Source organism: Gymnoscopelus microlampas (assembly GCF_963454915.1).
Source record: "Gymnoscopelus microlampas genome assembly, chromosome: 15".
In the NCBI taxonomy this organism is placed as follows: Eukaryota; Metazoa; Chordata; class Actinopteri; order Myctophiformes; family Myctophidae; genus Gymnoscopelus; species Gymnoscopelus microlampas.
In genome coordinates, this window is record NC_139952.1 from 23,680,712 (window position 1) to 23,824,890 (window position 144,179).

The window sequence follows — 144,179 nt, forward strand, 5'->3', positions numbered from 1 at the left end:
ATTTAATAATAATAATAATAATGAATAGTTAATATTGATAAAGAAAAACATCACATGGATGCAACTGGGACGTATCATCAGTGTTGTAGCCTGGGGTCATAGGGTGTTTCGGGTCTCGCAACATACAACATACACCCTCACCCAGGTGACCCAGCCAGGGTTGATCAAGCCCCGACTTACGTCCCAGTAGCACCCACGGTCAGACCTATAGGGAAAGACAGGGCAGTCCGCTTCTCCGGAAGTACTCTGCCGGGACTCGGGGAGGCTCTGGCACGTGGAGGGACTAGGCTCTGTGGGTTGTCTCCTGGCCGGGCTCCTCCTTCGTCTCACCAGGTCCAGGACCTGAGCGCTGCGCCAGATCAGGTGCACCGCCCCGATCCAAACATTTCCTTCTGGCGTGATGGTTCCTTGGATACCATTGGATAATCCACGGGTGAAATAATGCGAGAAATAAATTAATGACATCTATCCATAGGCCTATTATAGATCTATATTATAGCTTTTAAAAAGCACGAAATCTCGGCGTGTGTGCGTTTGTATGTAGTATTTAATATGAAGTCATTTTCCATCAGGCACAAATTAGCCACGTACGTACTACGTGTGTGCTTTGCAGGCATCTGGGGTCCTTCCATTTCCAAACGACAACAGTGGACCGATATATTATAACTCTATACAGTGGACCGCAGCTAAAGTGAGACAGAGAGAGAAACTTAACAGAGGATTAAATAAAAAAAAGAAGGGAGGAATAAAAGTTTGGCGTGGGAGTGATTTAGAGCAATGAAGTTGTTGTTAACCCTGCCAACGACGGGTCAAGTGCTGGATATGTCTTATGAAAAGTTGCAATGTGAGAAAGTGATGGAAGACGGAGGACTTGCTGTAACCATGGATATGTATACATCAGTGACCGTGACAGTGGGGAGCGACATTGTTTGTACAAGTACATATATCCACATATATAGAATGCCATTGCCTACAGTACAGTTAGAGCGGCCTCCGTAGGTAAGCACTGCACGGAAAAAGGAAAAGAAAACTAGAAAAGGTGCTCCTCAGGTACGTTATTGTGGCCTCCTGGTGGCGCTATAATAGGCCAATGTGAAAAGGGTGCCATTTCTTCTTAGGCCTTTCACGGCAATCAGACACTGCAGTCATGATTTGAGGCATTTTGTTCCAAAAATGTGTTTTGCTAAATTAGACCTGCTGGTGGCGCTATAACAGGCCAATGTGAAAAGGGTGGCATTTCTTCCTCAGCCTAGTGGGAATGTGCGTGTGAAATTTCACGGAAATTGCAAGCTGTGTTCATGATTTGAGGCATTTTGTTCAAAACGGACCAATCCAGCAAACTTTGGAAGCCAACCCTAGCCATTCAGGATGGAATATGGGAAATCGGACAGATTCGGGTTGATCACATGACTATAGAGATACTGTGTACCAATTTGCATGACGTTTGGATAAAATCTGTAGGAGTAATGTCAAAAAATGTGTTTTGCACAAATCGGCCTCCTGGTGGCGCTATAACAGGCCCATGTGAAAAATGTGGGGCAGAGGTTCTGAATTGGCATCGAGGGAGTGTGTGTGCACAGTTTCGCAGCGAGCGGGCCAACGGTGCCGGAGATTAGCTGGTAACACACGGACAGGACACACGGACGGACGGACGGATGGACGGACGGACAGGGGGTAAAACATTCTCTCTCACCATACCTTTTGGCCTGGCGGAGACAAAAAGACGGAGGGACGTCCCAGTCATTGGTTAAACAATGCATTTCTGTGATCTCACAACTACGAAAACTAACGTCATGCGGTCGGTGCGGATCTATAAATAGGATACTATAATTAATGCGGTTGGATGACGAATGGATAATGAATGTGTACACGCGGATTAGGGTGACGAAAAAGCCCATCCACGCATCACAAGGCTAAGGCAACCTGGTGGAGACCTGTGCTCTGAGAAGTAAAACCTTCATGAATGTTGAATAAAGTTGAAGATGTCACCGTCTTGATCCTGACACATGTGTATGCATTTCTAAGTCCTACTTAAACAGGAAGCTTACATAAGCCCATGCCCCTCAATTTCCCTTAAGATTCCTTCCTTTGGTGCAAATAATTCATGTCAATCTTTTAACTACCATCAACTGAAATATGTTAAATGTTTCAATCGGGATATTTCCCAGAAGAGAAATATGTGCCATTCCCTACTGAGATACTAGTGCTTGTGCTTAAAAGCCTGCTGTGGGCCTAATATGAAAATGCATAAGTGTTATGGATATGAGGTAGAAAATGAGATGCAGCCTGAGGCTAGGCAGTGTGACCTCCTCACCTATTGATTCCGTCATGTCTCGACGGTGGATCGTCAGGCCGTGAGAAGCACATTAATGCCTGATTTATGCTTGGTTGCAGGCCGGTATCACGCACCGGAAATAGCCGATCTAAAAGCTCACAACACGTCACGTTGTGATGTGCTGTGAGCTTGTAGATCTGTTATGTTTAGTGCACGACACCAGTACGCAGCCAAGCATAAAGGGGCCTTAATGTTGAAGGGTGTTGTTGTGGTGGCAGTTCCCGCTGACAGACGTTTGACATACCCCGTATTTATTCAGCCTTGATGGACAGCTCCGTTTGCCAAATGCGCAAAAGCTAATTGGAGAATTTCAGCTCTTATACTTTTATTAGTGAGTAGGGCCGTAGGCCTATCAAATAGAAAAAAGTTTTGGATGACTTTATTGCAGTGGCTTTTGGGAAATATTTTACACAGGCCTGTAACATATTCACCATATTAATATGAATCATGGATATATATGGAAATAAAACATCTACATAATGTTCTCAGCTGCATGCTAAGATGTCAAGGAGAAGAATTCACTCATTAATTCAAAGACACAATAAATAATTTTGAACTCGTATTCTCCACCCGCTACTGTCCATAACACACAGATTGAACAAGTTTCCTTCTATAAATATCTGGGTGCTGCTTTATCATGGAGTGCACATATAGATTATGTTTGTAGCCAGGTATAAACAACACATTTACTTTCTCAGAGGACTACAAGGTCATTTGGAGCAAACAAATACATCCGGACATTTTTTCAATCTATAACACAGACCGTTATGCAATATGGAATCAAGGCATAGCACAGTCTCTGTGATTGTGCGGCAAACGGTTGAGCATATATACATTTTTCAAGCTGCATATACTAAAAGAGTGTTGGCTCTGGCAGGCGATATTACGTCCGACCCCTCCCATATTTTATTTGAATATCAGCTTTTGCCATCAAACAAAGATTCAGAGTCCCAGAGGCTCGGCTGAACAGACTGTGGAACTCCTTTGTTCTTCTTCGTCTGTCACACTGTTAAATCAGAGTTTGGGTAAGTAGGCCTCAGTGTTCCTGTGTGCTCTAAGTACTGAATGTAAAGGGAGTGATTACATTGATGCACTGCAGCCATTTACTGGTAATGTCTGATATAATATATGCTGTAGTATTTGTTTGGGTGCTTGGTTAAATATTGTGTTTTGTTATTTATGTGAAACAATGTACGTCTTGGGACACAAGACACTTTTCTGAAGAATGTTCTCATAATAAAGTGAAATCAAATGTAAATCTAATCAAGGATGCACCGCACGTCCCCAATCCCCATCCATTATGAAACCATTATTGCATTTGTTGAAGTTTAAAGCTTGTGTTAGATGCTATCATGTGTAAACCATTTCTTAACGCATGAATTGAGAAAGTTGAGCTATTAAATATAGGTGTAGCTATACATAAGCTTGCAACTTTGAAGTTTAGATGAAAAAAGTTAAAATATAAAAATGTATTACAGTGTAAAGAAAGAACACCCACTATGCTTCTCTCAAAGCACACTAGCAATTAATTATGCTGCTTTAGCTTAACATACTAAGCTGCTAAAGTGATTTTACAGCTTGCTTTCAGTCTTGATCATATGCAATTACAATTACTTACTAGTAGAGAAATGTAGGAAAATGCAACAAGACCTTTAAGCTAATGTGAGTGTGAGTAAATGTAATATTTTGGACATAATTGCAACCAGCACTGAGAAAATCACTTGTACTTTTTATCTTAAGCTTCAGGCTACTATTTTTGCAGTGATCATCACAAACACGACGTTCACTTCTAGTAATTGCATGCTCTGCACGAGGGGAACTGTTCAGCCACATCAATTTCAAGCATCCACAATTCGTAGGGGGGAAAAAAGGATAAGTGGGTCAGTTAATGAAGTGGCTGCATGAGTAAGTGCGCATCTAAATGTGAGATCATGGAAACAGCAGAAATATGCATATATAAGCCTACTCCCTTGCCTGATAAACATGGAGTTAGCTTTTACCGGTGCATTGGACATGCAAGCAATGAATGAATGGTGAATGAATAAAAAATGTTACAATACGTTATTACTAATGATATAACATAGATCTAAGGAATTTCCTCTTGAAGAAACCACAACAACAAATGAGACAATGGAAACACATACCATGGTAACACTCACTACTACTGCTGCTATTGGTTAATAAGTGTATCTATTGTTAATATTTGTACGATTTCTATTGTATAAATGCCCCTCAGCATCTATATAATAAGCAATACTGTAGTTTATCATTTTCCTATCAGTTCACAAAGATATAAAGGTTTTATACAATGTATGTATATACAAATAGCCTGGAGGAATAGTTATTGTAAGAATAAATAGGTCCTGTTTCGTAATCACGTCTGAACATAAATAGGTTGAAGTAACTCATTTGAATTGAATATCAAGCTATTTGTATTCGCAATTCAGGGTGGTTGTAATTGTTTGGATTGCGTCCCAATGATTTATGTGGTATGATTTGTGGGAGTGAAAGTGGCATTAGGTCTGTGTGGTGTTTGGATTTTGAATTAAGGAGCTAGGAGGAGACTTCTGTAGAAGTACCGGACTTTCATGCCTGAGTTTCTGTGTGACAGACTGTAAGAGCTTTTCCTTGTTCCCACTGTCATACAGGAGACACTCTCTTATGAATTCCAACAGAATGGACATATGACTACAGTACCTTCAGCTCTGTTCTATTCAAGCCTGCTTTCATCTTCACACAACACACACGCAATGGCAAATGCCCAGGCGGTAGAGCGGTTATATGGGAACCGGAAGGTTGCCAGTTCGATCCCTGCTCCTCCTGGTATCATGTTGAGCTACCGTATGGGTGTGTGAATGCGTGTGAATGGGCGGCATGTCATGCATACATTGGAAAGTGCTTTGTAAGGCCCTATATACAAATGCAGACCATTTACACACATAATACACAATTGCATGCACAAGATAATGTATGTGCATGCTGGTACGGCATCATTTCTTTCTTGGTTCTTTCAAAGATGATACACCATATTGTAGAACAAAAACTCAGCCTCTCAATTAAAGTTTCCTGGTTTCAATTTCATTTATTGCGTCATCTGACTGCTGAATATATTATAGAGATCATAGATCAAGTTCACTGTTGCAAGTAATGTTCATTAAACGCCTCAGATATTAGAGAGGAGCACAGTGTCACTATAGCCACCTGCACAAAGAGGGAGAGCTGAAGCAGAGATTATGTCTAGAATAAAGATGACAAAATAAGTTTGGAAGTGGCCATGCATTTTCCGAATTCCGACACAGTCTGACAACTCTTCAAGTCTTCAGACTGATAGATGCTGCTATTTATACTATGCAGATGTATGTTCATTACTTGTTCACAAATGATTATCGTTGCTGTCCGGCAGAAACCAACTCCATTTTTGCATTTTTTTCCCATAAATCAGTGCTATTGAACACCCTTTACGTCTGTGTGTTGATTACAAAAATATTGAACCAATGGAAAGCATTAAAAAGTGCTTCTGACAAAACCAGCTAACTCCATTGGATCCTCAAACTTTCTGCTAAACCAGTTAACTCCACCAAAGGGGGGTGGAGTTAGCTGGTTTTGCTGACTCCAGGCTCCACCCCCTTTTGACCTCCAACCTCATTGTGAGCTTGAAGGTCCATTTAGCTGTACTTATCAATAATTAACAAAACCTCCTAACTCCACTTTTTGTTTTGTTTTTGTCATTTCCTGAAAAATGAACATTTTGGAGTTAGCTGGTTTCTGCCGGACAGCAGAGATATGTTATTTAGATTGACCAACTGTTTGCTTGACCACAGATTGTTTAATTATTATGTTTATTATGTATATATGTTTAATTATTTAGATGTTTTTATACAGATTACACGTTTGATGTTTACTTGGTATCCTAGTTACTTTTAAGAACTTAATAGTTTTTCTTTGCACTCTATTTATGTAGCAATTAACCCTGTCATTTGTTGACTAGGGTTCATGCTATTTGCACTCTGTCAGTTGCGCTGGATACTGGATTATACATTCAAATTTTAATAAGGAATATAATTACAGAGGGAACAAATTGCCTAGAAAGCCATGAAGGACAATAAAACAGATCTGTGAAGACGGTGAAGTTCAGAAACCTTGTGTATGTGAACATCATGTATGTGATCACATCGTAATACTGTGAGAGTCATGTGAGTTGTAGGTCATGTGACAGTTAAATTAAACACACAACCAGGAGAAATGCCAATGTCAAAAATCTAAAAGACACTAATCTGATCATGTTTTTTGTTATGGATTTCCCCACCTGCTGTGCAGACTTGGCTCTTTGCAAATGTCACGCATAGCCCCACTTCTCTCAATATAGCTTGAGGTTGTCTGAGTAAGAGGAATAAAAAGGTTGGATGTGTAAGGTCCCACTGCATTAAAAGTAAATGAGGGTGTGAAATAATAATAGAGCGTTGGTAGCATGTGTCTGCTGCGAAATGGTCTCCATCGCCTTCACTGGGGCACATAGAGAAAACTGCACTCAAAAGTCGACCAGACAGAGGAAGAGTTTCTCATTCCAAGCCGATGTGCTCCACTGACTGTGCCGAGCGTGACAGGGGCTCTGCATCCAATACGTGAGACATAAAAGTGTCATTTGCAAAAGTCCAGGTAGAGGGGTGGCTGAGATTGCCGTCAAAGCCTGGAACATCAAAGCGCGTTTCAAATTCTACAACCGTCTATGGCACACAGAGCTGACCTGCCAAAATTCTTTCCCTGACAAGCGGGCTATGGTATGATGCAAGGTTTTAGGCATATGAATGTCTTGCGGCGTCTGGGACGGAGTGTATTCCAAAGGACTGTTTGTGATCTTATGCCATGTCAAGAAAAGTTAATTAAACAAGTATAACTAGACCAACTCCATCAGTCTCGGTTCATCATATGTCCCCCAAGAGACTTCAAGCTCTCAGCCGACCCCCCCCCCCCCCCCCCATCTCCATCTTCTTTGGTAGAAGAGTGCATAAGAGCAGGTCTGTGCTACTCTGTATTAAACCAGATGGAGAGAACCCGAAAGACATACACCCCCTCCCCGGGGGGAATTAGGGTACAGTGGTGCAGAGCCAGTATGAATAATGGGGGTACCTAAGCAGGGTCAATGTGGCATTTTCACGCCAAACACACCGCCCATTAAGCAGTGCCAGAGGGTCCCTCTGCACCCCCCGCCCACACACACTATTAACCCCCTCACAGGGCCACTGGGCACGGAAAAGTGGGAATGGAGGGATTTAGCCCACAGGAATACCAGCACATACTATATGTGTGAGTGTAAGGGAGCATGCATTCATCTATGTGCGAGTGTGTGTATGTCCATGCACACAAACGTGTGAGTTTGACGGTTGTCAGCATGTGCGGTTTAAGCATGCAGCCGTATGAGGAGTCCGGGATGAGCTGGGACATTGGCAGCTGTCTGCGCTGTGCTGTGTGTGATGTATGTTCTCATCTGTCACCGCTGCACCGCGCCCGACAGCAGCCTGACACATCATCACCAATTTCCCCAGGGCCACACTTCTGCTCTCACATTATATCTCACATGAGCTTAACAGGTTGGGTTTTTTTTTTTCTTTTTTTTTTTAGCTCTCAGAGTTAAATGAACACAGGATGTTGTTGTGCAGCTCAACAACACCCAGGTCAGGTAGGTTATTGTGGGCCAGCAATGTTCGGAATTCAGTCATGACTATAGACAATGTCATAATGTGTACCAATTTGCGTGATGTTTGGACAAAATGTGTAGGAGTAACATAGTGTTTTGCAAAGATCGGCGTCCTGGTGGCGCTATAATAGGCCAATGTGAAAAGGGTGGCATTTCTTCCTCTGCCTTTCATGGCAATCAGACGCTGCGTTCATGATTTTGAGGCATTTTGGTCAAAGCGAGCCACTCCATGTGTTTATCTTTCTTGTCGCTTCTCAGTTTTTTGTGCATTCTCTTTCCTTGTTTATTGAACGGATAAGTGAGGACACGTCACACTCGGTGGGACTCATTCCTTGGGTTATTGCCTCTCCTCTAAAAGGACAATGAAATGCATGTTTGTACACAGATGAGTACCCCATGCAGCCAAGAAAACATGGGCATGCAATTTCTGAATTTAATCCTGGAAAATATGTCACTCAGATCCAGTTCAAAGGCAGGAAATGTGTACTGCATATTCCCTGACCAGTGTGGGTCATTTGTAGTCAATGGCTCTGTTTTATTGATTGTTTAACATGCCCCACATCACTTCCCCTCTGCACATGGTAATATGCAGATCCATAAGTCACAGTTATGGGGTGGCCATAGCTGAGTGGTTAGTGAGCCAACCTAGGGAGCCAGAGGTCCTGGTTGCCCCAGGTTCGATTCCAGGCCAGGTCAGCATATGTGTCGATGAAATGAAATTTGTCCCTGAGCAAGACTCTTAACCCCTAATTGCTCACAGGTTGTCATTGGAAACAAGACCGCAAGGACTTTCATGAACGACCTGTTAAAAGGAATTATCCTTTATCCTTTATACACAAGTGGCACAAGTGAAATCACTTGCAGGGCTGTAGCGTACAAGGAGGAGCGCACTCATCCTCATGCAACTAACGGTTTCACAAGGGTATTAACTATATTTTCGACATGGGATTATTATGATTATCTCGATATTGTTTGTTTACTTTTGCCTTATGCTCCTTGTAGGACCGAAAGGCCAATTGAATTCTTTGCAGAGGTTTTCCTGAAATATCCACAAACAAAGCATGCCTATCTCTTGACATAATATTCAGAGAAAATGTATTTCCCATGAAGAAAGAAATAACCAGGGCAGCCTGTGAAATCACAGTATGAGTCACCAATTTCAATGCCATGTCAGGTCAGGTCTCACAAAGGAAACAACTGTAATTTGCAATGCATTTGGGCCAAAATGTGTCTCTTGATTGGACATTGTTTTCAACTCCTCCTTCTACCCTTGAAGGGTTGAGTTCACATGAGTTTTCTTAGATGATGAAATGGCACTTAAGATAGTGTTGGGGATTGCCAAGGCGATTGTTAAAATGATTGGGACTACTAGCGCTGACTTAGAGAACCATCAAAAGTTTCAAGTGGGAGTTCAAGGACAGACTGGGGGGAAATGAATGTTCTCTCATCATGAAAATAATGCAATGTACTGTATAAAAGTAACAAAAAATATATAATTTAAAAGAAAGAACCTGCAACTCAACCAAGTTATGGTTCAAATTAGGGCCAGCTGCCATACAGCCATTGTCATTTAAGAGAGGAATGAGTGCAGATAAAAACATCCAACGCTCAAGCATACGATGCCAAATTCATTAAGGACACTGATGCTGAATTGCAAAGGTGGAATTCATCGGCCTAGCTGGCTGACGCAGGCACTGGATCGCAGGTCGGGGTGGAATGTTAAATGTATGAGACCAGATGAATGTTAAATGCATGAAATTGCCTATGCCAAATCCAAACACACCCAAAGACACAATGCCAGAACTAACCCCAGTCATGAAAAACAAAGTTTAACAGTGACAATGTGGTTATATAGACAATAACGAACTTCAGAGTGAAAACTAGATGCTTAGAGAAACCCTCTACCTCCCTCCACGGTGAGCTGACCACCTATTTCGACCACTTCAAGGTAAACAGCCACAACCAGCCAATTACAGCTCCACCTGAGGAGGCCAGCCTATTAAACATCTCAGAGGCTGACATGCGCAAAGACTTCAAGCGGTTGAACATCCATGAGGCTGCAGGCCCAAATGGCATCCCAAGCGCGTGTTCTCAGAGCATGTGCAGACCAGCTGGTTATAGTGTTTGAAGATATTCTTTCTCCCATGCTGTTGTCCCCGCAAGCTTCAAAATGTCCCACCATTGTGTCTGTCCCCAAGCACACCCAGCTGGATACTAGACTTCCTGCCTATGGCCTTTGCCAGGTGGTGAGACTGGGCAGCATCACATCAGATTCACTGACCCTCAAAACAGGAGCCCCTCAGGGCTACGTTCTGAGCCCTCTCATCCACTCCCTGTACACACTCGACCATGTGGTTATGCACACCGTCATCAAGTACTGATGACACAATGAAGGAGATGGACTCCATTTGTAAAAATTGCGTGCCAATTCCTAAATTGCCATTCATTTCAAAACTTCTGGAACAGACAGTCTCATTACAACTTCTGGCAGCCTTGGAAGACAATCATATATTTGAAAATGTCTGTATTTTGACAGCATCACAGTATTGACACTGCCCTTAGGGTCACAAGCTAACTTTTAATGAATGCTGACAGTGGGGATTTTTTTTTCATGCTTGTTTTGTTGGATTTGAGTGCAGCATTTGACATCATTGATCACAATACAGCAGGAGGTTGGCATACAGTATCTGGGATTGTCTTGCAGTGGTTTACATCATACTGGACTAATCGTAGGTTGTTTTTTGTGTTATTCAGTGACCATGTTTCCCCTAGCTCCTGGAACTTGTGCAGGGCCCCAGGTTTACATATTGGGACCAATCCTATTTTCTTGGTGACATTATATATAGGCATGGCAGATCCAGATCTCATGCATTCTCTAATTCATCATCACTTGGTCCCTTTATCAAACAATGTCAAGTCAGTTTACAGAAACCTAAATGTCTTATTTGATTGCAGCCTAAACTTTGAGATGCAGATCATCTTATGAATATTTCCTGGATCAGATCATTGTCAGTATTAGAGAAAACAATGATTTCTTTGCTATGTTTTTCTAAATTTCTTCACGGCTTGCAACAGAATGTACAGAATGCTAGTTTATTATTATTATTATTTATATTATTTTTACAAAAAACAGCTGAAGAGAACATATTTGTGCACTTTTAACTTCCCTACACTGCCCCTGCCTGTCTATTTTAGGATTAACTTTAAAGGCAATTCATGGCCTGGCCTCTAATTAGAGTTATTATGGGCTTTGTGCAGTCTGAGGTCCTCAGGCAGGATCCTGCTGGCTTACCTTTTTGTTTGTTTGTTTTAGTTTTTTGAGTATTCATTTATTAGTTTTTCTCATTACTCCAACTATTTCCTCCCCACACATTTCTGTGTTGCCACTGCTGTTGTACCCTACTGGCTCACCTGGCAGTGAGTAGCACCCAGCGGGAGGATGTAGCCTCCGTTTTGGTGGACAGGTATTTACCCTTGTGACTCCCCAGCACCATGCTGGCTTATCCGGCAGAGGCTGAAGACCGTGAAGGGAGACCGTGCCTTCACTGTCAGAACATCAACAGCTCTGGAACAACCTGCCTGGCGTTCTAAATCACTGTCTTCTTTTAAATCTTAAAACATCATTTTATTGGAATTTTATTTAACCTTTAACATAAAAAAAAGGTGAAATGGCTTTTCACTAGTGGCCAACTTCCACGTATATCCTAATGAAACAGGGGCTGGGCATGCATGTCTCAGCCAATCACAGCACCAGAATTTCAGATGAACGTCTTGTATCTGGCTATGAAGACCAGCCTGAGTGTCACACCATTTTAGGGCTGTCATCAAATATCCCATATTCAAACATAATTTATAGTTGAATATTAAAACATAAACAAATATCATAATGTAACAATTAAGAATAAAAAATAAATCTATCTGTCTTGTGACTTCTCGCAAGGCACCTGTAACCTTACACAGCATCTAGTCTTATGAGATCACAGAGCCATCAGTTTGAGAGACTGCATGCCACACATATGGGCATATACAGATGGCATCAGGGAACTCCAAAGGACAAGGACAGACAAATGGGTACAACGTCTACACTGACAATGGGTACAACAGGTACAATGGGTATTGCATAATCGGGTGGGGCATTGTTACTGAGTAGGCCTCAGCACCAACCACAGCCGGCACATATAGAGAAAGAGAGAGAGAAAGAAAGACTTCTGTGATCTTTAAATTATTTTTACAGTTTTACAGCATACAATATTTTATATTAAAATTAAAATTAAGATTATTATTATCATTATTATCATTGGTATTGGTGCTTGGGGAACACCCTGTTACACGCTTGGTACGGACATGTGCAGAGCAAGTTCTAGATGGGGAAGTTGCATTGCTCATTCCTTGCTTGCCATTTGCTGCTGCCTACTGCTGTCTGTGCTTTTATCCATTCATGAGTTGTCCTTTATCCATTCATGAGTTGTCCTTTATCCATTCATGAGTTGTCCTTACAGAACTACAGTAACCTCGCATCACCAGGCTTTCCACCACGGAGGAAAGTGGGTTCCGATTGGCGTCGCATTGTTTTGCTCCCCACATAATGCAAATCAATTTGTTTAGTCTCGCTAGTCGTGCTACGAGTTCGAATAAATGATGGGTATACCAAACAATTATTATACCAAAAGAAACAAAACAATTATACCAAACACATTTTAAACTAGGGGAATCATTTTGGCGCTTGGTTCTGGTCGTGGGTTCCGACCGCCTCATGATGTAAAGTTATTTACGCTCTAGACCGGATCAGAAAACCGAAAATGGTATTGATCCCATGCTACTACAGTCATCACTATATGACAGCTGGCCACACCTGAGTCACAAGTCACATCCTCAGTCACTGAGGTACATCCTCAGTGACAGCTGCAGGGAACAGGGACTAGGAGACATATTGTATAGGTAGACAGTATTGGTGTGCGTGTGTGGGTGTGCGTGCGTGCGTGTGTGTGTGCGCGTGCGTGCGTGTGTGTGTGAGCGCGCATGTTGGGAGACAGATGAAGCCCAGAGAGGCTACAATAAAGGAAAAGAATGCTGACAAGAAGAAGAACGCAAATAACTCCAGGAAACCTCAAAATAACTAACGAAATTCCTTCAAGACCAGAAGATGCTGATGCATCCTGTACTTCCACACTGATCTATACCAATACGACTAAATTATCAGCTGGTTAAAATAGATCTACATAGTGGATGCAAACTCAAGTGAAGAAGACACCTTGCACAATATGCTGCCAATTGCAGGCCATTCATTCAGTCCGATGCCTACAGCGCCAGAAAGCTTGAATATGTCATAGAGTAGAAAGTGAGTGGAGGTGGACAGAGTGTACAGCATGTTCCTGCACTCCATCACTTCCCCTAAGGCCCTTCGCAATGACATTCAGCATTATAATCACTAGCTGGCATTTTATAGCCGTCCATTTGATCCCTGTGAATTACGAATGACATCATTTTCACTTTTGTTCACGCACGGAGATGCCAGGTCAGATATGGCTGTAAATCAAAGGATAACTCGCCATTTGGATTAAGGTTTGTGGACCTAGCCTGTCGTTACAGTCTCACTTTAGAGCACACACTTGAGTATTCATTGTACAGTGTTGCAGGGACACGTGCTGCAAAGCCAATTGTGAGCCTTGACAGGCACACATAAGCATGTTTTATAACACTGGTTTTATGTCACACAACATTTACATCAATCAAAATACTAGGGCACATGTCCTTCAATATGACTGTGTGCGATATTGCTTGCCACAAAGACAAAATGTCAATGAGAAGATTCCTCAAAAGCTAGATAAATTATTCCGACACTAAAAGAAGCAGAAGTAGTTAAACACCTTTATGAAATAAAACCTGGCACATATAAATAATTTGCTCAAAATCAAAAGAAAGTCTTGCTATACTCTGTCTCTTCCGTAGCTCTTCCTTCAGACTCACAGTGCAGGAGCTACAGTATGGAAAAGGCACCCAAAAGAGATGCAGCTCATCCAACAAACAACACTATTTTGATAAATCTAGTTATGGTGCCTGCCGACACCAACCCCACCTTCTCTTATTTCACAGAGAGACGCAAACAACAATCACAATGAAAGTCCACGATTCTGAGAGACACAGAGAGCAGTGCAGTGTTCGCTTTGAGGCCAGCAGGCCGACCGACGACAAGGGCCCTACTGGCATATACTTGTGGAGGGAAAGAGGTGACTAACAACACATGAACCATGGTCACGATCCACACAGTCCTTCGAGGCTGCAGCCTAATTAACATCAGCCTGTGTTTGTTTGTGAGAGAGGTGCTCTATCCCCCTTCTCGTCCCTGTACTGCTTTCCAGTGACTCCGGTACTCTCTCGTTTCTGACGGCATTAATGGCCCGGTAGAGATGCCGGTCCCCGTGATCCTCCCCGACCTGTCCTCGCCTCACCGCCGGTTAATGGGGCGTTGCCATTAGCAACGCAAGCAAGATTTTTTGCACTAGCATGGCAGGGAATGAGGGTAGAATTAGATGTCAATTGGTGGACCCTGCACTGTGCGCGCACCTTGTGTCACTGCCGTCAAGGGAGGGCGTGCATTTTTCCTCACCATTCTGAACAGGACATTCGGCAGAAGGCTGAGCTCATCATTCGCATCGAAAAAGGCCACGTCATGGTTTGACTGCAGGTTGTGGATGGTCGAGCTCATTCCCTCTGATTCTGACACATTTAAATGTGTTTTTAAATGCGCATTGCAGAGCCTTGTCAAAGAAAAAACTCTGTTACTTGAAACTCCAGGCCGCTCTGAGTCTCACCCTTCTGTCTCGTGCGTCAACGCAACGCTGACGGCATGCTCTGAGGCAGCAGTAGCATTCAGCAGTCATGCATTACTAGCACTTGTCAGGCCTGTTTCGAACAGGATTTTGAGGGAGACGTTAGACGACACACCCTGTAAAGGAGATGGCAAACTCCAGGCCCCTGCTCACGGCCTTATTGTGCAATCTTCCCCTCTCTCCCTCTCTCTGTCATTGTCTGTCTCTTCCATTTCCGTTTGTCCACACACACACACACACACACACACACACACACACACACACACACACACACACACACACACACACACACACACACACACACACACACACACACACACACACACACACACACACACACACACACACACACACACACACAAACTCCACTGTCCGGAATGAAGCGTTTGACGGGGATGTGGTGAAACGCAGCAGGTGCGCACTGCTCATTTCCATTAATCAAGCTTTCCCGTTAATTCAAAGACAGATTTAAGACGTTTCTGTTCCTTATATTTCACGCCTTTGGTCTTTTATCATCAGTGAATGGATTTGGATTATATATCTCACACTCTCAACGAGAGTCTATGCTTTGTTACATGTATGCGTGTGCATAGATGTGTGTCCTCATTCTGTGTGTCTGATGTGGTACAGTAGTAGTGTAAGTGTTACAGTGAGTGTGTGTGCGCTCTAGAGATTTATTTCTCGCTCACCCCCCTCTCTGTATCTCTCTCTGTATCTCTCTGTATCTCTCTGTATCTCTCTCTCTCTCTCTCTCTCTCTCTCTCTCTCTCTCTCTCTCTCTCTCTCTCTCTCTCTCTCTCTCTCTCTCTCTCTCTCTCTCTCTCTCTCTCTCTCTCTCTCTCTCTCTCTCTCCCTCCCTCCCTCTCTCTGGTGGCGGAGAGCATCAGTAAAGTGCTAATTAGATGCTGCAATGGAGCATGGGACAGACAGAGTGGACAATCACCACGGTGAGAGATAATTTCACACTCTCTGCCCTGATAACTGTCTGGCTGCAGCTACACAACTGGCCTCAGCCAGCGCCAATACTCCAATACCTTGGAGAATGTATACTACGCCATTATGGCGGTGTCGCGCACCGGAAATAGCTGACCTACAAGCTCACGACGCGTCGCTATAGTGACGTGGTGTGAGCTTGTTGATCGGCTATTTTCAGCACAGGACACTGTCGTACACTGAATTAAATAAGGTTATATTACCGCTTTCAGGCCCGCATAAGTACGAAAGTATGAAATTCACATGCAGCACCACACACTAACATTCATCTAATCCTTATCTTTGCACACATTAATAACACTCCCCACACACAGACACACACATGACGTGTTTAAATTATTATTACGGGGCCAGGCTTCCAGCATGGCTCCGTTTTGTTATTGGCATTATTACGGGGCCAGGCTTCCAGCATGGCTCCGTTTTGATATTGGCATTATTCCATTATTTATTCTTCTTCTTCTTCTTCTTCTTCTTCTGCCATTTTTGCCAGTTCTGGCTGAACCGTGCATACGCTTTTTATGAAACTCGGCCATATGATAGATGGTCATGAAAAACTATCAAGAAATAAATCTCACAATCTTTCGTCAAAAGGTGGCGCTATAGCACTCAGTTGACAGTATAGCCCACATGTCTCTCTCTCTCTCTCTCGGTGAGAGGTGGAATTGCAAAAAACATGACCTTAAGCTCAGTCTTCTATGGCTTATTGTGCATATTACTTATAGTTTTGTCTCTCTTTTAATGTATGATATACTTCATTTTGAAAATAGCTGATCTACAACCTCACAACTTTTCAGATAGTCTTCTTTCTTTTTCTCTCTCTTCATTACCTGGCCCCGTATTATCGCTGCTTGCAGCTATATTTATTATTATTATTATTATTATGTATAATTATGCAGCATGTGTCCCTGCAACACTGTGCAATGAATACTCAAGTGTGTGCTCCAAAGTGAGACTGTACAGGCTAGGTCCACAAACCTTAATCCAAATGGCGAGTTATCCTTTGATTTACAGCCATATCTGACCTGGTATACACACACACATATATATATATATATATATATATATATATATATATATATATATATATATATATATATATATATATATATATATATATATCTTTACAAAATCCATACAAATAAACCACATACATAAAATTACATGATTAAGCGACGTTGAATTACAACAACATCCATGTCAATCCATGCTATGTGTATTTACATACAGACACCTAATCATTATCATAGATATTGGTAATTAAGACACAGACATGTGTTCTGGAGATACTGATCGATGATGTAAGATAGAAAGTCACTGACCGATAGAAAACAGTTCATGAATCATAAATAAGTACACACAGCTCAATCAATCAACTAAACTTCCATGAGAGGCTCTAGCCAAACAAAATCCATACAAATTCCTTTTCAGAGACGCAGTTGTTGTGTGTGGCCCTCGTCTCACCAAGACAAAAGACGGAGAGATGGGGCTGACTATCTTTTAATTACAATTACACACATGTCAAACGTCAGTGCTAAGGGTGAAACAATAAATCAAATGATTGAATCAATGAGAAATTAGATTTTATTAAATGAATAATTGGTTCAGCGATGTACTGTATCAGTGAAAATCTCTAAATGGCCTACTTTGCATTTTCAAACAAAAGTTTAACTTGTTTAATTACTTACATTTGACAAAAATAGCAGATCTGTACTATATAGCTCACCTATTTTCTATATGTGGTGTAGAAGGAAAAAAGGAGGGGACCCAGACCCCTGGGGGACCCCGGTCAACAAAGTATATAGGGTTTAAGGAGTTCTCATAGTGTGTAATGAGCATTTATATCACATAGATTAATCGAATAATCTGGTAATTCAATCACTGATATAATAATCATTATTTGTAGGTATGTCCGAGGCTTTCAGGGAGAAAATGTGAGGTATACACTGTGAGAGATTTTAGAGAGGTCAACTAAACATCTGGTACGTCAAATGTTATTGTCTTGTTACAAAACAACAAGGTTAGTCCAACATGTCAAAGTAACAACAACGAAAACGACATTTGTTGGTACCACATAGGCGTGAGTGAGTCAACTGGAACTGGAAAGTTATAGATGACCTTGTTGTCCACTCAAGGCTGTTTCAGGTAGGATATAGAATTATAGTCAAATTTATGAAGTGACAGCGAATGCTTTTGCAATCTCGTTCCCATGCATTGCCTAGTTTTCTGAAAACTGAAAACTGTCACTATCGCTTTATAAAGTTGTTCCAGAAAAATGCACAGTGGTAGACAGTGGACAGTAATGAAGTACATTTACATTTAAGTACAGTACTTGGTATTTGACTGAGCTACTTTCACTTGTAGTTGAGTAATGTTTGACCAGGATTATCTACATGTATACTTTGACTCATGTACTGGGGTTGAGTACTTTGTCCACCACTGTTCATTGCAGTGATTCATTAAATTGACCAAATCAACAGCTCTCGGATTCGTTTAAACAGTTTTCTTTGGACAACAATGGAGTTCTATGAATTCTGGGTATGAGCTACATTTGTTATGACAAGACATACTGCATTTGTTAGTAGGAGACATTCGTTTTTTTGGTCTTGGACTTTTTGTTATTGTTGACATCAAGAAAACAAGCACGTAATCTATGATAAGCTGCAACCAGCTCTCGGTTTGCAAAAATGTTTGGACAGGCTGACAGAGTGGCTTATACTTAGCAAAAATGTATTTATTCATTTATTGCTAAAATACACTTCTCCAGACAATGCTTGTGTGAAGGGCTTACACCTATCCCCCCCATACACACAGACAGAAGAACACTGTACTGTCACATTAGCATGACACTGAGGCCCCTCAGAATCTAGCATCCACGATTTGTAATTCCAATGGTACAGTGCCATACTGATTCCCTGGTAGGCTACTGCTAAAATAACTGTCATTGTTTAGTGTTAGACCATCTTTACAGTAGCTATCAGTGGTGGAAAAAGTCCGGAATAAAAAAATTACTTGAGTAAAAGTACAAAAGTATTAGTATCAAAATATACTTAAAGAACAAAAGTAAAAGTACTCATTATGCAGAATGTTCCATTTCACACGTTTTCAGATGTATAAAATGTATAAAAATCTTTTAAAAATAGCGGATCTACAAGCTCACAATGTGTTGCATCGCCCCAAAGCAGGCATTATCAAAGTATTTTTTGGTTTTGCTTATTGAACATTTCCATTGAATGCGGGATAGAATGGCTTAATGACTGTCTTTGAATTAAAGCACATGAATACATGAAGGTCAGGCCAGCGAGAGCAAAATAATAAAGAGAGGCATGCTTATGTAACTGATTTTATTTCTTAAAACAGAACAACAGGCCTAACTTAATACCTACACCCATGTAAAGTTGCATTACCACATGACTTCTTTGTCCAATTTTTAGCTATCAATAGCGAGTTATAACTGTTGGGGTGTAGTTTATGAACAAAGCCACACAGATCACATGCAGCGTTCAGTGGTGAAGCTGCACAATACACAGAAAATCTGAATGGTGTCATAATCTTATGGACAAACTGGTCACATTTTCTGGATATGACGTTTAAGTGTCATTGCCATTGGTCAGGCTGTGAATCTGAAGATAGATTGTGAAAATGAGACATACAAAAGACGTCACGTACTGTACAACGAGTGTCTGGAATTCATAATCTAGTCACCGTAGTAAAGGTGAACTCTGTCGGATCAATAGTGAGGAAATGGAAGCTGCATCATACCACCCGGACACTGCCTAGACAAGTTCCTCAAAACGCAGTGTACTGTACGTACGAGCAAAAAGGAGCCTTCTGAGAGAAACCAAAGAGAGGCCAACAATCACTTTGAAAGTGTCACGGTGCGAGGCAGAGAAGTGTAGGACCCAAGCGCAGACAGTGAAGCGGAGACAGAACGATTCAGATGCAGGGGGGTTTATTACTTAAACAGGGAATATAATGACAGGTAACTGACAGAACACAGTGACAACATTACAAAACTAGAAAAAGTGCTCCTCGGAGCACAAGTCTCCGCCAGGTCAGGTAGGTTATTTTGGCCTCCTGGTGGCACTATAATAGGCCAATGTGAAAAGGGTGCCATTTCTTCTTAGGCCGTGCACGGCAATCAGACACTGCATTCATGATTTGAGACATTTTGTTCTAAAATGTGTAACTTTTGCAAAATTTGACCTGCTGGTGGCGCAATAACAGGCCAATGTGAAAAGGGTGGCATTTTTTCCTCAACGTAGTGCAAATGTGCGTTCAAAGTTTCATCGCAATGGGACGCAGCATTCATGATTTGCGGCATTTTGTTCAAAACGGGCCACTCCTGCAAACTTTAGATGTCAATCTTAGCCAATCAGGATGGAATATGAAAAATCAAACAGATCAGTCTTGATCACCTGACTATAGAGATCATGTGTAGCGATTTGCGTGAAATTTGGATCAAATCTGAAGGCTTAATATCAAAAAATGGGTTTTACATAAGTCGGCCTCCTGGTGGCGCTATAAAAGGCAAATGTGAAAAATGTAGGGCAATGGTTTTTCCTTGACCTCTAGAGCATAGATATTCAACTGGCGGCCCGCGGGCCACGTGCGGCCCGCGAGGAGCTTCCTTGTGGCCCCTGGCCATATTCCAAAAAAAAAAAAAAAAAAAAAAAAAAAAATATTTTTTATTTTTTTTATTTTCATGATTATTATTTATTTTAACTTTGATTTATGTTATCAAAGTTAAAACAGTACAAATTATTTATCCTTCATTAGTTCTTGAAAGGCCATCTTTCATTGGAACTTAACTTAGAACCTTAAATAGAACCGAATTAGACCGAATTAGACCCGAAAAAAGGTTGATTTATATTGGTCAAATAGAACCGAATTAGACCCGAATTAGACCGAATTAGACCCGAATTAGACCCGAAAAATTTCGCGCGCACGCGCGCAAATTGTGTGCACACATGCACGCGCGCTGCGCGCGCGTGCATTTGCGCTGTGTGGCCCCCGACTCCAAGTTATTTTACAGTTGTGGCCCCCTGCCTAATCTAGTTGAATACCCCTGCTCTAGAGAGTGTGCATACAAACCTTTACACAGATCGGGACAATTATAGGTAAAAACAGGAATTGGCCTGTTATAGCGCCACCATGAGGCTGATTTGAACATTTTCAAATGGCATTTCTTCCTCGGCCTAATGGGAATGTGTGTGCAAAATTTCACGGAAATTGCATGCTGCGTTCATGATTTGAGGCATTGTGTTCGAAACGGAGCACTCCTGCAAACTTTGGAAGCCAATTATTGCCAATCAGGATAGAATATGAAAAATCTGAAAGACCAGTTTATTTTAATGACTATAGAGATACTGTATACCGAATTGCTGGATTTTTGGCCAAAATCTGTAGGAGTACTGTCCAAAAATGTGTTTCGCACAAATCGGCCTCCTGGTGGCGCTATAACAGGCTCATGTGAAAAATTTGGGGCAGAGGTTCTGCTCTGGCATCCAGGGAGTGTGTGTGCACAGTTTCGCTGCCAGCAAACCAACGGTGCCGGAGATTAGCTGTACACAGACAAAACAGAATGACACACGGACGGACGGACGGACGGACGGACGGACGGACGGACGGACAAGGGGTAAAACATACTCTCTCGCCATGCCTTTCGGCCTGGCGGAGACAATAAGGTACACAGAGAACAGGGAACAAACAGAAAGAGTGGCCTAAACAGGCCTAAAGGGTCCAATACCTAAGGTCAGTGAAGGGCTAGATAATAAAGTCACAGTCCAGGGTCCGAGGAGCGGACCGTGACAGAAAGAGCCACACAGAGTTCAGTGGCTGAGTCAAGGTGCATCAGTCAACCAAATCAAAATCTTGTTCTTGCTTTATCTTCATACACATACACGTTTCAATTTATTTTATGAATGTTGTGTCTGAGCTGTTTTATTGATTCATTAATTATTGTTTGTTTACATGTTTGTATTTTGTATGTTTATCAAAAAAGCAATAAACATATTTTGCAAAAAAAAAAAAAACATATCAAAAGCTCTGCATAAAACAGAAGGGCGGCCGACAGAAGCCATTACCCAAGAAAACACATATCAAAGCATGTTTGGAGTTTGTCAGAAAGCATGAGAGTGATCCAGCTAAGAGGATATGGCTTTATCATGGTCATAGACCAAAGTAAAGGTTTTTGGCTGAAGGTTCAAGCTCTGTGTTTGGCGCAAACCTATAGGCTAGTACATGCCTGAACGAACACCATCCATAACAGTGAAGTATAAAATGTCAAATGCTTTTGGAGGGAAGTAAAGCACCCTATTTCATACTTTCATAAGCTCACAGCGTGTCAAAACGCAATTGTGGGATTATAGCTTGGCTATTTTCATTATTTTTGAATATAACTTTTTTTTTCTTTTTTTTGTGGGGGGGTGCCTATAATGACATGCACACAACAGGGACACCAGGTTGAAAGTGATCAAAGGAAGAGTGGACGGATCAAAATGCAGGGTGCCAATGCAGGACCGGAGGAGTGGTTAAAGAACAAAAAAGGTGAATGTTTTACAATGCCCAAGTCAAAAAACACATCTCAGTCTGATCGAGAATGCATTGCAGTCGACAGTCCGATCAACCAGAACAACTTGGAGGGAACCTGCCAGGAAGAGTGGGAAAAGAATCACTCCCAAACAGTGTGCAAAGCTGTACTTACTCCAAAAGACTTAAGCTGTTATTGCACCAAAAGGTGGCTCTACCCAAGTACTAGAGTAGGAGTTGAATACATATGAAAGCATGACAAATAATTTATTTGAAAAGTTACTGTTACGGGGCTTGCAATAAAGATACTGACTGGAAAAGTACTGTATGTCTAGTGTGATTAAACTTTTAGGGGGAGGAGGATGGGGGGGATTCTACAGCTGTGGCCAACCACAAAAGATATCTTACAATAAATAATGTGCTCTGCTTCAGTATGCTTCAATAAAAGTCAGAACATATCATTTGCAGAAAAATAGAAAGGTTATGGAGAAATACCAGATGACAAAGAGATGGAAAGTAGAATTTTCTATATTCATGTGCAACAATCTTCTTCTTATTGTTTTCACATTCATTTTATTTTATAGCAAATATAAAATGTGATCAAAATTATGATCATTATAGCTAACCTCAACTCCGCCCAGTAGAAATATATCTCAGGTAATAGTAGTAGTAGTAATAATAATAATTAGCATCTGTGGAGGTGAGTAGAAGTGTAGCAGTATTGTCACAACATACGGTATAATGATAGCCCTAAAGCAGCAGTAGTGCGTGCACATGACTGCAACATCATAGCCATCTGTACCGCTTTCCGTACAAGAAACAACCTTATGGTTTGTTACTTTGCGCACACATTTCTTAAAGGAGGTTTACATCAGCACTTCCTTGGCGTGACATGCCCACCCACACGCCCCACTCCCCAGTGTTCACATACAAACACACATACTGTAAAACTATCAACGTATTAAGCAAATCTCCTACCATTAGCTGGTATCATTTACTTCAGCCACCACATTGTTCCCTTTGCACTTAGTAAGCAGACTTACTCTGATTTTGCACTTGTAAGTCACTCTGGATAAGAGCGTCTGCTAAATATCTAAATTGTTAATTGTAGCTTACTCCCATGTGCAGGCGCATTGCAGATGTTGGTGATTAGCCTCATGGTGATAATAAGGACCATATTCTCTCCATCTCTCACCCACTGCTGCTCTTCTGTGTACATGAGCGCGCGCACAGTCACACAGTGTCACGCACACGCAAACACGCGCGCGCACACACACACACACACACGCACGCACGTTATGAGACGTACTGAATCATACCCAGCCACTAGGTTTGGCTAGAATTATCAGCTGCAAGTTGAAAGCCTGTGCAAATGTGATGGAACGCATATGGAGCTTGTCGAAGACATATCGCCCTCCCACGTCAAGCATAATTTACTCAAGCCCTTCACAGTAAAATCCTCAGTGTTCATTTAACTCTGAGAGTGTACAAATGTAAACAAGTGGACCCATAAGCGTTTGTACACATTTACACAGTACCAATCGATACATGAAAACTGACGTTTTTACTATGTTCACTCACGTCAATACTTTCTTAGCTAAAAATATTTAACTCTAATGACATTTCGCAAAACATTTTTTTTCACCAAAGCATAAATTAGTTTTCAAATATGAAGGTATTTTGAGCTTGTAGATTGGCTCTTTTAGGCCCACGACACTGGCGTATGACAAAGTATAAATCAGGCTTAATATAACACAGAGCTCAGCAGTCGCAGTCTGATCCAGCCCACTTTATTCACCTTGTTCATGCTAATGTTCCTCCCCCGCCATGTGTTAAACAGGTAATCTGTCATTTATGGAAACATGGACATTTGTCTCCCCAACTTACCATTTATTAGCAATGTGATTTGGGAGGGGAGAGGTTTTGTGTGCACGCGTGTGTGTGTGTGTGTGTGTGTGTGTGTGTGTGTGTGTGTGTGTGTGTGTGTGTGTGTGTGTGTGTCTGAGAGAGAGACTAGAGAGAATTAGTGTGAGAGTGAGAGTGTTCGTACGTGAGCATGTTTGTGTGATGGTGCAAATCTGACATGTTCCATTTGGCTTCCATGCCACTTTGATTATGCTGTCGCCCGATTCTCTACAAGCGCGCGCCACGCACGCACGCACGCACGCACGCACGCACGCACGCACGCACGCACGCACGCACGCACGCACGCACGCACACACACACACACACACACACACACACACACACACACACACACACACACACACACACACACACACACACACACACACACACACACACACACACACACACACACACACACACACACACACACACAGTCGCATGACTGGCAGACCCCAAGCCTAGTCCCTGAGGCACTGTGGCCCCTTTATTACAAATGTATTTTATCAGTGCTTTTAATGTGAAAACGCAATAAAGTCATTTCACGCCATGTTGAGCCACTCCACCACATTATTGTTAGGTCTCTGTGGCTTACCACAGCGAGGCGAGACGACCCACATCCGCGCACACACACATATTCACTCCGATATCCCCAGCCTATTGCATCTCCTTTGTGACAGCTGGGGGAATAGAAATGAACAGATGAATAGCTCTCTAAATCTCCCTGTGTGAGTGCTGCGGTGGAACCAGTGGTGGGGCTGGGCTGGCTGGAGCCACGTGTAGAACGACACCACATTGTCACAACATACTGTATGATGATAGCGCTTGATGAGCCATACCGTCAAATGGCCCGCCAATAGCCTCTAGCGTCACTGCTTCAAGAGGCGACTTATCGTGTGCTGATGCAAACCGCCACTTCCTGGGGTGAGTATTTGCACAATTTAAATTGTGTATATCATTGTATCGCCGCCATATACATTAAATACTGAACTTTTAGCCTTTTGAGCTCAAACGTTATCGGGATTCCTTTGCCAGGCTGCTCAGATGTTCATGAAGAGCACTCGGGGAACATGAGTCAACTGTCTTGCTCAGGGACACCGACACAGCAGGAGGCGAAGTGGCGACATTCTAATTACCAGACGGTCTCTCACATAGAGGCACTGACACCAACAATGTGTGAGATAAATATATATATATATATATATATTTGTTTCCTTTCTAAACTTACAGGCTGAACCAGCCCACGGAAAAAACGCTTGCAAACTCCACTCAGCAGGTCCTCTAGGGAGGTAACTAAAAACACTGTGGTGGAACTTGATGAGTTATGCAACCAACCCACTCAAGGGAACGCTCATTATTGTTAGTTTTTGTTTGTCTGGTTTTCTTTTCTTTATATTTTTTCTTGGTTGTTTGTTTCTATACTTTCTCTATTGTTTTTCTCTTGAAGGAAAACTGTATTTGCTCAGCTGAAGGCTGTCTGAGGGCTTTGTGGCACCTGGAATGTGCACATTGACTATGATGTGAGGAGTGCCTAACGCCTCTTCCATCTCAGGCGGTTAAAGAATACCAAATGGTATGGGAGCTGCACTGCGCTCAATCAGGGTGCAATTGAGGGGGTGAACTTCCCCCAATCCGGAACATTTAAAAAAGTCAGTGTGTCGCCAGAACCCGCAGGATTATTGTAGACCCATGATACCACCTGCCAGCAATCAGACTTTAAAACAAGGACAATTAACTAGTAAAATACATCACTGTGACAAATACAAGCTACGCCCACACTGTGCTATGCTGGATCACGTTACTTATAAGATGATAAAGAATGTGTACAGTATGCAAACTGCTTTTATGTTAAGCATGTCTAACTATTTGTACTGCAAGTTTGAGGTAAGTAAGTAGCCTTGGGAATCAATGGTTCCCAAACCATTTGCCCATTTGTACGTAGGTCAGGACAGGAGCCTATCTCCTGCAGCTTAAAGGGATAGTTCACCCCCAAAATGACTTTTTTTCTATCGATTAGTCACCCCATGGAGACTTGAATTCATGGATATTCTTTAGTTTTTGTCGCATTCCTAAGCCAATAATTTGATGACCGGCAGCGGTTCCGGTAGGAGACACAAAGAGTCTCCTTTGTGTCTCCTACCGGTCCGCTGCCTACCGGTTGCCTACCGGTTGCCTACCGGTCCAGTCCGCTGGTCATCAAATTATTGGCTTAGGAATGCGACAAAAACAAAATAATATCCATGAATTCAAGTCTCCATGGGGTGACTAATCAATAGAAAAAAAGTAACTATCCCTTTAATGTACAAGTACATACACGTTATTCTAGTATGTTGCAGGGACTTACACCAATCTAACCCTTGATGCAAAGTCACGAGTTCCAAGCAAGGAGGCATTGGGTACCATTTTTATAGTCTTTGACTCGGTCGGGGATTGAACCCCGACCTCCCAGCAGTTTCAGGGCGGACACTCTAACCACGAGGCCAGGGTCGGGAGCTTGGCCAAAAGTGTGACAATAATGTCATTCTGATTCAGATTCTGTTCATCTCTGGGTGACGCTGCACTGTTCTCAGTGGTTCTGCGTGGGCCTGTCACGATCTCAATTACATAATAGCCCGATCGCAATTATTTGAGATAATTGCAATTATTTTGCATAATCGTCAGAATCGTATCTATTCATCTGTATAAATGAATCTGTTGAAAAATGTTCATACATTTTCAAACATGTTCAAAAATATTGGAAATGGCCGATCTACAAGCTCACAACGCATCTGTAGAACGCCTATTTCCACAGTTTTTTCACAAAGTACATGATTTATTTGGATTATTGGTCATTGTCACTTCTTTGTATATTTAAAGGGACTACACCATGAATTTTAACTTTTTCTTCTTTTTTGTGTGTTTTTGGTCTCCCCTACTCCCCTTGTCCCTTACTTTTTCCACACAGAACCAGGAGATAACATGCATACAAACTGGCTCAATAGCGCCCCGTGCCAAACAGGACAATGTGGTATTGCAGGTGAAAGTGCTTTATAAGCCAGAGAGAAGTTAGTTGGAATGAGTATATCTGAGGCTTTATTTAGGCTCAAACCTTTTGAAAAACGTTTGAAGGACATAAACAATATGATATTAAATATTATAATCATTTTTTAAATTCATGGTGTAGTCCCTTTAAGGTATTTGTCATATCTACCCTGTGCAATTTGTGTTTACAAAGCCTAAAAGGCAAACAAAAATGTAATTTTGATTTATATGTTCCAATGTTCGATGACAAAAACACAATTAAACCGCTAATCACAATTATTTGTAGGACAATTAATCGTCAACTAAAATGTCATGATCGTAACAGCCCTAGTTCTGCATACCAGCTACTTTGTGCTAAATAAAATAGCTCTAAGCAGTGGCTAAGACAGACAGCTGCTTTTGACTGAATTTGGCTGACGTAATTGCTTGCTGCGGGTGGATCTCACTGGTTTCTGGCAGACAGGTACAAATGGACGAAAGGTTGCGACTGTGTCGAGTTCTGCATAAAGCTTGTCATTTACAAGATCATATATTTACAGAAAGAGAGAGTGAGACCTCAATGGCTGGTTGAGGAGCTGCTGTGAGTGATTTGCTGCCTGTGCTGTCTTGGTTGGCCGACAAACCCACTTTTGTTAATCAGATGGTGCTCCTTGCCCACTTTGCGGATCATTTGAGATAATGGCAGCCTTCTGCTTCCGTAAACAAAATGTTCCAGGGCCTGAATAACAACACAGTAAAATCTTGAGTGTTGATTTAACTCAGAGAGTGTACAAAAATGGTACCAAGGGCACCTGTACACTGGAGTTAAATTAACAGCCAGGATTTTAGGGTTAAGGTTCTTCTTTGAATCACTTGTGGTTTGCTACTTTTTGCCTCTCTGTCTCCCTCTGCAACTGTCTCGCTGAGAGGACCTGGACCATATACTGTAGTCTGGGCTGAGCAGGTGAAGATATATCAACAAACCGGTGTGCGTGCGTGCGTGCGCCTGTGCGTGCGTGCGTTTGTGCACCCTTTACCGAGTGTGTGTTGCAGTGCTGTGATCATCCTGACCTAGAAAAGCTCTGAGACATGGAGCAGAGACTCCAGGGACACCGACAGAAAAGGGGGGGGGGGGTTCGGGGTTGGGGACTTGGAGCCAAACGGCAGTCTCACTCTCGTCAACTCTTCCGTCCGCTTAGTAAAGTGGCAATGTGGAACCTCATCCCTGCAGGACGGAGACAGCTTGCAAAAGCTCATCGTACACTCAGAGAAACACTGAGACATTCGGGGATCATATTATGCATCACGCCTGGACAATGGCACCCTAATTAATGCAGGTCTTCAGTATTTCAAACATTAAGTCTAATCAATCACACACGTCTATATTGAAACATTTCAACTTCAAGAAGAACACGTGTTAGTAGCAGCAGCATCATGATAACCATGACTACGTCTCTATGTGGTCAGGTTATTGTATTTCTCAACGTCGGGTCCAGGGGTCCACCAGTGGCCCAAATGGACCCTTACGTGTGTATTTCCTCTCCGAGTTAAATAAGCACTGAGGATTTTACAGTGTGGATTGGGGGTTCCAGTAGAGTGATTATCACCCTTTTTCATTTCAAGGACCCCAAGTTTGATACTCATTAGGCCACAGACCCCCAACTGATGATACAATTTTTATGTCTGGGACCCCAATCTAGGCCTACACTGTAATATCCTCAGTGTCAATTTAACTCAGAGAGTGTACAAAAGGAGTTACATACTCTGAGTTACCGTTAAGGGTCCATTGGACCCCTGGTGGGCCCGGACCCGACATTGATAAACAGTGATATTGCACTACTTTAGATAGAGCGTTGTGTATATGAATGAGACAGTGGAGATGAGGCAGCTGTGGGAGCTCTGATGTATCATGGCAACAGGCAGATAAAGCAGAGGTGTCAATTAAAGCAATAAGCAAGAAGCCTTGGTTTACAGTGACTTTCAACAGCTAAGGGATGTTGTTAGGCACGACATGGAGCAGAGTGCCTATAACCCCTTTAACTGTTATAAAATCCCGGTAAGGGCCTTGCATGGCTTATTGCTTTCATAAAATGTATACCAAATATAGAAGCACGCAAATAATAGGCAAATTCCAAAGGCTAATGGTAAACAAGATGTTGGCACAGTGATACTGTACAGTACATGCAGTCCAGCTGTGTGTTTATAGTTTTACAATGGACCCCTGCTGTTACTGAACAAACACTCTATAACAATGATTACTAGAGCTTTAACTTTAATTTTAATTACATTTTCTAATGACAGGCCCAAAATAGGGACGGGTTGAAAGTTATTCAAATCTGTTCTGTTGGCAGCCACAAAACAGCTGATAACTGCCTGATAATAATTACAATAATTGTAATAAACTGTACCAGACAAAACATTTTGTAAGGCAGTGCTTTTTGTCACTGGCAGGCTCATATTCTTAAAAAGTAGACTATTAACAAAAACATTCTTTCTTTCTTTCTTTCTAATTGCCTTATTTACCTTCAAACCACTGGAATAAAATTATGTTTTGACTTCAATCTGGAAGTTTTCTTAGAATCAATCTTGCATAGCAAACCCGATACGCCCATATACTGTAGGCTATAGGCATGTCACTATGACTCAGACATAACCATAAACAAACCTGAGGCGCCCAAATAGAGGCATGTCACTATGACCCAGACATAGCCATAAACAAACCCGATAAGCCCATACTGTATATAGCATATATATTGTTTATTTGTTTATTACGGATCCCCATTAGTTCTCACCACAGTGAAGTCTACTCTTCCTGGGGTCCAAACAGTCACACTTCACAATAATATTAAAACATAATACAATGGAATTCTACCATTACATAGTTACAAAACAAAACAACAAAAATGATTGAAGATTTTGGTCTTCACACATTCTATAAATTATTACATAAGTATCTTACTCTTTGGTTTACAAATCAAGAAATTACAAACAAAAACTGTATATCCATGTACTCATAGTTCAAACATTAAACAAGTTAACTAAACATAACTTCTTTACTAATCACTGCTTCCTTACTAATAAAATATACTAATCATACTAATCATTTTTGAAGCTTGATTTATTGTCTATCCTTATTATATGTGGTGGGAGCCCATTCCAATGTGTTCCTGCTCTATACATTACCGTTCTCTTAAGCGCATTAGTTCTTGGTAAAGGCGGAGTAAAGTGACCTACAATAGCCTGTCTGGTGGCATAGCCATGTATAGTATTGGTGGGTTGTATCTGTAACAACAAATGTGCAGGTTTACCAGTATGACAGATGTTAAACAGAAATGTCACAAGGCTACAAGCCAACCTTTGATCCACTCTCATACAAGACAGTGCAGCATGAATCCACTCAACACCACTCCTCCCAAAGCAACGCAGAGCCAGGTGTGCTGCCCTGTTCTGAGTGAGCAGTTTGTCTAAATCCTTTTTTGAAGCACTGGACCAAATTGTTGGGCAATAATCAAGACTGGACAAAACTATTGATTGTAATACAAGTTTAACAGTTGTATATAGGATATCCAGTTGTCCAGAGCCACAGATCTGACCGCTAAGCCCATATATGGTCATGTGCATTATTTCCAGCCAGGCCAGTCTATCTGGCTGGCCATCCAACCATTTAACTAGCTTGACCAGATTATCAGCTGGGCTTTGCTGGTCAGTCCATCCAGCCAGCTGGCTGATCAACTTGACCAGCAGAATTCTTGGTGACCAGCCATACCAAGCTGACCAACAATACTGACAAACCAGTAAGACCAGCCTGACCAGCTTGTCCAGCCTGGTAAACCTATATAGAACTATCCTATTTTATACTCCATAGTACTTTGTAGTGTACTTTGTAGTATAATATATAGTACTAAATAGCAACTTATCTTGTCAGCAAGCAACAACATTGTGCGATAGATTATAAATTAAGATAAAGGAAGGCCATTTTGCAGGCAGGCCCATAATAGCTTAGTCAAACTCATACATGTACTCACACACGCACATGGTCGCACACGATACACTTGAGCACACATCATCCTATGACATCAATTAGACGAGAGGCAGCCACATTGTATGGCAGTGAAAAGATCCTCAACTCCACGAACTGAGTCGAATTAACTTTCCTTAATTACAACCCAAGTGTCCCATCATGCAAAACAAAGACAAGTGGTGAAGTGGCGAGTCAGGCCTCCCCCTTTCCCAAAACCGCCTGCTCCTGCATTGTTCCTTGGCTGAATGAGACCCCATGACTTACAATTCTGCATGGGTAATCCGCCAGGCGCGGGGCTCAGGTGGAATCCTGGTTATGGAGGAACACATAGTGAGACATGGCAATCAGAGCTAACAGCATCTCTCTGTGAAACAATTGGAGACGCCACAGAGTAGTCCACTCTGAGTTAAATTAATTTCAAGAGCTCCGCATGGATCCGGCCTTGTTTTGAGCAAAATCCGGGTGAGTAGATATTTATTTCAGGCAATTAACCCTGAATAAAAGGACAGCTCAAGACTTAAGGCTGCAAGAAAGAGCTGTTATTGTATATTATATAAGTGAGCAAGATTTTGAAAAGACCGCTCAGAAAGGTCCTTTGATGAATTATGTTTCATTTAGCTGAAGACATTGTGAAATACTGCATAAAAAACACAAAAATGGTCAGAGCTTCAAAGAACGTTCCTTTGAAATGTCTAGATCAGTTTAAATATCCATCTGCAGATGCCAGATGTGAATGATACAGTATGATGCCATGGTTTTCAATTCCGCACGATTTTCAAATTCTGCTGAGTGTCCTACTTATTTCAGAAGAAGGTACGTGAATACATTGCAGCTCTGTCCGACCAGTTCATATTCACATTCGAAGACAGCATTAAAGATGGCATTCTACAAGTGGTGTGCGGGTTCACAAAATGCACATTGGTTACAGTGGTATTGTGTATTGTGTAATGGTTCAATACATTTCCGATAAAGCAAAGGAAAAAAAGCCAATATAAAACAGCCATATCTTTATCATTAACCTACCTAAATGCAACCACACAGTGCTTTTGAGGTGTTGAGGTCACAGGTGTATCGACGGTAAAATGTATAGCCTTGGCCACTACGAATGTACAAAACTCAACTCATCTTCATTCGTACTTTAGCCTTTAACCAGTCTCCAAATCAGGGGTGGTGCGAGGGTGTGGCTTTTCTCAAAAGCTCCAAATCTTTTAGGTTTTTACAATAACTTCATCTTTGTGTCATTTCCCTTACGGCACCCCAGTGGTTCACCTGGTAACACATACCAGGTGACTCAGTCCTTGTGCAGCCGGCTCAGGTTCGAGTCCGACCCAAGGCTCTTCGCTGCATGTCCTTCCCATAGAGTTATATATAAACTAGAGTGCGGACAACCTCGCTCCACCTATTCATTTCAATGAAGTTGCTCACCCAGCGCATGAAGCCACGGAAGTACACTCTACTTCCTGAATTGACACCAACGTTGGTGTCAAAAGAGCAGGCGCACAAGGTTTTCAGACAATAGAGGCATGCGCAGTAGTGTTTTAAATGCGGAAGTCCTGCAATACCAGATCTGACCACCAGGACCAGCTTCGGCAGCTTCAATAATCCTCCGCGGTCCTGGGGGCTTAGTCCTTCCTCATCTCACTCTCTGTGTTCCTGTCTCTCTGTCATTTCAAAATGTGAGTTTACAGATTGCTATTGCTATTGCTAGATTGCTATTTTCGGGAAAGAGATTTGGTGTAGAGGAAAAAAAAGTAGGAGACAATGAAGTATATATGTTTAAGTGGCTAATGTACGTACTTGTGAGCACTGTACAGTTGTAGATAAATATAAAGATTGGCTTGTATTTTCAGATCATTTTCACCTGATTCTTTCTCTCTCTTGTCAGCTGGTAAAGTTAAGCCATTTAAGTTCGCTAAAAGCATTGTGCTTTGCATGAGACTGAACCAAGGGCGCAGTATTAAATGAGTTTACAGGTTTATACACCCTTCAACCAAGTCAAACAGATACGGCCTACCACAACATTAAAAAAGAGCCACAGCATGCACAACATGATACGTGAAAGTGTTCTGTACTGCACAGTGCGTAGGAATGTTTTATTGCAAGGCATAAAGGTTTGCAGTATTTCATTTACCAAAAAAAAGGAAGGAAAGAAAAAACCTTCATTATGGTTTTAATTAAGTTGGCCATTTAATGGAAACAGGCATATGTGATTTATGCACTTTGAGAAAGGTGATGACAGTAATTAAATCCAGGATCCTTCTCTTCCTTCGGTGGTAAAGACATTCTTTCATTATGCAGCTAAAAAGGTTGGCTGTTGATGAAGGTAAGGATGGGGCGAGGTTTCCCTGTAGTCTACAGTAAAAATATACAGCAATACATTATGTTAGGAGTGGCAGCAGAACTATTCTGGGAATTACACTTTTAACCTGGGCCCACTTCAAAACTTAGAACATAGATCGGCTATTATTGTTATAAAAAAGGAAAGGCGTAAACTTTTTTTTTTTAATGCTATATTGTGAAAAAGAGAATTTCTTGAAAATTCTTAAAAAGGTTTCACCAATAATGGCAGGCCAAGGTGAAAGTGGTTGAAATTGTACATGGGATTTGTTTATTTGTTTATTTAAATACGGATCCCATTAGCTGACACCTTAACGTCAGCTAGCACTCCTGAGGTCCAAGACATAACAATAGAAAATATAACAATCACAGTGTATCACAAAAAGTACTAAAAACAACAACAACAAAGACTTCACAGTTGTGGTGGCGATGCCATTTACCCATCATGACACACATGATCACAAACAGTGTCATCTTAGCATGCCCACATCACTGTGTGTACAAGTATGTCAGCTGCACGAATGAAAGTGTATATGTTGGCGTGTGTGTGTGTGTGTGTGTGTGTGTGTGTGTGTGTGTGTGTGTGTGTGTGTGTGTGTGTCAGGGCACAAGGATCCATCATGACACCAGGAGCCTCTGTGCAATTACCCAGCAGCTTCCCCCCTTATCACCCCAGCCTGCTGCATCTCGGCCCAAGGGCGATTTATGGCCGCCCGCCCCAGTGGCAGGGGGCACTTGGAGGTAAAGTGTCAGCATTCGCTAACAGCTGCACCCGTATTTATTCAGCGGTGGCGATTTATGTGTGTGTGTGTGTGTGTGTGTGTGTGTGTGTGTGTGTGTGTGTGTGTGTGTGTGTGTGTGTGTGTGTGTGTGTGTGTGTGTGTGTGTGTGTGTGTGTGGGTGGGGTGCTGTCACCAGATGTGACCCTAGGGGGGAAATGGCCTCAACTGGGGCAGACAATGAGGGAGTCGGCAAGGAGGAATGACGGCCGATGCAGATGGCATTAGTGGTCAAGGTGCTTTATGATGGGGAGAGGAAGAGGATGATTCCATCGCATGGTGTGTCAGTAATGCATCACTGTGATGGCCTGGACAGTGGCTGAGATGGAAGCATCACGTCTCTTTACTCTCTGTGGCCCTCGGTCCCTCATTGTCTCGCACTCTTTCACACGCATGTAGAGACAAAGAGACTGGTATATCGGAATGGCCAACATCTAACGCATCTGTCCAACAGTGGAAAATAATATTGCTGGTAAGTGTATGGAGGGGGAGACTACAACTGCATCCCGAGATAAGTGAGGTAAAATACATTACAACTTAAACTAATACTTGGGGATTTTTTTTAGGGACGAGGAGAGATTTCACCTGTTTCATACACATTACACTTGCTTTTAAATCGCTGCACTTGCAACATTATAGTTTTAAATTTGATTTTAAAATTATTTTATTCGACTATAAATCACTTAATAATCTCACCCCTGAATTACATGTCTGACATGGTAATAAATATGTACCAACTAGACTAGATCCCTCAAGTTGGTAGTAGTCTTCTGGTTGTTCCAGGGTCCGGTCTAAGGCCACGTTTAGACAACAACGGTCTCTAGGGAAAACGGCAAAGTGCCGTTGCGTTCTTTCTTCTAATTCTGAGTTCACATGGAGACGCTATAGGCGCAGCGTTTTCAAAGATTTCGACTCTGGAAGGAGGATTCACTTTGTTGCGTTTTCAACCCCTGATAACACTGTTGCTGTCTAAACGGACGGCACATCTAATACTTTATTTTTCCGTTTTCTGTAGAGAACGTTGTCGTGTAAACGGGGCCTAAAACTTAACTATGGCCCAAACTTATGGAACATCTTCCTGGAAGATGTGAGGGTGGCAGTCAGACATTGTAATTTTTTTTTTAATAAAACTTAAATTAAACCTTTTTGGCCCGGCTTTTATCGAGTGTCTTTGTTTAATCTAGCATGTCTGTTATTTCTTTATTATGAGTTTTGTTGGATTGGATTGTCTTCTGTTTATTCATTTCCTTATTCATTTCGCATTCACCCTAACCCTAAAAGCAGTTTGCGCTTTGAGTTGCATCTGATGTATGACTTGTTGTTCCTTTATAAATGTGATTGATTGATTGATTGACTGTAACTAACGCCTCAGAGAGGAAGAGAGAGAGAGAGAAACAATGACAGAAAAGAAATGTCCAGAAGCAAAGTAAAGGTGAATCCGAAAATGGCATCGCTGCACGACGGGTAACACACAAAAAAGACGGAGGGATGCGAAGTAAGAAAGAAAGAGCTAGACGGGACCAGGTTGGTAAACGAATGTGAACACCAAGGAAAGAACAAAAGGCAGAAATGCAGCGAATGAGGCAGCAGGGCACATCTATACAAGAGGGGAGGCGAGATGGAATGCGAGTCCTCTCCATGGCAATAAGCTTCCAGCGGTGAGTGTGAGAGGCAGAAAGGCCAGCATTCCTGACAGAGCCTTATCTCATCTTCAGCCTGGAATAAAACCCATTTTCCAGCCCCGAGACAATAAAGCACAAGGTTACCAAACCCCGTACCCGTGACACCCCTATTTAGAGTAAGGCCTCGACCCGGCATAAAAATGCATAACACCAGCTGAGGAGTGGTTGTATGACACGTGTGATACGATGGGGCCGTGTGCGCCCATGCGTGCATTCGTATGCCGGTGTACTGTATGTCTACACATGTTCAAGAAAAAATGTAATCTGTACATGCAAGACTGCAGCATGTGCTTGAGGATTTGGGGGACAAAGTATACGTGGGCTGAGAGTAAAAGTATGTATGGTCCAAATGAGGGCAGGGATTTTCTCCAATATAGTTTTTAAACACCAGTGTGCCTTTTGTTGAGATTCTGAATTCTTAACCTATACCCCCATGCCCACCCTCATCCCCATCTTCAAATGAGTCCAGTGACTCTGATTAGTCCACGGCTGAGCATGTATGAACTTTTTACTTATACAAATTTTGGTAATTTGTTAATTCCAATAAATTATTTAGTGAAATTAGCAGCTTTTTACACTGATAGTTATATTATTGAAAAATGCATTATTTCTGTGGCCTTAAAATCATTGTTTTATTTGACATTAAAAACACCAAAGGCCAAGTGGCCTCTTCCCTAAAGTGATAAAATTCCAGGCCTGGTCCAAATATTATCTTAATTATGCACAAATAATATGCGCTAGCTCCCATTTGTTCCTTTAATTAAGATTCTAGTGAATTTCTATTGCACTTAAAGCTGCTATCGGTAACTTTCATACATTTCTACCACCGGGCTTAGACGGAACGGCAGATTGACTAAAGTTTCATGCAGTACCACTTAAAATGTTAAACTGTGCTTGTGTGTCTGTTTGCGCCTGTTCACTTCACGCTCATGTGAATGAACACATTTTATTGCTTGTGTGCCACCACACACCCGTGCCGGGCCTGGTTTTCTGTTTCCCCTGAGACCCCACACCCCCCATGTCAGCGAGAGTCTGACAAGTGGTCTCTCATCAGCCTAAGTGGATTAGACTGCGTGATAGGCCTATCGCCCGTAGGAAAAAAAATTATATGCAAGTCATATAATGTGATTCTTCTGTATTAGTGTGGGTGACAAGTGTTTCCTCAATGTCCGCCCACCATCCATCCATCCACCAGCAGTGTAAAGTAACTAAGTACATTTACTTAAGTACTGTACTTAAAAGGTAGGGTAAGTGAAAAAAATAGTGTTAAATAGCTCTATATTCTGATAGTAATCATTGCTATAGAGTGTTTGTTCAGTATTAGGAGTCTCCTTGTCTCTCCACCTCTTTATTAAACAGAAAATGCATTTTCGTTTCAGTTTCAGTTTAATTTCCAATTTTATCCAACCAGGATAGAGAACTCAATCAGGATACAGATTAAACAAGTGAAATTGGAAGTGATGACACTAAGAAATGAGCAGACAAAATTGGAACTGGAACACTATACAAATTAAGCTTAAAAATGGGTACTTTCTCCTGATTGGCTGAGATTTTGACACCTACCGAAAAATGTATTTTCTGTTTATTAAAGAGCTGGAGAGACAGGGAGACATATGTTACTGAAAAAACACTCTATAGCAATGATTACTATCAGAATATAGTATTTTAACCTTTTAACAAAATACTTTTTGTTTTAACCAAAGAATATCACTTACCCTACCTTTAAGTACAATTTTGAGGTATTTTTACTTTGCTGGAGTATTTAAAATTGTCAGTACTTTTACTTCTACTCCGCTTACATCTCAAAGGCAAATATTATACTTTTACTCCACTACAATTATTTGAAAACTTTAGTTACAAGTTACTTTGTAGATTTGTATTATTATTACAAAACATACATTAACCACTTCAGCCCTATATACATTTCGAACATTTGAAAGTAACCGATCTACAAGCTCACAATTTGAACTTGTAGATCTGCTATTTTCAAAAGGATTTTATACATTTTATACGTTTGAAAATGTACTTTGTACATTTGGTACTTTAAGTACATTTTGATATCAATACTTTTGTACTTTTACGCAAGTACATTTTGAATTTCCGGGCTTTCACTTGTAACAGAGTGTTTCTACATAGCAGCATTGATACTTTTACTTAAGCAAAAGATGTAAGTACTTTTTCCACCACATCCACCCCTCCAATGGCAGCCAGCCACCCCATAAGTACCACCCTCAGGAGACGTTGAGCCACAAAGATAAGAGGATGGAGGGAGCAGATGAGGGGAATAGGGGAGAGAAGAAGATGCCATTTTACATAGATCAGAGACAGAGTGTGCTTCTGGTCTCTTTACTTCACAAACACTTGGCAAGAATGAGAGAGAAAAGGGTTTCAGAAGACGGGGAAGTTGCGCCAGACAGCGGTTGATGCAAACAGAGGATGGCTTGGGCTAATGTTAGCTCTGAGCTATTTCTTGAGTGAACTTTTAATCTCTCATTACAGGCGCACACGCACACACACACACACACACACACACACACACACACACACACACAATATGAAATATGAACAAATAGCACATGCACCACCACGCAGAAAAAGAAAACAAGCCTGCTGTATTTCCCGTAGCCATGCTAATTAGGTATCCAATGGATGTTTGCTTGGCATCAGGAAGCAGTTGGAGTAGGCCTACTAGTTCTCATAGCATCAGTGCTTGTGTCAAACTAATTGCTAGTCAGTAACAAAACTCTGTGTAGACATTGCCAATTTCGCCCCAGATGTGGGACCAGTTCAAGGCTCCTGTGTGGCCCCGCCTGACCCATCAGGGAGAGACATGTAAAACTGGCCCATGACCAGCTACTGGTTGATTGGGGGCAAAAGCATTCTCTGGCTTGTTCTGTTAAATGAGATAGCAGCGAGTGTTCAGTGCGAGCCTGGCATTCACAGACTCTCGTTAATGGCTTGAAAGACTATAAAGAGAGCCATTTGTCGAGAAAGTCCGTTTATCTAATCTCTGACGAACTAGTTCGCTCGGAAATGCTGCTTGGGAAAACCCAAACAATTAGCACCCTTGGTAAGACAACAGATGGATCTTGGGCACATTTTAGGAGGATGAAGTCATTTGAGGATGGAAAGTGGGAGCTTGGCACTGAATTGCTGATGATGGTGAGATTGCTCCCAGTAGTGTATTGGTATAGTTCCCAATTACATTGCAGTTAAAGGAGAATATCTGAGTCTTAAAATGTCTACTAATTTCCTTTATATATATTGAATCCCATTATGGGAGCTTGTGATGCATAGGTTGTGCAGAATGATCTCACACACACACACACACACACACACACACACACACACACACACACACACACACACACACACACACACACACACACACACACACACACACACACACACACACACACACACACAGATATGTAATACTAAATCAAACTTCAAACCCTGAAGCTCTGCCCTAGCCTCTAAGCACAATAAACCATAACCCATGAGCAACATGTCACATCCACTTGACTCTGACCCTCACAACCCCATGGCAACCGCTGTTGGTCACAGCACGAGCCTTGTTCAAATAGATTCTTTCATACACTATCAATTAGATGTCAGTCTGGCCAGGCAGCTACCAGGCTAATGGACCAACACTGATGTTAGCTTGAAAATAGCCTGCTGAGCTGAGGAGTGTGTCAGTGTAACAGAGCTAGCTTCAACACTTCAACATTTAGCTTGTAGCTTAGCAGGAGGCAATTTCTGGAGTGAAAAATTGCTGTGCTCGGTGGGTGTTGTTTGACAATGATGGAAACTGAGCTTTACATTTCCTTCTGGTGTTTGAGGCAGTTATGAAAAAGTAGAGGGATGGATGGAAACTCATCTCCTCCTTGGGCATTAGCAGCGCTGACCAATTTAGAATTTTATACAAGAGTAAAGGCCTTTACACACCAGGGGCTTGATGAATAAACGAAAATGTGAAATACTCGTCAGCAAATATTTTGCATCAAAGCTATTCATAAAGTTGATGCCTTCATTTAGCTCAGAAAAAGTGACCTTATTCCAAATAAAAGTGACGTAGCTTGATCACCGTGTAATATAATTTTTTGGTGTGAATGTACGGATCCCCTGAAGGGACATAGTAGGTACATTTCTACCTACTGTAATTCGTAATTTTCCAATCCACAAAATAAAACAGCTTTTCAAAAATAAACCTACCCCTAAAAAAAACTACCTACAAATGACCCTTTAGGGGCTCCGTATGAATGTACTCAAATGACAAAATAAAAAAATATTTTTAGGTGAATTACTAGATTTTCAGCTTTACGCTGTGTGTGTGTGTGTGTGTGTGTGCGTGTGCGTGTGCGCCTGTAATGAGAGATTAAAAGTTCACTCAAGAAATAGCTCAGAGCTAACATTAGCCCAAGCCATCCTCTGTTTGCATCAACTGCTGTCTGGCGCAACTTCCCCGTCTTCTGAAACCCTTTTCTCTCTCATTCTTGCCAAGTGTTTGTGAAGTAAAGAGACCAAAAATGGCAAAATATTGTAAAAGTGGCATTCATAAAATCACCATTCTAAACTTTTGATGTCCTCACAACAAGTACAGTAAAACAAATGTGTGTGTATGTGTGTGGGCCCTTTATCTGATGCTGGCAGAGTGTGCCGGCCGGGGCAGGATCGATAGGGCTTTGGCCTGAAACAGCAAGACAGTACCTGGATCTCAGCCTGCCTCCATCTTGGCTCACATTGATCTTCATTACCTCCACAGAGTGAAGCTGGGGGAACAAGCAGCCAACCACAGCGGCCACAAAAAGAGAGACACACACACACTACGGGATACATAATGCAACACAACCCTTAAAAAGCGCACACACACACACACACACACTCACACTCACACACACACACACACACACACACACACACACACACACACACACACACACACACACAGTATTCACTTTCTGACCCATACACAGTAGCCTATACACTTGGAAGAGTTTTACTATTGGGGAAGAACACACATTACGCAAACAACATACTCAACACAAGGACACATGCACAACCCTCAGACATAATGTATATTCAATAGGTTGAGTGACCACAATTGTAAATTATTTACCATAGGACTACTGTATATATTGGGGACTAGGCTATATTGAAAGGTTGTTTCCTTTGGCGACCAAAAAAACATATATTAGTTTATTAGGTAGGTTAGGTTATTATATTATGTCTAGATGTTAGGGTTAAAGCAGCAATACTTCATGCACGAGGACATTGGTTTTGTCATAATGCACCCCTGAAGAGTAGTAAAATTGGCATGGACACACCCCCAAGGCGCAAGTAGACAATTCTGCCATGGTGCAAAGTTCCGCCGTTAAATTAGGGCCCAAAGTTGTCTGCCACTCTGCCAATTAAATTGAGTCAACCAACATTCTTGATTGACAGACTGAACTTTTGATTGAAATATCCACATAATCTATGAAAGTTCTTGTTGTTGGTTTGTTTACTTTTCAACAAAGACAAACACGTCAAAGCCACCAGTGAGGATGCCAGGTCCGGCAGGGGGATTAAAGCTTTTGTTTATTCTATTGTTAGCTCGTCTCTGTTCACCTTGTCTCTTAGAAGCCAGCTATTTAATGCACACCAGGGATAGTGAGTTAAGAGGAAGAAAGTAGACAGGGAGGGGAGTGAATGAAAGGTGCTTTATTGAATGACAAAAAGCTCTCAGGTGTCATTCTTCCCCTGTGACTAAAGCTAATTCAATTCTTTCCCTACTGTCTACCGGTGGACGGCAGCATAGCCTAGCCCCGGAAAACAACAAATGATTGTAACTCAATTGTTGCAAAACCACCATTGATTGTTTGCCGGTAAGGAGTTGGAGGAGAGTCACGGCACTCATTTTCTCCATCCTGTCTCTCCTGTGGTAATCACTTTTGGGGTAAAGTGGATGTGCACATATGCGCTCGTACCCACCAGTCTGAGGGAAGAGTGGGAATTCCTTTGTGATGCATTGTGTATTCAGACAAATAAACAACAAAAGGAAGGGAGAAAACATGTCAATGTGTAAAACAAAGATACAAAAAAGAAAAAAACAATTATTACAAAATAGGAGGCAACAGAATTGAATGAAAGCAGCAAATTAACCCATCAACCCCCTAATCTGTAGTTAGCCACACATGTCTCCTGTCTGTCTCCCACCTATCTATCCCATGTTGCATAGAAAAATCTGGAGTGTTAATATAACTGTAACATTAGATTTACGGGTCCATTTTTATACTCTCAGGGCCCTATCTTCCCCCCCGGCGCAAAGCAATGCTGGGCCGGCTTTGTGCTGGGCAGATATGTCAGATTTTACTGTGCACAGTATTATGAGCTCAGCTCAGTGTGGAGCTGTGAGGCAGACAAAAGATGTGAGGTAAAATTAGAACCTGCCACTCTGTCAACCTCCGCTTTTCCTCAATCGATTCATGGACAATATGTTGTGTACTGCTTGAACCTTGCTGATATCTCTTCATATTTTATACAATCAGGAGAGAGAACTCATACAGGATACACAAATGAAATTGGAAGTGATGTCACAAAGTGCAGCAGATCAAACTGGACCACGACAAAATTGAAGCTGATAAATGGGTACTCTTTCCTGATTGGATGAAATTGGCAACCCATCTGACATGACAACAGCATGACAAACGGACAAGGCGGCACAAGAGATGCTCCGTTCTATCCCTACAAGAGCATGGATGGAGGTTCCGAGACATTACGACCCAACCTATTATTTAAAATTCCTTTATAACAGGCTAGATGTCAGTTATGCTCCATAATGAAACCCAGCAGCGACGTAGCAGCCTACAATAAGAGAAAATGAGTCTATGCGCTCTCTGCTCTCACTGAACTGACAGCATGGCAGTTCTACTTTGTTCCTCCATATATTGTGCTGCAGTAATCTGATCCCAGGTAAGTGTAATCATCATAGCACTTCATGCTTTTCTCTACCGATCAGCACTGAGCACAGGTCTTCTCGGATCCACTCGGGTATAATGGTAAACAGACCCGAGGTCCGAGAAAATATAATCGTAAACCATTCTTGGTCCGAGTGATTATGGTAAAACACGGATCCGGACCCATACGGGTCTCAGGTCCTGTCGAGTATTTTCCGAATCGGGGGACCCGTGAAGATCTCTGCCTCACGTATCCACCGCTACATCAGCGACCTGGGAGATGGCATCATATAGGAGAAGATCTACCAGCCAGCAATGGACTCCGCTGTACCGCTTGCGTACTGAGGTCGGTTGCTTCAAGTCAACTACGAAGTAGACTGAAAGAACGAGCCCAATCGATGGTCTTGAAGGGCGGAGCCAAACCCAGGCGCTGGATTCCAGCGCCTGGGTTTGGAGCACTCTGATTGGTTAGGAGATAACAAGGTCCTAAGACCAGCGTTCCTGCAAGGTTCTCCCAGGCTTTTTTTCTTTTGAAACAAAAAAAAAGGCATGGGTTTCCGAGGCTAACTACGAAGAAGTGGGGCCTAGCAGACAGCGCAGCATGCAAGTGTGACGAGTCTGAGCAGACTGCCAAGCACATAATCACCTCCTGTCCAGACTCATGTACAGACCACCTTCAGAGGCCGGCCTCTTCCAAGTGCGACCAGAGACAAGGGACCAGAGACTAGGGCGTGGCTATACACGACACTGAGTGGGGACATTTGACGACGATGATACACGAAAGAAGAAGAGAAGATGAAGGCAGCCCACCTGAAAATATATTTTCTGTTTATTAAAAAGCTGGAGAGACGAGGAGACCCCTGTTACTGAACAAACACTCTATAGCTTTAATTTTCTACTGAAAGATATCACTTACACTACCATTAAAATGTAATGTAATCTAAGGCGCATTTACACTTGACACAATTAAGATAATTGCATCCAATGTGAAGGTCCTCAAACACTGGAAGCATGACAAATAAACAATCCGAATATTTGTCAGCGAATATTTTACATCAAAATATTCATTTGGTGATGCTGGTTGATGTTTTCATATACAATGAAAAATCTACGTTGTTTTGAAATTATCGTAATATTGGCTCATATGACACAAACAGCAGTTTAAATTAATGCTAATTAATCACAGAAATAAACGCTCCCAGTGTATAAGGACCTTTAGACTTGGCAGAATATTGTTCTAACTTTCTTTAATGCCCTACTGTAACTTTCATACAGACACTGTAACATAACCTAATTTCAAAGCCCCAAATTATTACTTCATTGAATCCAATTACTTCATTTTAATCTCACATAGCTTAAATGGTAAAATGGTAAATGGTGCAAGTATATGGCGCTTCTATCCGAAGCCCTTTTACATTGATTGTGCCATTAACCCATTCACACACCGATGGCGGAGGAAACCATGCAAGGCACCAACCTGCTCATCGGGAGCAATTAGGGGTTCAGCATCTTGCTCAAGGACACTTCGACACTAACTCTAGGGGAGTGCTCCAGCCCGGGATCGAACTGGGAACCTTGCGGTTTTACAGTTCACTCTACCCGGCCACTCTACCCCTGAGCCACTGCCACCCCATAGTAGTAGTTTGTGTTCGACTGTATTTAAGCCCCAGCTTAAATACAGTCGAACACAAACTACAAACTAGAAAAAGTGCTCCTCGGAGCACAGGTCTCCGCCAGGTCAGGTACGTTATTCTGGCCTCCTGGTGGCGCTATAATAGGCCAATGTGAAAAGGGTGCCATTTATTCTTAGGTCTTTCACGGCAATCAGACTGCATTCATGATTTGAGGCATTTTGTTCCAAAAATGTGTTTTGCTAAATTAGACCTGCTGGTGGCGCTATAACAGGCCAATGTGAAAAGGGTGGCATTTCTTCCTCGGCCTAGTGGGAATGTGTGTGTGAAATTTCACGGAAATCGCAAGCTGCATGCATAGTTTGAGGCATTTTGTTCAAAACGGACCAATCCTGCAAACTTTGGAAGCCAACCATAGGCAATCAGGATGGAATATGGGAAATCGGACAGATAAGTGTTGATCACATGACTATAGAGATACTGTGTACCGATTTGCATGATATTTGGATAAAATCTGTAGGAGTAATGTAAAAAAAATGTGTTTTGCACAAATCGGCCTCCTGGTGGCGCTATAACAGGCCCATGTGAAAAAATTGGGGCAGAGGTTCTGAATTGGCATCCAGGGAGTGTGTGTGCACAGTTTCGGAGCGAACGGACCAACGGTGCCGGAGATTAGCTGGTAACACACAGACAGGACACACACACGGACACACGGACGGAAGGACGGACGGAGGGTAAAACATACTCTCTCGCCATGCCTTTCGGCCTGGCGGAGACAATAACTCCAAATCAATGCTGACAGTCTTCATTGTACAGTCTATCTATTCTAGAACATCATCCATAACAATGTAAGTACAGAGCCACAACATCAAAGACTGTAACCATTTGAATAATTAGGGAGCTCACTTCAAAAGACTACTGTAGGATTGAAAAAAAGAATCTTCATCTCTCACTCAATAGAAATAGTGAGGAGGTCAGATCAGTATGAGTCACATGTGTGCTAGGTCATTAACATTTAAAGAACATTGCATCTCCGTAAGATGATGCAATGAGTCATACATCTTGCTTGAATGAAAGAAACAACTGCATGCTGATGAGGCATTACTGTGCTATTAGTTTCACAGAGTTGTCTGGATTGTATAGGTTGAGAAAACATCTGAAAGTGTCAATACTTAATCAGCATTTTCAAAGTTTCATAAATGTCTGCAGATACACGACACCTTGCCATAGTTCTGTGAGTGTGTGCATGTGTATGTGTATGTGTATGTGTATGTGTGTGTATGTGTGTGTGTGTGTGTGTGTGTGTGTGTGTGTGCGCGCGTGCGTACGTGCGTGCGTGCGTGCGTGCGTGCTCGTGTGTGTGAATGCACCCATGTGTGCATGTGTATGTGAATGAATGAGCAGTGTATACATTCTACAAACATTTGTCATAAAACAGAAGCCAGAATGGATAAAGATGCCCCCATGGCCTCTTTTTGCTTCACATGACCATGTATATGAACTATGTATTTTGATGCCATTCCAATAGGGCAAATACATTTATTAACCGCCTCTGGCTCATTGTTTTGCCCACCCAACTCTTCCTTTTACAAGTGTGCAATTTTCCAGTGGATCAGAATTTCCCAGAGTACAGGCCACAAGTTATGAATCTCCTAAACCGAGGTAAAGCAGATTTCATAGCCAAGGTAATGACTACTATATTTCACCAAGGCCAAATATAATGGTCATGTCTGTATGGCGAAGAATAAAGGCAGGAACTACCTGAGGGAAATGCTTTGATGTACAGTCAATTGTTAACATGTATGGTAATGTATGGTAACCTACACATTATGTTTAATTAATGTGCAAGATGGCCTTGAAATAACACTATTGGTGCATCCACAAGCAGCAGAATGATCATAAGTAAGACCACATCAATGTGTCATTTGATTATAGCCTCATCACACAGTGACATATCCATCATCCACAAAAACAGACATGCTATTAAATGCTATCAAACATACATATTATCTGCATACACAACCACAACATCGCGCACGAACGCACGCGCACGAACGCACGAACGCGCGCGCGCACACACACACACACACACACACACCTCAAAGGTTACTATCAGTGTAACATCACAAACAACCATATTATTTAAACCCCACTGTTATATCCTGAGGATATTTGTGTTGTTTAGTTGAGCCAAAATGATGTAGTGCTACATCATTGTGTGAATCACACTGGACTGGTCAGGTTTATGGGTGAAGCAGATAATAAAACTGTAGGCGAACTCAGAGATCTCTCTGGTATTCTTTATTATTGGGGTAAAGTACAACACCTCCCACGGGCCTAAAAGTAAGCACAGTTATATTGCATTTATGCTGGTTGAAATTCCTTGTTTTGTTTTTTTATGTTTTAAGAAAAAAACTGCAACTTTTATTGTCTTGCCAAGAAAGTTTCTAATGATGTTACCAAGGTAACAGAAAGCATAATGTCTATTTCCAGTTATGCTAACGATACACAATTGTATTGGGCTATATATCTATGTGCCCTGATGATACCTGAAAGTCCATTCAGGTCACTGGAGAAATGTCTGATTGGTCTAAAAACGTAACTTTTTCCAACTGATCTATGATACAACAGGGGTCATTTGGCATATAACAGTAGTGTTGAAGCCACAAACCTATTATAGATAATCAACGTTTTAGCCTCATAAAATGCAAGTTTTTATTTAAGAAACATTGCAAAGGTCAGACACTATCTGATTCCTCCGACAAGCAGATGCAGAAAATAGCCTCCTCTCTAGTCTCCTTCTAAAAAGTATTAAACTACAGTTCAAAAAGCAGCTGAATGCAGCACAAAAAGAGAAACCACATTACCCCCACCACTCTTTACACTACACTGGCGACCTGTGCATTTTTGAATATTTTAAGGTTCTACTCTTTTTTAATGGTAAAAAGCTTAACACTTCACAGAGAAGATTGTGTTCACATCTTGTACCTGTATTTAGGCCAGGTGCAGGACATCAAGGCAAGAATCAAGGAGAAGAAGGTAAAACATCCGCACACTGGTTTAAAGCTCCCAAAACATATTTTATTTAATGGCGCGACGTTTCAACCTTATGGGTCTTCATCGGGCAAATGTTTTTTTTGCCTGCGGATGCTTTACCTTCTTCTCAAAAAAACACTAACAGATTGCATTCAAGAATATGAGCCTAGTAGAGCCCTTAGATCTTATACTGCTGCTGGTTTAGTGGTTCCAAAAGTAAATCACAAGAGAAGTAGTGAGGCTGCTTTTAGCTCTAGTGCCCCTAGGCTTTGTAACAGTCTATCAGGCAATTACTGCACTTTTAGAAACTTAAACACACTTTTTTAAACATGCCTTCAGTTGGCCTGCTCTGTCTTTTTGTATTCTTTACCATTGTTTGTATTATCTTAGCATGCCATGTGCATGTGCTTTTTCTAATACATTGCATTATTGATCTATTTTTGCTAGTTTTTTAATTCATGCAGTATAATGCAAAATAATAAAAGTGAGTAATTGTTCCACTTTTATCTATCCTACTATAAATGGACAACATCTCTCTCCATCTGTGTGTCCGTTTGTGTGTCCGTCTGTACATCACGTATCTCTAGAACCGTCAAACTCGGAGTGCACATTGCCGACGGGAGGCATGCGTTAATCCGACAGACCTTTTCTCCGACTATGTGGCATCCGCGTGCGGTTAGGGTTAGGGTGCGGGTTTGGTTCGGGTTTAGTATTGGAAACGTCGGAGCGCTGCGCTGTCGGAGGAATGCGCTGTCGGACTAACGTACTGCACCCATTGCCGACGACCTGAGGGAGTGCCTTGCACGCAAGGGGCAAGTCTTAGATATTTACGATGAGGCCGACAAAATGGCCAGAGTGGCGCTGTTTTACCCTGCGCCGACCTGCGGTGTCAGAAAGAATTTATTTTAACGCAAGTGAATGGGTTTTTTGACAAACTTTAGACTAGATTTTCTTACTGTAATCAAAATTGTCATAAATTCTATATGCTTCCAGTCGCTAGTTTAAAGTCTCCTTTCAATCATCAGGATATGCGTTTTGCTAAATTATGGTCCTATTTATTATAAAATTGACGATAAAATAGGCTATTCTCTAGGAGGGGCGGGATGATTTGATTGACAAGCTACACAACCAATAGCATTCATTCCCCGCCCCCCGCTCTTGATTGACAAGCTACCCAACCAATAATGGTCTGGTCTCATTCTGACGCGTATTGAAAGATGGCGGACCTACAGTCTTGCAACAATCGGCTTCATTTTCGGTCTGTAGAAAGGGGGGGTTTGTCCATCTCATTTATACAGTCTATGCTTGCACGGCGTCGAGTTGGTCGGATAGGCGGTTGTCCAGAACTTCCGCACCAACCAATATGCCCATACAGTATATAGGCATATACTGTATGGAGATCCAGTTGTCCAAAACTACCGACCCAACACCTATATGGACATGATCATGTACTGTATGGACCCGACCGACTTCTAACTCCTTGTGCGTATCACACATGTGATGCACCGAAGTCGGTTGGATCAGTAGATCTAAAAACAATATTGATAAAATAAAACCGCTAAACAATATAGATTGTTTTCCTTATTTAGTTACTTCAATCTCTAATACAATGTATTAGAAAAGAATAGAATAGAGTACTTCCCAAAATATCCAGACATGCCTATATACTGTAGGACCTACAGTGTAGGTGGTGGTACTGTATAGTCCACCACTTAAGTCCATTATCCTCAAAGCATCGCATCAATGCACATTAGACTATGTTACTTAAAGGGGTACTCTTACATCATGTCATGTTACCCACACAGACACTATTAATGTTCAAAAGTGTGTTAGATTACCCACGCCTATATCTTCACCAAGCATCAAGTGAACGCTGAGCTGGGAAGCACTTACAGTATGTACTGGCTGATCAGATCCACACAGGTGCAACGCTAGCACAACAGAAACACTCATAACACCTCCCCATAAAGACAAAGGTCTAGAGTAGTACCCTGACTTGTATAGTCAAGCTATAGACAGAGTCACCTATGCTCCAGACAGAGCATTTGCCACTATAATATTGTCCCTCCATCTGGCGTGTCAGGCTACAGCTACACCATCAAAGACTGATTCGCCCTAAGAATACAGTCAAAAAACACAAGCCTACCTTAAAATGTCCGACTGGAAGGATCATGATGGTGAGGGGCGGGCCTCCTTCTCCATCGTTGAGTTCATTCCTCTGGTGGATGTTGACCTTATTTGAAAAATAATAAAGAATGTTAAACCCCATCAGACTATTCTTGGTATTCAGAAAGCACCTGCACTGCATCAACAGCAAGTTGTTCGGGGTACGAGAAAACAGGGGCATATACAGACGGCCATCTAGGGAGGTTCGGGTAGACGCATCAGAGAAAAAGGAAAGTGCGACACCAATCAATGAGAGTAATGATGCCAGCCTTTTCTGATTACAGTCAGCTGCGGAAGATGGTCAGAAAGGCTTGTTTTTAGCTCACACATTAATTTCACAAATGTACGGTGTACTTAATGTATATTAGTTTTGTATTTACTTTACAGGAAAGTGTTTTTTGTACACTCTATTTCACCCCACAATTCAGCAAATTCCCTGTTTCTACTGTAGCAGGATGGGCGTTGTCTCCCACTCATGCCCACGGGCCACGGACCATCCTCCACCCACTTATCAGTGGGCTGATTGATACCTGCAGTATTAATGCAGCAGACTTTCCGCCCGCGTTATGCGTCTCCTTTCAGTGTGTGTCGCCACACGCACACGCTTGTCCTCGGCGTGTGCATGTCCTTGTTGTTTCCTCGAACAAAGCTTGCCTGTTGGGCTTAAGTTTGTTCATTATTTATGGTGCAGAAGGTGTGTCTCTCCATCTTGCTGTTTGTTTAATTGCTTGCCGTATACATGTTCAAGTTCATGACCGTTTGTTTCATGTCATTTTAGCCCCCTGACAAATAAACCCCTCTTGATTGATTCTTGGTAGGTGGGCCAGGATTTCAGAATTTTGCAACTGCCCCCTCACCAAACCCCAAAATGACACCATAGGCCATCCTCATCTCCCTCCTCCCATCGAGTGTGAAGTGTAGAGGCAACAATTGACGTTCATGTCAAACCTTCATCATGTTTTCTTATGGTGAGGGCCTAAAAGCGAGCATGGAATGGTGACCCCTAACAAGTTAGAAACATGTTCCCCACATATTGTAACTCAAAAAGGGAACTAACACAGAAACCACTCACTGACCCAAACAACAACAGTGTTTTTCACACTTTTAGAGCATATCCGTGGTCATCATATGGGCATACCTAACAATAGATGCCAAAAGAAATGGAAAAAAAACATTTTTGTGTATTTTTACATCCAAAGTCCCTAAAAAGCCAATCTTAATTACTTCCTGTAAACGAAAACGTGCTGCGTGATGACATAACGCAGCCTTCATGAAAATAAATGAATCTTGATTACATGCACCTGTTTGATTCCCATACCTGCACGTTCTTCAAACACAGCTGATTTTAATTACAGAGATACTCCATTTTGAATCTCATTGAAGATGAGTGTATTACTCATTTTAAACTTCATCTGCACACTAAAATATGTATCTGAAAACATTATAGGTTAGAAATAAGCCAGGTAGTAGCAAACGTGCTTCACTGGCCGTCTCTCTCTCACTTGTAAACAAACACTAGCCGTGTTGCACACGGCTGAAGTGATTGAGATCCAACGTCCCATAGCCTGAAGGGATGGGACCTTCTGATTGGTTTAGAGTCGTTGAGCCGACGTTTCAGGCTGAACCTTCAAAATAAAATTACCAAAAATGTCACTTCAGTGCGTCTTTAAGGCAGTGCCATTTGTAACTGAACTTTTAGAACAGAAATATACGTTACAAAATAAAAGTCCAGAAGCAAAGAAAACATTAAGCAGAGAGATATTTGAGATATAACTTTCCATGTAAGGATGTTTATAATAATACCTGTATGCCTCTTTCTTCACCAGGCATCAAGTGAACATGGCGACTGATCAGACCCACACAGGTGCAACACAACCTCGTTAATGAGGCTCTACCGACTCGAGAGCAGCAGCCAGTTGGGCTTTGACACAGGCAGCTTACTCATCAGACAGCAAGACAAAAACACTCAGCTCATGATGCATCACAAGACTTAAATCTTGGCAGATTGGGCTCTAAAAGGGTTTAAGATGAGAAGGGGAAAAAAGGAGAAAATAAAAGAAAAACAGGTGGGTGTTTGTGGAGTGATGTTGAAGTGTGCCATTATTTTTCACTGGAGTGTTCCACAAATTGATGTTTGAAAAATCCACAATGAAATATTCGTTTTCTATCCTAAGCCGGAAGACTTTTTCTTTAACTGAACTTGTTGTGTGCCTCAACCTTATGGATCTGAATATATAAATATGATTATGATGAACATTAACATGCACAACAATCACACTATAAATCTAATAAATGCCATTTGTGATAAATTTGCTGATATCAGATAGGATGACTTTGCAGAGAAATCGCCACTTGACTGCAGAAACATGCACAAATGTACATGCTGTATTGCATGTGCAGTTTAATAAAGACTAGCAATATTGTAGCGCTGCTACTCAAGGTTGCCTTAGCAAATGAAAAATAAAAAGTCATTTTCTCTTCTGTTTACTTCCCATTTGAGGGTCATTAAGAGTCACTTGTGTTGTCTCTACAGTTTGATGGCTTGCTGATTTAATGTTAAGTCTTATCTGGTTATGGAGGAGCTAACACATCTTGCTTTGTCCCCTCTCATTTGACACAAACACAACACTAACCAAATGAAGAACCCCTGGGATTGAAACAATTGTGTTTTCAGCACTAGGGAGTCTCTTATCACCAGTCATGTTCAATGGGCCAATGTAAGGCTTACTGGTCCACAAGGAATTGTCCCTGTGCTCCAGATGGCAAGTTCACCACCGAGTTCACATGATTGCACAACTCATGCATTTATCTATGTGCAAACAATATGCAAAGGCTTACACACACACAATGATCCCATGGCGGAAACCATGAGATGCCGCTGATCCCATGTGGTTAGGCTGTTGAATACGTTATTATTATGAGAATGTTTTTTTGATAAACCAAATTGACTGCTCGGTTGATCAACAGGTCAGGATAGGCCTGAGATTATGAATTCACAAGATGTGAAAAATATTCAATCAAGAAATATTCAAAATATCAGAAAAATATTCAGATATGTACTTACTTTGCCTATACTGGCATTGCACAACCTTTGGCAGACACAGACACATAATGATCTTCAGCCTGGCAGACATAGCCTAATAAGAAAGAAGACAATTTACTTCATGCTGTACATGTTACGAGCGTACAAATTGCAATGCAATTGCAAACTAGTTAGAGTAACAGTAAAGTAGCTTGGTCATTAAAAATTAATGAACGTCTACCAGAGCCTTACATTGAACAGCTTAAGGGAGACCAAGGGTTACAGCTCAAAGAAGGTTATGTCTAAGCATATTGGCACACAACAGCATAAATGAATTAATTACAAGGGGGGAAAGGCAGTTGCGTGCCTTTCCACTTGCTGCTTTCATGGTTATTGATGTGTGTGTTTTTTTTATTGTCTCCTAATGTCCTGACACTTTGATACACATATCAAGTAACTGTCCTCTGGACTGTAGTAAGTTGAAAAGGATGGGGGGTGAGAGGGGCAAAAAAGAAAGAGGGAGCGAAGGGAGAAAGAGGGGATGGAGAGAGAGAGAGTTAGAGAGGGGGGAGCGAGAGGGGGGCAAGATAGAGAGTTTAGAGAGAGAGGGGGGAGAGAAATAAACATATAAAGAGATCTAAAGATGAAGAGATAGACACAGAGGCAGGGAGAAGAGAATACAGATCACCAACTAGAAAACAAGAGAGTGAGACAGGGACACAAAGATGGGGCGAGAGAGACACAGCCAGGGTGACATATAGTGGGTGATATAGAAATTTTAGACACCGACAGGGACAGAGACAGACAGAGTGAGATTAAACAACTGAGTCATGGGAGGACACACAGGAATGGTGTGGGTGGGGTGGTGGTGGTGGTGGTGGTGGGTGACATCATCCAGAATGGTGTGGCGGCAGACTTGATGCAGTCACTACAGAATTGTTTCTGGGAGTTCTGACCCAGACTGGGATGCCCACTGTGACAGTAATGGGCTAGGAGGTCAACAGCAGCTGAGACTCCTGTTTGCCAACGTACATTTACCATATCATGTACACCATGCTTGGCTTAAGTGCTGCTGACTGCTGCTGAGGATCTTAAAACATTATTGAAAAAGACTCGTAAGACTTCTACAGACAGTGCAGATTTTTTCTCCTCTTTATCTATCATATCCGAATCTGCAACCAGTGTATTCAAGAACTTCTTGAGACTGCATGTCCTCGAGTTGAGCGAGCCTTTGTGTTGAAGTCAGTGGCTTAAATGCTTATCATACCCAAGGACATTGACTTTAAGCAATGTGTATTTTGTTCATTCTCCATGCAGATGCCCCCCACCCCCCACACACTTGTGCCTGCCTGTGTTGTTCCATTTTTACAGACTCAAGTTGTTTCAATCAATACATCTCCTGGATGCCTACCAGTTTCTGCGGATTAGTTTGCTTTCAGTTTTTCATCGACCTTGTTATTCTCAGAATCCCTTTATTGTGATGTGTACGGTTCACAGAACGAATGTTTAGCATCTGGTGCTGGGACAAAAAAACAATTAAGCCCTATTTTATAATTAATCGTATGACTGTGTTGCACTGCAAAAATTGCCAATATTGACCAATGCCCAAAATAAGGACGCCAAATTGAAAGTGGTTTACAAGTACAACTCACACAAGACAACAAGGTGAAGGTCCATACTTTGCATGAACATACAGGACTCACATTAGTGCAGTAGGACATTGCAGGACATCCATTCAAACAGCAGACTTGAGCTACTGAATATAAACAACAGAACAATAATCTTGTGGCGTCAGATTACAAAAAAAATGCATAATCTATGTCAATTGCAATGTTCAGGTGAAATAGTGAGCATGTGAATCCAATGTGTCAGAACTAAGTCACTAGTCGTGTGTGGTATAATGCATTGATGTGTGTCTCTATATCTGTGCTTTGTGTGGTTCAAATCAGGCCATGTGAGTCCTTAATATGTGTGTTCATCTCAGGTATTTCTAGACTATATATGCTTATTTCAATATACCACACCCGTGTTATACAGTGTAGTGGGTATACTGTGCACACAATTTCCAAAATAGTGCATCAAGAAATTGCCCTTTTAAGCTCTAATAGCAGAAATGCTAAACTAACTGCAGTGTTTTCCATTTACTTCCACCAGTTCCTTTCTCACTGATGATGTGGCTGCTTTATTCTGGTAACAGAGATGAGATTTGCTGATTCTCTGTCCACTCAACATTTATCCCCTCTTTCCCAACCACCAGAGGGGGGTGGTAGGTATTGAACCAAACGATGGAACATGAGCACCCTCTCGTGGACAGCATCCTGCATAGCAGTCACAATAGACCCTCTCTTCTTTCTCCTGTGTTCCTGTGGTCTCGCGCACGCACGCGCGCACGCACGCACGCACGCACGCACGCACGCACGCACGCACGCACACACACACACACACACACACACACACACACACACACACACACACACACACACACACACACACACACACACACACACACACACACAGAATAGCACCCAGGGACCAGTGCCAGGGCAAGGCACTTGACACTTCACAGGGAAAACATGCAAACACATGGAAAGGCCCCAAGCAGTCGAAATCGAATCGTGTGTGTGTGTGTGTGTGTGTGTGTGTGTGTGTGTGTGTGTGTGTGTGTGTGTGTGTGTGTGTGTGTGTGTGAGTGTGTGTGTGTGTGTGTGTGTGTGTGTGTGTGTGTGTGTGTGTGTGTGTGTGTGTGTGTGTGTGTGTGTGTGTGTGTGTGTGTGTGTGTGTGTGCACCCATCCACACGCTTGCTTTTATGAGTCCGCTGAGGTGTGCCTCAAGTGTGTGGGTTGGTGCTTCAAATTGTTGTTGTTTTAAGCACTACTGTACATCACTGTATCGCCACGGAAACTCCTAAAAAAAAAACACTTTGGTGGGTTGGGCTCATCTCTGGCTCGTTCCTCCCACCTGAGGAATGGGTGAGACTATTTGCCACAAAAGACAACTACTGTGAAGGATTAACTAGCTGATAGTTGTTGTTACTGATCCAGATTCAGTGCGGTGGACTTCCTTTAGACACAGGCAACAGATCTTTAAATGCCTCAGTTCTCTGTCTGCTGGAAATATAGTCAAAGTCGAAAAATAATAGTAGCTTAATAAACAGGAGGTAATACAAGTGATATGCTGCCCGGGTCAATCCTGTGTACATTTTGGAAATCTGTGTTTGTACAGCTAAATCCAGCCTGCTCCAACATTTCCCATACTCAAGGCGGTTATGATGTCAGCAGTGAAACAAGATCCACCCTGGTAAACTCACCCAGGTGCTGTACAGAAACAAAAACAAAAATACTGTAAAGAATACTTATATCATATAGGCATTATATTTGTTCCATCTTTAACTGTAGAACATTTTTGAGAGCACTACAAATAGAGCTAGAATGCATTTACAATATACATGTATAGGCCAATATTGCACACTTTGTACAAGTTCAATCATTACAATACAATACAATACAATATTCAGTTCCGTCCTGCTACTTGTATGGATGCCTTTTCAGAACTTTTCATTCGAAGTCATTTCCATGTAATAATTATATTAACAAAATGATTGTCTAGACATGGCATATTATGTAATCTGAAGTTGTCCCTTATCTGTGGCCCTACTCATCAACCACCAGTGTTAGATCGGTGTCATATTTACATTCCACTTGCATGTGTGTATACGTGTGTGTGTGTGTGTGTGTGTGTGTGTGTGTGTGTGTGTGTGTGTGTGTGTGTGTGTGTGTGTGGGTGGTTTTGCTGAAAAATGTGCACACTTGCTGGTTGAAGGTGTGGAGTTCTTGTAACCTCCCATCTATAATGGCCTCAGCAAACAAGCGTTGGCCCATGACCTGACATGAAGCAAATATGTTGTAAGTGGGACGTAAAGGTTAGACACACAGACCCTTAAGGGTCCATTTTTCACACTCTCAGAGTTAAATGAGCACTTGGGATTTTACTGGCCGCACCTGAAACCAGCATGGAACAAAGTGTTCAAGTGGGCCCAGCCTGAGCCTTCCTCCTGAATTCAAATGTGCTGATTTGCATCAATTTCACTCAGATACCTGTCCTTTTACATGCAAATCTATGCCAATCTTTGACCATTAGAATCAGTTCCTGTACCTGCCTGCCTACCAGTGTTGTGTCTGGTTGACTTTCTGACTGTGTGTCCATTAGTTTGCTTGACTGTCCATATGTATTTCCCCCTGTCTCTCTCTCTTATCTCTCTTGCATCTCTTGTCTTCTCCCAGATGCCTCAAAGCAGGCTTGTTCTTGTCAAAAGAAAGGTTGCTAAACAGGTTCAGAATAGTATTATAGATGATGTGTGTTTGCGTATGTGTGTAGTCTATGATGCTCCACCCCTAGTCCCACTCAAACATCTGTAGATCTGGCTACTCCCTACAACCACACCGCCTCCCCTCCCTCAATCCAGGTGAAGTCAGTCTCTCCAGGAAACAGACAGAAAATATCTTGCCTCTCTTTCAGTTCCTGAGGACACATCTCTATACTCTGCTCTGTCCACGGTAAGGCACTATGTAATTGAATATTATTTCTGAATGTTTACCCAAAGAAGTAATTTATATGACTAAAGGTGAAAAAAAGAAAGGATCACCGGGGGACAACATATGCGAGTCTGTGGGAAATGGGAATCCGAAAGGACTTGAGTAATACAGACTTGGTGGTTGTAGGGGACTTGTTCACATGTCAAGGAGCAGAGAGCTGAGTCCAAGTGCGTATGGAGCAAAGAGAACCAAAGACAGATTATGTAACTGGTGGTAATATCAGAAAACATGTCATACAGTATATATTTGCTTGGCCTCGATAATCCCTTCTGACTGATGGATTTCTGCTCCGTTTTACCATCTCTGAAAATAAATTATATGAGCGATATGACAGCTATATGAGAGCAAAAGTCACTAAAAGCAATATATACCAATGAAATAAGATGTAGTCGCCTACTAAAGATTACTTGGGGGGGCGGGGCACTCATTGTTACTGAGATGTTGTAGGGCAAACTGATATAAAGACACCAGGCTTGTGGTTACTGAAGTATGTAAGCTAGTTCAACCTGTAGAGCCAGTCACAGCCAGATCTATCACACTGTCAAATGAGCTGGCTGGATAGGACAGCAGTTAGATGAAAGAGATATAGGAAATAATGTTTTCAAGCTGTGATCTTAGTAATGTGTAATTGCTAATTCATAATTGATCTATTGGCGTTGCATTTGGACTGATGTATATTATTGACTTCAGATATAGGCTATAAGAAATACATGATGACAATGATTCCAAGTTTTTGATCGTATATATCATGGATTCAACCAAGTGCATTTTTTTTGTTTGCATGGAAAGACTGCTTTTGCTTGGTCCTTTACAACTCGATGCGAGCTGATGCATTCTGAACTCATAGGCCTAAGCATTTCAATCAAAGCAAGGATATGGCTGACAGCCTTGCTTCACATCTCAGCAGCATAAAGCACTGCTAAGGAACAGCAAAGACCTGAGGATATGCATTGAAATGCACAATAAGATCAAGTCCACTGATCGCGTTATCCAGTTAGAAGCAGACATGGACGTGGGTGACATTTATGTTCTGTGTTGTATCACTTGAGTGTATTCAGCAAAAGAAATAAAACACTGTTCTTTAAGTGCTGTAAGAATTCTAGGGTGTGACAGACTCATTTGACAGCTTGGCATGTCCACAGTAACGCTGACATGTTGAATTCTGAATTCAAATACCCTACATTAGTGGAGGGAATTGAAGGAATTTAAATGGAGAGCTTGTATTCAGAGAGAGAGTCTATTCATTAGAACATCATGATTGTATGAGTTTGGTTCAGAGCCATATTCTTGGAATCGTTACGACAGAATCCGTTTTTAGGTTCACATGTGTTCAAAACCAGAATGTATACATATATAAAATGTTCAAAGCCTTCACTCACTGCCTTTAAAGCTAGTGCTCTCCTGCCACAAGTGCCACTCCAGTGATACTCAAGGTGTAACAAATATTGGAATTAACTTTCAACAAGGCTTATTAACCCATTTACCGGTAGACCTGAGGCAGATTCTAAAAATGCCTTCTAAACAGTTTTTTAGCTGACACAGATGCTTTATGCACACATGCACGCGCACATGCAAACATAAACATTCACACATCAAGACAACAAATAAGAAAGCATACATGTGATAAAAAAATAAAAGTTGGATTTTTTTTAACATTACACATGTTAAAAGAACAGACTATACTTAAATGTTTGGGCTGAAATCCCCTTTCTCTCCATCTCAGCAGAACAGCCACAAATCTTTCACCGATCAAATTATATTCCTCACACTTTGTTTTAATGAACAAAAAATGCAATTGCTATTCGAATTTATTCAGATGACAACAGCCGGCTGCCGACACTCGTGGTTAAAATGGCCATAGTGGATTGCCTAAACTGAAAAGGAAGGATTGGGCAATGACTCATTCATTGATGGGTAACGAGTCAGTATTGAGAAGGTAGCACTGCATAAATACTAATCAGCAAAGGCCCGAAGGGAGAAAGTGGAGAGTATGTTTAAATGATGAATGGTTGCTGCTCAGTCCCACAGGCAATCTACGTCTCAAGGACAAAAGTGGCCATTTGTATTGTTTGTTTGTTTGTTTGTTTGTTTTGTTTCCCAGAGGAAAATTACTAAGATTTTCCTTCTACCTTTTACAATGGCCCCTGCAATTGGATGTGGGAAATGTGATGCATTTCCTCTTTAAATGATAAAAAAGGAATATATACTACTATCTATGTTCTGTGTGCGTGCGTGCGTGCGTGCGTGCGTGTCAAAAAAAATGTTTTTTGACAAACTCCAGGAATACAATATCTCAGATATTCACTTTCAGACTGTGCATTAATCCAGCATGAGGATGTGCAGTGTAGAACTCCATGCTTGCATGGAGTACATACAAATGCTTGCATTTATGTGTACATAGTATATGGGCACATGTATGTGTACCATATAGCACCATAGATATACATGTACAAAAGTGTACAGAATGTATATAGAATACACAGAATATCTAGCATTTTATATCGATACTGTAGCATCATAATACTTGAATGAAATCTGATACCTTAACCCATTCAATCGGGGTTAGGGATTGAACCCTAACCCGCATCTGTGTCATTTTAGATTTTAGCTAAGTATTATTTTATACTTTGGCTATTCAAAACATAGCAGATATACAAGCTCATATGAGCTTGTAAATCTGCATTTCTTTTTGAAACATCGAACATTTTTGCAAATCTTTGAATGTATATATTTTTAAAGCAAACATTTGTAACTCAAATCTTTGCTTCTGGGGGGTCCCTGGACTAAATATTTTGAGATGGGGGTCCGCGGCCAAATACGCATAATTTTGGGTGGTCCTTGACATGAAAAAGTTTGAGCACCACTGACATTATAGCAACATACGTTTTTCAGAAACCTATTAGGATTTATTTGTAGATGCGTTCCCGGATTGAATGGGCTATTTATGCTCAGCCTAACATAATGTATTTGTCGTTATTTTTCTTCAATGGCAGATCACCAGCCACCATCTATCCCCACCTGCCCCCCTGTCCCGGGATTGACCTGCCCCCTCTGTGTTCTCCCCAACCTCCCCCCTCCCCCAAGCAGCAGCTATGAACTGGTCTGCACTCGAGGCCCTGCTCAGCGGGGTCAACAAGTACTCTACCGTGTTCGGCCGGGTCTGGCTCTCCATGGTCTTCGTTTTCCGCGTCATGGTGTTTGTGGTGGCCGCTCAGCGGGTGTGGGGCGACGAGAGCAAGGACTTTGTCTGCAACACGGCCCAGCCGGGCTGCAACAACGTCTGCTACGATAGCATCTTCCCCATCTCCCACATCCGCCTGTGGGCCTTGCAGCTCATCTTTGTCACCTGTCCCTCGCTGATGGTGGTGGGGCACGTCAAGTACCGCGAGAAGAAGGACACGCAGTACACCGCGACACACGAGGGCACCCACCTGTATGCCAACCCTGGGAAGAAACGGGGAGGGCTGTGGTGGACATACCTGGTGAGTAATCTGTATTTCGGCAACAAAACAATAGAGACGTTTCATATCAAATGCTGGGTTTATGTCTGATCCTTGCTAGACCTGCTAGTGGGGCAATATCAGTCGGTCCATCTGTCCATCACTTTGGTCTCAAACAAAATTCAAAATGTAATGGATGGATCCCATGAAACTTGCTGAGCAAATTCATGCTCCTCAAAGGATGGCCCGTACTGATTTTGATCAACTAATGGTCTTTGCTCTCGCACCACTCTCATGCCAAAAACTCCAATTGAACACACAAGATCTCAAAATCCAATTAACCATAACTATTTGTGGCTCCATGACCTTTCCTCTAGCACACACATGAGAAACATAGCCTACGGCCCTTTGACAATTTCGATCCAGCCCTCGAAGTCCTCAAAGAAAAACAAAATTATACAATATAATGTTGCCATGGATCCATATTTATATCATAATGCAATTTTGCACGGAGTCTTATGCCTTATGGCAAATTTTATTAGGCAATTTCTATTATTTTGAAAACCATTTTAAAATAGTGAAAATAGCTGATCTACAGCGACGCGTTGTGAGCTTGTAGATCGGCTATTTAAAAACATTTTTAATGACAAATAAGATTAGTCATAAGGCATAAGACGCTGTGCAAAATAGGTCATATGTTTGATAATGTGAGAGATACAGTACAGCAGTAAAAAATAATATATATTTTTTTACCATATCTGTCATGTCTATCAAATTCCTGCAGTTTTAACATATCAGTACAATGTGTTTCAAGTTTCAATACAATAGTCCAATTTGTGGCCATTCACTGACTTTATCAAACTCATTATGGCCCCCTGGAAAAGAAATTCTGCCCACCCCTGCTCTAGCTCCACACTCAGTGCAACATTCCCAGTTGTTTGTAAAGAGCAGTGCAGCCTGCAGTTTTTAGACTTGCTTGTCTGTCAAATGTTTATGTCATTTTATTGTCTTTTGTTATTTAGTATCCTAGATAGGCTACTAACTACCCTTGTTATTACATCCTAATTTATCTTATTTATTACTTACTATTGTCCTCGTAACACTCTAATCCCTTGACCACTGAAAGATTTTCATGGCACAACTTTACTCTTTATAAGTTGCTCTGATTAAGAATGTCTGATAAATGCCTACATTTTAACTTGTACTCACTATAGGTGAGTTTGATCTTCAAGGCGAGCTTCGATGCCGGCTTCCTCTACATCCTGTACCGAGTCTATGATGGTTACGACATGCCCCGCCTGTCGAAGTGCTCCCTGGAGCCCTGTCCCAACACGGTGGACTGCTACATCTCCCGTCCCACAGAGAAGAAGATCTTCACCATCTTCATGGTGGTGTCATCTGCCGCCTGTATTCTCATGTGCATCTGCGAGATGGTCTACCTTATCTGCAAACGCATCCAGAAGCTGGTCAAGAAGAAGAAGGAGAGACAGAGGAAGATGTTCGCAGAGAACCATGAGATGAGGCCCTTGTCCCGGCCCAGGCCCGAGTTCATGTCAAAGTCATCGGTCCGAGTGGACCCCACCAATACAGCCTCCATCCAGAACCTCAGCAATGTCAAGACAGAGGCAGGACCCTCTGAGAAAACAAAGGACATTGTGTGACTTTCTGAGTGGAGGGACTGAGTGAATTTTGGAACTACACAACGGCACTCTCTCTTTTTTTGTGAGCTTTCAGAAGACCTTTTTGAAGAACTTTTGCCCAAAGACAGAATATGTTGAAATATCTTGTCAACTCAGAAGTCTTCCAACAAACTTTGTGTACAATATTACATTCAGAAGACTGGAAGGGAGGGGGGTTGAAATGCAATATGAATATATATATATTTTCATCGTAATTACTATTTCATTATCCATTGTTATTGTTTCATTTGGGCTATTTTTATTTTTTATTTTGTGAGGAACAAAATTGTATCTGGAAGGAAAAGGAACAGTATGGAATTGGTTAGAATGAATGTACACATTACCACAACATTATGTAATATGTTGAATGTCTTTAAAAGACATAGAAAGCACAATACCACACACAACAAAAGAGCACTTTCAAAAAAAAGTATTGTACATATTGTACTTTGCTACAGATATAGAATATTCCTAATAGAATGATATAGGCTACACGGTTACATTTGATAGGGACCACCTCAATAACACCAGTAGCCTAATTCTTAGATGATGAATGTTTGTAATTTTGAAGTAGGATTCTCTAATTAAAGTTTGTAATTTTGTCTTGCTATACATGTATTTATTTATTACTGTGATCCATAAAGCTATTTCTCTCTGAAAATGACATGACATGGTCCTTCTTTCCTTGAGCTTCAACATTCTATGCAATCTGAATTTGCTTTAATTTAAATAATAAGTGAAGCTTATGTGCTCTCCTCTCTGATCCACACTGGCAAACAGAACTATCAAAAGTCAAATATTTGTTCAGTCCGGAGTCAATGCGAGGACATCAATTTTGATCAGAGCGAGAGAATGAGAATGAGGGAGGATGAATGAGAGACACAGAGAGAGAGAGAGAGAGAGAGAGAGAGAGAGAGAGAGAGAGAGAGAGAGAGAGAGAGAGAGAGAGAGAGAGAGAGAGAGAGAGAGAGAGAGTGAGTCTGAGAGCGAGCGAGCATTGTTCTGTAGCCTATAATTAGCAGAGGAGAAGAATAGGCGTGTTGACTTTGTGGGTCCATTTGGTTTCGGGTCTTAAACCCAGTGAGTGACTCATTTAGTTCATCATATCTTTTCCATGTCGTCATGTGGTCCGGGGCGGGGCTAGAGGGCGCGGCTTTTGACGGACACGTGAATGCACCAAACAGGGCGGAGCTCCAGTCCAGCCTCGGCGGTTACGGATGCGTCGCAGTGTTGCCAGGTCTGCTTATTATAAGCGACGCTGGGCTTGTTTTTCTGTAAAGTTGCTTGTAAATATTGGTAGTTGCGGATTGCGGTTTTGTTTTGTTTTTTCTAAAGGGCAGCTGCTTATTTGAGCTTGGCTCCTAATTTTGTTTAAAAAACAGCGGTTCTCAAACATTTTCATGTCAAGGACCCACAAATCCGCAGACCCCCCCCCCCTTCTGACAATATTGTGTGCTAGAGACCCCCATACAAGATTTGTGTGGATTTCACTTTTTTTTCCCCAAGATTGTTTTTGTTGAAAATAGCAGATCTTACAAGCTCACAGCGCGTCGACGCGTTGTGAGCTTGTAGATCTTCAAACAGCCGACGCATAGGTTTAAAGTGCTCGTGTGGTGTGACCTAAGTTGCTTATTTTTGGCTTGTTTTGTTTTAGACCTGGTTGCTTATTTCTCTCGCACAACCTGGCAACACTGATGCGTCGTTGTAGGAAGTAAATCAAAAATGAGCTTTCATTACGGACACGGTCAGGTAAATAAAACTCTCTTATTATTATTTAATAACAATAATAATAAGTCAATAATAGTGACTGCTTTGATGTTTGTGATAAGTAATGGTTGGCTATTATTACCTCTCTAGACATTTAGACTGTAAAGAAAAGTTGTGTTATTCACGACAGAGCTTGTAAACGAAGGCATGGTCGCTGTTAAAGAAGGATTATTATCATCACATTACAGATTTATAACACTTCTTTGTTGTGCTCGTTGTCACATATTGTTACATAATAACGGGTCGTGTCTGGGACAACAAGCTGCTACTTTTAGCTAAATGTAGCTACATCTTCTCTTAACCAGTGGTGGAAAAAGTACTCACATTTTTACTTACGTAAAAGTATCAATACTGCAATGTAGAAATACTCTGTTACAAGTAAAAGTCCAGAATTCAAAATTTACTTGAGTAAAAGTACAAAAGTATTGGCATCAAAATGTACTTCAAGTACTACTAAAGTAGAAAGTACTCATTATGCAGAAGGTCCCATTTCACAAGTTTTCTAGAGTATATCTGGGCTGGGGCACTCCCCTAGAGTTAGTGTCGAAGTGTCCTTGAGCAAGGCGCTGAACCCCTAATTGCTCCCGATGAGCAGGTTGGTGCCTTGCATGGTTTCCTCCGCCATCGGTGTATGAATGTGTGTGTGAATGGGTTAATGGCACAATCTATGTAAAGCGTTTCGGATAGAAGCGCTATATAAATGCACCATTTACCATTTATATAAAACGCGATGCAACGCCTTGCGAGCTTGCAGATCGGCTATTTTCAAATAGCAAAAGTTTAAGGGCTGAAGTTGAGTGTATGTTTTGTAATTCAAGTATACAAAGTAATTAGTAACTAAAGTGGTGAAATAATAGTAGCTAATGGAGTAAAAGTACAATATTTTCCTCTGATATGTAGCGGAGTAAAAGTATTGGAAATTGAAAATACTTCTGTAAAGTAAAAAAATACCTCAAAATTGTACTTAAGTACAGTACTTGAGTAAAAGTGTCAGTCAGTCAGTCCAGCAGAACTTATGTTGTTGTGCTGCTGGAAATGTAGTGAGTCAAGCTTCCCAGCTAGATGGTGAAATGGTGAAAGCTAATGAGATCATACTGAAAACAGTGAAGCTACCCACCACACTACTGGGAAATGGGAACATTTCCCAATACTTATAGCTAGCTATGCTACTGCCCAAAGTAACACTGAACTTATGATTGCAACTAAGTAGCCTGGGATCAAGACTCTCATAGATGTATTTTATCTAGTCTGACTTTTACTTTCGTATCGTAGATACGACAGTAAAAGTCAGACTCGATAAATGATAGTCTTGATCCAAGGCTAGATTGCAAGATGAATGTGCTCATCTGTTGCAGTATTGTAGGCCTACAACTAGCCAGTATTATGCACTTGATTGATTTATTATTAATCCCTCAGAGGGGAAAGTCATTTTGCCACCACACATAAAGACAAACAATAGCAACAAGCGTCTTTTACCAGTTAGTACCACCTAGGAAAATAGGTCTCCCACTCAACACAGTCTGTATTGTCTCATATTCATCACAGTGACTCAATGAACTTTGCTCTCTCACTGCAGGGCTATCCAGGGGCCAGCGCACCACCTGGCGCTCCATACAGTGGTGGAAGTGGTGCATATGGACATCCCCAATCTGCCCCATACGGAGGTGCTGCAGGACCAAACGGAGGGCATTATGGTGGGTACGGTGCCCCACGACAAGGGGGACCATATGGGCCTGGACCAGGCAGTGCTCCTAGTGCGCCTTATGGTGGTTATGGCGGACAGCATCACCAGGGAGCCTATGGACACCAGGCTCCTACAGGTAACTACACAGGATTAGATTGCATCGCTTATATGGATGTAAAACAAATTGTATGCCTTTTGTGTATATGACTGTAATCGGTACAGTGGGCCTGAGACCTCTGGGCACCGTTTATTTTTATTTTTCCGAAAACATAAATTCTATATTCACATATTCTCATAAATTGCAACCATTGCAACATTCAACATTCAGCGACATTGAGGTGCCCACTGTACTTATATCCTATACGAGCAACCGCTGTGGCCTTCCATCCCGCATTGTTTACAGTAAGGAAGGAAGTTTAGAGGAAACATGACGTATCGAGACACGGTCAATAAATATGATGACAAGTTGAAGCCACATCGATCAGCGCCACTCCTCACACGAAGGCTCTCATTCTCTCCTCCTGCCTCGCTTTTGCTCGGATGATGGATAGTTAGTGACTCAGGCTCTCGCTCTATGGCTCACACAGTCATGTAGAGACAGTGCTCAGTTTGTGCCCCTCAGCAGGATTACACTGCTGGAGTGATGACTCGGGTAATACTGACTGAGGGCTACAAAAGGAGAGGCTGTGTGTATGTATGTGTGTGTGTGTGTGTGTATGTGAGTGTGCGCGCGCATGGGTGACTACAGCTTACTAAGTGCATGTGTTCAGGGCCAGGCATGCGTGTGTATTTCTACTGTATGTAAGAGATTGTACTCTGTGTGTGTGTGTGTGTGTGTGTGTGTGTGTGTGTGTGTGTGTGTGTGTGTGTGTGTGTGTGTGTGTGTGTGTCTGTGTGTGTTTGTGTGTTGATGCTGAGTCGAGTCACAGAAGCAAGCCCTTATCATTCCCAGCAGCGACAGCAGCACCAATCAGGGCCAGGCCTCGAGTGACACTTATCCCTTGCTCCCTCTTCGTTTTTCTGACCGTCAGCCAACTCACCCCACCCCCACCCTCCTCGCTTCATCTCACACTGGACCTTCCAGCACTCATACTCTTCTCTGCCCTTAATTCAGCTTAGAGCCTGCTGAAATATCGGCCCTATATTTGCCTTTTTGTGTTATATGTTGCCATTGTTTTGAGGTTTGCTCACCGAGTTCATTTCTACAATTATTTGACAACATTACAAATGTTAATATATTGCATAGTCATAGCGGTGCACGATCCACGTAGAAGAATCATCATATCATTGGTCTCCCGCCCAAGATATACAGGCCCTGCAACAGGAATGTATAACTAGGGCATTTAACATGTTGTTAAAATGCCTGTCAATCTCTAGCATAATTCTGCTGGTTTAATTGTACTAGACCATACCCGGTGAAGGGCGCAGGCGAAAGTATTTGCAAAGTTGGGGTTAATGCACGTCCTGGCGCGGTTTCTCCCCCGCGCGCGCCCCGTCGTGGCGCCCCCCTATTTTTAAGTATTTTTACTGTTTTTCTCAACTTTTAGGTATTTTTAGTGTTTTTATCAATCTTTAAGTAAGTCATTTTCAGTACTGTGAAGTGTTTTTACTCAAGGTATTTGAGTATTCTCTCCGTCCCTCTCTCTCTCTCTCCATCTCCCTATTTTCACAACGCACCGCGAGGCGTTGTGAGCTTGTAGATGAGCTATTTTCAGTTGGGGAATATGAGCAGCGAAAATGTGCAGTTTGGCTTATGCGCCGAGAACAGACAGTTTATCAGGGATCAAAAGTGAGTGTGTACTGTGTAGTGCAGTGGTTCTCCAACGTTTTTATGTCAAGGACCCCCAAATTGACACTTGTTAGCCCGCGGACCCCCATTTGAGAGATATGCCAGGGACCCCTCCCCTCCCCTCCCCCCCCCCACCCACAGCACGGAGAATGGCGTAGGCATGTTACTCGCCCGCCCTGGGTCCCGTGGCAAACTTATTTATTCAGGCTATGTAGTCAGCCTGTGGCCATGTTTCCCATTCAACCCGAAAAAAAAAACCTACGTCCGCTGCCAGTACTGCTCCCGGTTTGGCTCCAATGGGAAACATGGCCACAGGCTGACTAAATAAGCGATTTAAACGGGTAGTTTCGCTGGCGACCTAAAATATTATGCAGCCGACCAAACCTTAAACATCCGTGCGGTTTAGAATCTACCATTAGTTTTGGGATACGATGTATACAAAAGGGTAAACAGCGGAGCCTTGGCGGACGTTCGCCCGATCCTGGAAGAGAACGACATAGAACCGTTCTTTATGGAGCTAATGTGCATCGTGTGTGGGGGAAAAAATCTGGAGTGTTTACGTAGAGAGTGGGCGGGGTCTATGGTGTAGCGTCGGCGTCGGTGTTGCCATGTCCGCCGATTGTAAGCGCTTTAGGGCCAATGTTGGTGTTATAGGGTTCGTTTGGTTTGGCCTCGTTTTCATAGACCTTGCTGCTTGTTTCTCTCGCGAAACCTGGCAACGACGCATGCGCAGTTTGATCAAGAGTCCCCCGAACCACCAAGACACCAAGACACCGCCGCCACCACCACCGTGAGGTTACTAGAATTATAGGAGGATATTATAAAGTGAAATATGCAGTGTGTCTTTTCAGTTTAAATGTTTGGATACGATTCCTATCGACTACACCTGTAATCAGCCATTATTTCAACCTTTGCTATGTGCTTGTATTATCTTACACTTTGCATACCCCCACCGCAATCATTCTTTCAATTGATTTTTTGTTCCTCCCAAAACTGTAAACTATGTACTGTTTTCAGCAACAGATAGTAGGCATTTTTGGCAACTGCTCTGCGCTGTTGATTATGTGGTTTGCAATTTTGTTGATTATGACATCAGGAAGATGACTAGTATTCACAGATTTAGAAGCAGTGTTTATTTTTATGGCAGCTGAACACTGACTGGGATGTTTGAGACTATCAAAGATGTGTTATTTCTTGTGATCATCTTTGTGGTTTGAGAAACTTGGCAGTGTGTCAGTTTCAGCTGTCAGAAATGTTAGATCAATTATTTTGCAAACAAACTAGATAGACTACTCCAAATATAATAAATAAATACAAGTATTCCGCTGCTTCCCTCTACAGTAAACTTTATGCCCTTTTATTGTTTATTTTATCTCCTTGCATATAGTTAATTATAACACTAGACCTAACAGGATGGGATATAACAAACACAATGAAATCAACAGGCGTGGCACAATGAAGAAGGAGACAATGATGTTTGAATATTAATATCCTCAGATTAATAGAAAGGTTTAAAAAAAGAATGCTAGTCTCCATCCCTCACCAAAGTCTCCATCCTTTACCCACTGTAGGTAACATCCCCCCGGGCGTTAACCCAGAGGCGTACCAGTGGTTCCAGACTGTGGATACAGACCACAGTGGCTTCATCACCCTGAGGGAGCTGAGACAGGCACTGGTTAACTCCAACTATTCAGCATTCAACGATGAGACCTGCGTTATGATGATCAGTGAGTGAAATGTAGCGACGTTTACCGAAAAATAAATAACTAAAAGCCACTGAGGTGCTGCAACAGGAGTGTCCATAATAAACCAACATTCAATGTCATAATTGTTTGTTGTTTAGAGTCTTGCAGTCCAGCAATGTAAGGTGGTTAACTTCCAATACCCAACTCTAGTATTATTTTGTAATTTCAATCATAGACACTTAATTTCCAGCCATACTGTAGCTGCCTGCCACGGTCAAGAACTGTAGCATACCTCCCTCCTGTTGTAACGCCTGGTTCGTTATGTTCCTGTGGTGAAATTGTGACACAGGGTGAGACAATGCAGGAATTCAACAAAATATTTGGAGTGATTTGGATTCTAGTGGTCAGACAAAGGGAGGAGAGAAGTAGAGGGGAGACAGGTTGAAAGGGCAAAGGAGAAACCGCTCAAACAAAGGTGAACTGTAATCACATCACATTGTCATCTATCAAGGACAGGAGTGTGAAGAAAGACATCAAATTGTTAACTACTCAGGAATTAAAGGAAAATACATAAGATTTTAAGGGGTATCAGAGACTCGCGTGAATAGAAACCTTTTCAGTGTTTGAATGACTAGTCGAGGACGAATCAATTACTCAAACAGTACCACCTCTTTGTCTGCATGTCCCTGCATTCTGCAATGACTGAAGCTATTCATGAACCATTATGATAAGGAGGAAAATGTGACTACTGTGAATCACCTTTCGATTATGCATACAGATACCTTCAACGCTGAATAACCGGCCTGAACAAATATTAATATTTAAAGTGTTTAAAGACATAAGCATGTTGTCAGTATAATTTGTGTATAATATATATATATATATATATATATGTGGTTGAATGTGTGATTGAATGTGTTTCTTAACAGACATGTTTGACAAGACGCGGTCGGGGCGTATGGACCTGTTTGGGTTCTCAGCCCTGTGGGGCTTCATGCAGCAGTGGAGAGTTCTGTTCCAGCAATATGACAGAGATCGCTCTGGCACTATCAGCGGCACAGAGCTGCACCAAGGTACCGGCGCGTTTATGCATTAATGCATGCATGTTGCAACGCGTATGTGCAAATGTCAGTATGTTTGTGCGAGCCGCAAAAGCACATGATAACAGTAATAGCATCATATATTTCTACAAAACCCTCCTACCTATTTTACGTTTGCGTTTGTGGTAGTCATCGTTTTCAGCCCTCTCGTCTTATTGTTTTCTCCCCTCAGCCCTCTCCCAGATGGGATACAACTTAAGTCCCCAGTTCACTGAGACCCTGGTAGGTCGCTTCGGTGCACGCGGTGGGCGTCCGGGCATACAGCTGGATCGCTTCATCCAGGTGTGCACACAGCTCCAGAGCATGACCGAGGCTTTCAGGGAGAAGGACACGGGCATGACTGGCAATGTCCGCATGAGCTATGAGGATTTCCTCTGTAGCGCAGTGTCCAGGCTCATGTGAGCGCACATCCTCTGGTTATTATCCAGCTGCACTGAGTGGACAGTATAACTGAAATGTTCATGTGTCATACAGATCTTATGGGTTCCCTTGTGGCTCCCACGAGGACCTCCAGCTGTTTATTTTAGTACCAGTGCACATTGTTACAGGGATCAACAGATCATCATGTCATTACCCAGGACAACATGAAAATGCTTCAAATTCAATATTGACTAGCCATCAAGGAGGGCAGCTGAATGGCATGAGTTTCACTAGGGGTCAGTATTACTAGAGCCAAAAAGGTGATTGGACTGGCATTACTATTAATGTATCTACATGCACATACCTGCACTTCTCAAGACTGACAGATTCATTACTAAGCTTATCTCTCTATCCAGGTGGTCTAGAGTTGCAGTGGCTACTACTATAAATTGTGTTAACTATTAAGACAATTGTATCAGTGCAATAATCAATACTGATATGATTAAGCTAGTGTTAATCAAGATAGATGTATTGTACTTTAAACCACAAGCAATCATTTTTGTGTGGTTCAACACCATTGATCCCGCCACATACTTATTTTAAGTTGAACTTTAGCACAGTAACTGAAAAATAACAGACACGGATGTTCTTGAATGGAAGAAGAGCATGTAATGACCAGTACCAGACCTCTGTTTAATACTCATGCCATCCTGTATCCTCTGTGTACAATTGGGGTAGTAGTAGCTTTACATTATACAATAGCTGTAACAGACTTGCTGAGGACGGGATGTTTACAGGAGATAATTATTATTTTGTTAAGTTGTTATTTCCTAAAGTACTTCCATTTAATTGCAATTGATTGACTGTGCTTTGTGCCGCAAAACTGCTCACATGCAGCCTTATTTTCATGTGCCATTGAAGCCTCCTATATATCACAGGTGCTCAGTACTTCTATAAGGTATTTCCATTGCATAGGTGCACCCTATATTAAGGTGCACAGTTTGTGATTTAGCAAATGGGAGACTAAGTTATAACAGTAGTTCCCACTACCACTTAGTGAGAATTTCATCATTGGTTTTATTTCAAATCTGCACCTAATTCATTCTATGCCTGTATTTATGATGATGATTTTTCTCGAAACTGGAACAGTATGAAAAAGTGGCATAAAGACATTTTGTCTTAAAGAACCAAAGAGCCAGTTTACCCATTTCATTTCAGTGACATGGGATCTTCCATAACTGAGGGGCCAATATTTTGCCAATATTTAGCATTTAATGCACTTTAATGCATTTTGAAAACATTGACAAGAAATGTATTTGTGCCAGAACCTAATAAATGCTTTTATATCACATTAAGATGTCTGTCATTTTTTAAATTAAGGTTTCATCAAATATCCCTATAACAACCAATATCACTTGTCCACCAATCGAGAGATGCATAATATTTAGTTATTTTCTATGGTTAAATACATTTAACATACATGTATAACCTAAAGCTTAATACCAACATTTCACTTCTTGTACCATGAGTAATAAATAAACCCTTCTTGAATAACAATAGCCCACTGATACAATGTTCTTCTCTATAGCTTTCTTTGAACCATTTCTTTTTTTCCCCAGACTGGCTTAGAACTAAATTATTAACTAGTAATGATCATAGACGTGGTTTTGATGCATGATCATCCAGTAACCACCAGGGCCCGCCAAATTACAAAGGAAAAGTTTGAAGGAGTGTGGCGATGATGGTGCTTTTTTCCGAGTGCAGAGCATTAGTATTACTGTAGTGTGACGTCTAGCCCAGCTGTGAATGATTGGCATGTTTGTTGTTCGGCTGCTGGTTTCAGTAAATATAGCAATACGTTTATGCAAATGATCAACAAATGGATTGCTTATTATCAGTGGTGGAAGAAGTAGGCCTACTCTCAGTGTGTACTTAAGTAAAAGTACCAATACCACAATGTAGAAATATATACATTAAATAATATACTTAAGTACTGAAAGTGCAAGTACTCATATTAAAGAATGTCCCATTGCACAAGTTTCAAAATGTATAAACATGCTTTGAAAATAGCAGATGTACAAGCTCACAACACATGTTGTGAGCTTGTATCGGCTATTTTCAAATAAGTTTTCATAGGGCCGGCTGAAGTAGTTAATGCTTGTTTTGTAATAATCAAAACCTACAAAGTAACTAGTAACTAAAGTTTTCAAATAATTGTAGTGGAGTAAAAGTACAATATTTGGTTCTGAGATGTAGTGGTGGAGTAGAAGTAAAAGTATTGAAAATTGTACCTAAGTACAGTAGGCTACTTGAGTAAATGTGCTTAATTACTTAAGTAATTATTAAGTAATTTACACCGCTTATGGTTGCTGTTCCAATTTTTTGCACGCAGTTGTCTTGCTTGGCAACCAAGTAGCCAATCACAGTGCGAGCGTCCCTCCAAACTATGGGATCAAGACAACAAATAACAACACTCGTTGAATCAGTGTTGCCAAGTCTGCCTATTATAAGCGACTTTGGTCTTGTTTTTCTGTAAAGTCGCTTGTAAATATTGGTGGTTGTGGGTTGCGTTTTTTTGGACTTGTTTCTAAAGTGTAATGACTTATTTTCGGCGTGCTTCCTATTGTTGTTTAAACCAGAGATTCTTAAACATTTTCATGTCAAGGAAACCCCCAAAATTAATATGTAGGCCTACCCCCCCCCCCGCCTTCTGAAAATATGTTGTGCCAGAGACCCCAATACAAGATGTGTGCGGATTTGAAAATATTCCACAATTTTCAGTACACTCTGCTATTTTCAAATTGACGTAGGCTCCAAGTGCTCATGTGACCTTTTCATACATGCTGGTTGCTTATTTCTCTCGCTGTATCTGGCAACGCTGGTTGAATCTGTTGTTGTACAATCAACGTGGTTAGAGTTAAAGGTGAGTGAATGTCATTCAGACGTCATTAATACAACACAGAATAATGGTTAACGTCATTGTTTAGGAATTATTATCACCATGCAGTCTGAACAATGTTTTTCATTGACGTTATTATTATGCAAGTAACGTTATCAACAGCTTGCTGAGTGTCTCTCTGCGGTCCTCCCTCATGTTTAGCTAACATGGGCTAGCTTATACCGCTAGTCGGTTTACATTAGTTGTGAAATCATTTAGACACACAAATAAGCAACCTATCCTTCCTACCAAAGAAATGCAGACCAACGCCCTTAAAGTCTTAAGGTATGGAATGAATATTAAAAATCCCTCCGAGTAAAGTACTTTACATTACAGTGCCACATCTCATGACTGCAGTCATGGATGAACTTCAAGTGTTTGCACTTTCTCCATTTACAGCCCGTACATCTACATAAACGTTCAGATTTCAAATATAAAATGCTTACCCCATGGCCACGGATGTTACAATTATGTACGGGCCCTCAGAAGTACCCGTATCTTCCGTATTGTTCAATAAAAAGCATTTTAATCCGACCGGTGGCCATTTCTTCGTATTTTCTCCATATGCTTTCAACTACGCGACCCTATCGGTTGGGAGGTGTACGGCACTCGATACACTATAACGCTATGAGAAAATGTTCACCGATCGGATTCAAATGCTTTTTATTGAACAATACGGAAGATGCAGGTACTTCTGAGGGGGCGTACATAATCGCAACATCCGTGGTCATGGGGTAAGCACTTAATATTTGAAATCTGAACGTTTATGTAGATGTACGGACCAAAAAGGGAGAACGTGCAAACACCAGGTTGAAGTTCATCCATGAAGGTCGTGACAGACGACCATGGCTAAGTGCCACAGTCATTAGACCTCCATCGGGTGTCTTTTAACAGCGTGTGATGAGGTTTGAGGAAAGGAGGCTGACTCTAGAGTCTAGACAGTTTGTTTTAAAACATCAGGCTCGTCGCTGGACTTTTCTAAACATGTTACTTAAGTTACAGCCAGGATAAGTTAAGGATAATTTACAGTAGGCTAAGTCAGATAATGCCCCATTGCTGGTGCATAATTGGAGATTTCTGTTTTTTTTTCAAGGAGCTTAATTGCATGTTATAGGTAGTGGAAAAGTAGAAATAAATACAAAATTGAATATAGGGATTACCAGGAATGAATGTCAATACAAGGACCACTACTTCCTCAGGCTAATTTGGAATTCTTTGAGACACACATTGTCTTAGAGGTGCAAACAGCAAAGGTAGCAGTGTTGAGTTTGTGAGACGGAAGTCATACGTTTTGTATGTGCCAGTAGTGCAAAACTATGGTTAACCATCGTAGTGCAGGGAGCTGCAGCTTGAACATTTAAGACGGGATTTCCAAAAAATGCAAACATTAGTTTTTCAAGCTTCAGAGCCACAAAAAAGGCCAAATCCACATAGTTTGTACATTCTAAGGTGACGTCACTGTAGCTTAAACCAATGCGCTATAATAAAAGGAAGAAGAACCAAAAATTGCCCACTGAAGACTAAAGGTCGCTTTTTGCTCCGTGAAACTGATGTGGAAGCTTTAACAAAACGTAATATTCGCATGAAAAAATCGCCCCCGGTGTGTAAGGGGCCTTTACATTTAAAGCTGGCATAATACTAGTATGGTGTTGCTATATCGGAACACCCACCTATCAGCTTTGAAACAATATTTTGTTTTTATTCTTATTTCTACAGCTGTGCACCTGGTAGGCTAGCCCTGGCCAAGGCAGTGTGTAGCCATGTGGCCTATAGTATGGATGTCCATGCGGACCTACGCCCCCTATGTCACCTTTCCTGTGGCCCTTGTGGTTGGAGCAGTGGGCTACCACCTGGAGTGGTTCATCAGGGGGACCCCTAAACCACGAGAGGAGAAGAGTATCCTGGAACAGAGGGAGGAGAGGAAGCTGCAGGAACAAGCAGGGGCAGACAGCACGCAGTTCGTTAGCCTTAAAGAGAAACTGGAGTTCACTCCTAGAGCTGCTCTGAACAGGAACCGACCTGAAAAAAGCTAACCCTTCCTGGGGTGAGAGACTCGCTTCTATCCCCTCTACATCACTGGAGCGACACACCTATTGCTTGAACGGAAGAGGGACAGAGCCAAAGAGCCAAAGCACCCAGCATTTCCATACACATTGCTGCAAACAGTCATTGTGCACCCAAGACACCGGCATGCATGTGCAACCATCAGGCATAATATCTGGAAGCCAGGGGATGGTGGAAAATTGAAAGTGTAGGCTATTTCAATGAGTTGTGATCTTGTAATAAGATAAGGATTCACAGATCTTTTCCACCCTATTGTATCGATCAATACCTATAAGCACATAGCATATACAAAGATTTATGAGCCTGATTTTCCAACTTCCAAGGCCTTCAAACTGTGACTTGATGGCATGTTGGGATGAGATGAGGTGGTCTGTTTGTCTCCAGACCGTGATATTTGGAATTGTATAGTCACTCACTTATTTGAATGTCATTGTCCAGATAAAAATGGGATCATTTTAAATAATATTACTGTTTATCAAATAAAGCATAGGAATAAATAAATGTGAGAAAACATATGGCTTTGAATCTTATTATCTTAAAGATAATAATGGGTCTTTGTGTGTGAATATAATAGATGAGCACGAAGGAAAGATTAATATATTATGTTCCTTGTATCTCACTGAATGCCGCCTTATTTGATTTCTCCATAATGGGCTGTGATAAAATTGTGAGTTTGGAAGAGTAATGTGTTCATCTTTATTGGCATTTAAAGACCACAAGTCCAATCGTCAGTCTGACATATTGGCATTTGTACCTTTCCTGGTATGGTTTTCATTACGTATAGTATAGTATGAATATTTACCTGAGAACGGACCAGCATGTCAACACAGTGCATGCCATAATGACATTGAACAGTAGCTACTGTGTTGAATTGCACAATAAAGAATTGTTATATGGAAAGTCTGACATTTCCTTTTTCCTATGCTATCACAGTCACCTCCGATGACCCACACTGGCACACAAAGTAATAAAAACATTTTTGTGTCCAGTAAGTAGTACGGACCAAAAAGGGAGACACTGCAAACACCAGGTTGAAGTTCATCCATGACGGTCGTTACAGACGACCATGGCTAAGTGCCACAGTCGTTAGACCTCCGTCGGGTGTCTTTTAACAGCATGTGATGATGTTATGGGGTTTGGTTTGAGGCAAGGAGGCTGACTAGAGTCTAGACAGTTTGTTTTCAAACATTAGACTGGACTATTCTAAACATGTTACAGCCAGGATAAGGTACAGTAGGCTAAGTCAGATAATGCCCCATTGCTGGTGCATAATTGGAGATTTCAGAATGTGTTTTTCAAGGAGCTTAAGTGCATGTTATAGGTAGTGGAAAAGTAGAAATAATTACAAAATTGAATATACGGATTACCAGGAATGTCAATACAAGGACCACTACTTCCTCAGGCTAATTTGGAATTCTTTGAGACACACATTGTCTTAGAGGTGCAAACAACACAGGTAGCAGTGTTGAATTTGTGAGATGGATAGTAAGGTGATACATTTTGTATGTGCCAGTAGTGCAAAACTATGGTTAACTATGGTTAACTAGTGCAGGGAGCTGCAGCTTGGCGTATGCCAGGAATGTTCTTGAAATGTTTTACGTGTTTCCACGGGAAACCCGTGGGGCGGCTGTTACGAGCATTCGGGGCATATTCACCCATACTCGATTAGGAGAATGAATGGCTACTCAGTTCCGACCCTTAGTGACCTATTCAATACCAACGTCCCTATGTATGGAGATCCCCATAAATGGAGACAAAGTCTGACAAGTATAGAATCTATTCCTAAAACATACCTAGTTCTGACATCAGAACACTCCTTCTAGAAACTCCATATATGGAGATAACCGGAAACATCCAAGACTGACATCAGATAACCGGAAACATCCAAGACTGACATCATAGTCCCCGGTTTGGGCATGACGGACATAGCCAGCTCCATATATGGGTATGCCTGACACCACCTGACATCAACGCCGTGATGTCAGGGGCTACCCCCAGCAATATAAAACACCCTGGATGTCATGGTTGACTCCACTCTCCTCATCAGCAATAGACTCAGTCTTAACCCTTCCAGATGCGGCCTATAGTATGGAAGTCCATGCGGACCCATGCCTCTTATTATGTCTCCTTTCCTGTGGCCCTTGTGGTTGGAACAGTGGGCTACCACCTGGAGGGGTTCATCAGGGGGACCCCTAAACCACAAGAGGTGAAGAGTATCCAGGTACAGAGGGAGGAGAGGAAGCTGCAGGAACAAGCAGGGGCAGACGGCACACAGCTCGTTAGCCTTAAAGAGAAACTGGAGTTCACTCCTAGAGCTGCTCTGAACAGGAACCGACCTGAAAAAAGATAACCCTTCCAGAGACTCGCTTCTATCCCCTCTACATCACTGGAGCGACACACCTAATGCTTGAACGGTAGAGGGACAGAGCCAAAGAGCCAAAGCACCCAGCATTTCCATACACATTGCTGCAAACAGTCCTTGTGCACCCAAGACACCGGCATGCATGTGCAACCATCAGGCATAATATCTGGAAGCGAGGGAATGGTGGAAAATTGAATGTGTAGGCTATTTGAATGAGTTGTGATCTTGTAATAAGATAAGGATTCACAGATCTTTTCCACCCTATTGTATAGATCAATACCTATAACCACCATAAGTACATAGCATATACAAAGCTTTATGATCCTGATTTTCCAACTTCCAAGGCCTTCAAACTGTGACTTAATGGCATGTTGGGATGAGATGAGGTAGTCTGTTTGTCTCCAGCTTACTCTGACAGTACGTTTTAACAGCGGGCGATCGCCGGGCGACATCGTCCAAAAGATAAAGAAAAGCCATCTTTTCATCGCCCCCCCGCCCACTTCGCCCTATCGCCAGTAGTTGCCGGCTCTCATAGACATATAATGCACTTCCGGAAAATACTATCCTGAATCGCCCGCTGTTAAAACGCACCGTAACATGAAGAAGAGTCTGTCAGTGCTGTTTGTAAGACTGTGATATTTGTAATTGTATAGTCACTCACTTATTTGAATGTCATCGTCCAGATAAAACGTTTTTGTGTCCATTCTGTCCAATAAATTATCTAGACTTCCATGAAAAACAATAGGATTGCTTGTTGCAGTACTTCACATCAAAGTGGGAAGGAAGTGATGACTCAGCTCATACAGGTCCAAACGGGAAATTATTTACTAGGGAAAACGGAAGACGGCATAGAGGCGACTGCTTCTGCTAATGGGGGTTAAACACCTCATTACACATTATGCTTTCAATTTTTTATTCCAGTCACTTGCGCTGACAGCACATTGTGTTTCCAGATCAACAACCGCCTATGGTATCTTAAAGGAATGAGAGAAAATGAGACACTCTGCTTCAAATGAAAGATAAAGTGCCTTTATTTCACTGGAAAGTTACATACATAGAACGTGATTAAAATACACTGATGCATTTCAATGTCTAGCCCTCAGGGAATTAACTCCTTGCAGTGTAATAAAAGTTTTTTTATTTTTTCACTTTAGTTTGTCCTTATGGTTTCTCACAAAGAGCACCCTCTTTTTTGTTAAGATTACAGCTATTACAGTCATTTCAAGAAGCTCTCCTCTTCCATAGACTTGTATTCCAATATGCCCAAAGATGGAGCCCATGATGTCTGGCTTAGGTATGTCAGTTAGCTCCATGGAGTACCAGGCATTCAGTTGACATGGTCTGACCTAGTATCGCGTAACTATGGCGACCTATCCAACAAACCTGTGAAAGCCTTTTCTACTGCCTCTTGTTTGTTGGTATGGGATTCTTCTATATCTTTCTATTTTGTCCTTGTACTTGTACTTGTATTATACTAGAAGTTCGGGCCGCTAAGCGGCCCGAACGTCTAGCGTGACGCGTCGTTCACTTTGCAGTGCCACCTTACAGGCACCTCACAGTGAGAGAGAGAGTTTTGTGCTCTCCTAAATCCACGGCAGGCTTTGAAAGTACCCACTTCAGAAAGAGGTGACGTGCATCACCTCTCCAATGAGTTATAAGTATGATTATGAGCATTTATGACTCTTTCTATGGTTATAGATTATTACTATTTATCACTATGGAAGCCGTCGAACTGGTGCGATCTGACGGCATCCTAGAATTTATAGGTAGGATGTGATGTCATGCTGTCGTGAGATTACGTCACACTGGCGTTGTGTCCATATTCGGGACGACCGTCTCATCGTCATCGTCGTCTTGGTAACAGGTTGGTTTGTTTTGTGAACGTACATACAACCGACATGGCGCAGGATTCAAATTGTATATATAGATAGATTATCGTAGTATTATTATTATAATATTATTATTATAGCATTATCATTATTATTGTGGATTATTAAACCTAACCAACATCTTTGAATTATGACCTACTTAAAAAGCTGGCAGTGATGTCAGTGTGATGTCATTGGCTCACTGCCTATTTAAATCTATTTGCCTTGGTTAATAAAGCATTGAGAGCTATAATCCAGTTTTTTGCCTTCATTATAAGCTAGGTTGCAGCCCAATGAACATCAACACAATCAACACATTTGCTGAGTTTTCTAAAGCTGTTTCCATCGAGGAGGAGGATGGCATGTCATGGTCATACCGATGGCTCTGCAGACTTGTAGGGGTAACCGGAGGAACATTGTGTGCCCTTTCGGGACTGTTTAACCTTTTCACTGTAAACCCCTTAAACATCTGTGCTGGAATATGGATGTTGTTAAATGCCTTTGTGCTGTTCTTTTGTGAAGCCCCATTCTGCTGTCCGTTCATGGTGTTTTCTGATGCAGCAGCAGCACGTGCATACAACCTCAAACCTTGGAAGAAAGCTTTCTTCTACTGCGGAATGGCATTGTTTCCCATGTTCTTAAGTTTCTCAATTACAACAGTGATGGGGAACGCCTTTGCCTTTGCTACAGGAGTCATGTATGGTCTTGCCTCTCAGGACAAAAAGGCAGATGCGACACACCAGATATACGATGAAGAAAAGTTGACAGGGACGATAGACTGAGTTTCTCTGTGAGGCATCCGCCTTTACTGGTTATTCTCTCTACTTCAGTTGTCAGAGGCGACATTCCTTCCTTTCTGTCTCCGTGCTACCTACTCCATCCACTTGACATCACGTCCTTTTACCTGTCTTCTAACAATGTTGCGCACACATTTAATATTTGTTGTTTTGATCTAATGTTATGAGATGATTACTTAAATGCGCATCAGATCAACAAAATCTTTGTGTTGCTATCAACCTACACCCTGAACTTGAGAATCCCTGTGGCCCTAGAGGTTGGCGCAATGGGCTACCACCTGAAGTGGTTCATCAAGGGGGACCGTGAGATGAGAGTTTCCTGGAACTGAGAGAGGAGAGCAACTGGAGGAACAAACAGGGGCAAAGAACACGCAGGTCCTTAGCCTTAAAGAGAAAGTGGAGTTCATTCCTGGAGCTGAATGGGGCGCAAGGTCCTACGGGCCTTCTATAGAGGCACCATTGAGAGCACCCTGACGGCCTGACCAGTTGTATCATCAGAACTGTACTGCCCTCAACCTGCAGTGGGGTTGTGCAGACAGCCCAGCCCAAAGCCATCCCAACCAAATGCTACCACTTGGGAAGTGGCTTTGAAGCCACAGTGCCACTGGAAGTTGGCTGCAAAACAGCTACTCCATCTGGAAAATCAGGCTTATGAATGAGCAGGCCAGGAAGAAAGCTAACCCTGCATCTGCCTGTCTGCCAGTGTGTCGAGGAACTTAAATGCAGCTACACACAAACAAGTGTACATAACCCTTCCCCACACACCTACCTCAATAAACACTTGGTGCCTCTTATCGGAGTGCTTGGAGATCAGTCTATGACAGTATATGACCTCTACTGTCATGTATCATAGATGGATACCACGCCCATGACACTTATATATCAACAATATATTATATTTCATTTTTCTTACTATTATTGCTATTCTTTATTTCTTTGTTATCGTTACTATTATTGCTGCTCAGGGTTGAGGAACCGAAACCAAAGTATTTTACTTTTGTGTACCTCTCCAAATCTCGGACCAGCCTGTAACGTCATCTATGACGTATCTATGACATATGGCTCCTAATTTGGGCAAGGTTTTAGCACGATCACAACCTTTGAATTAAAAAAAAAAAAAAAGGCTATAGACTCGAAACTGCTGGAAGCGGGGCAGAGCCAAAGTCAAACCACCCAGCCTTCCCATACACATTTCTGCAAACAGTCATTGTACTCAAGACCCTGACATGCATGTGCAACCACCAGGCATACGATATTCTATAGAAGCTAGGGGATAGTGGGATTTGAATGAGTATAATATTCACAGATGTTTACCACCCTATTGTACATGATAACCACCACAAAAACATACAAAGCTTTATGAGCTTAAAGGTGTTTCTTTAGGGCAGTTTTGAAAGTGAGTAGGGTTTTACACTCCTTTACTCCTTTTGGTAGGGCATTCCACATTTTGTTGAATAGCATGAGAACGAGTTCATTCCCTTTGTTGAGCCAAATCTGGGTTGAACATGATTTGTGGAGCTGCCTCTGGTGTGATTGTGGACTTCATTTGCGTTTTGGAAGTATTTTGACAAATACAGGGGGATCCCAATGTTGTGGCGTATCTTGTAGACCAGGCCCATTGTAAGTTGCTGTACTCTGTCCTCAACCCTAAGCCATCAAATCCTAGCAAAGTGATCAGGGGTTAGATGGGTTCGGTGTTTGAGGCCAAGAAGTAGCCTTACTAGTTTGTTTTGGGATATTATATGTATAATAGGATGATCCTGTTATCTTACTGAATGCTTTTTATAATAATAATAATAATAATAATAATAATAATAATATCTTGGATTTATATAGAGCTTTTCTTAGTATCCAAAGATGCTTTACATGTGGGGAGTAGAAAACAACAAAAAAAGAATCAACTTTATTAGGAAAACCCAATAAAAAAGCTATATCTGAGAGTAAAATCAATGAAAACAGTGGAACAGTAGACAGGGGAGTGTGCAGTCAGCCGGGGAAAGCAATATTGAAGAGGTAGATGAGAGCGGTTTTGAAGGATTAGGGGGTGGGGGCTTCTTTGATAGTGTTGGGGAGTGCATTCCACAGGGATGGGGCAGCAACAGAAAAGCCCTATCGCCCCGGGTTCGGTGCTTGGTCTTGGGGACCACCAGGAGGTTGGCATCACCAGACCTGAGGGAGCGGGAGGGGACATGACTGTGGATGAGGTTTCAATGGAGTTTGGAATAGTTATCTCTATTGGCAGTTAATAGTAAAGCCTAGTAAAGTGCAATCATCTGTCTGACTTGGTGTTACAAGTAATACATCTAAATTAAACACAATTTCAGTTCTAGACTTTCATAAAAGACAATAGGGCTGCTAGTTGCAGAACCTCATGTCAAAGGGGGAAGGAATTGTTGACTCATCTTGTCCAAATCGGAAATTATTTTCTAGGGACACAGGCAGACAACATACTGTATAGGTAACTGCCTCTGCTCTGCTAATGGGGGTTAAACACCTACTCACAGTATACTTTCAATTTGATCAAATGTTAAAGTGATTCTGCTCATAACAGACTGTTTTTCCAGCTCAACAACAAATGATGGTCTGTTAACACAGTGAATATCAAAATCTCAGCCTTTAGTACACCTGCCAAGTTGTTAACTGAAGGATGTGCACTCCTGCATGACAACAAAGATGCCTCAGCTTTCTGATATTAAATACAGTGTGCATCTAAATGAGAGCTAAAACAAAGTCTGATTTAATGGGTTTACATTTCAGGCATCAAAGTAATATTGTGCTTTGAGCCAGCAAATTGCCAGAGGTCTAAACAGTTGACAATACTATTGTACTATTGTATGAGTATTTTAATCACTTAAATGGCATAATTGAGCGGATTCCCATTATACTCCCCCCTCCTGTTTTTTCTCTACACTAAATGTCTTTGCAGAAAATAGCTCATCTACAAGCTCACAGTGCATAGCTTGTAGCTCTATTTTCACAGAGTGTTGACTCCATAATAGAGACGCTACAGTTTATGTGGTTAAGAAATGACCGGGGGAAAGTAGGCTACTATAAGAAAGACACTGGTGATGCAGTCAGGATAAGCTGGCATTATAGCAGCAGGGTGGTTATAGTCATTGCCACAGAATGAGAACATTTTATGAGGGCCATTAAATTAAACACACGTGGTCATACACAAACAAATACACAAAGGGCAACATCAAACAATTATCGCATTCACACTTTTACTCCAGTCCCGCTGCGCTTCCTGAGATGAATGAGGAAACAGAAAGGTCCATCTCTCCAGTGCCTCAGGACCGAGCTCAATGGATGGTAACATTTCCAGTGTGCCAGGAGAAGTCACGCTCTACAGCCCCGCCAAGCCAGTGCAATAGTAGAGCTTATGAATCCCAGATTTGCACTGGCCACAGTGCATAAACTCTGCTATCAGCAGCCATCAGCACCCTCGAACGCCCCCACCCCCCCGTCCCTAACCCTAAGATTTGCTATCAGTGGAACAGTCCGCTCCACTCCGGTAACCTGGCTCATGCAAGTTAAGAGTGATAATTATTTCAAGCTGAGGAAAGTTTCCATTTGAAGCTAGTGCAGAGAGCTACGTAGACATGCAGAGCCACAGCGAGAATATATGAGTCTGTTTCAGAGGACCGTGGTAAGGAAGGAAAGATTACAAACATACAGCATGTGTGCTTGTATGAGAGAGAAAGAATAAAACAGACAGAGGATATCCACCACACCTCTTGTGTGGTCCACACAAGATAATTATTCTTAAATGTCCCATTGTTTACCTGGCTACAGTGAACGAGGGCGGTGTGCCTAGGGTGTATGAGAGGTGTATGAGTGTATGGGCCAAAGTCATCCCTGGTTCCCCTCCCGGGAACAATCAAAGGACAGCTCTGCCCTCTGTTAACAATGGCCTGGCTGTCTGGGACAGGACAGTGCTGTGGGAACCAAGCGGCAAGGTCCATGGGAAAGGGGAGGATTTGGGGAGACACTCCATTGTTCTTCTTGGATGATGGAGGATAATGGGACTGGCCGGGTGATGCTGGCTGTTGTTTCACAGGCGGTCCTATCTAACATCCTGAGTTGGAGAGGCCGGAGACGGTGTTCCCTCAGCCTCAGGAACAATGGAGCCGCCTGCCTGCGCCTGGAACGGTACTGCATCCCGAAGAAACACACACACACACACACACACACACACACACACACACACACACACACACACACACACACACACACACACACACACACACACACACACACACACACGCCCGCCCCTACTGTTGAAAACGTGTGCACATACTATAGAAATAGCCTAAACATCCGCATGCACTGTCGAGGAAGCCAATGGGAAAATGCTTTTATGTGACAGCTATGATCAGCACGTTATAGCCCTGCCTGAAGACCATAAGCCTAATAATAACTCCCCTGGCCAAAAGGTCACACACACGCACATGCACGCGCGCGCACGCACGCGCGCGCGCGCGCGCGCGCACGCACACACACACACACACACACACACACACACACACACACACACACACACACACACACACACACACTCATACACTCTCTGTCTACCATAAATGGCATCAAGCCTCTAATCAGTGGTGGACAAAGTACTCAACCCCATGAGTCAAAGCATTGATACTCCTTGTATATTACTCCACAACAAGTGAAAGTTGCACAGTCAAGTTTGTACTAGTTAAAGTATAGGAGTACTTGTTTTGACATTTCCAAAAAGAAAATGATAATGTTTTCTGACATTTTCCAAAAACTAGAGTTTGGGGCCACTATGCGGCCTACACATCTACGTCACACCACCGATCCGACTGATATGCCATGTATATGGAGATCTCTGTATCTGTCAGTCCTTGTCCCTTTATACCCATATATGGAGATCCCTGATGTCATCAGTATATGCCCAAAAGGGCATGCCCCCTTTTGTGCCCATATATGGAGATCCCTGATGTCATCAGTATATGCTCATACTGTATATGGGCAAATTGGACATGCCCCCTTTTGCGCTCATATACAGTACGGAGCTGACTGATTTGTTTGCGCCTGATGACAGCACTTGAGTAAATACTAAGTACTAAGTACTTAGCAACTGTCCACCAGTGCCTCTGATTGACAGCTGCCACACAGAAGGTCGATTTCTCTCATCAATCACAGGACTTTGATGGGGTGGCCATGACTTCAGGTCAGCAAGACACAGGGGAGCCAACCCAAAACAATGCAACAATGCCCACTGCAAGAGCCCCATTGTCAGGGTGAACAATCCCCACCGACCAATCCCTGGGGGAAAACAATAGCGGAACAGGAAAGAGATATGGACCCACTTCCTGCCCAAAGTTTAAATTTAGAAGCTGGTCAAAGCTTTTGCTTTGTTTTGTCAAGTAGGAAAGTGTGCCTGAATGAGGGAATGGGGGCACACGACGTGATCCATAACAATAATTATTGTTATAGATTGTTATGGATATGGAAACAGTCGTGTGTCGCAACATTGGCTACAGTAGAGTCTATGCTCAGACTTACACGTACCCATACACACATTTTACTGCCCTTTTTCATCAAAAGGTTTGTTGATACTTTACAGCATATTGCTGCTGTCCTGTGGAAACCTTGTATGTGCAAAACCATTACTTTTCAGGAAATGGGAATAAAAGAGCCTGTATTCCAGTGGATCCAATGTAGTTTAGTTACAAGCTCTTGGTAATACTCTTCATTCATTAGATATTTCTAAAACACACGGACAGACTTAAACACTTTAAACCTGGCATCCCTATTTTGGGCAAAATGTTTTAAAAAAAGTGCTACATTTCCGTGACACTGTTATATGTAAAAATAGGGCATTAATCTATGAAAAAAGATAGTAAGATGAAATATGGAGATACAAGGATTCTGCCTCACGGCAAATGTAGACACATAAATTGGTCTCCTCTGCAACATTCCTCAAACACAACCAGATACAGATACAAATCTTATCAACTCTAACATCCTGGTCTGCTATTTTAAGCCTCATCCCCTTGTGTTTGTGTATCTGTGTGCAGTGTTATAGGTGGTGCCTTGCATAATATTACTTTCAGGTGTGGACAAAGTACTCAACCACAGTACTTGAGTCAAAGTATAGACACTCCTGTTCAAGTACTTACTTAAACAAAACAATGAAGTATTCAAAAGAGAAAAGTTGCACCGTATGTCGTATAAACTCTGTGTATGTTGGATCCATTTTAATGTGTATTTTCAGACATTATTTAACCACTGAAACCCTCAATAAACAAATAAAAACAAACTTTTAAGTTTAAGCTTCAAGTGAATTAATTCACATTAACTAGAAAAGGACACTCCTTAGAGCACAAATCACCGCCAGGCTGGGTTGCTTACCCAGGCCTTTGTCAGTCGTGGGGGGGCAGCCATCAGGACACAAGGACGATGAGGAGGAGATAGAGTTTGTTTGACAGATGGTGGTCTTTCATGTTTGTGGGCAGAAATGAAAGCGCTTTTGGTGGTGAGCTATACAGAGACCCTTCAACATGCGATTCCAATTTGGGGTTGTTTGGATGTTGCTTTTATGATATATGCAATGTTTTGCAAGAAATAGGCCACTTCCACAAATGTGTGAAGCCAATTACAGGCAACCTTTATGGAATATCAAAACCCTGTTTGTCCATGAGGCTGATTCCATTGGCCTACTAGGAGTGTACATGCAAAGTTTGACGCCGACCAGTCCAGCAATGTCCGATATTAGCTGTGGAGGCACACATGTAAACAGTATGTTGGTACAGTAAGACATTTAGGCTAAAAGGATAACACAAATCCTGGGTTCTAGTCTTGTTTCCATTGTGGTCCTACTGTATGTATTCAATTAAACGACAGTTTGTGTGTGTGCGTGACTGTGTGTGTTCTGGGTTGTATGTGGTGTTGCAGAGGGCTTTCAGCAGTAGAGCTGACAGGAAACTCAATTTAGCAGCCCAGTCTGGCGTGGCATATTCAATATAACGCTGGCACACAGCTCTCGCTCAGAGGACCCCCAGAGCCTAGTAGTAGGCCCTGTCACGTATCTTAGAGGAAGGGTTGTTTACAGCCACAACAAACTGCCCTTAAGCCACACAGTACACACTGAATCCTTGAGGCTACGTTATCTCTTGCTGGGCTTTGAAGCATTGGATATTGTAAGAGTTACAGTACAGTGCATCCGTGTGTGTGTCCGACATAAAAGCATGTATTGGGTGCTTTCACATAAACCAATGCAGCCTAACTTCAACAGGATCCATAATAACGCAGAAGAAAACAGGCCTAGTGTGCATAGCAGGCTCTGGTTAAGTGTTAACTAACCCCTTTCTCATTAAAGGGATATTTCACTTTCAAACATGTTTGGGATCCTTTTAACATCTACTCAGGCTTTTGTGAATGTATTTTTTTTAAGTTGCTTGATTCAATATATAGACATTTGATATTCATTTGATCAGACACGCCCCCTTCCTAAAACTCATTATAACTTCAAACTCCATTTTAACTATGTTAGACTCATTTAAAACACACGTCCTTGGTCCTGGTGACTATATATGAATAGGTATAGGAAGGGGGCGTGTCTGATAAAATGAATATCAAATATCTAAATATAGCTGCAAGCAGCGATAATACAGGGCCAGTGAATAGAGAGAGAGAGAGACATGGAAACGGAATAGATTGAAGAGAGAGAGAGTGACATGGAAACAATAGATTGATGAGAGAGAGAGATGGAAACATAATGGTTTGATTGGACATCTCAACCTACTGCCATTAACAGGATTCGAACTCTCAACCTTCAGACTAATAGGCTCCAACACTACCTATAGTGCTATAGCTTTGTCCAGGCTGATATTGTCTGTTGAAGACCATAAACTCTTGCCTTCTTTCATGAACCAAGCCCCTGTTTCACTAACACTAAGATCACTCGTTCACAAGCCATTTACCAATGAAGAAATTGTACATCTCCTCAGAACCAAAACTAATGAAAGTAGCCGATTTACAAGCTCACAAACCATGAAAAGTTGTGAGATTGTAGATCAGCTATTTTCAGAATGAAGTATGTCATACGTAAAAAACGTACTCTCAAATAAGCATTTCAGGTTATCTTTACCATTTGCACATGTATTCATTGATACAGTCATGTTGTTTGCAATTCAACTTAAATTAAGTCTACATCAAGTGAGGCTTGAACTGGCGACCTTGAGATTGTGAGGCATTCATTTAAGGGAGACGCCATTGGCCCAACAGACAAGTAACTGTGAAAAAGGAGATCACACAGATGATACAGTTTCACGCAAATAGCTGAAAAATCCTGGGTTTAAGTGTTTTTCAAACTGCTCAAAATTGCGGACAATCTAAGGGCGGAGCTTAATGGTCAAATCGATACGTGTGTTCCTCATGAGTCAAGGCACATGTGTAAGCAAGTTTCACGACTTTCGGCCAAACGAGGCATGACTTATGCCTGTTTAAAGTCTGCATTTTCAAAAAATTGCTATAGCGCCCCCTTTTGGCCAATTGGAGTAAGATTGGTTTCAGTGATATTTGGAATGACCCTGTACATTTCTGCAAAGTTTCAAAGAAATGTGAGTCTGCATGTATGTTTTAGGCACAGATGAATAATTTTCATAAAACTGTAATAGTTAAATCTATCTCCTCCTGGGATTTTTGAGCAATCTGCACGAAACGTTTACCACTTGAACTTTGGACCTCTGCCTACAAAAATTTCCAACGGATTTTCCATAAGTGAAAAAATGCAGAAGTTAGGAGCCAATGACTGTTTTTCATATAATTCAAAATGGTGGGAGATCTAAAGGTCAGAGGCCAAAAGTCAGACCACGAAAGTTGTCGGGCATGAAGAGACGCATGTGTGTATCGAAGTTTCATGGTTGTAGGTCAAACAGGGCATGAGTTGTACCTGTTCAAAGTTGGCACTTTCAATTGAGTGCTATAGCGCCACCCTTTGACGAATGAGTGTGAGAATTATTTCTTGGTAGTTTTTCATGAGCATCTACCATATGGCCGAGTTTCGTAAAAAGCGTATGCACGGTTAAGCCAGAACTGGCAAAAACAAGTATTTTTCAAACTGCTCAAAATTGCGGAAAATCTAAGGGCGGAGCTTAATGGTCAAATCGATACGTGTGTTCCTCATGAGTCAAGGCACATGTGTAAGCAAGTTTCACGACTTTCGGCCAAACGAGGCATGACTTATGCCTGTTTAAAGTCTGCCTTTTCAAAAAATTGCTATAGCGCCCCCTTTTGGCCAATTGGAGTAAGATTGGTTTCAGTGATATTTGGAATGACCCTGTACATTTCTGCAAAGTTTCAAAGAAATGTGAGTCTGCATGTATGTTTTAGGCACAGATGAATAATTTTCTTTAAACTGTAATAGTTAAAATCTATCTCCTCCTGGGATTTTTGAGCAATCTGCACGAAACGTTTAGCACTTGAACCTTGGACCACTGCCTACAAAAATTTCCAACGGATTTTCCATAAGTGAAAAAATGCAGAAGTTAGGAGCCAATGACTGTTTTTCATATAATTCAAAATGGTGGGAGATCTAAAGGTCAGAGGTCAAAAGTCAGAGGGTGAAAGTTGTTCAGCATGAGGAGACGCATATGTGTATCCAAGTTTCATGGCTGTAGGTCAAACAGGGCATGAGTTGTACCTGGTCAAAGTTGGCATTTTCAATTGAGTGCTATAGCGCCACCTTTGGACGAAAGATTGTGAGAATTATTTTTTGATCGTTTTTCATGACCATCTACCATATGGCTGAGTTTCGTAAAAAGCGACAGCGTGGTTCAGCCAGAACTGCGAAAAGTGGCAGAAGAAGTGACAGAATACTGCCAATAACAATACGTGTACAGAGCAGAGCTCTGTCCCCGTAATTACTGAATCAAGCACCTTAATAAAAACAGAGTCTGGGGTGCTCACAAAAGTAGACGTGACCCCTAAAATGACCCCAAACATGTTTGAAAGTGAAATATCCTCCTTTAATTACTTAGCAAAACGTAATATTTCCCCATATACAGTATGACATGTTCACAAGACAATATTACATATAACATGCACCTCACAAAAAGAGCAGGGGGGAAATGCATCAGCAGAGTGTTCAACAATGTCAGGAAACTGTCCGAATGGCAGCTGATTGATTCCCAAAAGTCTTACCTTCAACTGTGAGTTTCATTGAAACAGGTCTTGCTAAACTATATGACTCCCATTCATTGTACTACTGTTTGGGCTGAGGTAATGTAAATGAGAGGCAACATCTGCTTTGTCCCAGTTAGGTGCAGTTTTATTATTGCACAAAGTAATAGGACTACTATTTGTTAGAATGTGTTAGATTTGATCATCCTAAGAAAGGGAAATGGTCTAGACATGAATATTACAGGTCATCAAACTGATGAATGGGAGAATGCTGTACTGTATTAATTCCCCCCATTGTGTTCAAGTGGACAGTGATTTATTCAGTCCTGGCACACGAAGACAAAACATCACTTTCATCTGTTCTGCTACTGTATACGGGCTTGACTCAAAACAACATTGTCATTTTTCTCACAGCCAAGGGCAGGTATTGACTTCTAACCAATGGGGACAGTAGTTCTAACCAATGGGGACAGTAGTTAAACACATAAGTCCTACTTTATACATTTGTAGAATGACTGGGTTACGTTTCAAAAAGCTTGTAGATCTGCAATTTTCGCTTTTTGCGAAACTTTTGTTGTTCGCCTATAATGACATGCCCAAAATAGGGGCCCCAAGGTTAATGTAGTGAAACCACAGCATTTTGTGCTTCTGCTGAGTTGTACAGTACATGCACTACACTGAATGGGGATGAGAGTTCATCCATGCAAGGTAAAGGGGAAAGAACCGTGGGTGATGGGACTTTATTGGTTTATGGGCTGTGAAGAAGACAGATGCATGGTGGTCGCTGTGTGTTCCGTTGCTGGCTTTGGTTGGCAGAGTATAAAGGCTGATATGGCCGGCCCCTGACAATCTGTTCTGTGACCCCTCGGCTCGCGCACGATACAGAGCACAAAGCAGCTTGCACATGTACATGTATATGTACACACGCAAGCACACACACACACACACGCACACGCACACGCACACGCACACGCACACGCACACGCACACGCACACGCACACGCACACACACACACAAAGTACGCCTGTGCACCCACTGAAACATACACGCAAGCAACGCACACTCCAACATGCATGTAGTATGCCTTCATACATGTAAACATGTAAACATATACATGCATTGTGCGTGCGCACACGCACGCACGCACGCACGCACGCACGCACGCACACACACACACACACACACACACACACACACACACACACACACACACACACACACACACACACACACACACACACACACACACACACACACACACACACACACACACACACACACACACACACACACACACACACACACACCTGGACTGAGATAACAGGCTGCAGGAGAAAGCCAGCCAAGTTATGGTGAACAGGGATTGAACTGGCAGGCTCAGCAGACTCTGCTTGGAACATTCCCACAACAATACCTGCCAATTTGTCTTTTAAACAAGGAAACCCTGTTGTGAAAACTAGGCCGCAATAAAAAAACTTCCATTTAGCAGAGTAAAGAATAGTTTCCCTCTCTTTTATTGTATCAGAATAGAAAATAAAACCCTTACAAAAATGTGAAGAGATTTGTTTTTCTGTTTTTTTTTTCTTTATTTGTGGTTTTTCAGTTGTTTGTTACTGTTTGGCTTTGGACCTCCACTGATTTAGCTATTTGTTTTACGAGAACCTTAGCCCACCTCAAATAAGCCCTTCTCCCTGCCATATATTAACGTCATGGGGACTATTCTCTAAATTGCTGTCTTTTTTTGTTGTTGTGACAAGCGCTACCATCCGTTATTTGAAGTTACATACTGTAGTCATACACACACACACACACGCACACGCACACGCACACGCACACGCACACGCACACGCACTCACGCACACACGCACTCACGCACACACGCACACACACACACACACACACACACACACACACACACACACACACACACACACACACACAATCTGGGTAAGCATCTCTGTCAGGTGCTGTGGTCTTTTATCAATTGCACTCAACCAAAGCATTACAGACAGGAATCCCTATGGGACGTGAAATAAATGTGAAATGAAGGCAGTATGAAGTGCCTTTCTACTAGAGCCCGACCAATGCCAGATTTATGAGTCCGATGCGGATCCCGATGTTGGAGAGTCCTAGACCACCGGTTGCTAATGTTTGACCGATATTATGTCAAAAAGTGCAATTCTAATCAATTAAAAAAATATGATCAAAGCTCTATTTGAGAACATTTAACTTAAGCAAACAAATAAATAAAAATAAACCTATTTTTATTGATACAAAATTCAAATTAATATAGTACACATTTAACTTGAATTATACGTTGAACAAGAAAACAAGTAAATATAAGATACAACTGATAATTTTATTTAACCACTTAAGACCTATTCAAAAATGTAAACAAATAGCGGATCCACAAGCTCACGACACGTCGAAGCGCGCAAAAAAGTCAAAATAATGGCAGATATATTTGCCAAACCGTTATAAGGGTCTGGCTCTATTTTCCACCTTATACCACCTTTTACTGGCACATAAATGATGCCTTTTTCCCTTGGCCCCCTGAGCAACAGAACCGAGGGCAGCCATTAAATCAAAGTTATTTCCCTACATTTTCTTCCTGAGGAGGCAAATCTCAGAATATGCTGGAAGACTCACCACTCCATACATTTATTATTCTGTTATTCCCCAAGGTCTACCCCTTCAGTGATTCAGTGGTTCCACAATGAAAGCATATAGATAACAAGAAACACTCTGTGATCTTCACTGTATATTGTTCCACCCACACAAAATGAAATACCAAAAGAACATCACATACAGACAGGCTTAACCACTTTCAACCTTGCGTCCCTATTTTGGGCGTGTTATTAGTGGAGAAAATGTTCAAAATAAAACAAAATTCTAAACATAGCTCACAAAAATTCGCATCTTATTGTGTTGCATTACAATGTAGTAGATTGGTTATTTTCGCAACATTTCATTACATTGTCACACGACAAAGTATAAAATAGGGCATTAATTTATGAAAGATATGGCGATACAAGGTTTCAGATGAAAGCCCTTGATAAAACATGATCAATGATGAGTACTAGACTGTTGTTGAAGAATTGATCAAGTGTTCTTACAACAGAGGCCATACAGACAATACAGATAAATAAGTGTTACTGGAGGCCGAGTGTAGCAAAGTGTATTTCAGCTCTGTACATCAATAAACCAATCATAGGCCATTATTACATTACATAGAGACATTTATTGTCCACAAACGGAATAAATACAAAAGTTACTGTTGTTCTACAAATAGTATACATTAAATACTGTTTTTACAAACATAACTATTTCTTCCCATGGTGTGCTTTAACAGCATTTCATGTCTTTTTTTTCAGCAGTACCGCATTCATTATTGAACAGGCATGTTCTTGTGCACTGCAAAAATTCAATGTGTCAATTTAACCTAAACTGCGTTAAAATAACATCCAGAATGTTGCCGCGTACATTCGCCACCTTTTGAATTCTCACAAAAGATCACAAGGTCGAGGTCTACTTTGAAAATTACCATCTCCATTCTGATCTCTCTCAACCTCTTGCAACCTTTCCAGTGTTCTCTCATATCGTCGCTGTTTGGTGGAAACCTTGTATGTCCAAAACCATTTCTTTTCAGGAAATGGAAAATGATCCTGTGTTCCAATGCTAGTTATTATCACAAGCTGTTTTTAATACTTTTCATTTGATTTTTTTTTATAAAACCCACAGACAGACTCATTTTTTCTTTCAACATATTTTGAAAATAGCATATCTATAAGCTCACAGCTTGTAGATTGGCTATTTTTTCTACCTTTTTTGCGACACAGTTGTACAACAAAGAAGGGATTAATTTACAAAAAAAAAAAACATTAAAAGTTGATGGATATACAAGGTTTCTTCCCAACAGCAATGATATTCAACCTTTGATCAGTCCTTTACAGTCATTCTTTGCCCCCCCCCCCCTCATCCCTATTTCCATGACCCATAACAATAACTGTGTGTGTAAGAGTGTGAGTGTAACAGTGTGTTTTCACGCAGTTGAGTCAATGTCAATATATGGGAAAAGACAAGCCCTTCCATGACTGCATATATAGGTTTTTATCCTTTCTACATTCAGAACTTAGCTTGTGTAAACTTTGTAATAATTCTTTGCTGCCCATCTTGCGTGTCATTTAAAATGGCCAATTCGCAAACATACTCGATAAAATAGTCAATAAAAAATAAAGCATTGTGATTCAGTGTGTGTGTGTGTGTGTGTGTGTGTGTGTGTGTGTGTGTGTGTGTGTGTGTGTGTGTGTGTGTGTGTGTGTGTGTGTGTGTGTGTGTGTGTGTGTGTGTGTGTGTCTGTGCACATGCGCACTCATACACATGCCACGACCAACACCATTCCCTTGGGGAACTGAATGGGTCCCAGAATCCAGTACATTCCACAGTCCAGAGCAGAGCGAGGGGGAGAGAGAGAGAGAGAGAGCTCCAAGGGTCTACAGTATAATCCTCAGGGGAACATAAGAGACTATTTTAGCCTCTTGGTCCTTGCCGGACAGAGCCCCCCCCCCGGCCGTCCAATCAGTGTTTTTCCACTGTTACATTTAGCTCTATAAACCATTCCATGAATTGTATTACCATATTATCCTTTCTCATAGTCCGCCCCCCCCTAAAATCCAACCTAAAATGTTTGGATTTGAATACTGTACATCCATTTATCTGTTAAAGCACCATTTCAACGTCCCTCCCTCTGAGGCATTCTCTTCACAGTGCAATAGCTGTTTGTCTTCATTTGAGCTCTCATCATACCCTCGTCAAGTGTCTTACGCTTGACAATGTTTTAAAACGGTAGACTGCGCAGCTAGACAAAGCTCCCTTTAGTCGTCATAATCCTATCCGTTCCTGTCATACATAATGCTTCTGCTTTGAGTGTCCTTTATGGGCGCCCTTACTATGTTTCCCGTTGGTTTGACCATGTTTCCCATTGGTTTGGTGTGCATGTTTCTTATGGTGGTTTCTCGGGGAATGTCCAGACCCCATACCCCCCATGCAGGACAGGTAACTGGGCAGCAGGTCATTCACCGCCTCCCCAGAACCCCATGTCCTCTCAGCCTCCAAATCCACATAGCTGTCACAGTGCTTGGGGTAGCCTGTGCCTTCCACCTCCGTGGGTAAGTGGAGGTGGCTCCTCTCTTGGAAAGATGGCACCTCCTCCTCCTCCACCTGCAGTCCAGGAGCCTCCAGCTGGCCAGACACCCATTTGACCCGAGGTCGGACAGCCTGACCCGGGGAGCGGTAGCGCTTCTCCAACCGGTGGGAGATGGCAAGCTGGAGAAGGTGCAGGAGCTCAATGAGGTTGAGGAGCAGGGAGATGGCTGCGATGACCTGCGTGTAAATGGTGAAAATGGTCTTTTCTGTGGGTCGAGAGACAAAGCAGTCCACCGTGTGGGGGCAGGGGTCCCCTACGCACTCGAACCTGGCCTTGATGACGAAGCCATCATAGAGGACCCACAGCCCCACGATGAAGCCGGACTCCAGGAGGACTTTGACGAGGATGCTGAGCGCGTATGCGCACAGCAGCCTGCCCTTCAGTTTAGGAGCCGCGGAAATATCCTTCACAGCCGTCCCACCTTTGACCCCGTCCTTCTTATCCACTTCCTCTCTCGTGTTCGCTGTCTTCACCTCAGTGTCTTTTGGGATCTCCCTCCTCGTGCCTCCATCCACTTCATCCACCCTGCCCTCATCTTTGCCCCCTTCTTCCTCTTCCCTCTTGTCCTGTGCTGCCCTTACGGCCACGTATCCGAAGTAGAAGATGGTGGGAGTGGAGACAAAGATGACCTGAAGGACGAAGTAGCGGAAGTGTGAGATTGGGAAGGCCCGGTCATAGCAGACCGCCGTGCAGCCGGGCTGGCGCGTGTTGCACACAAAGTCGGCTTGTTCGTCGTCCCAGGCGGACTCGGCAGCTGTGCCCAGCACCAGCATGCGGAACAGGAAGAGAACGGTGAGCCAGACTCTGCCCACACCCGTCGAGTACTCCTGGCCCTCCTCCAGCAGATGCTCCAGGAAGGACCAGTCAGCCCTGGACATCCTCTGGTCCTGAGAGGGAGAGAAAGGAGAATTTAGGCTAAGTTGCACTTTCTGGATCAATCAGTAATTGATGAGGCAATAGGAGTCGAGACAATATTCTAGGTGGTGATGGTTATGCTTTAATGTACATGATATCATGGGGAGAAGTACGATAACACTCAGGTCGGTGGTACGGTAGTTCTGCCAAAGAGCACAGGTCTCAAACCATAGTTATACTGTAACTGCTACAACCATGCTGAACCATAACAAGATAGGCTGTAACCAAAACAGTAGCTATCAGGCCTAGTAGAGACATCTAGGCTCTTACAAGCTACCAAATATCATAATGTATTACATAAGTTCTATAAGTGATGGTAAAATATAAAGGTTAGATATAAGCAACCATAATAACAATATAGTATAATGAATAATTATTCTGCACACTGTATACACACACATACCCTGTGCATTTACACAAATGTGCGCTCCAAGAAATGGCCATTTAAAGACTGCAAAGTGTAAACTGTACAATGTTCATTATAAGTAACTAATCAGTTACAGAAAACAGGCTTGAAAATTGCACATAAACCGTCCAATTAGTGTAAATGTTTTCCTCTATAAGACTTTTTTATTGACACATAATTAACACTTGACGTATACACAATGGATGAGATAAGTTTCCAAGAACCTTTATGGTATAATGGTCTCCTTTTTTAATTTGAGAACATGTGTAGCTGGCTTGAGTGATTAGCAGCAAGCCCTTATTATTTCTTCCATGAGCTCATGCTGAGACCCTACACATTATCAAGGTGGGTTCCAGGCACCACATCCCAAGATCTTAATAACAAGAATTGCGAGCACTATGCCACTAATGGGAGACATGAAAAAGGGTATTTAATTTCATTTATTTTTTATTATCACAGAGACGGCACACAATTAAAAGTAATTGCACCAGAGTTAGCTATAGCAGGACATTTGCATCTGTTGTCTCTGGGTAGGTAGACAACAGCTAAACAACCACAAAGCCGTCTCAAAGACTACAAAAAGAACAACACAATATATAACAGTCCATCAGTGTGAGATAAAACGATCAATATGACAAAAAAAAAGAAAAAGAAAAAACGGGGGGAAAAGCAAGGCAATCATAAAATAAACGTTTGTTTTTGTAAAAAAAAGAAAAGAAGAAAAGGCTCTATATTGTGATAGTAATCATTGCTGGAGTTTTTCCCGGTCTCTCTTGCTCTTTAATAAACATAAAATATTTTTTCAGGTGGATTGCCATTGCCAATGTTATGTTATTCATTCAAGAGAGAGTAGCCTACCCATTTATCAGCTTTAGTTTTGTAGTGTTCAAGTTCCAATTGTGTCTGCTATTTTTGTGTGTGTCATCACTTCCAATTTCACTTGTTTATTCTGTATCCTATATGAGTTGTCTCTCCTGATTGGATCAAATTGTTATCCCGAACTGAAAATGCATTCTCTGTTTACTAAAGAGCTGGAGAGATGGGTAGACCCCTGTTACTGAACAAACACTCTATAGCAATGATTGCTATCTGAGTATAGAGCTATTTAACACCTATTTTAACAAAAATCCCTTTCTGCACCTTTAATAAACTGTGAATCTGTGATTAAAAACAGAGAATTTCATGTGTTAATTTCAGTGTTCAATTTCAAATGTATTCACATTCTTCCTTATTTATACGTATGTGTATTTGTGTATATGTATTTTCTTATCCGATGTGATTATTGATTCAAGGAGAGTTGAAAATGTAATGATTTTCCAAAAGTGTTAGTAATGTTACGTCATTGATATTGGGACTATTCCTCAGAAGTTCCTGATCCATGATCACTGATGATGCATAACAGGGTCCCTTATCAGGAAGCAAATACGTGTTTTACAGTCACACACGCACGCACGCACGCACGCACGCACACACGCACACGCACACACACACACACACACACACACACACACACACACACACACACACACACACACACACACACACACACACACACATAAAGGCTCCCATTGGGGGCTGGAGGTCTCATGGCATTTGTCATGTAGTCATGTACAGTATATGCGTGTGTGCGCACACACACACACACACACACACACACACACACACACACACACACACACACACACACACACACACACACACACACACACACACACGTGCATAAACATCCTGTGTGTGGGGGGGTTCTGTATGTTTGAACTATTATGTTTGTCTGTTATTTCATCCCCTCTGAGAAGCATACATCGGATACATCCCCTCAGATAGTTTGACATTGAACACTACAATGGCCTTGAACACAAGACAACAATGCACCTTGAACTAATCATTCACCTTTAGAACAGCTGAGAGTTGACTATAATACTGTCATGAACAGGTGGTTCACCAAATGGTTCACCAAACTTTGGCAATTAGGGACAGTGGTGGAAAAAGTACTCATATTGTATACTTACTGTATATACTTAAGTATCTCTACTACAATGTAGAAATAAAAGTCCGGAATATAATTATATTGACTATAATACTGTCATGAACAGGTGGTTCACCAAATGGTTCACCAAACTTTGGCAATTAGGGACAGTGGTGGAAAAAAGTACTCATATTGTATACTTATATACTTAAGTATCAATACTACAATGAAATAAAAGTCCGGAATTCAAAATTGACTTAAGTAAAAGTACAAAGGTATTGATATCAACATTTACTTAAAGTACCAAAAGTAGAAAGTAGCTACTCACTATGCAGATTGTCCCATTTCACAACTTTTCATATGTATAAAATGTATAAAAAAATATGTTTTGAAAATAGCAGATTGTGAGCTTGTAGATCTGCTATTTTCAGATGGCCGAAATGGTGTAGTGAAGTAACTAGTAACTAAGTTTTGAAATAATTGTAGTGGAGTAAAAGTGCAATATTTTCCTCTGAGATCTAGTGTACTCCAGTATAGTGAAAATAGCTCAAACTTGTACTTAAGTACAGTACTTGAATACTTAATAACAGAATAATGAATTATGAATATTATTATTTTATGAATTAGGTGGACATACCTGTCTGTCTTAAAGTCGGGGTTGTCTCCTTGTTGAATGTGTCTCAGTGCTCTAGAGCTCAGTGGTGGTCTTCTGATTGTATCCAACTGTTGTGTCCAACTGTTTGCCAGTGTTGCCAGGTTTAGCGAGAGAAACAAGCAACTAGGTCTATGAAAACAAGCCCAAAATAAGCGAGCCCTTCGCCCTTTAAACATGATACATTGGCTATTTGAAAATAGCAGAATAGCAGAATCTTGTAGCTTGTAGATCTTCTATTTTAAAGAAAATCTTGAAGAAAGTTTTGAAAAAATTGGAATATGTTTTGAAACATTTTTAACAACACAAATTTTGTATGGGGTCCCTGGCACAACATATTTCCAGATGGGGTTCTGCAGACAAATAGCCTACATATACATTTTGGGGATCCATGACATGAAAATGTTTGAGAAACACTGGTTTAAACAACATTAAGAAACAAGGCCCAAATACAAATATTTACCTTTTTACTGTCTATGATATTTACAAGCAACCATACCAGAAAAACAAGCCCAAAGTTGCTTATAATAAGCGGACATGGCAACGCTGTTGTTTGCCTTTTAAGCAGCGCCGTAAACTGAAAAATTGGGGAGAACTTTCCCATGGCTTTATTGGCCCTCCCTCAGGAAACGGGGACGGGTGATCTGAAAATAGTCAGACTCATTCACCTCCCTAGTTTCGTTATTAAGCTTCAGTGGTGGAAGGAAAGACGCACTTGTCAAAAGTAATTTCCCGGAAAATAGCTCATGCATTGCAGTTAATAATCAATTGTGTTCAACTTCAGGCGAAAGAACACACTGGAAATCAATAGACAAACTCTTTGTGATAGCCGACACGGATTCAACACAACCCAATTTCTGTCCCATTTCTTTCCTCTTTTCAATGTAGTGCTATCTGTGGTTTATATTAGTATCAAAACGCTAAATATAGTGTATTTAGCTTTTAGATGTTCTGTGCGGCACTAAAATGTGCTATTGCTATATTAATAAAGTGGATTGGATTTAGTGCCTATTTCTCACAAATGTAACCTTGCTGCCTAATTGACACAATTAATGCTATCTTTATCTATGCCTTTATCTAAATCCCTAAAGCACACAGTCTCATGTAATTTCCTATTATACCACACAATGGCGCCAAACACCTTATTTTGGGGCAGTGCATGATGAGGACAAGAAAGGAGTCAATCAGTCTTAATTATTAAACAGAGAGCAACATGCTGATGTGTTACGGCTGTAAAAGTGAACAGTTTGAAAACGGTCTTCGATGAGAGAAAAAAAGGATTACTACACTTAAGTTAGGGTTAGATGTAGAAATAACTATTAAACGTACAATAGCCTATATATATTATACATCTCATGTAGCCTAAATCTCATCTACAGTATCTACATCTCATTAAGCAATGGGGTTTGGTTAGGGTCAGCTTTATGCAAGGCCAGCAAGATTCTGAAACAGTCAGGAGTTGGGTCTATATGAGATTATTCTTTGATCTATTGCATTGGCAATTTAAAGGACAACTTTGTTTTTTTACAACCAAGGTTTATATTTTAGCTTGTAATTAAAGTAAATAAATGATGAGTGTAATTTTTTTTTCATTTACTGCTTTCTATAGTTTTAGCATTTTTTGCGATATTTTTTACAGTGGGCGGGGGCATTCTGTCCGGTGGCTAAATATGCCTTTTTTACACAATAAAAAAGGTCCGGCTGTCTGAGATGGCCAGATGTGAGTTATTAGGGGCTAGAAGAGCTACTGTAAATAATAATAAAGAAAACGCCGGGTTAATGTGTTAAAAGAATACATATTTAGCCACCGGACAGAATGCCCCCGCCCACTGTGAAAACACTGTAAAAAAGATTGTGAAAATTGCTAAAACTATAGAAAGCAGTAAATTTAAATTTTTTAACACTCATCTTTTATTTACTTTAATTACAATCTAAAACATAAACCTTGGTTGTAAAAAAACAAAGTTGTCCTTTAAGAGAGAGAGAGAGAGAGAGAGAGAGAGAGAGAGAGAGAGAGAGAGAGAGAGAGAGAGAGAGAGGGGGGGGAGTGTGTGTGTGTGTGTGTGTGTGTGTGTGTGTGTGTGTGTGTGTGTGTGTGTGTGCGCGCGCGCGCGCACATCATGGCGCGCGCGTCATGATGTCATCACGATGCCAATAAGAATATTCAGAAGTTCATAACATATCTTCTTTTAACATCCACACATATGAGTATAACTTAAGAACACAAAGAGCCACCCACCAAAATCTTACAATACTGCATTTATGTATTGTATTGTAACGCGGGAACAATTGCCAGCCTATCCCCAGTATCTGTGTTGCTGCCAGCCTAATCTGAGTTCCCTGAAGTTTTCGCCAGCTCTGTGCCAGCCTATTGTGTGTGTGCTGCTGAGTATAATGTGTCCGTATTGGCTCTCGGGCACCAGAGGTTGTGTTGTTTATTGGTTCAGCCCGCCTTCTTAGTTGTGTTCCGGTTTCTAAAGTGTATGGACGTTCGAGTGTTTATCCTCCGCCTCTACTCAAGAACCAAGGACTGACAACTCAAAGACTGTTACAAGAACAGTAACTGTGAGTTCTATGAAACGTAGGCCTACCTGTACTGCTGTTATTGTGCTGCTGTCCTGTAAAACTGCCGTTCCGAAAAGTAAAGAAAGTACCGGATATAGCCTTGTTGTGGCATCATTACCCACTCGCCTCCACCATAAGAAATATAATTCATCAAGTATCCACATCACAGAAAAGTAACCCCGCCACATTATCTTTGTGTACAAAACATATGCTGTGAAAAGTCACCACTCACTAATTGATGCTCCTTCAAGTAATGGATTCACTTGCTCTATCACAACCCTTCCTAAGCAAGGCTGCTGTTGTGCTTATTAACCTTTATTATTATTTATAGCCACATCAAGTTACACATTGAAGATTATTTCTAACAAGCTCAGAACACATCAGATCAGCTTTTTATTTTTTTCTCTCCACCATTTAATTATTTTATGAGCTTATTTGATACTCACCAATTTGCTTACTGGCAAAACAGATACACAGATGACACCATAGCCACAGCACACCACCCTCACCCACCCCGGTGAAGAGCAATGTGAGAATGCTGTTTGTAGACAAAGTTCAGCAGTCAACATCATCTCCAGCCTCGACACCAAGCTCAGGGACATCAAGGACTCAACCCTGTGCAGCTGGATCCTGGACTTTGTTGACTTTAGACTTTATTGTCCTGCAAGGAGAAATTCCATTCCACGGTACTGTACTTGACAGGCGACAATACAACAGCACAAATTAGCACACAGTAACAGTAATATAACAGCAACAAGAGTGCCGGAGATTATGTGCTCGCAGACAGACGGACGGGCGGACATACGGACACACGTACGGAGAGTGGTGCAAAACATAGTCTCGGCCATTCCTTTCGGCATGGCGGAGACAATAACAACATAAATGGGCAAGGGCTCTTGTTTAAATGGTTGTGTCCACAGTAAGCGTTTTTTTTGCTGACAGCTGTCATGCATTTCTATGGTAAAGACGCACTGTCGCCCTCCTCCTCCCAGCATTGGCGATGCGCCCCCTGGCTCCTCAATCAGAAAATATTGTAACTTTTGGGAGAGGAGCGGCTCTCATCAATGTCTTTCCTATGCTGAGGGTTGGAGAAACACGCCCACAATCATTGAGCAGAGGTGTCTAGCTCAGTGCATCTCTGGACATAATATCCAAATCACGCCGGCAGCTACTGTAGGACTGTAAGTATGAGGCTTTTCCCAAAGCAAGTTTTCCTGTCAGGTCAATGCCAGGTGGTGAGCCTCTGCCCCTCAACACAAACCCCCATGGCTGTGTCAGTCGGGTCCCCTCCTCTACTCCCTGTACAACTACAATTGCGTGGCCACACACAGCTCCTACTCTGTGATTATGTTTGCAGACGACATGACAGTGATGGGCCAGATCACCGACGAGACGACATGCAGGAGAGAGGTCAACAACCTGATACAGTGGTGCCAGGAGGACAACCTGTCTCTCAGCGTCAACAAGACCAAGGAACGGACTGTGTACTTCAGGAAGAGAGAGGCTTGACCGCATCACCATCAACTGGGCTGCTCTAGGGAGTTCCTGTGCATTCACATCACCTGAGGACCTCACCTCTGATGAGCACACCAGCCATGAGGTGGAAATGCACAGAAGCACCTCTTTCATTCTGTTCCTGGTATGAAAAGAATAATGATAATAATACTAATACTTAATAATGACTTAGTGAGATGCAGAATTGATCTGTCTCACAGCATCAGGGAAGAAGCTGTTCCTCAACCTGGTGGTTCTGGACCTGATGCTGCGTGGCCTCCTGCCTGATGGGAGGGGGCAAACAGTCCATTTGCACGGTGGTTAGGTGATAATCCTCATGATACAGGAGGCCCTTTTCCTGGACTTGTTGCTGTAGACTGCTGCCAATGATCTTGTCTGTCTGTCTGTCTGTCTGTCTGTCTGTCTGCAGCAGAGCAGTTACCGTATGACACTATTCCAGAATTTCTTTTTTTCTCCACCACACACCTGTAGAGAGACGTGAGGATGCTCTTCACCATGCACACACCTCCTGTAGAAGGGCATGACGATGCTCTCCACCACACACCTGTAGAAGGACGTGAAGATGCTCTCCTCCACAGAAGTAGAAGGAAGAGAGGAAGTGCCAAGGCCAGCGAGGCTGGTGAGGTGAGTGGTGCGGGTCCACCTAAAGGCCACAGTCATCCCCTTTCTTTTCTTTACATAAATGTAGAGGTTGTTTACTTTACACCAGGCATCCAATCATTCCACTGCCTGCCTGTACACGGATTCATCGCTGTGAGTGATGAGTCCCACCACCGCTGCGTCGCCTGTGAACTTCACAATGTGATTGCTCGGTTGCTTGGCTGAGCATGATGGAGATGTTTGGATGAACCAGCACCCCCAGTCCTTTCACGCAGATACTGTATCCTGCTGAGTAATAGGCCAAGTTTCGCAACAATGCCCCTGAGGGGACATCTGAAATTGGAGACATGGCACACATTTTTCCAACACTAAACTCAGTACTCAGTATGCCTCTGCAGTCCACAAACGTGCGCATGTGTGCTTTTGCATTGCAGTTTTTGCATTGCCAGTCTAGCCTGAGGCAGTGGTGGGGCTCTAACGTTTCCTTCCCCATGTGCACTGTTCTCTTCTTTAACAGCCTGTGATGTGTTTTCATGCTTGATTTCAGACATTATAGCCTGAAAGATCACACTTACAGTAAATATATATTATAGTATGTGTGTGTGTGTGTGTGTGTGTGTGTGTGTGTGTGTGTGTGTGTGTGTGTGCGTGTGTGCGTGTGTGCGTGCGTGTGCATATATGGGACCGATTGACGGTGCCGCAGTCCGCAGTCGAGTAGTTCCAATATCCAGTTTGCCGATCCAACCAATATGCCAATGTGGGCATTCCAATATATGGGCAGATACTGCAATCCTGCTTCTTTGTGGAATCTTGAATTACGGCTCAATAATAGACATTGTCCCTTGTGCACAAAGATATTAGTATTTAAGAGCAGAGGGGGTTAAGTGTCTCGCTGAGGGAGACTTATTCTGGGCAGGCTAGGGGGGGCGAACTGGCAACCTTCTGATTACTAGACGCCTCTCTAGTCTCTACCCACTCACTTACAGCCGGCTTATATGTATAGGCCTGTTTTACAGTTACTTATTTGTAATGAATTATAAGTGATGATTCTTAAAGCTGTCTTGTAGACCCACAGATAGAGCTTGTTTTCCGAATTTATGTGATGGACTGCTACATTTTGAAGTCTGGCCTTCTGCAGTTGTGCACTACAAATTACATCCAACACATGCAGTGCATGTTCCTAACATTTCTACCTGGACAATCATTTATCAGCTGTTATTATTCCAAATGCCCAGCATGTCATTGATCGGCCGCATTGAAAATGAGGGCCTGCCCCTTAATTGTATTTCCGAGCATTAATAAAGGTTATGATGATGATGATGACGATGATGATGATATTATTCATAAGCTTTGTTGGATTGTATCTTGAGACCTGTTTGTAACAAATTCGCATTTGGCTACTGAACATGCATCCAAGTAAAATTAGAAAGGTTGCATACCAAATAGAAATCTGTATAACGGGAATTGTAGCAGTCATGGAAAGCACGGAGCACTATCACACATCATACCAGAAGTGGTCTTACACCAGTCCAATCACCAATGACTGGCTTCAGTGTCTTACTTTACGGCATCACTATTCATCAGGGTAAGGCCCCTGGCAAGGAATCCATCTCTGCACAATCGTCTCTGATCAGTAATTTTAATCTCCTTGGTGGCTGCGGAGACCAGACATGTATAACAAGCCTATTAATTTGACGGTGAATCATTCTGACAGTTCGGCGCACTTCCCTTTTCGTTGGTCATTACGTGCGCAAATGAATGGCGATGAAGGAAGTGGGAATGGCTGACCGAGAATAATGGATCAGTCTCCATTTCCGATCAGAGATGTGCTAACCCCCTCCTGTGTTCGGGATGAGCTCCCCCCGCGAGCGGAGTAAGATATTGATGAAACTAATTCACAGTCTCGCCTTCAATCAATTCCTCACTGTTTAACACATGCTGCTGTGTGTGACCGTATTGTAGTTCTGAATCAATACCAAACTTAAGTATTAGTCTAGAAAGGGAAAAGGGGGGGACAGTGACAGTATATGCACAACTCCTGCACTGAAAACACCAAGGACATTTGTCAGGCTGTCAACAACATGCTCTCTGGCCACGTCGCATACTGTATTCTGCATGTGGAAATGTGCACCAGAGCCAGTGCACACAAGGGTGCTGTTGCTATTCACACAGGCATTCCCATCACATCCGTCTGGCATGCAACAGTACATTTCCATCCCTGAAAGGGGTGCTGGTTGCAGTGCTGGTTGGTTAGTGGAGATGTCAGAAACACATGAGCTATGGGTTCCATAGCCTTGCACGTTGTTTGATGAAATATGCATGATGCAGTGACCGGGCTGTAGATCTGTTGAAGTGATGGATAGATATATATATATGTTCTGTGTGTGTGTGTGTGTGTGTGTGTGTGTGTGTGTGTGTGTGTGTGTGTGTGTGTGTGTGTGTGACGTGTGTGTGTGTGTGTGTGTGTGTGTGTGCGTGTGCGTGCGCGTGTCTGTAAGTTGATGGGAGGGGTATCAAGTGACAGCAACAGGCCTCATGACATCATCAGTGTGACAGCATAAACAGAGTCATTTCATGACACTGTATCTCCCATGATTTCAATGCCAATGTACAAGAAGGTGATACACAATCTGTCTTATCTATTCTATTCCATTCTGTTCTATTCTATCGTTATTCAGTTATACAGTATCTGTTCTGTTCTATTTTTATTGTATTCATTATACTCTATCTTCATTACATTCTGTTCTCATTTGCGATCACGATTTGGCCCCACTCCCATGATGAGCGTGCACAGCGTCAAGGCCGCCTGTTGAAAATAACCCCCCAACCGATGAAAGTGTTTCCCTTTCCTCTGTTCGTTCTGCTTACCATGTGTCTCACGGCCTGGTTACGCAGAGGGACCGCTCCCTGACAGCCACTATTGATCTCGGCCAGCTTGGAAAGACGCCATGAAAGCGCACATTGGCAGCTGATGACAGCTTTATTAGAGAAGGACGACACAACAGATCAGCAAGTTTCCCTGCATCCAAACCCCAAAGGGGTGAACCAATGGATAGAGCTCATCAGATCTGTATTGGGATCAATTGACTGGCCGGATTTAGATGAATTTGTTTTGTCCAGATGGGAATACTGGCCCACAAACACATGCCACATAAGCTGTTTTCCCATACCAACCTGGGTTTAAAATCACTGCTGGGCCTAAGCTATAGAAGAATCTGCCAATTTTCCACATAAATGACAGCTTTTAATGTAAATGTTAGGCTACCTTTAACTGCGTGGCGCCAAAGAACCCAGCCATCTAGAAGGGTTTGTTTTGTATCTCTGTACGCGTTGGTATCCCCACACAAGTAGACCAATCACAGCAAAGCTCACGCTGCCACATGCATACAGCGAACCATACAGCTCCGTTGACACTGTAGCCTATCAATCCATCCCTATGCTAGACTCCTTGCATCTTAATTGTGCTGAGAGTGTGTGCATGAGACCACAAGTGTTGGTTTATGGTTGGAAATTCAACTGATGGACAGGATAGACCTTGTGTGCATCACATTAGCTATAGGTCATCTCTGTGTTTGTTTGTTTGTTTGTTTGTCTCTTCCTCCTTTGCTACTCCTCTCTGTCTCTCTCTTTGTATTTGTCTGTCTGTCTGTCTGTCTGTCTGTCTGTCCCTCTGTCCCTCTCTTTTGTGACTAAACCATGTGTGTCCCTGCGCATATGTACAAGCAAAACACACACACACTCACACTCACACACACACACACACACACACACACACACACACACACACACACACACACACACACACACACACACACACACACACATACACACACACACACACACACACACACACACTAATAGACGCACTCAGAGTAAATGCCGCTGACCGTGGTGCTGAAAACAATGACTGCTAGGATCAAGCTGTTCCCTCCCCTGCACCAGCCTACTCTCAATTATGAGTCGTTATGGAAATACAAACGGTTGTTTACTCGAATAGCAGGCTAATAATTAGGCTATAAACCCCTGAATAGTCAGCAGAGTAATTGTGACTTGTTATGGGAAAGGTATCTTAGAAACTGCTTAATGGTTGTGCTTATGCTGGAGCAAAACATTATAATCAGATCATCATGTAGGCTACTGGCATGTGGTAGCCTTCGACGTCTCTGTGGGCGAGGTGGCGCTGAATTAATTTACGCGGCATCTGAGAAGTGAACGCATGGGAGCGTCACTTTCACAGGTGTCGCATAGCGCCTGTGAAAGGACGCCGATACAGATTGTGACGAAGAAAGACTGGAGGCTGCGTCCTGTGTGGAAGTGACAAACACGCAGAGAGAGCTAATTTTAGTTTAAGGAATTCAGCTAGCCTGGCTCCAATTATGCGAGTGTTAAGGCAAGATAAACAAGTGAACTCTTGTTCGGGTTAATGTGTGCTGCTAGCCTAAACTCTTCAGTGTTGATTTAGGCATAACTCTGAGGGTGTACGTGTACACTACAAATGGAATCAAATGGACCAGTAGCTTTCATCTGCCTCTCTCAAAATCGGGCCGGGGTCATTGTTGTCAAAGGATGTTCTTTTTTTCCAGTTGTGCGGTGAAACACACTAACAGCCTTCAAGCAGGACCAGATTGAAAATGATTCTATTTTAGGCCTATATACACTGATGCCTGTCTACCACTCTCCCTCTCCATTTCCCTCTCACACGCGCGCGCTCAGTCGTTTGGCGTGCATGAGCTGTCATTTGTTCCACTATGACAGACTGACCCATTTACAGTACAGCCAAGTTAATTGTTTTACGTGATGGCGTAGGCTATTCATGAAGTGTGTTAAGCTTAAAATAACATTCAAATAACATCAATATAGCCTAGCAGGTGTGTACATGCACATCTGGCACAATTATCCTCAGGTTGAGCTGATGATTCGGCTAGCCTTGGCTACTTGTTTCGATATGGCAAGACACTAGCCAATTGTAAGCTATATCCCACACTGGGTGCACAGAAAATACACGTGGTCTTGCATAAGTGTGACTGTAAACAATCAATAAAGTAGTACAGCATAAAAGGCGTGTCTGTCTAAAAAAGAAATTCCCTTGGCTGCCTAATTGTGTTATGAAGAAGAGAGAGAGGGGAGGGGGGGCGAATTTCGTGTCCTTGATCCTAAAAGGAGCACTTGTCTGAGTCTGAGCTGAAACACTGTGACCAGCCAGTAACTGCACTCTTTCAAAACGTATGATGACCCTCTTGTTTTCATTAGGTTTCAAAGTGAGCCTGTCACAGCAACAAAAAAAGTTGCCTAGTTAATGTAGCATCTCAATCATTTGAACCACTTTATCGATTTATATGTTGGCTATTCAAAAATAGCATGTATAGCATAAAATATAGCACAAATCTTCTCTTCTGGGGGGGTCCCTGGCACAAAAACTTTTAAGATGGGGGTCCGCGGCCAAATACACAGTTCTATATCTTCCTGGGTCTTAGTCTTAAAGATTTGAATTTAATTGAAACACTTTGATAACCACTGGTTTCGGCGGGTGTCAACACTAGCCCGGGGCTCCGCTCCACACATAGCCTACTGTAAGATGCTGCTGGGCAGTGGCACAGCGGGGTAACTAACTCAGGACCCTGGTTCATTTGGCCCCTCCTAGTAGCGGAGGGACCGCGAGGAGAGGAGTCTCGTGGACCAATCGCTTGCCAGCGCTGCTGACTTCTCGGTGTGAGGAGCCCTGCCACAGAGTCCTGCCTGCTCACATTGCGAGCAGCGGAACAAATGAACCAACCTAGGGGCTCCTTTCCACTCGCTCCCGTTCGTTCTCCCCCCAAAGCAAGCGATCAGCGACGCTGCGGAATACGACAAGATCTCAAGATTACAGCACGAGCCTTAAACCGTCAACACCTCCACTATACGAGGTAAGAAGACTTGAGTGTTTGCATGGCGTGGGACGGTGGGGGTGAAGGTATAAGATGTGCGGATGAACGGATGCCTGTGCGCATATATTCTGTGCATCTCCCAAACCAAAAACACACTTTAAAACACACTGAACCGAATACACATCATCGACTATAGCTACGACTTGAGTCGATGTATTTTTATTTAAAAAAATATATACATATTTTAAATATCTGTTTTGTGTTGCTATTAATGGTAAACGACAACAGCCGTGTCAGAGCTGTTACACACACAATCAAAAATAGCAGATCTACAATCTCGCAGCTTGTCACGAAGCTTGTAGATCTGCTATTTTTGAAAATGTTTGGACAAATAGCATAATGGCATAATTATAAAGCACACATCTTCTCTTCTGAGGGGGAGGGGGTCCCTGGCACAAAACCTTTTCAGATGGGGTCCGGCAGCATCTCACAGCATCTCGTTTGAAGCCTGGCTGCTGAGAGCTGATGGTGTCAATGGACTCACACAGCTGTGTCAACTTGACAGCAAATGTGGAAGTCGTGTCTCTTATTGCGCACTAAAGGGGCCCTTTATAGCAGTGGTTCTCAACCAGTGGTCCGGGGACCACCAGTGGTCCTTGAAGGGGTTCCAGGTGGTCCCCAGCTAAATGATGGAGAGTTGGTAACCAAATGGACCAGTTTAACCCTCAAGAGTTAAATGATTGTTAAACATCTGTTATGTTGATCAAATCAATAGGCTACAGCATGGAATTGTGGACAAAATCGTATCCAACAAATCAAATGGTGGTGGTCCGTGGCTCAAATGCCGATAAATAATGGACCTAAGGACCTTGATATGAAAAGGGTTGAAATTAAACCACTGCTTTGCCTTTATGGCAAAAAAGCAGCACATGAACCAGAGAGAACGATCAAAATAAAACTCATCCTATAGCCTACTGTTCGCAACAAAAAAAAGGCATCAAGATCTTGGTTGGAAGGAGTTTTTCAGTCGTGCGTAAAATGTTCGCTGACCGTGCAGTGCGTGTTTGTGTCCCAGAGAGAGATAGGGCCTAGGCATGGCAGGATCACGTTTATACCGAGGAAACAGTGTCACAACAAGGCATCATGAATCACATAGAGCAGTGGTTCCCAAGCCTTTTAGCTCGAAACCCATTTGTTGTCTCCCCGGGACCCAAACTAGTCAAAATAGCAGATCTACAAGCTCACCCCACGTCGCGATGCGACTTGTAAGCTTGTAGATCTTAATGTTTTTTATAAGGGTATGGAATTGTATTTCTTTATTATTCATGGCATTGTTTTAAAATGTTTTGTTTTGATTAGTTTTAATATAGGAAACCAAAAAAAGGGGGTATTTTTTTTTTTGCCTATTTGTGACCCATAAAAATTGATCCACGACCCAAAAATAGGTCCCCACCCAGTGTTTGGGAAACAGTGACATAGAGAGGCATGCACACTAGGGACACCAAAGTGATGATTCTTCTAGACCACCCCGGTAGAAGAATACTCTCGGGAAGAACGACCAGGGTTTAGGCCTATACAGCAATTTATTATTATGTGTGTGTATAGCCTACAGCAGGGGTCTTCAAAAGGGGGTCGGGGACCTAGGGGGTCAGAGTTACTACATGGGGCCCCCCGAATCTTTGTGTGATAGGAACTTATTTTTTTACTTTAACCACTTGAACCCTAGCATCCCTATTCTGAGGAGAACTTTAGCCAAAAATAGCAGATCTACAAGGCATTGTGAGCTTGTAGATCGGCTATTTTCAGCAATGTGTAGAGGGGGAAAAGGAGCAAACCAAGGTCAGAGCCAAAGGTCAAGATTACTAAGTATAAATTGAAGGCTTAAGTGGTTAAATGTCTGAAAATACACAAAAAAAACATTAATTTACACAGCACTTTGACAAAGTCTAATCTGTAAGTAACACAATTTTATACATTATCAATATGTAGTGGGGGTCCCTGCTTCATCTCGATCTCAGCTAAGTGGCCCTTGGCTTGAAAAACGTTGAAGGCCCCTGGACTACAGGATACATTTATAGCCCTGGCTACTGTAGGCTAAAACATGTTTGATTTATTTTAAGGTATAGGCGCTATTATACACCTTTGATACATAACTGCAGTTGGTTTAAACATTAAATATCTGTATACTATATTCATATCAGACACAACAGCCACTTATACCAAGTTGTAAATGCCTTAATTGTTGCCCTATAGTTTGTGACATATCGACCCTGTTTACTAAAAATAGGGTTAATATTTTCCTGCGAGTCAATGAAATAATGAATCAGGGACAGTAGACAGCTAGCCAACAGCATGCAGGGTTATGGATTATGATTGGGTGAAACTGTGTGCTTTTCCCCATTGACCTTTGCTATATTGATCACTGTGGAATTGATCTCTCCGGAGGGGGGGCGTGGCCGCATGGCTTGTGCGTAAAGAGTGGTGGACGTCGTTTTGAATGACGCTTATAATGTTGATATTAATGATATAGCTTCTGTTTGCATGTTTCCATGTCAACAGTAGGCTGCACATTCATTGCATAGCCTAATATTATATACCTCGCGGGGCTTAGTTTATATTAATCTGTCAGATTTGTTCAAAGAATTCAACCCGACGGACGGGCACATACATAACGAAGCCCATGTTTTATTTCCTCACTCCCTAGTGTCACGAACCAACCACCTGTGTTGCCAGGTTTTGCGAGAAACAAGCAACCAGGGTCAGGGTGAAAACAGCCGACGCGCTGTGAGCTTGTAGATGGCAGATCTGCTATTTTCAAAAATGTTTTGGGAAAAAAGTGGAATATTATGAAGATGTTTGAAACATTCTAACAACACAAATCTGATACAAATACATAATTATTAATTAATTTGGGGGTCCATGACATGAAAATATTTGAGAACCACTGGTTTAAACATTTTTTTAAGCAAACTTGAACAAGGCAAAAAAAAAAAACCGCAACCCGGCCGCAACCACCAATATTTACTAGCAACTTTACAGAAAGATAAGCGCAAAGTCGCTTATAGTAAGCGGACATGGCAACACTGCACACCACCACATCAGCCAGTGCGGACTGAGTGAGAGAGACGTACAACCGCAGCGAGAATGTAGGTTAACTGGCTGCTGTCATCGTGTAGCCCCGATCCACTGCTTCCCGGCAACAGCAGCACAACTTCGCTCAATTTCTATGTAAAAAGGGTGCCTTTATTACGTGCCAAACTGCCAACACAATTTGTCATTGGTCGTTTAGAGAGTCAGGTTGTCACCGATTAAGTGAAGGATTAGGTTCATTTTGCAGCCACGCTCATTTTCCTGCGTCTATACACGCCCGGCGCAATCCCGTTAATTCTTTTCAGTTGCGAGACATAAAGAGCGTGGTAATGATGTTCTGTCGATGCGCACATGATTAAGCGCCTTAGCGTATGTTTAAAGACTAATTTATGCGATGGTGTCTGTTGTGCGCCGAGAATGACAGAGAATAGCAGATCTACAAGCTCACAGCGCATTGCATCCCGAAGCACTGTGAGTTTATAGGTCGGCTATTCTAGTGCGAATAACCACTTAAACCCCATATGGATATACCGGAGTCCCTCAGAGCTCAATACCAGTGTGTTTAGCGTGTGTTTAGAGCCTCATTTATGCAAAGGTGGTGACAGAAAATAGCAGATCTACAAGCTCACAGCACATTGCATCCCGAAGCACTGTGAGCTTGTAGGCTATTCTAAGCAAGGGGCAAGGCTGAGATATTTACTATGAGGCCAACCCGGATGTTTAGTAAATGTCCAGCGAGAGGCGCTGTTTCACCCGTGCCGACCTGTGAGTTCAGAAAGAATTTATTTTAACGCAAGCCGATGGGTTTTTACCAACTTTCAGACTCGATTTTCTTACTGTAATAAAAATTGTCATAAATTCTATATGCTTCCAGTCGCTAGTTTAAAGTCTCCTTTCAATCATCAGGATATGCGTTTTGCTAAATTATGGTTCTATTTATTATAAAATTGACGATAAAGTAGGCTATTCTCTAGGAGGGGCGGGATGATTTGATTGACACGCTACACAACCAATAGCATTCATTCCCCGCCCCCCGCTCTTGATTGACAAGTTACCCAACCAATAATGGTCTGAACTCATTCTGACGCGTAGTGAAAGATGGCGGACTTACAGTCTGCAGCAAAGGATTCATTTTCGGTCTGTAGAAAGCAGCGGAGGGGGTTTGTCCATCTCATTTATACAGTCTATGATTCTAAGTGCCAAATGGGCTTTAACGTGTGTGTTTAACCACTTAAACCCCATATGGGTAACTAACCCCTCAGGGCTCAATACCAGTGTCTTTTCTGTTTTCTGTTATTGTGGGGAAAGCTTTCGCTGAAAATAGCGAGCTTGTCGATCTGCTATTTTCACCGAAAGCTTTCCCAACAATACCGATGCTGGGGTTTAAGTGGTTAAAGGACGACTTCACCGATTTTCAACCTATCTTCATATAATTGGTCCTCACTAATAATCATGATAAAATGGTACCATTTTTTTCTACTTGGTCTGTGTCTCATAGGAGGGCTGGGGACAGTCCAGAAACCCGTCTACCAGTGACATCATCGTTAGGCACGATTTTTTTTTTCAACAAGATTTCATAATTTTTATTTAGATTTTTATTAACACGAGAACAATGGCTTCTTTTATTACATTGCAACTTTCCAGGAATAGAAAGCCTGCAGTTTCTATTAGCTTGGATTCCCCATTGATGATGTCACTGGTAGACGGGACTCTGAACTGTCCACAGCCCTCCTCTGAGACACAGACCAAGTAGAAAAAAATTGTACCATTTTATCATGAGTATTAGTGAGGACCAATTATATGAAGATAGGTTGAAAAGCGGTGAAGTCGTCCTTTAAGGGTTTTTACTTATTCCGTGGAGTGAACTAGAGGATAACAGACCTGGTGAGAGCGTTGGTGGCACTCATTCTCAGATTTGGAGTTTGTAGACATATTGATTCACGCCCATTAAATGCACCGAGCTAGTGTAGTTGATGTGCGTGCGCAGTGCACACGCGTGTCCGTCTAAGCACACTGTATGGCACTGCTTCTGCAGCTTCTCATTTCTCTCTAGCATCCGTCTTTTCCTCCTTCCCTCTCTCTCCTCTTGCTTGATGAACCACGCTGAGTGATTAAGCCATAAAGAATAAAGATACATTTTGCACATTGGCCTTTATGGGTCTCTAGCAGACAGAGGGCAGCTGGATGCAGGATGTACAATGCATCATCTGTGAGGTTTTAAAGGGTTGTGTGTGTGTGTGTGTGTGTGTGTGCCTGCATGCGTTCGTTCGTTTGTGGAGAGTGGTGTAAAGTAACTAAGTACTTCAGTGCACTGATACTGCTACAGCTACTTTTACTAAGGTTAGCTGGAATCAAACCAGATCTGTTTTAATGGTAATGTCAACCACAAGTCATGTTTCTCATGGGCCAAAACCGTTTTGGGAATGTAGTAGATGTAATTTGGGATTACATTCTTTAGAATGCCACTTTGGGAGTTCTTGCTGAAGGCTTTTTATGTGTTGCCGGACATGCTGTACAGTAGCTATAGGCCTATATAAAGAGGATATTGGTAAAAAAAAATAAAAAAATCTTGTGTTACACACACACACACACACACACACACACACACACACACACACACACACACACACACACACACACATGGTAGCAGGACAAGCAATCACAAAATAGGGACATGTGTTCTGTGTGCAGTTCAGAGGAGTGAGGATGTCACACATGCACACGTGTATGATGTCACATTTAACACTCCCACCCTTCACATCACCCCCACCATCTTGCTGTGATGATTAATTTGTCACCATTTCCATGTACTTGAAGAAACTTTTCTGTGCTATTTTGCACACCAGCAAATTGACTTCTTTGGTTTCTCTGTAAGTTCTTACAACTCAACGGAGCATAAAAGTACATCTATTCAGCAGTCTCGACCGTACAAATTCACTCTCAGTAGATATATATGGACCTTTTGTCACGTTGGGGAATGATCTAACAGAAAGAAAGATGCAACAGGGATGTTAAAAAGAAGAGCGCCAGTGAATGCCAAAGGCCTACAATACTTGGCTATCAGTTTCTGGAGTCACACATATTCATGATCTAGCATCAATCAATGTAGCCCCCCTCTCCACCACCACCACCCCCAACCCCAACTCCACCGCAAACACACTGGCTCTGAATTGACAGCCTCGTCGAGATGATCCCAAAACAGAGTGCGCGGGCAAGCGGCAAGGTTAAAGAGGCGAGGGTAATAGCTGTAACCTATCTGGGTGGAAAAATGTTTGCTCGTGTTCCCAGTGTACTGTTCTCTGACGCGCTTGGGCATGAAATTGTTCCCCTTTCCACCCTAGCAAGTCCTGAGCCCATCGCATGAGCGTGTACGTGTGACTGTCTGTTTGGGTTTGTTTACGTGTGTGCATGTGAGGCTGTGCGGGCGCCGAGCGTTGCCCGAATGAGAGTACAGTGGTGATAATAATGTATGTATATTCATCTGTGTGTGTCGATAAGTGCATTTTGCTTTTGTGTTTTTGAGTGTGGAGTTGGTAATTGATTGTGTGTGTGTGTGGGTGGGTGGGTGTGTGTGTGTGTGTGTGTGTGTGTGTGTGTGTGTGTGTGTGTGGGTTTGCGTGTGGTAGCTATTCAGACAGCCCTGAATGACAGAATAAGTGAGTGGGTATTGCAATGATTACGGGCTGCATGGAGAACTGCGGCAGAATGATCAGCAACCATTGCATGCTCAAATCATAGAGGAAGAGCGAACAAGAGACAGGCTGACTAGAGGACCATGGCTCGAGTGCCTCTGGAAAGGAAATTCATTAGCATATGTTCATTCATATATTGATGGAGAGTAGGGCCGTGTGTGTGTGTGTGTGTGTGTGTGTGTGTGTGTGTGTGTGTGTGTGTGTGTGTGTGTGTGTGTGTGTGTGTGTGTGTGTGTGTGTGTGTGTGTGTGTGTGTGTGTGTGTGCGTGTGAGAGAGAGTTTTCTCATGATTGACAGTTGACACACACCTTATTTGCTATCTGGGGAGCTGTGTTGTTCATTGAGCCATATAAATGAATGTGACTCACCTCGTGCGCACGTGCACACGCACACACACACACACACACACACACACACACACACACACACACACACACACACACACACACACACACACACACACACACACGTATGTGTGTGTTTTAGGCCCCTGAATAACCCTGAGTAGACAATATACCGCACATATGACATGAAAATTCTGCTGCTTTTATGTTCCTCTGCTAAGCTACCCAGGAGATGGTATTGCATATGACTGTATACTATACTGGAGCAATTGTCAAGGGGAAAACAGACATATGCTGTTTCCCATGACGGTTCTGTGCAGGGTTGGAATACAGAGTCTGGCATATTGTCTTGATAAGGGCTGCTGCTGTCATATCAACGTGGCAGTATGGGTATTTTTATTAAGTTAGGAATAATAAAAATGTCTTCTTCCATTCCATTAGGAATATAAATTGAATAACATTTTAGAAAATTCCAAATATATTCCATTGTGGATGAAATGGAAAGGAATGAAGATATCTTAAGAAAAAAATTACGTGCTTCAAATACAGAAATTCTGAATCACAGAGTGCTTTGACACAGAGCAGCTTCTTTTAAATCGCTTCATTTAAAAACATACTTTAATTGAAAGGCCTTTACATCATTTATATTTAGAATTCAAATATTTTAATCAGTTCAATTCCCTTAATGTTTATATTTCACAACTCTTAGTAGTAGTTTATACACATCAAACCTCCCTTTTGTTTTTATTATTGTTTGTTAATTTTATTTTAGGATTTATTCATATGTTATATGCAAATCACTTAGTATGTTTGTTTCTGATACATCAAGTTGTTTATTATTATCATTATCATGAATGAGCAAAAGAAAAAAAGAATAAAGTGCATGCTATGATGAACATGCAATTGCATCTGAATTGTAGATAGTAATGGCAAAACAAGAGGTGGATTTCCATAAAATGGCCACATTCTTTCATTTACAACAAATGGATAAACACAAGGTAAGGAGGGGAGAGAGGTGTAGCAGATTATTCTGTTACCTGCAGACGAGAGGAGAGAGAGAGAGACAGGGAGAAAAGAGAGGGATGGCTCGAAGCGAGGAGGGAGTGTGCAGTGGAAAGCGATGAGCGATGGCCTTGACGGCTCGGGCTGAAGGGATGGACATCGTTTGATGAATGGATGACGGAGGGGGGTGAGAAAGATGAGAAGGATGAAATGATTGAGCAGAGCAGACTCTAAACGGCGTCTCGTACGGCTGCTGTTCATCTCATTTTTGACCTTTTCGCTCATCCAGCCGTGCACCCCGCGTCCTTTACTTCCCTCTGTACCTCCTTCCCTCCCTCATTCCCATCTTCCTTCCTGTTGTGCTTCCTTGCATCCCTTCCTTTACACTTTCCTTCCCAACCCCCACTTCTTCCTTCCTTCCTTCCCTCCTCCAACTGCATCTTAGTTAATCTTCATCTTCTCGTTTTCTCCCTGATCCTCCCCCAATCATCCTACAGCATATTTCCATAACCCATTCAGTCCGGGAACGCATCTCTGTCATTTTAGATTTCTCTGGCTATTCAAAAATTGCAGATATACAAGCTCCTAGCGCGGCACCGAGTGCCGCGCTATGAGCTTGTAGATCTGCTATTTTTGACAAATTGTGAAAATGTGTGCTCCACAAGCTCATAGCTCAAGCTATGAGTTTGTATATCTGCTATTTTTGAATAGCCAAAGAAATCTAAAATGTCGGAGTTGCGTTCCCGGACTGAATGGGTTAATGTCTCTCTAATGTCTTCCTGTATCTCCCGTCTCTCTCTGCTTCTGTTTTCCTGTTTCACTAGCTGCGCCTCTTCTAATCTGTCACCCTGCATCCCCTGCATTGTCCCCACCTCCCTCAACCCCCCCCCCCTACTCCCTCTCTACCCCCACCATTCTCTTATCTTCCTCCCTTTGACAATGCAATTTCTTTTCCTTTCCAATCTCCATCTTTCTTCCTCTCTCTCCATATTTCCCTACCTATTTGCCATCACAGCCTCCGCTCCTCTCCTCTCCTCTCCTCTCCTCTCCTCTCCTCTCCTCTCCTCTCCTCTCCTCTCCTCTCCTCTCCTCTCCATCCCTTGCAAGCAGGGCGCATGGAGGTGGACTGAACACACATGCTTCGCTTCGCTTTCAGTGGGACATGCTTGCACTCAGATTTAAATAGATAATGGCAGAGCCCGTCGCTTGTTGGGCCTTTTGAATTATGCAGGAGCTCCTCCGGGAAGGCATTGTTGCCAGGCATCACCATCGGTGGCATGCATGCACCAGCTCGCAGACTTGTAATACTGATCCCGAGAGAGAGACTGAGAGAGAGAGGGGACTCAATCTGTTTGTTTTTTAATCAATACAGGATTTAGCATAACATGTTTCAAAAAGTTCAGTCTCACAATTGGAGTTAATAGTATGCATGACAAGTACATCCTGCGCTAGGCTGATTGATGAAGGCTTTGATCTGCAGCAATTGTCAGTAACTGTTATGAAAAGCGATCGAAGGGGAACCTTTTTTTAAAAATTGCCAGCGTGTAATTCTTACCGACCGAGTGCATTCTAGTCCCGTAGCTATCGCAGAGTCCCCTTCACACTCCCATGATCCCTAATCTTTGGGGCTGTTCAATCCAATTCAGCCCGTCTAAGCACTTCTCAGCAAGCTGATTGGTTCTGCTACGCCAGTGGAATGGCCAATGATGACTTGTAATATCCGCCCTCGGCTAAGGTCATCCAGGAAACTCGAATTGAAAAGGAGACTGGCCAGCAGGGACTGTCTACTCTAGACTCATAATGTATGTAGTGAAGACTTGAAGTAGTTTAATAAAAGGGATTAAGTGTACTATTACTATTATCTAATTCATTAAATGTAAGTTGTATGGGCGTGTGTGATTGCAGTGAACAATTTCCAGTGAGAAACATGTTGTCTTCACTTGGAGACAAATGAGTAGAGATGACTGATAGAGAGCTTCGTCATGTCGTGAAATGACAATCACCATTTAGCTCAGTATCAGCAAAACCGATGAGCTTGTGGTGGACTAACAGAGGCCCCCTGTAGCAGGATTTTGAACAGGATTAGATTGGACTTTCTTTAAAGGGAAATTGCAGATTTTCGACCTAAAGCCCATTGATCTGATAAGGAGATAAATTAAACAGTGTGGCAAAAAAATACCCAATGTCTTCCGTTGACGTTGTGAAATGATGTCAAAAGCGCTGTTTCACGTCATCGGGCCTATAGAATATACATCAGAACCATGGGATTTAGGTTGTGCAAAGTTTCCCCCTAAGCTTTGGGCCCACACAGAATGAAAGCCTTCCCCTCCGTATGAGATCCATGAAAACTACGGATTCCACCCGGTGCAGTATAGCATTACATCCTGACTACGATTCGGCAGCCGATTGCAGCCAGTTGATGCTTGTGATTAAACCAGGTGCGTTTCAAAGCATTTCACCTTGCCCCCAAAATACGCGGCTGGCCTCTTTTTTTATGTCGCTCACGGAAAGCAGCCAAATAGACAGTGATAGAAACTGTCACATTGACATCATCCACTGGTCATTATACAGTAATATCTAAGCTTACCACTTTCTTTAAAAAAAATATATATATTTATCCGACGATTTTGTAACCCTTTTTTCACCCGGTGGCAATTTTCTAAGTGATCCTGGGCGCTACACTCCCCCCACCAGCCTAGGGAGCCCAGGGCCGAGCTCATGCCTCCTTCAATGCATGAGAGCCAACTGACCTTCTTGTCACCTGACAGGGGGGAGTTTCCCTGGTAGGAAGTAGCGTGTGGAAGGAACACGTTATTCCAACCAGTTCCCTTCCCCTCCATCAAGCGCCCCAGCGGTCATGGGGGAGGCAGTATAGCGAACATGCAAACTCCACACAGAGTAGGCTCTTTCGCCAACCCCACCTAGGGTATGGGCGCTGATGATGCGGAGGACAAGACACGCCCACAGCGCCCCTGGCGGGAATCGAACCCAGGACTTTCTAGCGGTGAGGCGACAGCTTACCACTTTCAATGGGGTCTCCCAGGGCTCGTAATAAGCATAACTAATTTATAAATCTGTTATGGCAGAAAATGTGCTTTGTGAGATCACAGTGACCTTCGTTTTTGACCACCAAAATCAAACCTTGAGTCAGTGGATGACTTTGAAGAAATGCCAAATTTGAAGAAATGCCCTCAAGGCAATATACCACCTTTATTTTTGAATAAAGGTGGTAAACATAATGCCTGTGACCACAGCAGTAAACTAAACTAGAGAAGTGGAGATAGAGAAGCGGGCCAATAAACCGGGTGATAACACAAGGTGGATGGCAGCAGGAGAGGGATGGAGGGAGCAGACAGATTACAAATGTACATCAAGTGGAAACCCTGCATATCACCACCATCGCATCCTCTGTGTGAGTGATGTAAAGGGTGAACGAAGGGAAGTGTTATGCGTTTGTGGTCATCATCTCATTACCCCCCTTTTTCTGCTTGGTTTCAAAGGAGCTCTCCTGCAGGTTGCGTCTGACTTTTCAGGAATACTGAACGGCTTCCCCCGGGGGAAGGGTGGGGGCGTTTTGGAGAGCTTTTCGTGTGCAGATGGCTTCTCCTGTCTGTGAGACAGACGCAGAGAGAGAGAGAGAGAGAGAGAGAGAGAGAGAGAGAGAGAGAGAGAGAGAGAGAGAGAGAGAGAGAGAGAGAGAGAGAGAGAGAGAGAGAGAGAGAGAGAGAGAGAGAGAGAGAGAGAGAGAGAGAGAGAGAGAGAGAGAGAGAGAGAGAGAGAGAGAGAGAGACAGAGGGAGAGGGGGGGGGGGAGCATACTGTAGGTGGAATAGACTGTATTTGATCAGTGGGGAGCTGAGTCACACCAGGACATGATGGAGGGATCTGAACTGTGCCTTGTGATTGGAGGAGAAATGGAAAGAAAGAGAGAGAGAGGGAGAGAAAGAGTAAAGGAGGGATTACATGACAATGAAAGCACTGGTGGACACTAACACATACAGTACACACAGGTACAATCACAATTAAACACACACACACACACACACACACACACACACACGCACACGCACACGCACACGCACACGCACGCGCACACTCACACACACTCACGCACACACAATTTCGCTCATTGACTGTCTCTGTCTTCCTGACCCTCTATCTTTGTGCTGGAGTGTAACCTTATGTGTGAGCAGATATCCTGTGAGGTTTCTCATTGTGTGTGCGTGTGTGCATGTGTGTGTGTGTGTGTGTGTGTGTGTGTGTGTGTGTGTGTGTGAAGAGTGGTGGCTGACAGCTGAACTCACACTCAAGCGGACAAACACACGACTAAACAGCCACACTTTAGGCGTCCTGGCAGCTTCAGTCAGTTGACAAAGTCAAGGTTTTTCGACACCACCTTGAGCCCTGAAATAAGTGTCACCCTGCCGAGTGCCGCGATATGAGCTTGTAGATCTGCATTTTTTTTTAAATCATGCAATTTGTGCAAATCTTTGAATATATACTGTACAGTACTATATATTTTTCAAGCGAGCATTTGTAACTCAAATCTTTGCCTCTGGGGGTTCTACAAATGTACATTCAAAGATTTGCACACATTTTCACGATTTAAAAAAAATAGCAGCTCTACAAGCTCATAGCGTGGCACCGAGTGCCGAGCTATGAGCTTATCTGCTATTTTTGAATAGCCAAAGTATACAGTAATGGTTAAAGTGGTTACACAGATGCGTTCCCGGTTTATCTGTCATTCATGGCAACTCTCAGACTGCTATATCATCTGCAAAAGCTCTTTTCATGCATCTTCCGTCTGCCGTTTTAATTTCCTGTAGGGGCCGGTTGAGGTTAATCATGGCCCTGAGGCAGGCTAAGCAGACAATGGCCTCTGCTAGACAAGGACCAATGGTGGGCCTTGCATGTGACCCAGTGCTGATATGAATTCAGCAGGCGAGGGGTCAGTGGCACAACGTGATACCACAAGGCTATCCCCAAACTGTGTGTCAGGGACATGATGTGTGTGTGTGTGTGTGGGCTGGAAATGAGGCAATAGACAGGAGCTGTTGGCCATGCATAATTAATTAGGTGGAATATAATATACTATATAAGAGTGTGTACAGTAGTTCTCTAGTCTAGGCAGCTCTACTTTTTACTAAGTAAACAAGGAAGGGAAAGCATGGCTGGCAACACACACTCACACACACGCGCACACACACGCACGCGCACACGCACACGCACACGCACACACACTGTATATATACTCACTGTCACACGCCTGTTTGACAGTGAGTAGCATTGACTGGTGGGTTTGCCTGGGGCTGCATTACAGTTTTAACTGAACCAGTGGCCTGGGCGCCATATAGAACACTAATGGAATACATTCATACATTCATACATTCAATGTATGTGTGTGTGTGTGTGTGTGTGTGTGTGTGTGTGTGTGTGTGTGTGTGTGTGTGTGTGTGTGTGTGTGTGTGTGTGTGTGCGCGCGCACGCGCCTAATGTACAGTATAGGCATGTACCGTATATGTGCTTTGAATCTCATGCCTACGTTGCACCATGCCCCCGTTCTTACTAACTCTCCCCTGGTGTAGGCTACTCAGTAAAATCTTCAGTGTTAATTTGACACAGAGAGCGTAAAAAGGGATCTGAATGGGTCATTGTTTAGACTCAGAGTTAATTTAACACTTAGGATTTAGTTGTGTAAAGCCTTTGTATTAGCACCAATTGACTGTGCTGGAAGCAAATGCAGTAGTCTCCCATGGATGGAGGTCATACAAGCAAGTACGCTGTGTTTAAGATAACTGCCTGGATGGATTTCATTTACATGTTATTAGAGAGGCGTAATTGGAAAGTGTGCACAAAGTTTATCTTCTGCCTGAAATTGTATCAAAATCTCTGGGGCTCAGCTCACACAGTGGCCACGTTTACATGCAAAGAACATAACTTATTCACATGCAAGGAGCAATAGGGTGAAGTTACCATAGCAGCAAGTTACCAAGACTCATCAGTTTTGTCAGTCCCCTGGGCTTTATGTAAACTAAGAAGTACAGTGTGTAGGCTACGGTAGACAGCATGTTATGGTTATGTGAGTTGTGTGAGTTTTCAACACAGTTTTTAACACTTCTTAAACTACGATAGTGTAAGCGACGTGGGTGTTGGCAGAGAAAAGACTCAGTTCGACACAGGCTCTCCTTAATAGCTTTTACTGTAGTCTCTCGTAGCAAAACAGTACAGTCCAACAGACGTAAACAATGAATGAATGAAGCTGCGTTTCCCTCTCTCTCACTCTTTTCTTCTCCTCTTCTTTTTCCCCCCTCTTCACTCTCTCTTGCTTCCTGCACAGCGCCCCTAGAGGAACAATGTTATTTCAGACAGAACAATACCCCGTGGCTGAATTTCACTTTTACAATAGGCTCAGCAAAACGGACACTTTTTAAAAAGAATGTGTTTTTGGGGCTTTTCTGCCTTTATTAATAGTACACAGTTGAGAGAGACAGGAAACAGGGAGAGAGAGACAGGGAGTGACACGCAGCAAAGGTCGTCGGGCTCAGGAATCGGGCATTAGAGCCTACAGGTGTGCGTCTTAACCGCTAGGCCAGCGGCGCCAAAACAGACACTTAAGTGTGCTGAACATTAGAAGGTGAGAAGAGGAATTGCTGTCCCGCAGTAATGACAGCCTACTAGTTAATGGATTGTCAAAACGATGCTTTTTCTATTGGAAATAATTTATTACTGGATAACATTCTATTGGATAACTTTTATAACAATTTAGGTGATTATATGAAGGTTATTTATTTCAGTTATTAGACTTATTAGATAGATTAGTGTTGGATTATTGCACTCCTTGGAAATGTAGCCAGTTTGATAGCCTATTTGCATGTACAGTATTTGCAGCTGCATACATGCAAATGGCCTGTTTTGAAACAGAAAAAGGATGATAATCTGGGAATACTGAATGACTGTACATGTTTCAGTGTTTGTTTTGCGCGTGCTCATGCACGCGTGTGCATGTGTTTGTGTTCGCAAGCAGTGTGTGTGTGTGTGTGTGTGTTTGTGTGTTCAAGCATGCCCAAATGTATGAATATAAAAATGAATACCACACAGCACACAGTCAAACTCGTCCCTTAAATGCTTCTATTGGATTTCTGTATATGACTTTTATATATGGACTCAAATGGACCCATAGGTGTAAATATGTCTTCTACATTCCACCGTATCACACTGTATGATTGATACACACAAACATGTAGGCTATTAGATGCTAACACGAGCACACTTTCACATCTCCTCTCCTCGCTCTCTCTTTCGTCTCCACACAAACACGTAGAGCCATGGAAACAGCATTCATAATGCAGGTGAACTATTTATAAAGATTGTTGTTTCCATTTGGCCAAAGGAAACATAGGCCGTCCCCACATGGCCACAAGCAGTCAGTTCATCAATGCTGTATGGTGGGGCTTTGGTCACTCAGCAGTGTATTGCAAAATGTGTGACTCGGCTCTGCCATGCAAGGCCTAAAGTAATTAAAATAATTTGAACATCGATTCTAAAACGTACTGGGAGCCAGTGTTCAGAGTCAAGGACAGGAGTAATGATGATGTCAGATCATGTCACACACCTTTTCCTGCCACAACTACAACCGTAACTGTTAACCCTGAATGCGGAGTCAACAATACCACGATTAATAGAACGTCCTGATCTATCTGTTAGCTGTGTGTGTGTGTGTGTGTGTGTGTGTGTGACTGTGTGTGTGTGTGTGTGTGTGTGTGTGTGTGTGTGTGTGTGTGTGTGTGTGTGTGTGGGTGCGCGCGTACGTGCGTGCGTGTGTCAGTGCCCCTACACAGATGGCTCATCTGTGTCCTGAGGGGCCTATGACACTGGAAAGACATCCTCTCTCATTCTCTCTCACGCTCTCATCTGTCTTTCACCATCTCTCTCTCTCTCTCTCTCTCTCTCTCTCTCTCTCTCTCTCTCTCTCTCTCTCATATGAAGCAGCACCATGTCTGCTCTAACCACCATCATGTGGTCAATATGGTTATTCTTTTTTACTGTACGTGAGCCATGTATGTCACCTTTCTTTAGTGTATTTTCATTCCCTCCCTCTCTTTCTGTCGTATTGTTTATTTTCTCTTTCTTCCTCCCTTTCAACCTTCCCAACTGCATCCTCTCTGACTCTCTCTCTCTCTCTCTCTCTCTCTCTCTCTCTCTCTCTCTCTCAGCCACTCTTCTTCCGCCCTCATTACATATTCCATGCAGCCATTGAGGTCAGTTCTAATTACTGGCACCCAATTGGAATTGGCTTTTCAATTTCTGACGCTGCAGTGCCAGAGCTGGCTGTGTGCAGGAGCCTCTAGTATGTCTTAATATGCCTGCCTAGTTCACCTCACTGCACCAACAGCTTGAAATGCACTGTGTGTGTGTGTGTGTGTGTGTGTGTGTGTGTGTGTGTGTGTGTGTGTGTGTGTGTGTGTGTGTGTGTGTGTGTGTGTGTGTGTGTGTGTGTGTGTGTGTGTGTGTGTGTGTGTGTGTGTGTGTCAGCCTGCATATAGGCACGTGAAAGTGTGCATGATAGAATGAGAGAGACCATGAAAGTGTGTGGCTGTGCCTCTGTGACGTCTATAGGAAGGGATGGCAGAGACGGAGGGAGGAAGATGGAGAGAGAAGGAGAGAGGGAGAGGGGGAGAAAGGCAGAGGGACAGAGAGTGAGAGGGAGAATGGGAGAGGGAGAGGGAGATAGAATGCAATGCAGCTTGGGTTATTTTCTCTCTGTCTCTCTGCTCAGGTCCGCAGTGCAGGAGAAGATTAAAGTAGAGATGTTGCTTTTGAAGTTGTAGCAATGTTGAAGTAGTAGCAGCCACGCACACACTTACACACAAATACTGGCATGTGGCATGCAGGCACCATTGGAAACACATGCATATGCAGACACACATGCATTATTCATGGCTGCATATACCTGCGCACGCACGCACGCACGCACGCACGCACGCTCGCTCACTCACTCACTCACTCACTCACTCACTCACTCACTCACTCACTCACTCACTCACTCACTCACACACACACACACATGCCTGTAGACCTGCACATAATTACACGCACGCACACACACACACTGTCTCATAGCCTAGCAATGTGGAACAATATCAACGCTGCATAGGCTGCCTTTGATTTATATTGTTATGTGATCCTTCAAATCCCATCGCCCCTCATTCAACTGAAGGTGAAGAGAAATAAATGCACATCGAGTCCATGTGCAGGCGTTTAAAATCTAAAAATAAAGCCATTAACAGACAAACAGTCAATGTGTATGTACAATAGTGTATGGTCGAAAAACTGTCAATGTTTATGTACAATACTGTATGGCCGAAAAACTGTCAATATTTATGTACAATACTGTATGGCCGAAGCTGTGAATAGACAGTGATATGTATTGACGGCAGTCTGGTCCTTTAAAGCTGCCCTTCCACTAGGCCAACGGTCAGCCAACAACTGCAGGGTCCTTTGTGTTGGGAACCGTCTGCTAGGTGTGTGCGTATTTTTTGTGGATGTGGTCAGGAGCCTATTCAACAGAATGGCATCCAGCTTTACAAAATCCTCTGAATGGGCCAAATCCTCTGAGTGGGCAATCCTCTGGCTGGGTGGAAGTGATATGCTCCTGCTTACAGCCAGTCTCTTTACATTTTATTCTCATATCAAATATGTAACTATATGTAGCTTGCTAGCTAGGTTTGCCAACATTAGCTAGCCTAATATGCATGTCATTGTCAAGTTTCAAAATAGATTATTAACTGATTCAAACCCTATTGGTTTGTAACTCGGACAGCATTGAGCCGACAACTTGCTTTACTTGAGCCTAACTCGGGCGTACCTCACAGGGCTCAAGTTCTGTCAGTGCATGTGACTTGTTTTCAAGTGATGGAAAAAGTCATGCATTTCAATTATTGTACTATTGAAGTTTCAGTAGGAGAAGGGGCGTGGAACAGAAGTATGTACATAATAGTACTGGCAGCAGTATTTTCATTTTTTTCCGAAACAGCTTGGCCATAGGCTGGATATTTGTTCTTGTGCATGCCCACGCAGAATGCTAATTTATTTGAATGCGGAGCCAGTCCTTTGGCACAGTTTGTGTGTTCTGCCAGAGAATGTGAACTTTTTGAGGGAATCACTCACAACGTGTGCCACACGGGACCCCTGCTATTGTCTGCCGCTGTCGTGTAGCTGTATTGACCATTTAGTCCTGATTCACTTTGCAAATGCTACGCAAAAGGCCCCTCCTCTGAGCTATTATCACGATTATCATATTGTCATCCTTGATTGGAAAGCACTTTGGGTCAGCTCCTGTTGTTTTTAAATGTGCTAACTTGACTTGACTATTAGTTCTCTATTGTTACAAGATGCGGGGGTCCACCTTCTTTTTTAAGTGTATTTTAACACAATACAGGTAGTTGGTCTTGTTGTCTCGGCATGGCGAGAGAGTATGTTTTACCCCTGTCCGTCCGTCCGTCCGTCCGTGTGTCCTGTCTGTGTGCGACCAGCTAATCTCAGGCACCGTTGGCCCGGTCGCTGCGAAACTGTGCACACACACTCCCTGGATGCCAATTCAGAACCTCTGCCCCAATTTTTTTGCATGAGCCTGTAATAGCGCCACCAGGAGGCCGATTTGTGCAAAACCCATTTTTTTATAGTACTCCTACAGATTTTATCCAAACGTCATGCAAATCGGTACACAGTATCTCTATAGTCATGTGATCAACGCGGATCTGTCCGATATCCCATATTCCGTCCTGATTGGCTAAGGTTGGCTTCCAAAGTTTGCAGGATTGGTCCGTTTTGAACAAAATGCCTCAAACTATGCACGCAGCTTGCGATTTCCGTGAAATTTCACACGCACATTCCCACTAGGCCGAGGAAGAAATGCCACCCTTTTCACATTGGCCTATTATAGCGCCACCAGCAGGTCTAATTTAGCAAAACACATTTTTGGAACAAAATGCATCAAATCATGAATGCAGTGTTCGATTGCCGTGAAAGGCCTAAGAATAAATGGCACCCTTTTCACATTGGCCTATTATAGCGCCACCAGGAGGCCACAATAACGTACCTGACCTGGCGGAGACCTGTGCTCCGAGGAGCACTTTTTCTAGTTTGTTTTGTCTTCAAAGTCAGTGGTCAAGCTTAATGGGCCACCAGTATGATAGTGTCAATGATTGTGTTCACACTTATCTGTCTATAATTTAATCAATTAAAAAGTAAGACCGATAGAATATCCTGAGTCATTTCTGATGTGTACTGTAGGCTATAAATCATCCTCCAACAGGCATTAAGAACAATAAACTTTAGATGAAATTTTGATTCTGAGGTAGTAATTTTTCTTGTGATTTACCACTACTTATATGAGCACTTACTAAGCTTTAATATATGTATGAATTGTGTGACATATGACATTAATCATTTAAGGTACCCAAAACTCTCTCAATGTTAATCAATTCAGCACCACGGACAGCTCCCTGCACTTGACACTTATCATGCCTTATCATGCCTATAAATCAAATAAAGCAGACCAGTCTGGAAAATAAGTTTTTAGCACCATTAGCAGCTCTGAGGATAGCCGTGTCGGTCAGTCTGTCCATCAGTGCCCTTTCCTCTAGCACCACCATTAGACTAAACATTCCACTTGCATACATCCCATTTAGATTTGAGGAAATTATTGTTGCGCGCGCGCGCACACACACACACACACACACACACACACACACACACTATCGCAAAATCTAATGGACAGATTGCCATGAAGTGTAGAAAGTGATTTTTAGTTGTTAAAATAAGTTCAATAGCTCTATATTCTGAGAACAATCATTGCTAGATAGTGCTTGTTCAGTAAAGGGGTCTCCCTGTCTCTACAGCTCTTTAATAAACAGAAAATGCATTTTCAGGTCATCATGAGTAAACATTTTTAAATTATATTTATTTAACTGTAATCAAAGAAAATAAGGCAATAAATAAACAACCGCAACAACACATAAAAGGGTACAAAGTGTGAATAAGTCAGTAGACAGTCTGTAGTGTAGTGTGTGAGCGTTGTATAAAACGGTACGATCAAAAAAGACAAAAACTGGCCAGGTGGAAGCCCAGTACCTGCCTGTGGAGAGAGAATGAGACCTTGCAGAGCAAACCCTTGTTCTCCTCAATCCCCTCAACCCAGCTGTAATGAGTTGGCCTGACAGCCTGCTCCGCTCTGCCAATCACTGAAGATTGCCGGCTAGCCAACAGTGAGGCAGAGGGGCAGGGCCGTCACAATGCCAATTTCATCCAATCAGGAGAGAGAACTCTTGTAGGATACAGGATAAACAAGTGAAAGTGTTAGTGATGACACACGGAAGTGAGCAGGCACAATTTGAACTGGAACACTATAAACTAGAAGCTGATAAATGGGTACTCGCCCACCTGGAAATGTATTTTGTGTTTACTAAAGAGCTGGAGAGACAGGGAGACCCTTGCAACTGAACAAACACAATACAGAGCTTTAATGTTTTAACAAAACCAGAAAATATCACTTTTGATACATTTCCAATTGGGTTCACGGAGCAGAATGGACTTGAGGGTCAGCTACCTGGGCTTTTAGTTTATGGTTTGGAATTTTATGAGTTGGACTGGTTGTCTCACATCCAGATGAGCTTCTCCAGTGTGAAATGCAGCTACTCAATGCTTTTTTCTTTTCAGTTTGCAGTGTTTTTCTAGTCTTTCTGTTATTCAGAATCATTATTGACTTATCCCAGATCATCCATATTCTTTTTTTGCACCATGGCCCACACCAGAGAGAATGTAGGACACACTTTTATAGAAATGTGCAGGTCATTCTTTATTTACCTCAGCCTGGGCAGATGGAGTTGCAGTTTGCCATCACAGTTGATGAGTGCGAGCATGCTCTTTGCTGGTGCAGAGGTCATCTCAGTTGCTTGTTTGTGCTTCCAAGCTCATTTGCATAAATTTCTTAGCGAATACTGTGAAGTGCGCTCACTGCACTGTGTTTTTGGCTGATGCAACTGGTGAGCAAAAAGAACGTGCATGTGATTGCTGAGTGATGCTTTAGTGTGTCTCAGATAGTGTACATGATTTAGCAGGTAATGACACATCAAAAGAAATTACGCTGCTGGAGAATTCACTGTGGAAAGGCCTTTTTGTCTGCTTCTAAACTGTGTCCCACTATCTTCCATGCATACAACAAGTGTTCATCTTCATCTCATAACTAAATGGACTGGAATGATCGATCAGGCTGCATTAGGCCAATGACTACGTTTGGCTTTCTCTCTCTCACTCTCTCAAGCCCTTTCTGTCCCTCTCTGTCCCTCTGACAGTCACTCAGCTATGCATGCAGTCGAGTTCACACACGCACGCACGCAGGCACATACACACCACAAGGTACACCCCCTCTCAAATATAATAATATCACTGAGACAGTATATAATTAGCAATGCATCACGGAGTAGGGATGAAAATTAGTACGCAACTACGCATACACACTCGCACACACACACACACACACACACACACACACACACACACACATGCGCACGCACACGCACGCAGCAGCAGCCTCCATCAACATGCATGTGGACATGCATGGGACACGTGTCCCTACAGTTGTCTCCCTGAGGAGACTCTCTCCATCGCACAGCGCTCTGCTACACATCCCAGCATGCAGCAGAAGAAACACTGTGTGAATTATTGAACACCAGAAAGACATTTTAAAGGAGGAGAAGATGAGGACAGAGCGAGACAGGAAAGGGAGAGTGGGGCAGCGAGAGAGAGAGAGAGAGAAAGAATTGATCAAGTAACAGAAAGAGAGGCACTCACGCTGGGAAAACTTAACCACTTAAACCCTCTATTCTTAGTAAAATGGACCTGAGTTACAACTGTACTTTGACAGTTTTTTTCCCCCCGTCTAAACCAAATCTCTTTGCCAAAAATAGCTGATGTGCAAGCTCACAGTGCTAACCAGACTGTGGGCAGATCATGATGGTTTTGTATTTCTTGTCATGTTTTCATTTGTATGATGCCCTCAGGGGGCCAGAGGAAAGAACGCATGTCCTCACTGGGACACACCTGTGAAGGACTGTACCTATAATCACTCTATATCTCTTTGTGTCACTACACCCTGAAGAAGGGTGTACTTTAACGCATTATTACTTTAACCTGAGGCCGACTCTAAAACAGTTTTTGGAAAAAATAAATACATAATATACATATATAAATAAAGAAAAATATCTCAAAATATGTTGTTGTATGGACCACCAGAAGCAAATATTTGAGTTACAAATGTTTGCTTTAAAAAGATATATATTCAAAGATTATATAATATAGATTATAGATTTTTCAAAAATAGCTGATCTACAAGCTCATAGCGGTGCCGCACTATGAGCTTGTATATCTGCTATTTTTGAATTGCCAAAGAAATCTAAAATGATAGATGCGTTCCCGGTCTTAATGGGTCAACGTCTGTAGCCCAAATGTAATGAAGGCCTTTCACTTTTGTATTTTGTATGCCTTTTGGACATCATTTTTCCTCTCTCCTGAAAGTGTTATGTAAGTTGAAGAAGTTGAAGAAGTTGTGTGTAGTAGAAGTTCCCCTCCTACACACCTGTCCTTTGTCAGCAGGTATGCAAATAGACTGTATCTACAATGTTTTGGAGAAGTACCATAAGTGTGTGTTTTGACTAGTCTGTGACCCTAACAGTCTGGTGGCAGCATTTTTTAATTAATTGGATGCTTTACTGAGGCAGGTGAAAAGTGAATTGCAATAGTCTAGGCGTGAGGAGACAATGGCATGAATAATCATCTCTAACTCAAGAGTGTGAGACAATTGGCCAGAGCTTTGCAATATGTTCCTAAAGTGGAGGGAATATGTACGGGGGATGAGGATGCTGGGGGACTCGCATTCATTGTTGTTTTTGAGCGCTTTAGATATCATGTCCAGAGCACTTCTTACTAAGCACACAACATCCTGACCCATCATTAAAGTGACATTGACGAGCAGCACTCCCTTCCAAAAGTATATTTCTATTTTTAAAGATGTATTTTTTTGGCTTTTATGCCTTTATTGATACGATAGTAGTCTGACAGGAAATGGGGAGAGAGATGGGGAGTGACATGCAGCAAAGGCCGTCGGGGTCGGGATCGGGACTCGAACGCGCGACGCGCTGTCAGGCTACTTTGGAGCCTAAGTGCCTGGCCTCCTAAGTGCCTGGCCTCCAGGCCTCCCTTCCAAAACTTGACTATGCTTATTTGTTTTCAACTTTGGCTGTTCCTCTCCGACACAGCTGTCCTCTGTGAGCAGGTATGCAAATAGACCGTATCTACAATGTGTTGGAGAAGTACCATAAGTGTGTGCTTTGGGAGTATGACTGTATGCATGTATCTAGTGTACCTGAGGGGAGGGGGGGGGGGTCACAAAGGACCGTAGGAGAGGTGGGGAAAAGTGTTTTGGAACAGAGGATAGAGAGAGAGAGAGAGAGAGGATGGAAAACATATGGAAAGATGATGAGGAGGAGAACGATGCGTAGGATGGATTGTCCCAGTGGGTTGGATGCTTGCTGCTGTTCAAGGAAATGGCTTCATCAGCAGGGGCTCTTACTTTGTGTAAGTACAGTACATGCATCTTCTGTACCCACACTGACAATGACATGCACATGACGTGACACACACACACACACACACACACACACACACACACACACACACACACACACACACACACACACACACACACACACACACACACACACACACACACACACAAAAATGTGTACGATATTTGGAGAAAGAAAACATAAAATTGTAATATGGAGATTTCTGCCCGACACCAACGATATCCTGAAACATTCAATATATATGCTCACAAGAGCACACACTGATGTAAGCATATATATATATATATATGTACAGTAACAGTATATATATGTATGTATGTATATATATATATATATATATATATATATATATATATATATATATATATATATATATATATATATATATATACGCAAGTACGTTTACACACACACACACACACACACACACACACACACACACACACCCTGAAATAAACAATCAATATCCATGCACACATAAACTCATGCATGCATGTTCAAAATCACATTCATCATGCACACGTAAGCACCTGTGTGCATGCGCGCGCACACAAAGTACACTGCGTTCGTTTCTAAATGTAGATATGAGCAATCTCTCACGCTACGCTAACAGCAGTAAAGAGTAATCCAAGCAGAATGAAGACATTTCCGCATGATGTCTGTTTTTCTTAGTGTTCATCATCTGCTGTCCCATAGAGACACACGGGCGGAAACGGAAGGCCTACAAATTCACGCCCACTTTTGAGACAGTGCCGCTACTCGGGGTCCGTTAGAACAATGAACTGCAGCTCTCAATGCAATCTCTATGAGAGGCATTGTAAAATACCGTCATTTCACTGGTTAACTACTGAAGCTGTAGCGATTTTTTTTGTGTTCTAATAAACTGTCCCATTTGTTTAATTTGTCCTTTTTAATGTCCCATATCTGTCATCTCGATATACTACCCACAATATACTATAATATACTCCATCAGTGTATCAAAACCGCTAGCATCAGAGATCTTGATTTTTTTCTGTCGCATTATAATACGTCACACATTCATCCCAATATATTCCGAAAGATGCGACATTCGCAGCGACGGCTTGAGCGACTAGGACGAGCGCCCAGTGTAATAACAGTGTATGGTGTGAACTGAGTAACACAGACTGGCACCTTTCTCCTTTACTGCTCCATTCATCTACTACTGCTGAAGTGGTTAATGTGTGTTCTATAATAATAATCCAAATCTATAAAGTAACTTGTCATTTTAACTAAAGTTTTCAAATAATTGTAGTGGAGTAAAAGTATAATATTTGCCTCTGAGATGTAGTGGAGTAGAAGTAAAAGTACTGAAAATACTCCAATAAAGTATAACAAAATACCCCCATTGTCCGTCCGCAGAAGACCGCATGGCTAATTTATATTCACGAGGATATGCAAATTAGCCGGTCTCAGTCCGCAGGCTAGCCACGTCTTTAGCCACCATCCGGGGAGAACATTCACTGAAAATAGCCGATCTACAAGCTGACAACGCGTCATGCTGTGATGCAATGAGCAACAATTATGCTCCCATCCATGCTGACAGCAACCCAGGCATTATGATATGCCTCGGTTACCTTCCAGGAAGGCTTAACCTTGGCCTTAAGAATGATGTGATTCAATCCCTCTGGTTCCAAATGAAGTATTGGCTGCACCCATCCACTTGTGAAGAAGATATGAGCATCCAGGGATCGATGGTTCTTCATTGTGTGGGTTGAAACCATTCAGAAGAGGTTTGGGAACTCCACAAGTGGAAAAAGTATTCAAATGTTAAAGGAAACACTACAACTGGATTTATGGCAGTTTAGATTTACAATATCAAGAAGTCAGACACAATCACCTGAGGAGCACAGGATTACATAGGATTACACTGCAATCAGTCATTTATTATATTATTCCTATTGATGCAGCTCCCTAAATTGAAATAAATACATTGTATGAAAACTGCAATAAAATAGATGAATTCCTAGGCATGATATGTGAATATACACGCACAGTGCCTAGTATGTATCTTTTTTCTAAAATACATTCATCACATGACAGTCTTGATCGCAATGTCGTTATAGTCACTGAAAATCCTCCTCTAAAGCCTGTACTTCTCCGCACATGGACAAATGCAAAATATAAAGTTCCAACCTTGTAGCCACGGATGTTCACTCACCATTCGGAACCTGTGTGCACTGCATTAATCAGTATTTCTCAATAAATATGTGTTTTAATCCCGTCTGTGTCGGAAGTTCCCTGTATTCCGTAATGAGTGTACTGGCGGAGCGCATCAGGTGAAAGCTGGTATTACACTCAATGCATAAGAGGAAATTGAACGGGGTTCAGGCACAGACTGGATTAAAACACTTATTCGTTGAGAAATACGGACCAATACAGTGCACACATGTTCCGAATGGTGAGTGAACATCCGTGGCAAGGTGAGCGCTTTATATTTTATCTATGGCAGTCTTCCAATAGGCTATTAATACAAACCTGGAGAATCCACTAGATAATTGACGATGTCGGGATATGTCACGTCTGGCCATTTAGTTGGGTAATTTCCCCAGTAATCTGAGTTCCCAGAAGTTTTCGCCGATTTCCCCAGCTACTTTTAGGCAACACGCTAAACCTACTAGTTGTAATTTCTCTTTGTACCGTCGGAGCTCTGCGGCAGGTAGAGCATTCATATAACAAGCCATGTTCACATCATTCACCACATACACGGAGAATCGTCTATTCAAAACCGGCGCCGCTTGTAATGATTAACGACAGACACGTCACGGAAGAGCGACAGGTTATCTGTCTGTCAGCTCCTCTCCACTCTGTTAACATTATGGGTAACCCATCCGACTGGCAAATTAAATGTGAAACACACCATCTATTGAGAAAACAAGAAGATATGTTGACAAAGACACTCCATACATTTGGAAACATATTTTTATTTAAATCAATATCGTCTCCAGTTAATTTAGGAATATTTGAAAAGTAGGCTAACTCTCATGTCCTCTCATAGGGAATGCATTGAGAGCTGCAGTTCATCCTTCTAACGGACCCCGAGTAGCGGCACTGTCTCAAAAGTGGGCGTGAATTTGTAGGCCTTCCGTTTCCGCCCGTGTGTCTCTATAGGGTATAGACTTTCTGTGTGTGTGTGTGTGTGGGGGGGGGGGGGGGGGTTGTGTGTGACTTTAAACACTTGAAGCCCAGCAACCCTTTTCTGGGAACATTTGCCAAAAATAGCCGCCACGCGACACATTGTAAGCTTGTAGATTGGCTATTTTGGCAAAGAAATTTGGTGAAGAGGAAAAAAAGCAGTCCAATTACAGTAAGTAACTCTGGTCCATTTGACTAAGTATAGAGGGTTTAAGTGGTTAAAGAGTGAAGACCAACAGATCAGCTGGGCTCAACACTTGCTTTTGAATGCCCCCCCCCCCATCAGGGTCGATTCTTCCCCCTGTGTGAACCAGAGAGTCACAGCTCCACACTTGTCTCCACTCAGTTAAAACAGCGGGAGGCACTTGATGATAGCTATTTAATCCATGGCCATCTGGGCCACCCAATATGAGACCAATAAACCGTGTGGTCAGTTACCCAGAAAAGTGATTTTGTTCTTTCTTTCTTTCTTTCTCTTTCTTTCGATCGATCGATCGATCGATCGTTAGCAAAGTGATATCCAGCAAAGTAATATCTACTATCTCTATCTGTCTGCCTGGCTGTCCATTTGCCTGCCCATCCATCCATCCACCCAGTCACCTATCTCCACCCACTCATTCTACACATATTTAAAGACGGGGTGCCGTGATTTTCAGTGATTCCCCCCCTAAAACATGATCATCAGATATTATGGTTATACTAGGAGAAATTTGTTTTAAAAAAAGTGTACAAAAGTGTATGTTTCTATGTGGGCACGCCTCCTTTGCCTGCCAGAGTTTTTTCAGATTTTTAGCTGTTGCCTGCCAGGGTTTTGCCATGTTTTTGGTACCTGTTCGCGTAGCCACAGATTTTTTTCCTCCAGTATGATTGATCCCCAGATGGTTTCTAATCACAGATGAGATTCAGGTGTGGTTTCACAAATGTCAACGAGGTCATTTTGACCTCGTTGACATGTTTGGTTGATGTTTCAATATAGCTCAAAAGCAGTAGTTTTAAACCAAAAAACAAAGTGAATTGTTTGTCCGTTTGAATTTTAACATTGAAGTGAATGGAGCAGCAAATCTTCGAACATTTTTAGCTCCTAATCTGTTCATAATTCGACAAGGGTTGAAATTATAAAAATTTTTTTTTTCCAAAGACGTATATATACGTCTTTGGCAGACAACAGCTGATAATTAAAAGACGTATATATACGTCTTTGGCAGCTAATGTGTTAAGTATACCTGGTTCTCACCTTCCACCTGTCCTAGTCCCTCCTCCTCCTCAAAGGACTGCCCTTGGCCCTTCACAGTTAAATGCTCTAGAGCAGTGGTTGTCAAACTGGGGCCTGGGGACCCCCAGGGGTCCTTGATGGGGTTCCAGAGGGTCCACAGCAAAATTGTTTAGTATCATAATCAGTGTAACCAATTGAAACCTATTGGCTATTTGAAAATAGCAGATCTACAAGCTCACAGCGTGTGACATTGCGACGCGTTGTGAGCTTGTAGATATGCTATTTTCAAATAGCCAATGCATATACATAGGTTTCAGTTGGTTTTGTTCCATTTATATTTATATGTATTCATATATATATATGTATATATATATATATATATATATATATATATATATATATATATATATATATATATATATATATATATATATATATATATATATATATATATATATATATATATATACATATATAATATATATATATACATATATAATATATATTATATTTATATAATTTATAGTATTATTTAAATTATATATTTATTATATATTTGGTTCCTTACTATCAATCATTTTGCTCTGAGTTGCGCAAATGCATTTATTTATTTATTATTGTGAACAGAATGGATGCGTTGTATTTTTTCCAGTATGAACTTCAAATTAAAACCTGTATTTTGAAAAGCCACTACAGGAAGTCTGATAGTTAATCACTGGCTACTTGTTGCCACCCTATGGTCACTAGCTGGGGACATTTAGTGAATGGTTTATGTTTTTGGATCGCTCATGTTAACCTTTTTACCAACGTGAACACCATGCAATATGGAAGTACTGATCTTTCAATCATCCATTGCAGTAGTGGTGAGTTTTACTGTGTTCTCTCTATCTTTCTTCCTCTGTCTCTATGTGTGTTTACATTGCCCCACGCCCCCCTCCCCCCTCTGTTGCTGCGTTGCTACACATGTTTTTTCTTAGCCAAGCCCACAGCAGTTGTATTATGATAATGAGGGGGAGGGTATGGTTGTGTTGCGTCAGTATATCGCTGTTTTTGGATTGGCACATTTGACTATGAAGGTTTCAGCCTCCAGGAAGAAACTCAAAATAGTCAGAGAAGACACCATATCCCATAAAAACACCACCAGAGAGTCTAATGAAGTTCTATCAACCTCATAGACACATGAAAAACAGAAAAAGTGCAAAATCATGGCATCAGCTCTTTAAGCATTTTGTGAGACTTTGACACAATAACATAGTGCTCCGCTTTTGGCCATGGACTTCGCATAAGTATTTGCAAGCAAGTGAGGCGCTGTGCGGAGCTGGGATGGTTCTAACAGTCGCCATAGCAACCCTTTAAAGGCCGGTCCCCAATGCAATTAGAGTGGCTTTGAGGCAGCCAGTCTGAGGGCAGAGTGTATTAAAAATAATGGCCAGATAGCACACAGCCTCAAAGACTTATGGGAAACAATCCGGCCAAATGAATGAGACCCGCCGATTATGTCAGTGCGTGTTGGTAATTGCAGAGCTGGCGGGGTGGGGGGCGTTGTTGGTTGATGTTGGGTGAGTGTTGTGTGCGGAAGCACCCATTCATTTAGTGGGGTTGTGGGAATGTGCGTGCGTGTGTGCGTGCATACGTGCGTACGTGCGCGTGTGTGTTTGTGCGTGTGCGTGCGGATGAAAGAGAGAGAGTTCAAAAGAGGAGAGCAAAGGAAAGAGGTTAGCTTCACAGTAAAGCCTGAGTTACACTAGTTGTGTGCAGGTGTTGCAAACCGAAAATAGCCGATCTACAAGCTGAGCTCACACGTGTCACCATGTGCTTGTAAGACGGCTATTTTCGGTGTGCACAACACCAGCGCGCAACTAATTCTAAATCAAGTGTAAAGGTGCAGCAGTTGCCCAGGTGATGTTATTAAACCAATGAAATTAAACACACAGCTTGACATTATAATTGCCTGCAAGCCTCCGTGGCCCTCTCTAAAGACCATTAAACACAATAAAGTATCGGTTAACACCTCCTTTGTGGACAAACAACCTGACTCTTTCTCATTACAGCCTGGAAATTAACACTGGTAGTCCAACAATTTTTGCTTCCATTCGCACATTGTACTGCGAACTGCTGGTAATTGCTTCACATATGGCGGTCTAGTTTATCATATCTAATGGGTAGCATTGATTCGTACATGTTCTGATTGCCTTACAGCTGTTAGTTATTGACTGCTCAGACCGAGGACTATTCTAAAAGTTGTTATTGTGAAGCTCACTACAACCGTTTTCTTTTTTTTTGGGCGGGGGGGGGTTGGGGGGGAGTTTGACGGCGTGGCGCTGTTGGGACCGAGCTATCTTGCATGCGTGCGTGTCTTCGTGTGAATCTGGGGCTAATCTCACAAACCACTGGACTGATCAGCACCAACTTTCTTATGCACGCTGCCAGTAGGCCAGTGAAGTAAATGGCTGAATATTGCTCACACATGTTTTATATTTTCTGCAATATCATTTCTTATTGGAAGGCAATGGGGCTGATGTCATAGTACTGACATCAAAGATTGGCCCTGATGGCCAGATGAAAATGATATTACTGTAAGTCCATTTTCACTAACAGTCTAAGAAATGTATTTATTTATTTACTTACTTACATAAAGAAACACTATTAATACTAAAACAAGCACATGTAGACTGGACTATTTTCAATAGTTTTGCACAACACCGTGACGAAGTATAAAACAACACTTATAATGGTTAATCGATACGTTGATATATTAAAAACACGCCTCTCGATTATTTATTTGGTTAATCGAACTTTGACTAAGTGGTAGATGTTTGTTTTCCCATGCAGGAGACTCGGGTTCGAATCTGAGTGGCAACACATGCACAGCGCCAGTAATGTATAATGGTAGAGTGACTTAAGAGGTCACATCTCACAGCTCTCCAACTGTGCCTGCGGAGCCTACACAGTGAGTCAACAGCTCCTCTCATGTGGGAAATGCTCAGAGGAGGAGGTGGTGAGATTTCTTCTTATTGCGCATCCGGGCTAAATTGATGGCTTGTGCTCTGGCTATATCCTACTGAGTGTTTATAATGTAGCATTTGCACTCCACTGCCCCGATCCTATGGTCCCCCAAAGGAAATTGATTTCTGCCGCTCGGCTGAGCTCTTCCAAGTTTATATCCCCCTCACTCTCTCTCTCACTCTCACTCTCTCTCTTGTCGTTTACCCATTCCACTTTTTCATCCCATCCTTTTTCTCCTTTCTTGGTCTCTGCCTTAACTCTCTCTCTCTCTCTCTCTCTCTCTCTCTCTCTCTCTCTCTCTCTCTCTCTCTCTCTCTCTCTCTCTCTCTCTCACACACACACGCAGGCTTCTTTAGAATTTACTTTAACCACTTTCTACTGCTGATCTACAAGCTCACAACACGTCATATATATCATACTAGAGGTTCGGGAGGCATAGTGTCCGGGGCTTGTATCCTTTGTACATGTCTGTCTGTGTCCCTTTTGTGCACGTATCTCTCCCCTCCAAAAGTTTACTACTTATTTTTTCAACTTTGGCTGTTCCTCTCTCTCCTACACAGCTCCTCTGTGAGCAGGTATGCAAATAGATAATGTGTTGGAGAAGTACCATAAGTGTGTGTTTTGAGAGTATGACTGTATGCATGTACCTGTAGTGTTACTCTGGGGGGGTGCAGTAATTGGTCACAAAAAGGAAGCGAGGTCCATAGGAGAGGTGGGGAAAAGTGAAGAACAGAGGATAGAGAGAGAGAGGATGGAAATTGGAAAACATAATGGAAAGATGATGAGGAGGAGAAAGAGACGGAGGATGGATGTGTAATTGTCCCAGTGGGTTGTATGCTTGCTGCTGTTCAAGGAAATGGCTTAATCAGCAGGGGCTCTTATTGTGTGTAAGTACAGTACATGCATCTTCTCTATATGGAGATCTCTATATCTGTCAGTTCTTGTCCCTTTTATGCCCATATATATGGAGATCCCTGATGTCATTATGCCCATACCCTAAATATTGGCTTGCCCATCTATGGGCAATTGAGCATATTGGTCGGATCGGTGGTTCTGCACAGAACTCGGCGGCGGGCACCTCAGTCCCTCGAGTCCTTGCCGCTAGGCGCGCCGAGTTTGAAGTCGGTAGGTGCCATATATGCATATGACCATATATGGGCATAGCGGTTGGATCTGTGGCTCCGGACAACCGGATCTCCCATATATAACTATATATTGGAATATCGGGTGTATGTTTATAGTTATGTCAGTCTGAGTCATAGTGTTCAGGCTAACATGGGCTTGATGTTGTTGTGCCAGCCTGTGCAACTATAGGTATTTGGTTGTTAGTTTAAGTGTATGACACAGTTACTTGCAGTGCAGTAGATGAGCTACTCATATCAAACTGTGTTGCACATTTCATTCACAGATGCAATTCAAAGTAGTTTTAAGGCCTAACCTAAAAAGGCATCCAAAAAGAAAGAACTGACAGAATAAAATAAATAGGAAGAAGATGGGGTCTAATAATGTCTAATAACTTGAAATCTTTATACGCCCTGCAAAGTCTCAAACCCTTCTTTCTGTGTGCACTTTTTATTGTTCTGGGTTAACTTTCTATTCACAATAATGTAATGAGATACAACTTTACAATCTTCTGCTGGCAGATGCAGCCCTCCCACCTTCAAGTGGATGTGTGATGGTGTAGCGACACGGTGTGAGCTTGTAGATCTGCTATTTTCGGCACGCGACTCCATCACTATGACTTATGTATACTTTAAATTAACCATTCTGCTCCCTTTGTTGTGCATCCCTGGTGGCTATAGCTCTTGAATCTTTCTTCTATAGCTCTGGCCATAGCTCTTCAAATCAAGTAATGGCCCATCAAATAACTGGACAAAGTAGCCAAGTTCTTATGACAGACAAAACAGGCAGGGTGGTCCTGCAGTATTTTGTGATTTGTTGCCCCAGGCCCCTTTTTTACCTTGTTACCCTGCAGCTCTAGGCTAATTGCACCGATGGAGAAGTCAAGTAAAGTTTAGCGAGGAAAGTCACACATTCACAAACACATTTTGCAGCATAATATTTGATTCCTTTTCCCAAGAGAGGCTCAGCTTCCCGTTCACCAGTCCTTTTCCTTCCACCAGAACAGACCGGAGAGATTAGAGGGAAGTCATACTGCGGGGTTTCA

The 144,179-nt window shown here is 42.3% G+C and overlaps 4 protein-coding genes across 5 annotated transcripts; 3 read left to right on the plus strand and 1 right to left on the minus strand.

The window, feature by feature from the left end:
• Positions 1 to 57,315: 57,315 nt before the first annotated feature.
• gjb9b (gap junction protein beta 9b) lies at positions 57,316 to 63,212 on the plus strand. Its single transcript, XM_084079563.1, has 3 exons — positions 57,316 to 57,452; positions 60,485 to 60,973; positions 62,146 to 63,212. Exons 2-3 carry the CDS (start codon positions 60,584 to 60,586, stop codon positions 62,590 to 62,592), a joined length of 837 nt encoding a protein of 278 aa, XP_083935689.1. The 5' UTR covers positions 57,316 to 57,452; positions 60,485 to 60,583; the 3' UTR covers positions 62,593 to 63,212.
• A 998-nt stretch (positions 63,213 to 64,210) lies between these two features.
• Positions 64,211 to 72,346, plus strand: pef1 (penta-EF-hand domain containing 1). The gene is made up of 5 exons (XM_084080805.1): positions 64,211 to 64,359; positions 65,954 to 66,197; positions 69,422 to 69,577; positions 70,465 to 70,608; positions 70,808 to 72,346. Exons 1-5 carry the CDS (start codon positions 64,333 to 64,335, stop codon positions 71,035 to 71,037), a joined length of 801 nt encoding a protein of 266 aa, XP_083936931.1. The 5' UTR covers positions 64,211 to 64,332; the 3' UTR covers positions 71,038 to 72,346.
• Positions 72,347 to 73,865: 1,519 nt separating this feature from the next.
• Positions 73,866 to 76,897, plus strand: smim12 (small integral membrane protein 12). 2 transcript variants are annotated; one of them, XM_084080778.1, is made up of 2 exons: positions 73,866 to 73,918; positions 75,650 to 76,897. In XM_084080778.1, exon 2 carries the CDS (start codon positions 75,694 to 75,696, stop codon positions 75,964 to 75,966), a length of 273 nt encoding a protein of 90 aa, XP_083936904.1. In that variant the 5' UTR covers positions 73,866 to 73,918; positions 75,650 to 75,693; the 3' UTR covers positions 75,967 to 76,897. The 2 variants fall into 2 exon arrangements, with proteins under 2 accessions (XP_083936904.1, XP_083936905.1); XM_084080779.1 differs by lacking the exon at positions 73,866 to 73,918 and adding an exon at positions 73,966 to 74,218.
• Positions 76,898 to 93,567: 16,670 nt separating this feature from the next.
• Positions 93,568 to 100,372, minus strand: gja4 (gap junction protein alpha 4). Its single transcript, XM_084080544.1, has 2 exons — positions 100,311 to 100,372; positions 93,568 to 97,273 (listed from the first exon to the last, which is right to left on the minus strand). Exon 2 carries the CDS (start codon positions 97,262 to 97,264, stop codon positions 96,083 to 96,085), a length of 1,182 nt encoding a protein of 393 aa, XP_083936670.1. The 5' UTR covers positions 97,265 to 97,273; positions 100,311 to 100,372; the 3' UTR covers positions 93,568 to 96,082.
• Positions 100,373 to 144,179: the final 43,807 nt, after the last annotated feature.

What these genes read in the sequence shown, in the direction of transcription:
- smim12 (XM_084080778.1), top strand. Translation starts at nt 75,694, where the DNA reads ATGTGGCCTATAGTATGGATGTCCATGCGGACCTACGCCCCCTATGTC.
- gjb9b (XM_084079563.1), top strand. Translation starts at nt 60,584, where the DNA reads ATGAACTGGTCTGCACTCGAGGCCCTGCTCAGCGGGGTCAACAAGTAC. An exon ending in GGCTGTGGTGGACATACCTG is followed by an intron (nt 60,974 to 62,145) that starts GTGAGTAATCTG and finishes TACTCACTATAG; the next exon opens with GTGAGTTTGATCTTCAAGGC.
- gja4 (XM_084080544.1), bottom strand. Translation starts at nt 97,264, where the DNA reads ATGTCCAGGGCTGACTGGTCCTTCCTGGAGCATCTGCTGGAGGAGGGC.
- pef1 (XM_084080805.1), top strand. Translation starts at nt 64,333, where the DNA reads ATGAGCTTTCATTACGGACACGGTCAG. An exon ending in TTCATTACGGACACGGTCAG is followed by an intron (nt 64,360 to 65,953) that starts GTAAATAAAACT and finishes CTCTCACTGCAG; the next exon opens with GGCTATCCAGGGGCCAGCGC. An exon ending in GACCTGCGTTATGATGATCA is followed by an intron (nt 69,578 to 70,464) that starts GTGAGTGAAATG and finishes GTTTCTTAACAG; the next exon opens with ACATGTTTGACAAGACGCGG.